Here is a 144,179-nt window from a genome sequence, read left to right on the forward strand (position 1 = left end):
ATACATGTATAAAAGCTGTCTTAAAAGCAAAACTTAGAAATCAATTTCAGATCAATACAAACAGACGTCCTGGATGCACAAGGAGGGGGATGCCTTTGAGTTGGCATAGATCATAGAATACTAGAACTGGAAGGAACCTCAAGACGCCAGTCCCCTGACCTCATGTCAGGACCATCTAGATTTTCCCTGACAGGTGACTGTTTAACCTGCTCTTAAATATCTCCAGTGATGGAGATTCCACAACCTCCCTAGGCAATTTACTCCAGTGTTTAGCCATCCTGACCAGTGGTCCTTCTCAGCTGTGTGGCAGCAAGCTTCACAAGTGATTAATCAGCCCCACCCAGCCAGTCAGCTCCATGCACATGGAGCCCTGAGCCTCTGATTGGGCAGGGCTGATTAATCACCTGTGAAGCTGTGCTGCCCCGCAGCTTAGAGGGAACACTGATCCTGACAGTCAGGAAGTTTTTCCTAATGCCCAACCTAAATCTCCCGATGTAATTTAAGCCCATTGCTTCTTGTTCTAACATCAGATGTTAAGGAGAATAATTTTCCTCTCGCCTCCTTGTAACTCCCTTTTAGGTACTTGAAAACAGCTAGGGTGCATCTAGACTGGCAAGATCTTGCCGCCTGTCTACACTGGCCACGAGTATTTGCACAAGAACACTGACCTTATACTGTACAAAATCAGTGGTTCTGGCGCAAATACTCTGACGCACCCGCTCAGTGAATAAGCCTTCTTGTGCAAGTATTATTGCGAAAGAGGGCCAGTGTAGACAGCCAAGTTAATTTCTTGTGCAGGAAAGCCTGATGGCTAAAATGGCCATTGAAGCTTTCTTGCACAAGAGAGCAAATCTTTTGCGCAAAGGCACATGCCAGTATAGACGCTCTCTTGCGCAAATACTTTTAACGGAAAAACTTTTCCGTTAAAAGTATTTGTGCAAAATCATGCCAGTCTAGACGCAGCCCTATCGTGTCCCCTTTCAGTCTTCTCTTTTCCAAACTAAACCAAACCCAATTCTTTCAGTCTTCCCTCGTAGGTCATGTTCGCTAGACCTTTAATCATTTTTATTGCGCTTCTCTGCACCTTCTCCAATTTCTCCACATCTTTCCTGAAATGTGGTGCCTCGAACTGGACAGAATACTCAAACTGAAGCCTAATCAGAGCATAGTAGAAGGGAAGAATTACTCTTGCATCTTGCTTACAACACTCTTGTTAATCATGTTTGCTTTTTTTGAGACAATCACACTGTTGACTCATATTTAGCTTGTGGTCCACTATGACCCTTAAACCCATTTCTGCAGTACTCCTTTCTAGACAGTCACTTCCTGTTCTGTAGGTGTGAAACTGATTGTTCCTTCCTAAGTAGAGTACTTTGCATTTGTCCTTATTGAACTTCATCCTATTTACCTCAGACTATTTCTTGTGTTTGTCCAGATCATTTTGAATTATGACCCTATTCTCTAAAGCACTTGCAACCCCTCCCAGGTTGATATCATCTGCAAATTTAATAAGCGTACTCTCTTCATCAATATCTAAAACATTGATGACACTATTGAACAGACCCAGTCCCAAAACTGATCCCTGCGGAATCCCACCTATTATGCCCTTCTAGCATGATTGCGAACCATTAATAACTACTCTCTCAGAATAGTTATCCAGCCAGTTATGCATCCACCTTATAGTAGCCTCATCTAAATTGTATTTGCCTAGTTTATTGATAAGGAGGTCATGCAAGACTGTATCAAACGCCTTATTAAAGTCTAGGTAGACCACGTCCTGTATTAAGCCAGTGAAATATTCAACTCCTAGAGCAACTTAGAGCAAGTCAGAGTGCTTTGAGTTATATCTGGCCCAGAGGGCCATTCCTGTAGCCAGGAATTTGCTAGAATGCAGCACTATTCAAGCCATATTCCTTCCCCAAAGCTGTGCCTCTTACATGTGCCCCTGTGAGGTGTGGTGGCACAGGATTTCTTCTCTGCTTCAGTGTCACCTCTGGAGCCTGGCAGAGTCCCCAGAACATGGGAATCCTCAGCTGGCCACTGCTGGAGTGATGTAAAGAAGATTTAAAGGGGTGGCCATTTGTCAGGCAAATAACATGGGTAGCTGCTCTTTTTCCTTTGTTGAACAAAGCGGAACTGAATTCCCTACTGCTCCAATTTAAGATAATTTCTGCAGGGAGACTGCCACAGACTCCCTCTGAATAAGAGTTTAGCCCTGCCAATGAGTGTATTGAAAACCCAACATTCCAAAGAGCTTCCCTGCTGATATTGTGTCTTCCCCAACAGTAAATTCAAGAAAGAGAATGAGTAATTGACTGGCATCTGAGAAAATGGTGCTGCCTGGGGGATCCTCATGCAGCCAATCTGAGTGACAAAGCCAGTGGTTTGGTGCCTTCTATTGTGGCAGCTGCAATCATCTGAGGGCTGGCACTAATAGTGCCCAGCTTTTATTGGAAGAGGGCAGTTGGAAAGCTGCCTCCATGAAAAGTCTTTAGCTTTGGCAATAGCTTCCTGTCTTGGTTCACACGAAGTTTACTCCAGGATGAACTACATTCGTGTGTTCTCTAAGGCACAGTGGATTGGGAGAGAGGTCACATGGGCACGGCTACATTTCTATCACTATTCTAAAATAAGTAGGACACTGTTGGCAAACTCAAAAAAGATGTGAGCGAAAAAATCTGAAGAAAGGTTTACAAAATGAGTCTTTTATCAAGATTTGAGGAATATTTAAAGGCACATTTCACTACTGTTGAATTACAATAGAATTCCATGACGTACATACAATATTCACATTCTCAAAAGCAGTTAATAACAGTGGCACATTTTGAAATGTATATATTCCATTTCAGTTAATAACAGTGATTATTTGGTTAATACATTTGGAGAACACACCACACCAACTATAACCCAGCACTTGCAGAAAAGTTGTAGACACTTAATTAATTTAATCAGTGGACACACTTTGGCTTCTCCAAGCACATCATTCAACATGAGAGAATTGCAGAAAGCAGCTGTGTGGTTTTATTAGGTATAAGAAGACAGCACTGATTCAGTTTTGCCAAGAGGCGTGGATTAATGTTCATTCAGGGCCTGCATCTGCGCCCACTGATTTCAGGATCAGGCCTGAAGCACTATTAACTCATTGGCTACGTCTAGACTACATCCCTTTTCTGAAAAAGGGATGTAAAGTAGACGTATCGCAATTGCTAATGAAGCGAGGATTTAAATCTCCCGTGGTTCCTTAGCATAAAAATGGCTGCCGCTTTTTTTCTGCAAGGAGCTTTGTCGGAGAAAAGCGCCAGTCTAGACGCTGATCTTTCGAAAAATAAAGCCTTTTCCGAAAGATCCCTTATTTCAAGAGGCACAACTTAGCTACAGATCTCCACTGTTAAACAAGCATAGCCATTTGTTCAATATCACAGTCAAAAAGTACATCCGCATCCCCTTTTTTTTGGCTGAACTGAGCTATGGGGCTTGTAGTGCTAATTATCTTTATTCATTCAGCTCATGGTGAAGTTCTGTATCTCTAATAATTCATCAAACATGTTTTTAATTTACTTCTGCTGTTCTAAGGCAGATTGGCTTGTCAGTCTTCTGTGCCGCAGGGATTTTACAGAAGAGCTGCCTAACTTACTGAGCCTCGGCACAAAGAATTGATTTAAAACAATACAACAGCAAATGGAAGAAAATGTATTATCCAAAGGCATCTTGCCCTTTGCAAAGCTTCTGCTCTGGATTGTCCCCTCCAGATAGTTGGAAATATATGTAATTGATTTTATGCTGTCAATCAAGACAAATTAAGTAGAAGGAAACTAGAAATGTCACTTTTCGTCATAATTGATCTGTTTGTTGTTTAACCGACACTGATTTGAATGGTTTTAGTAGTTAATGTGGGTCTTCAAACGAACGGCTAAAGAAGGCCCCTTGCTTTTTCCAGCCTTTCGGGTGACTCCTCTCCAAAGAGAACCCTTGGATTAGGAAGGGGAAAACAGCAAGTGTGCAGCTTCCCATGGACACTCTAGTTTTGAGCAGGGAGCCCCTTTCTGTAGGTAAACAACCCCACTGCAGCCACTGAAGTTAAGAGAGTGGAAAATCCAACGAGCTTCAGCAGTCCTGGTACAGAGGGCAAGTTTCTTTCCCAAAAGGTAGTAGTGATTGGCAGGGCTACGACATCCTGCAGGAGGAAATGTTCAGTATTAGTGCCAGGAGAGGGGGGGAATACAGAGACCACCAATATATTCCGTAAGTCACACGCTTCTCTCTCTTTCTAGCTAAATGAAGGGGGATCCCCCAAACTCCTTCTGTTTTAAATTGGTCACAATATGGAAAAGGCTGAGAACGACTGATGTAAGCCAAACAACAGGTTAGGCAATAAGGGTGATCTTGTGGCTAGGGAACTGGCCTGGGACTCATCCAGAAAATGAACCTGATTCTGCTATACAGGCAGTCCCCGGGTTACGTACAAGATAGGGACTGTAGGTTTGTTCTTAAGTTGAATCTGTATGTAAGTCGGAACTGGCGTCCAGATTCAGCCGCTGCTGAAACTGACCGCCAGTTCTGACTTACATACAGAATCAACTTAAGAACCCCAGGCGTCCCCAAGTCAGCTGCTGCTGAAACTGATCAGCAGCTGATTCCAGGAAGCCCAGGGCAGAGAAACTCTGCCTGGGGCTTCCTGTAGTCACCGCTGGTCAGTTTCAGCAGAAGCTGACTTGAGACGCCTGGGGCAGAGCAGCTGGGGTGCTGCTGGGTTGCTCCAGTAGCGCCGCTCGGTGCTACTGGACCAACCCAGCAGCACCCCATCTGCTCTGCCCCAGGCGTCCTGATTCAGCCGCTGCTGAAACTGACCAGCAGCAGCTGAATCAGGACCTGGGGCAGAGCAGCTGGGGTGCTGCCGGGTTGGTCCAGTAGTGCCCAGAGCGGCGCTGCAGGACCAATCGGCAGCGCCCCAGCTGCTCTGCCCCAGAGTCCAAAACAAAAGCCTGGTCTGCTGGGGGGTGGGGGGAGCACACTAGCTGTTCCCCCCCCCCCCCCCCCAGCAGACCAGGGACACGGGGAGCAGAGCCGCAGCGGCAGCAGGGTGCCGCGCCTCTGAGGCTTTGCTCTTGCAAAGCCTCAGAGGCGCGGGACCCGGCTGCGGCTTCAGTCTGGGTGCCTGTGGTCTGCTGGGGACGGTCCCTAGCAGACAACAGGCACCCAGACTGAAACGGCAGCAGTGGCGGTTCCCCGCGCTTCTGAGGCTTTGCTCTGGCAAAGCCTCAGAAGCGCGGGAACCCGCCCGGTGCCCCTGGTCTGCTGGAGACGGTCTCCAGCAGACCAGGGGCACCGGAGCAGCTTATGAACGGGGCTTTCTCGCCCCGACCTCCGGGGCGAGAAAGCCCCGTTCGTAAGTGCGGATCCGACATAAGTCGGATCCGCGTAAGTCGGGGACTGCCTGTACTAAAACTCCCGGTGGTAACCTGGACATTGAAATAATTGTCTATGGACCTTAATTACCCATCTGCAAAACAGAGAACAAGATCTTCCTCTCTCCCTCACAAGGGTGCTATGGCCCCACTGCTATAAGAACTTAGCTAAGACAACCGAAACACTGTGTCTAGCTATTGCTTTACAAATACATAGGAGACAAAGCTTGCCTTCGACTCTGGCTCAGGCATCCAGATTTCACCCTCTGAGATCTTTTTCATACGGTACAATATCTGGAAGAAAAATGACGACACCACATGAACATTCTTTCTATTAGTTTGGAATAAGCACTGGCAGGCAACATCAAGTAACATTAAGAAAATGATCCCCCCCCACACCATAAGCTAGACATCAGAGCAATTTGTGCAGCTTTCCCACTTGAGGCAGTTGCCATAGGTTTCAGCCCCCCAGGCACAGGTGATCACCTGACAGTCTATTATCCAACTTGAGAAATATTAAAGTTTAATCTTGTGTCACTCATGACACTGAAAACCTATTGACAGTGATGCTGCTTGGATTGTCTCTGAAGGTTCTCAATTGTGGAGTTATCCCTCGGCTTTTTGGGGCGTATAAAAATCAGAGTGCTTCTAAAACAATAAAAAACCAAAGCACTGTAACAAGGGCAGAGGTCTGCAGCACAAATAGGTAAATATATCTGTAGCCACCACTGTAAAGGTGTGTAGAGGGAAGGAGAAGCAGGGGAGACCTGAAAAATGTAGAATTATTAAAATAATATACTATCATATTAAGTGGAAGCCCTGGACCCAAATCTCAGTCACATTCAGCCTCCATTACGCTGCTCTGCTAGAAGAAAGGAACAATGGGTGCAAAATATAATCTCTGCCCACCTTCAGGTCCTTTTATCTCAGGTATGCCCACACTTCTGCTGCGAGCCAGCCTTCCAGACTGGGTAGATGAACTCACACTAGCCCTACTCTAGCTAGCCCATTAAAAATAGCAATGAGGACACTGCAACAGGGATGGCAGCCTGGGCTCACTAACGGAGCTCAGAGCCAGGGGGCCGGCAGACTGAGTGGCTAGTCCACGTTGCAATGCCCACACTGCCACTGTTAGGGTATGTCTACACTACAAAGTTAATTCAAAATAACAGCAGTTATTTCAAATTAACTTTAATAGCATCTACACAGGTAAACCGCTATTTCGAAATAAATTCAAAATGGTGGAGCCCTTATTTTATTTCGAATTTGGTAAACCTCATTCTACGAGGAGTAACACCGAATTTGAAATAGCTATTTCGAATTAAGTGCTGTGTAGACACTTAATTCGAAATAGGGGGCCTCCAGCCTTCCCAGGGAGCCCTGGTGGTCACTCTGGGCACAACCAGGAAAATTTACTCTCCTCTCCCCCAGCCCCGGAGCCATTAAAGGGGTAGACCCTGGCTACAGTGCCTGTGCCAGCTCCAAGCCTGCCAGCCCAGAGCCAGCAGTGGCCCCTGGACCCTTGACCCAGTGACCCCAAAACATGAGCCACTGGCAACCAGCCCTCCACCGCTCCCCAGGAGCAGTCTGCCAGCTCCCAGGAGCATGACAGAAGCTGGAAAAGGCGGGCGCCTTCCTGGTCAGGGTGGAGATCATGGACCTTATTCAGGTTTGGGGTGGATGCTCCCAAAATCCATGATCTCTGCACTAGACGGAGGAACACGTCCATCTATGGCAGGATAGCTGCCAGCCTGGCCATCAAAGGCCACATGCGAACCCAGGAGCAGGTTAGCATGAAAGTCAAGTTGGCCCGGCAAGACCCCCAACCCTGAGCTTCCCCCTTCCAGCTCCCTCCTCCCAGGTTTCCCCCTCCCCTCTCCAACCTCCTTTTCCCAGTCTCCCCAGAGGTTCATCCCCCCCCCCAGTTTTGTTCAATAAACCCAGTTTCTATTTTTGAACATACGAGTCTTTTATTTGACATCAAGAAGGGGGGCTAGGGAAGGATAAGTGGAAGGACATGAAGGAGGAATGGGGCATGAGCCCCCAGTGGGGAGGACCGGGGAGGCTCGGAGGGCTCCTCGGGGCAGACACTCTCCCTCAGGGCCTCCTGGATCCTGACAGCCCCCCCGATATACCTCCGGATGGCAGCCTGCAGCAAGTGCAGCCGGGCTGATGGCAACGACCCCACAAGACACACCGGCGTGCCCAAGGGCAGCTCTGGCTCCATGTGGCCAAGTGCTGTGGTGTCCTGAGTGCGGGAACTCAGGGCACTCCAAGACAGGAATGCTTTGTTGTCCCTCATCAAGGTAGACAAGCAAGCGGGGAACCCTGAGAACTGTCTGTCCGGGGTGGGGGTAGGGTCCCTTTAAACACGAAGCTCAGTTAGCCTCAGGCAGCAGCCCCACACACTAAGTCCTAACCTGATGTCCCGCCATCACTGGTTATGGCCAGCCTTAACTTCAGTTCAGGGCCACTCAGTGTGGACGTGCTATTTCGAAATAGCAAAACGTTATTTCAAAATAGTTTTTGTGCATTGATGCATTATTTTGAATTAGCTTAATTCTAATTAACAATTTCGAATTAAGTTAATTCGAAATAGCACTGTAGTGTAGACATAACCTTAGTGTGCTACTCAAGCAGAGTTGGTACAAGTCTGTCTATCTGGGCAAGAAGACTCACTCCCAGCTGCCATATAGAAATACCCTGACTGAGAAACAAGCCCAGTGTGTGCTTTTTGCTTGCTTGCCTTCCTATCCCCCCATGACTGTTCATTGCCTATGATGGATTAACAGAACATAGGTAAGTGTTCTCTGCTAGCGAGAAGCAAAACGTAATGATCAGTTGTACCAAAAGGGTCAGATTTCAAGGATCTATAACTGGAAATAATAGCTGGTGCAACTCTGATGGAAGTTGCATGGGCATATGTGAAGGCGGGATTGGGCTTGAGATTTTAAGGCCCAAGATCTATTACACAGGCTTGGATTTATAGACTCATAGACTTTAAGGTCAGAAGGGACCATTACGATCATCTATTCTGACCCCCCAGCACAATGCAGGCCACAGAATCTCACCCACCCACTGCTAGAATAATCCTCTCACCTATATCTCAGATATTGAAGCCTTCAAATAGTTTGAAGACCCCAAGATTCAGAGAATCCTTCAGCTGTGATCTGTACCCCATGCTACAGAGGAAGGCGAAAAACCTTCAGGGCCTCTGCCAATCTACCCTGGAGGAAAATTCCTTCCCGACCCCAAATATGACGATCAGCTAAACCCTGAGCATGTGGGCAAGACTCACCAGCCAGACACCCAGAAAGTTCTCTATAGTAACTCCTATCATCCCTCCATTGACCTATTTACCACTGATAGGCTACGTCTAGACTGGCATGATTTTCCGCAAATGCTTTTAACGGAAAAGTTTTTCCATTAAAAGCATTTGTGGAAAAGAGCGTCTAGATTGGCACGAACGCTTTTGCGCAAAAGCACTTTTTGCGGAAAAGCGTCCGTGCCAATCTAGACACAGTTTTGCGCAAGAAAGCCCCTATCGCCATTTTCGCGATCGGGGCTTTTTTGCGCAAAACAGTTCTCAGTTGTCTACACTCGCCCTCTTGCGCAAAAACATTTGCACAAGAGGGCTTTTTCCCAAATGGGAGAGCCATTGTATTTGCGGAAGAACACAGACAATCTTACATTAGATCGTCAGTGTTCTTGCGCAAATTCAAAGCGGCCAGTGTAGGCAGCTGGCAAGTTTTTCCGCAAGAAGTGGCTGCTTTTGCGGAAAAACTTTCCACTCTAGATGCAGCCATAATGAATGGTCAATTAGTTACCAAGATCATGTTATCTCATCAAACCATCCCCTTCATAAGCCCATCTAGTTTAATCTTGAAGCCAGATAGATCTTTTGCCCCCACTACTTCCCTTGGAAGGCCATTCCAGAACCTCACTCCTCTAATGGTTAGAAACCTTCTTTTAATCTCAAGTCTAAACTTCCTACTAGCCAGCTTATATCCATTTGTTCTTGTGTCCACATTGTTATTAAGCTTAAATAATTCCTCTCCCTCCCTGGTATTTATCCCTCTAATATATTTAAAGAGAGCAATCATGTCCCCCCTGATTTAATAGTTCAGTGATGAATTTGGTAACATTCTGATTGGTCTGAGACATTAAATTGTAATGCTTTAAATTACTTAATACAGTATATACAGAATATAGTTACACTTTGGTTTGCGGGGTTTTGGAATCTTGCCACGGTTAATTCTAGTAGTCCTCTCCTGGTAGTAGTTACAGTAGCAAATGCACCAAAGGTATGTCTGCACTTTGAGCTAGGCATACGATTCACAACTCAAAGACGCCCACTTGTGCTAGCTCTCTGTGAGAGAGTAGGCTAAAATCAGAATGTAGCCACAGCTACATGAATGGTGGAAAGGGCTGCTAGCCCCGAATACATATCTAGGGTGTCTGACAGGCATGTATCTGGGGAGGCCCTGCCACTCATGTTAGGATAGCTACATTTTTTTTAGTGCATTAGCTCCAGGACACTGAGCATGGATATGTCTTCTCCAGCTGGGAATCACAGCCCATGCTCCAAATGCAGGCATATCCCAAGACAGACACTAAGACCAAAACTTCCATGAAACATCTGGCCGCTTTTGGTCTCCAATAGCCCTGATCAAGGAAAATTGGCTTCCCGTACCTCTCTTGCTGCTCTCTCTCCTGCCTGCACAGCCCCTTCCATGTACCCACTCCACTGGGTAGCTGTCTCCGTGCCAGCAAAGAAGATCTTGTGGAAAGGTTGGCGAATGACCCTTTAAAACAAATTGTCAATGTCAAAAGCCACTAAGAGAAGGCTGACAATCATTTTAAAAGCAATTAGTGCCCTTGACACAAGAGCTTGTTAAGCTCCTCAAGAACTCCTAATGAGCTGTTATAGAGAAGGAAAGAAATACATTAGGTTTTCCCATAGATAAGCATCTTACCTGCTGCTATTTACAATATGTTACATTATCTGTGACATAGAAAATTCAAGATATACACTTGAAGGTGTCTCCTTTTATTGCCCAAACAGGGAACGATCCTAAGAGGGTCCAGAAATGTATTCTGGTTAAATGGATTTATTTCCCCCGTCTGACTGCTTTGTTTTTACTCTTCCATTGCAACCAGATATGAATGATGTCTTTGCAGTGATCGGTTGCTCTTATATTTTGAGATTCAGCAGAACTTTCCCATTTGTATGGCTGCATGCTAGAGGGGAAGAGAGAGAGAGGTGCCTCTGTATGCAGAATGGAAAGCTGCATCTCCTCTTTAGGACACCAGGCTACTCCACAGGCTTCTTGGGCAACACAGAAAAAGGAACTGCATTCCCTCTTCATAGAGGGGGAGTCTCTAGGGGCCACAGAGGAAATATCATGTCAGACCTGAAACAGCTGCCAGAGACTAGTTCAGCTCATGGACAAAGCCATATGCCTTACCCATCACTTCATAGCACTTAGGCTAGGGATGTAAAATCCCATTTATTTGGTTAACATATTGTTTAATCAGTTAACTGATTAAAGGGAGGAGAGCAGTGTACACTAGAGGAACCAGGATTTCACCCATATGCTGTATGCGCCTTATGTTTTGAATGGAAAGAATACTGTAACCATTACACAGAAGCTTCAAAAAATAAAACCCAAAAAGTTATTTAGTTTACCTTCCATATTGAGACATGATGCCTGGTGGGAAGTAGGCTGTGTAGCAACCCCCTGAATACTGTTCTGCACTCCAGTTCTTTTCTTCATAATGCACTGGCTGTAACAGTTAACAGAACATGAGAGAAAGAACAAGCTGTTGTCTAGAATATTGGAAATAAAATAAGTAAATATTTGGCTTCTAGGAAACAAAAAATTTGAATTATTAATTGTTATTTTAAAAATTCTGATACAAGCCTGTTAGCGCATTCTGTTAATACTATCCAACAGCACAAATGAGCACATTTACACTTCGACAGAGCCTCAATCTCCTATATAATATAGACAACTTTGACAATTGTTATAATCTTTTCTGGTTTTGAGACGGAGTTCTTGTCTTCTTCTAGTGATTGGGGCTCACCACAACTAGGAAAGTGATATCATATGGTATCACCTGCATTGCTTTTGAGAACTAAAATTTAAATGTCCTTGTTTCACCATTCAGAACAAACAAGGAGGGTGACCACAGTGTAAATGAATAAATAGGCAGTGTTTCTTACATATAAAGCTTCCTCTGTGCCCATCACTTTGGCATACAGCTCACAGATTTTTTTCTTCCTAAATATAAACATACACAGGGATCAGAAGAAATAAAAAAGTAAAAAAAAAATCACCTCATTCTTTGCTGCTGGTCTTAAAATTAAAGTCAAAATCTCTGTCAATACATGTTAAAGTTATTTTTGTATGTGCAACAGTTTCCAAGTTCATACTCTAAGCCAGATTTTTAAACACAGAGATGTCTAAGTATTAAATTGTGACATCACACTTGGAAGATTTATTTGGACTAAGTGTAAATAAATTAACTTTCGTACAGTTATCTGAAGATACCGAGTTAAATTATACTTAGGTTCACTGATGTGAGTCTGGAATAGCTCCAATGGAATCATTCCAGATTTACAACAGGGTAGCTGAGAGCAGATTTTGACCTGTAAAATGCTCAATGGTATTTAAATACATGAGCCATTTGGTGGCACCTTAAAACTAACAGATTCGTTTGGGCCTAAACTTTCATGGGCAAAAACCCACTTCTTCAGATGTATGGAGCGGAAAATGAATGATATTTTATTTATTATGAATAACAAAGTAGTTCATTTATGGTTGTAGAAATAGCACTGTTAGAGACAAGGATGTTTATACGAGTATGTAAATAATAAAAAAAATGTTAGAATATTTTTGCCTAGCTTGTAGAGAAAGGACCGCAAAAGTTATGTACCTCAGAAGTCCCTTCATTCCACTAATGGACCAGCTTTGTGAAAATGGTCAAGAAGGAAGGCAGTCTTTTGGAATCTTTGCAATAACCAGCAGTTATTGAAGACAAAAAACAATGCCCTAAGATTATTTATGAAACACAATGTATTAGTGATAACCTAAAAAAGCAGATAGCATGAGGGCACTTTAAACTGGATTCCTTGGAAGCTGTGTCTGCTTACACAAGCAGAGTTTGGTCCTTGGAGAATACTATTATCTGTAGTTGCCCTCTGTGTATGTAAAATTACTTGCTGATGCAGCCTGAAGAACAACTCTCTTATAAAAGTACTATTTGAAATGTGTAAAGTTCTTACCTATCTTCTTTGCTGACACTTGCCAGTCTATAGGCCTTTCTTGTAAGGATAAAACTAAAGACAAAAGAGGACATAGTATTGTGCAGTGTCAATACACAGACTGATTACTCAATAGCTTCTAGCATTATATCAGGAAATGATCAGCTTGTACACAGATCACAGAGCACAGAAGTAAAGTGCTTCATGCAGGAAACTAGCAAAACTGATTACTGCATGCTGTGCTAGCTGAGACTTCCTAATGGGTTGTAGGTGTATCCCAAAGAATACAGCATAGTATAGCAATTCAAACTTAAGGTGACAGGCACAGAATATTGACAATGGAGAGTCTATGGTAGATCTCAGAAAGGTTTGCGCCCTTTGCAACAAACTCCATCTACCCCATTGCGATCTGCGCTGAGGTCAATAGTGCCCTATGGTATCAAAGAAAACTCACAGTTCTAGAAAAATCATAGACACTTTTGCAGTGGAATATTCAAAATTGCTCAGCATTGGCCTAATTCTCCTCCCACTGAAGTGAGTGGTTAAAGTGCCCATTAACTTCAGTGGAAGCAGAATTAGGCTACCATTAGGCACATCCTGATTTTCATATAGCGAGAGGGGGAAAATAATCAACCAACACAACACATGGAGCTTCTCTTTCCACATAGAGACCTAAATCCAAATTGGCTGAGACCAAGACCTTAGTCTCCTTGAACTGTGCTTTAGTTTTCTTGTCCTTCTAAATTCCTAGTTAGTTGCCCCTACCATGAAGTCAAATACAATTTATGTTATTAAAAGATTCATGATGAGGTCAGCTATAGGGCAACTGCAGGGGAGTGCTGCTACACAACATAGATTTTTATCACAATCAACATAGGAAGCTACAGTCATATTCCTATCAGTAATTGCTCTAAGATGTTTTCCATTAGAGTCAAATTGATTCCTGGAGAAATTCCATTGACCTCCATGGAGATACATCTCAGATGAATTTGGCTCCTAGAATCCTTTACAAAGTTGTGCATATTAGAAAAGAGATGATTCCAACATTGATTTTAACAGCAAGAAAAAATATTTACATTCCAGTTGTTGACAGTAACTTTAGAGGAATGTTAGGGGGTTTCATAGCGTTCAGAATGTGGTCATTTTAAAACATGCCCATAATGTTACACAATTCTATAGGAGCTATCTCTGCATACTTTTCATGAAATTATTTGGTAGATACACACAAGTGTTTTTTCACCTTGTTTGGAAAGTTAGCTTGGATTTAAAATGGAAACATTTTCTAAAGTTTTTAAAATTTATATTCACTTAATTGCTTTTTGAAAAGAGTGAATTAAATGCTGTTATACATTTTCCAGCTCTCCTTTCAAAATGAAATGCTAAATACTTGGCAGCTTCTCCAGAATTCTAATCTGTCACTGAACAGCTGTGCTTTGACTGAATTACAAGATGCTGTAGGGAACAGTTCTTCATCTCTCTTCAGTGCAGTCCAGATTCAAGGCAAACAATGGCTTCTGTCAACTGGGTTTTCAGTATTTGACATGGCCAAAAGAGGAGGCCCACTGTAGCCAGAGCAAAATGCTTGGTAAATTTGAGTGAGAGAGGTTTAATCTCTCTGAGCACAATTTAGCAAAACCCTTAAATATGTGCTTAACTTCAGCCATGGGAAATGGCACATTACATTGGACAATGTACCTCCCTTCCCACCAGCTTCCTGTGCACTGGTCTACTTAGAGAGTTTGTATAGTCTTGCTCCAAGGAGTGCAGAGGCTTGATGGGGTTACATAGTTACTTTATCCCACACAAGAGGATGCCCGAAGGCTGCATATCAGCTATAGTGACTTGCATGTGTCCCCTCCTCCCACTCAAGCCTCTATAAATCTAGGACTATGGGCTCCTTACCCTATAATGGCAGGCACAGTTTCATCAGGTTTGGAATCATCTAAGGTTATTGATATTGGAGCTTCTTCATCTTCAATTAACATGCAGCCACAGTAATCTGACAGGAGAAGAGAAAACAAGATGGTGGTCAGACATAATAACTGCTAAGTGTTATGTACTGATATAAATGAAGAAAAGTTCAATAAAAAGTAAATTCAAAGTTGTTTTTCATTCACTGAAAACACCTAGAAATCTGGAACCTTCTTCTAGCATTCTCTACCCATCAGTAATTTCCAAAACTGCTTGTATACACACATCCTAATTTGTTTTTAAAATGTTGACTTTGTTGCTTTGCAAGAATTTATTTGTGACTCACATAAAGTTATGTAGACTTATTGTTATCAAATAACAGAAACTGCAAAAGTAATTCAGACTCTAGTAGAAATATTTTCATTAAGCAACTTGCACAAAACAGCAACAGACAGGTCTACTCAGTGGAGTCTCAATCTTGTACTCTTGGAATTCTCAATAGGGATTATACAGAAGGAGGGTAGGAACAGTAGAGGTAAGAAAGACATAACAACATAGTGGATTGGCACCCTGGTCCATCCTGTCTAGTATCTCTGACAGTGATGAGATGCTTCCAAGACGGATGCAAGAAACCCTATAGTCGACAACAGTGGAATGACCTACCCTTAGAGGAAACTTCTTCCTAACCCCAGTCACTTAGGCCATGTCTATACTTACCATGCCTAAGATTGATCCTCTGGTGCTCGAATATGAGGGTCTAGTTAAGATCCGCTAAATCAAACACTGAGGCTGGCTCAAGTAGGTGCTGGTACTCTTTGCAGTTGCAAGGAGTAAAGGAAGCTGATAGCAGTGTTTGCTCCTATCAGCCTCTCTCTGTGAAGCTGAGCTTGGTGCCATCTTAAGGTAAGCCAACTCCAGCTACATATTCTACATAGCTGGGGTTACAAACTTTTACTCGACTTTCTAGGTCTAGTGAAGACCTGGCTTTAGTAGCTGGCTGAAGAGATATAAATGCTCACAATATAAAAAATATCCCCCAGTTTAATGCAATGGGTGGCTGTTCAGATGTTAGAAATGAAGCACCTTCACATACGGTTTTGGGGAAAAAATTTTTTTTAACTCATTCTTCTACACTTAAAGTTAATAAACCCCTGGCTTTAAAGGTAGTGTGACAAACTCCTAAGCTCTTCATTTTTCCCGGTAGTTAATACCCACATACCCATCTTCTTCCAGAAGGCTTCTTTATAGTACATCATGCATTTAATGACAGAACCCATAGGAAGACGGTGAATTAACTGGTTTCTCTCTGATGGTAGTTCTGGGTTGAAATGGATCTTTGTAGTCAGGCCTGGGGGGATGGCACTAATCACATATCTGCCCTGAAACATAAGGCATTGCTATATAATACACACACAACTGCAATTTTAGATAGGAACAGGAATAATATTTTCCTTTATTTAAGGTGAAATTTCTAAGTACTATAATATAAAATGACACAATAAAACAAAGCAGAGAGAAGGTAGAGTAATGTCAGGAACCAATTAACAATACGCTCATAAGACACCCAGTCATAAATAAATCAGTAAAGCAGATTTCAAAGACTTTCAGGGGAGTTTGAGAAGCAGAGACACACAAATGTGTGGTGCTGATTACATTTGGCTAAGAGCAGCAACAGACATTCCCCTCCGCACACACACTAAATGCTAATTACTCTTATTTTTATTGAATTACCTCATAGCGCTCATGGTTTAGAGTCTCCACAATGGCATTATCACCTGACTGATCAATGCGGACTACAGGGCTCTCAAGTTTAACTCTGCCTTTGAGGAGTTCCATTATCCTTTCCGTAATCTGACCAGAACCCCCAACAAACTTCCGCTCCTGGAAACAAAAAACAAAAAAACGAAACAAAACAACTCAGAAATCATCATCAAAGTAGAATCGATAATAAATTCTGTTAACACACAAGATGATCAGGACTAGATTTTTTCAAGAGCACAGAGTCCACAAACAAAATCAGATTTTCAAGTCACTGAAAATCTGAACATTGGTGATTGGTCCCATAATTTTTATTGGTTTTAATCAGTTGATTGAATGACTCATCAAGACTGGAAAGTCAGAAAAAGTCCTTAAGGAAGTACTTCATCTGCACAAACATGCTGCCTAATCAATAGCGAATGGCTTTTTATTATACATACTAACATGCTGGCAAAATACTCATATGCAACAAAAATACCAGTTGGTTTCTTGTGTCTGCATAACCCCCAGAAGCAGGAGCTGATCAAATCTAGCCCCAAGAATGTGAGGCATGGACCCTCTGCCTTCTTTGGGAGAGCACAAGGATTCCCCTGCCTTGAATGAAGTGACAATCCTCACATACATTTCTGTGTGCTTTTGAGGCAGAGGACTGGGGGAAGCTCTTATCTCCTTTTCTCTTTCTATCAGTAGTTCACCCCACATACAAAATATCCATATCTGTGAGTAAATGACTCAGGCAGAGCTGTGGAGAAAGATAGTAACTGATGCTAAAAGTAGTTTACAATATTTTCCTTAGCTTCTGGCATCAGAAGAATTTCTTTGTCCCTCCCCCCTCCTTTATTTTTATGAGTCAGAAGCCATAAAACTGTACAAGTTCCAGGTGCAAGAAAAGTTAATCATTTCACTACTGCTTTTTCTCAAGGGCTTTCCCTCTAATCTTGTCTATTTTACCCACAACCTCCAGAAGGGAGTTGTAGTCTGATGATGATTTTCCAGTTTACTGCACTATACTGCAAGGCCTAGTAGCCACTGATGTTACTTGCTGCCTGAGATTGGGATGACGAGAGGAAAAGGCTGGTGAGAGTGTGTAGAGGTGTTCAATTCAAAATATTCTAACATCTTTGTTTGGGTGTGTGATGGATAGCAGGAGTGTCAGCCAGCACTCAGTGACTAAAGGGTTAAACTCAGGTAACTAAGGGTGTCGGCAGGGGGACAGAAGAACAAATGGGATACAGCACTGAAATTCAACTCCTGCTGCTCTTTCTCTTTATGTGAGTACTATGTTAAGAGCTGGAGTGAGCAAGCTGCAGTAATCAGAAATAACCATGCTTACAGGGAAAATTGGGCATGGGAGTAAACTGGGCCTTGAAGTATAGATCAGCATGGAGCGTGAGTACCAAAGGGAATATATGTTTAGTTGCGATCAGGGTATTTTTCTTTGTTTTGGTTGTTTGGTTAAGCTTATCTGTGAAAAGTCCATATGCTCCTCTCTCCCCCATTCACTACCTAAAGTATACCTAGAGATACTATGTTCTTTGTGTTTTAATTTGTTTCTCTCAGTTGCTCTGCAATACCTAGCAATCAAGTAAAGTTTATTAAGGATATCTTTTTGTTTCTTTGTTAATAAAATAATCTTTTTTAAGGTGATGATTTGATTCTTGTGTCCGAGAAGGAAACAGGTCTGTGTGTGCCTCTGCCTAGTCCGAGAGATCAGTTATCAAAGACAGTTTGTTTTCTGTGTTTTCTTGAGTTTCTTTTTTCACACTCTCCTGTGGCAGAAGAGTTTGGGGTACTCCTGGGGAAGGAATTTAAGTCTTCCTCCTGGGTTTTCTAGGGTTCCTTAAAATTACTTGATGGTGGCAACCTATCTTCCAGAGCCAGTGAATCTGTGACTCTGGGGAAGTGTTTTTGTAAACAGAGCCTACAGAGACAAGGTATTTAAGGTCTTTTGCAGACCGTCACATTCTGCACTCAGAGTGCCAGAGCAGGAAACAGCCCTGACAGGGTGAAATTAATTTTTTTAATAAAGCGTGTGCTCCTTTCCAAAGCCTCACCCAAAGTAGTGTCAAATGCAACTATGAGTGTTGCACACAGCTGGATTCCTGCCCCAACAAAACCCAGAAAATAATATTCTAATGTGGGTGATGAAAGGCAGCTCTCATGGGAACTTGTCTTTTAAGAGGTGAGTGCCTTTCAATATCCATTCCTATTCCTTGCCATCTGAGGTCACAACAAAGAGAGCGAAAGCCTGGTGCTATACATTTAAAGATTTTAATATCCATTGCTGCGTTATCCAGTGTAGGGAGCTCCTCTCCCCCAAAAGAAATCAGTTGTAAAGCAGAGACCTTACATAGTGTTTTATGATCATCAAGACCACAGTGCTTCTATGACTAAAACATATTTTCTAAAGCATCATAATCAAGTTATCTAGGTACCTTTTTACTATCTCTACATTTGAGCTACACTTGCTTTATATGCTTGGAAGGACACTACCTTCAATTCATACATTCAGTCATAAGTGACCATGGTAGCCAATATGGCAGATGTTATAAATACAGCAAACAGAGGACTGTGTTGAAGAAAATGTTAGGTAGGAAGTTAAATAAATTGCCTCAATTTAACTTGAAGTCTGGATTAATTAAATGCCACCCTGTACAGAATTCCCACATATGATAATCTGACACCTTCAAATGCATATTGAACTCTTACACGGTGTAGACTGATTATTCATCTTTTCATTAACTGCAGAGAATGTGTTAAGTTTGTGCAATGGAAAAGGAACACCACATTTGTTCATTATGGTTTCAAGAAAGAAAACATGGATGACATTCTGTACCTGTCCCCCATTGGTTACGGAAAATATCCTGGTTGTCCCTCCACACAGCTTCACGTACCACAGGAACCAGAGAGCAGAGACCTCATGTGGCTCAGAGGTGACATTGATGTTCACAAAAAGAGTAGCAAACTCTCTAGCAGTTCTGCATGCAAAAAAAAAAAAAAAAAAAAAGCAGACAACAGGATTTTGAAGCAGATATCAGAGCTGGGTAAAAGGTTTAGGACAATTAGTACATTCACCAAAAATACATTTGTAAGACACTGAAACAATTCACAACTTCAGACTAAACTTAGAAATTAATTTCAGCTGAAAAAACTGGGGATTTGTTGTTGTAAATGTCAAAATGTTTTGGCTTGATACTTTCAAACTGAACTGTACTGACATTTTGTTTTGAAATGACACTTTCAAAATGAAATATGATTTCAAAACAACATTCAATACATATCACTGCACCTGAACAAAATGTCTGTGTTTTGTTTTGGTGAAAAAATGCATAACAATTCTGTTTTGGTTCAAAACAGATTTTGTTGTTGTTCAGAACTCAATTGTGGAACTTCATTATTCACAAAGCTCTAATAAATATTTGCTGTTAGCTTTTATTAGTTTATTATTATCTCTGATCAAAGTTATTACCTGAAAGCCCAGAGATCATTTTTGATCAGTTTGATTTTTGTCAGGTAGAAAGGACTATTTGAATATGTTTTTATGAACTTTCCTACCATTTGCCAGTTCTTATTCATCCTGCTTCTCAACTAGTTTCCCAGTTGTCTGTACTGCCAAAAAACAAATACTTTCTCAACAGGAGATACATTTGATAGCTAGTCAGTGGAGGTCTTCTGCCTTTTTTCTCCATGGGGAGCTCATAAAGTAAACAACTCCAATGGTTTGGCCCTGGTAGCTTAAGGATTATATTTCCAAGGCTACTCCTTGCCCTTCCACGTGTCACTGCAATAAATTTTATTGCCTCATCAAATTTAAGTGCTACAGTACAGTAACGGCAACAAGCACAATATAAAGGGCTACATTTTCTGCTGGTGTAGCTCCACTGAACACAACAGTGCTACACCACCCAGAGTATTCACCTATATTTCACTTATGCTTTGTTAATTAGTATACTAAGATGATTTACGAAAGTCCGTCAATTAGCTTCTAGATTAAGTTTCATTAACAGAGACAATCTTATTTATCTGCTGAGGTAACCAATTTAGCGAGCTATCTCGGATGGAATATGTAACTTGTGAACTTTTACAGCCTTTTCTTACTTTGATTCTGAGGCTAGATTTATTTTCTTAGGCATGCATTTCACTTGCTTTTGCAAGTTATTGGTGTGGGCCTGAAAGCACCCAAGCATGCAGAAAGATCAGTTTCCTTCTTATAATACTACCATTCTGAGAAGTGGCTAGGAAACTTTGATTAGTTTGAAGAGAATAAATTGTTTCTTGAGTTTCTGAACATATCTCAGCTCAACATCCCTATTAGAGTTTCACAAAAATCAGCATTAGAATAATTTTCGTTCACACTGCACAGAAGCACAATGGCATACAGATAATTATAAACCCAGTACTGCTTATACATCTGAGACTTATTATTAACTAAGAAGAAAGTGTATTTGGTGTAGAAAGGGCTGCTGTAGAATAGACTACAACGGTGGTTTTCTAATGTGGGCCACATCTACTCTATAGATACACTACCTATATGATCCTGAGGCTGTCACATGGTCTGCACCTATATGCTGATTGGGCTTTGGGTTGAGAAACACTGAACTGTATGCATGGACAGAGAAAGCGGCGAGGAGTCCTGTGGCACCTTATAGACTAACTGAAGTGTAGGAGCATAAGCTTTCGTGGGTAAAGACCCACTTCGTCAGATGCATGCATCTTCGTCTTTGCCCACGAAAGCTTATGCTCCTACACTTCAGTTAGTCTATAAGGTGCCACAGAACTCCTCACTGCTTTTTCAGATTCAGACTAACACGGCTACCCCTCTGATAATGGACAGAGAAGTGGCTTATAAATTTAACTGTATGGAAAATATAATGCAATAATGATCAGGACAGAAAGAAGTGCCCATATTCTGGAAGAAACAGAGTAGAAGGAGGATTTTGGGGGGGGGGGGGGAAGAGGGAGGGAGAGTAAGAAAGAAAAAGTAACTGTGCCAGGCTGCCAAAATAAAATATACTGTACTTAAATACAGATAAGGAACACCAGGATGGGATACGTTTATTACAGTGTACTTGGCTCTGTTTGTCTTCTAATAGTGAGGATGCTACAAAATGGGGAAAGAAGAGCAGACTACAAAGGGGGCTGTTGACTCCACATCCATGCAGTGGTGTAGTTTTTATTCAGATAGCATCTAGAACGTGCATGACACTGTCAAGGAAAAGCCACATTCCCACAAAACCTTACCGTCTCAGGCCCTGATGCTATCAGGTTCTGATCCGTGAGATGCTCAGTTCTCACAGAAGGCACTCAGCTCCTTGCATGTTCAACTCTTAATCTACCCTCACAGACCAACTGCTGTAAAGTTCATTTTTATTCATCATGTTTGAGCTTGTCTAATTTGTCAAACTTTTTTTTATATACCACACTGCCAAAATCTACCCTTGTTTGTGGCCTAACTAGTGCTGAACAAGACAGAAGAAAAAAAGGTTATTTCCCATGTAAAAGAAGTTAATCTAGTATCACATTCACTGCCTTTGGGACAGCACATCACTGTTAATACATTCAATTTATCATCTACTGTACCTTTCCAATCTTCCCTCTTTCTACCATCCACCCAATTATCCTCCAGTCTTTACTTGAGCATTCAATTATTTCTTCATACATTAGCCACCTTGCCTTTGTCTTCAACAAACTGATTTTCAATAGTTTCAGAAACTTTGAGGCTCATTCTGCATTTTCAAATTCTTTCCTCCTAAATGATTGCAATCCCTTTTCCCTTTGTATCATTTGCAAAACTGAAGTCTGACCTGACCCACTAGAAGTCAACAGGATCATGATCAAGACATCAGCAAATGCACAATACACACATCATTACATAGCGTGTTCAGGAAACCAGAGGATTTAAAAGCGAACAAAATGTTATCTACTTGGTCCAGCAAATTTTGTCAGTGAGTTCTTTCATAGTCATTTTATCCCATTCCGCAGCATGTGGGGCTGCCCAGGGTGCATCAGCAGGGATCTACAAAGGAAGGCAAAACGTTAAACTTAGCGCATAGCATATAACTCCAATCATGTTAAGGTCGCCATCCCAGGCCTGCTAATATAATGGTCCAAATTTGCTCTTACCTACTGGTACACTGGTGTAAATCTGCACTACATCTATTTGATCAATAGATACACTTGTGGAAATCCAGAGTATAACTTAGGGCAGTAGCTGGCCTTTTATGCACATAGTAAAACTGAACTATGCTTTTAATGCTGATCTGCTGCCTACAATTCTCAACACACGAATACACTACTGTTTATGAATCTTGTCAAAGGAAAGTATTAACAAATCTTTTGGGGAGAAAGCATGTAGCATAGGTACAACATAAAGTGTGTACCTGATCCTGCAAAATTTTACACGTGAGTAACTTGTCCTTGTGTGAGTGAAGTTATTTATTTGTGTAAGTCTTTGCTGGATTAGCCCCTAATGTAGTAATAAAGTCACAGAACATTTGACAGGTATTTCAAAGTTTGTAGGCCTCTGCAGGGATTTATTTGCATGGTGGATGGCCAAGAATTTTAAAAGTCCAGTTTTGGAAGCTTTTACACATTGTGATTTAAAAAAAACAACACTCTGAGCTAGCCTATATAGTCCATCTTACATAGCTGAACAAGAGCATCGATATTATCGTAACAAGTGTTTCTAGGGAGAGGTAATAAGACACATCCCATCCCATACCTCTCCTGGCATGCCCTTCCAAGACTTTTGGTAGGGGAAAACAAGTGCTAAGCACATCTGCCACTTTACCCATTCTAAAGCAAGTGGGCAGATTCTTGAATTTGCTCCTTTCCCAATAAAATTGATAGCACATTTACTCCACCCTAGGAGGTAGTATTCCTATACTGGTCTAGATTACTATTCTCATACTACTATGCTCATATTACTATTCTCCTCAAGCAAGGCAGGAATCTTACCTCTGTGACGCACAATATTTTGCCTGGGGCTGTGCAGCTATACCCTTTATAAAGGGTAGATTGTGTTTAAATACAATCTAGCCTTCTATGTTCCAGGGCCTGACATTTTTCAAAACACTTTAGTAAAATAGCACATTTCAGCCTCCAGTCTTTAGCCATAAAATTACTTGGGTCTTTTCAGCGTATGTACCTTGATATTGTACAGTGTTTTGTTTGTTGTCTGACACTCTATATGGGAATTCTGAAAGACTTTTTCTGAACCTACATGTAAAAAAAAAAGTCTATTCCTTATGACACCAATATTGATTGTGTAATCTCTTGATAGATTTATGCACAATCCACATTACATCATACCTCTTTCCCCATTTCATCCATTGTCCTCCAGAGGTTGTTATAATCCAGGTAAGTGATGGGATTCCATACTGGAGGGAATGCACCCTGGAATGGGTAGGACTTTCCCTGAAAGACACACGTGAAGGTAACTAGTCAAGATACAACATGGAAAATGGATCAAGGATTCAGAAGCAGCACAAATTAAACAGAATGTTGCTTTGGAATTTGCAACTTCTAATTAACTTTCAATCCAAAAACTTTTTGTAAATGAATCCTGGGCAAGTTTCTGTTGTGAGAAATGCCGATCAACAAGTAGTCTGGGTGATAAACATGAAAACCAAGTTGTCTTAATAGGATGCCAACATTCAGTTTTTGTAGCATTTGTTTTCAGATGCTTTGAACAGAGCAGATTACATGCCTGAGGGCTTGTCTATAAAGGATGTTAAGGACTAGTCGACTATCTGATAAGCAAATGCTTATTGGATGGTCGAACTGACTAGTTGATTTCCTCTGCCCCTTGCTGCCTCTATCAGATAGAGGCAGCAAGGGGGAGGGGGGGAAAGAGAGGGTACTTCAAAGTGGCAGCATTGAACAGAGCCCATGCTCCGTGTGGTGCTGCTCCTTTGAAACACCGCAATGGCGTTTCAAAGCAACAGCGCTGCATGGAGCCCAGGGTCAGCTGGGGACTCCTATCGACTAGTCGGTGGAAATTTGATCAACTACTCAACTAGTAAATTACTTGTTAGTTAACATCCTTGTTTATCTATACATAAAAGTAATCTGGAATAAGATGAGGTGTATATTTAAAAAATATTAGTGATTCCTGATTAACTCCATGCATAGAATCATAGACTCATAGAATCATAGGACTGGAAGGGACCTCGAGAGGTCATCGAGTCCAGCCCCCCACCCTCAAGGCAGGACCAATCTCCATCTACACCATCCCTGACAGATGTCTATCTAACCTGTTCTTAAATATCTCCAGAGAGGGAGATTCCACCACCTCCCTTGGCAATTTATTCCAATATTTGACCACCCTGACAGTTAGGAATTTTTTCCTAATGTCCAATCTAAACCTCCCTTGCTGCACTTTAAGCCCATTACTCCTTGTCCTGTCCTCAGAAACCAAGAGGAACAAATTTTCTCCTTCCTCCTTGTGACACCCTTTTAGATATTTGAAAACCGCTATCATGTCCCCCCTTAATCTTCTTTTTTCCAAACTAAACAAGCCCAGTTCATGAAGCCTGGCTTCATAGGTCATGTTCTCTAGACCTTTAATCATTCTTGTCGCTCTTCTCTGTACCCTTTCCAATTTCTCCACATCTTTCTTGAAATGTGGCGCCCAGAACTGGACACAGTACTCCAGCTGAGGCCTAACTAGTGCAGAGTAGAGCGGCAGAATGACTTCACGAGTTTTGCTTACAACACATCTGTTGATACAACCTAGAATCATATTTGCTTTTTTTGCAACAACATCAGACTATTGACTCATATTCAACTTGTGGTCCACTATGGCCCCGAGATCCCTTTCCGCCATGCTTCTTCCTAGACAGTCGCTTCCCATCTTGTATGTATGGAACTGATTGTACCTTCCTAAATGGAGCACTTTGCATTTCTCTTTATTAAACTTCATCCTGTTTACCTCTGACCATTTCTCTAACTTGCTACGGTCATTTTGAATTATGTCCCTATCCTCCAAAGAAGTTGATACCAAACTGGGTGGGGTTGCATCTGCAAACTTAATAAGCGTACTCTCTATCCCAATATCTACATCATTGATGAAGATATTGAACAGTATGGGTCCCGTACTCATTTCAGAATGAGAATGTCTTAAATACAGGAAATATTCACACTTTGAAGTTAATTAGAAAATAGCTATTCTGGAATAATTCCATAGGAAGACAAGACCTAACTGTTATGATTCTTAGCTGCTAAGCCTATTACTGATGGATGAAACTGAGATGATTTGGTTGTTTACCTTGAGCAAGCCACCAAAAGTACAGTTAAACTTGAAATAAGCTTCAGAAGTATCAGAATGAATATCTTTGACAGCAGTGACTGAACATCAGTCAGTAGGCTTCAAAGCTTTGCCATATTTCTGTGTGGTATGTTGCACCATAAAGCAACATTAGCATACAAAAAAATTTGTATTAAAAACAAATCAATACCAAAAAAAAAAAAAAAACCTCCAGATGTTTTTGGCTTCAGAAAATAATTCTTGTTATGAATACAAACAAAAATGGATTTGCCAGGAAAGTTCTGAAGCTATTCAAGCTATTTCAGATGACTCTGGGAAATAATTAAAAAGAAAGCAATCCAGTAACATACATTTGAACAGCTGGTTCTTTTGACAGATCTTATCTGAATGAGGAGCTGGATCAACAGTCAAAATGTTTTCCTCACCAAATCATTCTAAACCTGCTCGTGCTCCTATTGAAATCAATGTCAAAGATCCCATTGACTTTCTGGTATATGTGTGTGCTCTATTGATAGTTTTCTAAATAGCTTTCTGCAAAGATCCTAACAGCAAAAACAAGAGGACATTTCACCATTGGAGTTGATGAGACTAGTAAAAAAGCCAAACCTCAAACTTTAGGGTCAAATTATGGGCATCCTAAAGCAGATGTACTGAGATGGGAGGCTACAGGAGGCAGCTATAGTACTGCACAGTGATGGGAGGTATGTCTTCTGAAAAAGCCAGTTGAAGCCAATCTCTCAGCAAAGCGTAGCCATGGTCTCTCTATCTCCAAAGAGCCAAAGAGATGCTCTGTGGCGGGATAGGAAAAGCAGGCTGTACCTTAGTCTCAAGAGAACAAAGAGTAGGTAATGAGAATGTGGTCCTAAATTTGCGGTGAGACATCTCAAATGATGCTGAGCACTTGAAACAGGCTTCACTCCTTCTAGGTACTCATATGAAGCTTGTTTAGCACCAAGGTCTTTTGTATACATTCTCAACCATCTGAACTACAATTTATCTCCCCCGCCTTTTTAGGAGGTGTCAGGGAGGACTGGTGTCCTTAATCTCTTCTACCCATCCCTTAACATAACTCCCATGAACCACCTGCGAGGTAGTTATTTGGCTCAAGGTAAGAGGCTTCCTCTTCTTTGGGCAGCAGCTCTAAAGTGGCATTTGGAAGAGAACAAGCTGTGCTATAGGGTGGACCATATAAAAAAAAGTGATGGAAGCTGAATCATGATGCATTGGCTTGTACAGCAGAGGTCCTAGCTTGGTAAACAGATACTATTCCATTTCCTAATTGATAAATGCTACGGGAAATAGCAATTTTTAAAATCTTTTTTACTGTTTTGTTTTAAAAAAGTTAACTTATACCATATTTGTGGTTTTTAGCTATTATTAATCAGGATTCTAGATGCCTCTCTAGTACACACACTTTCATCATCAAACAAAATGAATGCCACTGAAAAGCAAAGGACACAACCTAAGTTCATCATTTCACTACCTTAAAGATTAATTATTACTAAGACTACAAAGCCAGGTGCTGCAATGCAGAGTTGACAGTGAGGAATGGGCAGAAATAAACTCTCCCTTCACAATGAGTGAAAATATGAAAAATTCTCAGTTCTATCTGTTGCATGAGAGGTAGGTGAAACAAGGCTTACCCAACTCTTAGCCACAGAAAGCCTGAGGTACTCTTTCTTAGTGAAAAGAAACTGAGCTTTTTTTTCCGTGTAATAAAGACCCCTTTTCATATCATCTGAAAATGTGATTGGGTACGGACTAGCAAACGTACACCACCTCAAATTTAAGCCTATTTTATTTAGTCCCAGAAAGTGTTTATTTTTTTTTTCAAGCAGCAGAGTCCCTTTTGAAAAAGTCATTTCACAAAAATTACTCCTTTTCTTCCCTCCTCCTTTTATTTAAGCCAGGGCACTCTTTTATTAGTGCCCACCCCAACAGCCAGATAATAACAGCTGACAGTAACTCTGTCTTCATGGACAAGATCAGCTCCCACACAAATGCACTAGGCAAGGCAGTATGGAAAGGAGGTGGGCAGACCTTGGTGGGGAAAGAACAAGTTAGGAACTATCTGGAAAAGCTAAACATACACAAATCCATGGGCCCGGATTTAATGCATCCGAGGGTACTGAGGGAGTTGGCGAATGTTATTGCAGAGCCTTTGGCCATTATCCTTGAAAACTCGTGGAGATCAGGAGAGATGCCAGATGCCTGGAAAAAGGCAAATGTAGTGCCCATCTTTAAAAAAGGGAAGAAGGACGATCCAGGGAACTACAGACCAGTCAGTCTTACTTCAGTCCCCCGAAAATTCATGGAGGGAATACTCAAGGAATCCATTTTGAAGCGCTTCAAATAGGGGAAAGTGATCAGAAATAGTCAACATGGATTCATAAAGGGCAAGTCATGCCTGGCCAATCTGATTAGCTACTATGATGAGGTAACTGGCTTTGTGGATATGGGAGTCAGTGGATGTGATATAGCTTGACTTTAGCAAAGCTTTCGATATGTTCACCCACAATATTCTTGCCAGCAAGTTACGGGAATATGGATTGGATAAATGGACTGTAAGATAGACAGAAAGCTGACTAGACAGTAGGGCCCAACGAGTAGTGATCAACAGCTCGATGTCAGGATGGCAGTCGGTTTCTAGTGGAGTGCCCCAACGATCTGTTCTAGGGCCGGTTTTGTTCAACATCTTTATTAATGACCTGGATGAGGGGATGGATTGCACCCTCAAGAAGTTCGCAGATGATACTATGCTGGAGGAGAGGTAGATATGCTGGAGGGGGCAGGGACAGAGTCCAGAGTGACCTGGACAGATTAGAGGATTGGGCCAAAAGAAATATGATGAGGTTCAACAAGGACAAGTGTAGAGTCCTGCACTTGGGATGGAAGAATCCCAAGCATTGTTACAGGCTGGGGACAGAATGGCTAGGTAGCAGTTCTGCAGAAAATGATCCGGGGATTACAGTGGATGAAAAGCTGGATATGAGTCAACAGTGTGCCCTTGTAGCCAAGCAGGCTAATGGCATATTAGGGTGCATTAGAAGGAGCATTTCTAGCAGATCCAGAGATGTTATTATTCCCCTTTATTTGGCTCTGGTGAGGCTACATCTGGAGTATTGTGTCCAGTTCTGGGCTCCCCCGCTATAGAAAGGATGTGGACGCATTGGAGAGGGTCCAGTGGAGGGCGACCAAAATGATTAGGGGGCTGGAGGACATGACCTATGAGGAAAGACTGAAGGATTTGGGTTTGTTTAGTCTGCAGAAGTGACGAGTGAGGGGGGATTTGATAGCAGCCTTCAACTTCCTGAAGGGAGATTCCAAATAGGACGGAGAAAGACTGTTCACAGTAGTGACAGATAGCAGAATAAGGAACAATGGTCTTAAGTTACAGTAGGGGGGGGGGTCTAGGTTGGATATTAGGAAAAACTACTTCACTAAGAGGTTGGTGAAGCACTGGAATAGGTTACCTAGTGAGATGGTGAAATCTCCATCCCTAGAGGTTTTTAAGTCTCGGCTTGACAAAGCTCTGGTTGGTTTGATTTAGTTGGGATTGGTCCTGCCTTGGGCAGGGGACTGGACTTGATGACCTCCTGAGGTCTCTTCCAGCTCTATGATTCTAATATAGGCCTTTTTCCAAACCAAATCTGTCAATGTTAGGTATTGATTCAACTGAATTAGCAAAAATGCTCAGATACGCCCAAAACGCTGCTCTATCTTACTGTAGGTGGAAGGCATAATGTAACAGCCAAAACCTGCACGCTGTCTAGCCATACTGGTTGTGTCTACACTAGTGTTCTCCTGCACACATCCAGTTCAGCTCCACTGGTGGGAGCAGCAGGGCGAGAGCTAGTACAGACTGACTGCCAGCATTTTAATCACCACGTAATCTAAGCCTGCTCAGAGAAAGTCGTGGAATGTTCAGTGTTACTTCTGACCTGACACTCCTTTCTGCTTTTATTATTTACTATTATTGGTATTGCAATACAAAACCTAGGTCCAGTCTTGCACCAGGACCCCACTGTCCTGGGTAATCTACACAAACAGAACTAAAGGATAGTCCCTGCCTCAAAGAATTTACAATCCAAATATAGACATTATTCTGCTTTTATTTATTTTTAGCATGAAATTGAGGTAATAGAATTGGCTCAGTATGTATCAGCTTTCAGTAATTGACTGGAATTTTAATGGTATTTGGGGAGCCAAATCCTGAGACTCCGATAGCCCGGCATCAACATGGCAAGCGCTCCCGATGGAACCGGGACAGAACCCAGAACAGTTCAGGTCAGCCGCTCTCATGTGAGTTACAGCAGGGAGGGAAGGTGTTTGGCTCTGGGGAAGGAGATGGGAGGGGAGGGGGAATTGGGTTACACACGGCATCCTAGACAGCTCATTGAAAAGCTGGCTGCTCAGCACACGTGCCCCAGCGCCTGGAAGGAGATGTGCAGCTGCTCGGCGACCGAGCATAAGGTTGGGGGGAGGGGAGAAAGAGGGAGTGTGATCAGATTATAGCAGGGAGGAGAGGTGTTTGGCTCCGGGGAAGGGGAGGGGAGGGAGATTGGGTTACACATGGCATCCCGGCCAGCTAATTGAAAAGCCGGCTGTTCAGAGCAAGTGCCTCAGTGCCTGGAGGGAGACCCATGGCTGTACCGGCGGCTCCAGGACTCAAGCATAAGGTTGGGGAGGGGACAGGGGGATTGGGTTGGGATACTGGGTTGGGATACTGGGTTGGGAGTACCTCCTGATACTCCGGCATATCTGGTAATCCGGCACCACGTAGGTCCCAAAGGTGCCGGATTATCGGAAGTCTACTGTAATTAGAACAGTGGATGGTTAATAAAGCATGATGCTGCATTAGCTTCTGTGCCAAGGAAAGCAACTTCAGGAACAGTGGGAAGCAGCTGGGGAAACTGACTACATGGCTCTAGTGAAGTCACATTGACAGGGAGATGGTAGGGCTGTGATTTAAACTCCTTAGCTCTGGCATGTAAATGCAGGCCTCCCTGCAGATGGGTTAGGTCTACTGGAGATCTCAGGAAATCTATGGAACATGTGGAGCGGGGTGCAGGGGAGGGAAGCTGGTGCCTCAACCCAAAAGACTGATCTTAGGAAAGCTCCAAGTTCCAAGCATCCCTCTGTCGATGCAGATGTTTATCCTGAAGCCCACCACTGTAGTTTCTGAACACCTTCCATCCATGCCATCTTCTTGCATGGGTTTTTGCAGGGAAGAAGGGAACCCAGGCTAAGTGGTTATTGGCTCATGAGTTTACATAACTGTTTTTAAAATTTGCCACATCCCAAGCAGAGTTTTTTTGGGGAGGGGGGTTTCAGATGGATTCACTGCAGTGAACAAGAGTTGAAATCGTCTCATTTTTATGCTAGCAGTTATGTTCCGGGTGAATTATCTTAAACTACTCTTTTCTTAACTGATAAGCAAATAACCTATTGGCTTGGTTCCTGTGCTAACAGCCAGGCTTCCTGACAAGGCCATAACGTTTATTTAATTTTTCTTTCCCTACAGTGTTGAGCACTTTCCTACAGACTTCAGATTTTTTATCCTGCTGCTTGCCTCCCCGCAAATAAAAGAAAGCAACCTGAAGCTCCATAGGCCAATGGTTAGCAAAAGCAATCTGAAGAGAGGGCCTCTGTTAGAGCTGCACTATGCACACAGAGGGCTACACGCTGGTATCTAGCCCATCACACTGGAGCCATCCCGCCCCAGGCAAAGTTCAGGGAGATGCAATTCCACCTTGAGCTTCAAGGTGCGCACAGGGAGTGCATAGCAGCACCAGCCTTGAGAATGGCACAGCCTACTCTCCTGTCTGCTGATCTACATGGCAAAGGTGTGTGCACATTGAAACCTGTCTCCTCCCCCATGCCTCCTATAGGGCAATGTGCACTACACCGGTGGTTCCTGGAAGGAGCAGTCTTTGTGCTCCCCTAAATACAGGCATTCTGACTATCCTTGGGCCTTGTACAATGCACACAGGTGGGCTGGAGGCTGGCCATTATGCTCTTGCCCCTAAATGCCCCTGCATAAAGGACAAGGACATTCAGATTGTTTGATCCGATTCTGCAATTCACAAATCTCTATGCAGACTTTCACCTGACACCCTTTCATCTTTTATTCTTATGGTACATCTACACTGCAGCTGGCAGCCTGCTTCCCAGTACATGTAGACAAACATGCTGGTTTTGCTCGAGCTACTGCACTAAAAAGTAGACAGGGACAGTTTGGGCAGTGGTTCAGGCTAGCTACCCAAGTGTGTACACAAAAGGATGGATGGGTTTGTATCCAGGCAACTAGCTTGAGTTGCCACCAATGTTACCCCAGTTATGCTGCTTTTTTTAACGTGCTAGCTTGAGCAAATCTAGGGTGGGCCCATGTACCCAAGCTGGAAAGCATCTTCCTCGCTGCAATATAGCCATATCTTTGGCATGGAAGAAAAAGTTCTACATAAAGACATTGAGCTTTACATACAAATGACCATGATTTGTCAGAAGTTCACGTGCCCTGAAAATGCTGAGTGAATGCAGCACCACACAAACACACACAAAAAATCCCCGATCCACCTATTGATTTTGTATACCAGTGTGAAGGCTGCAAACAGACACAAGAAGACTGCATATTTTGTAAGAGGAGCTTCATTTAAAAACACGGCAAGATACCCACATCAGATTTCAAGAGGCGCCTGTTCAACGGACTTGAATATGGAGGATAACGGGACTTTCAGGAAAAGTAACAGACATCAGACAAAAAAGAACACTGTCAACCAAATCTATGAAGGAAGAGGCCACCCTTTCTCCTCTCATTCCTAAAACACTTTTAATAGTCATGGGGACAATAAAAGGACAGTCTTGCTGGAACGATAGTCTAGTAGCTAAGCCAAATCGACATGCCAAAACCAAACATATATTTAGTGTTTCAGGATAGGAAATAGCTTCTGATTCATGGTGGCTGACGTGGTAACAAGTGGAGTTCTTTCTATTGAAAAAGGGAGAAAAAATGTGAAAAGACAGACAAGCAGGTTTGGACTTGGATTTTTCAGGTAAACAGTGGCTGCAAAGGAAACCCACCTACCAGTGAAAGTGCATGGTTCTTTAAAAGTAAAATAAGTCTAACACGCTTTAAAAATTACTCACCCAGAAAAAAAGTCCACAGATTGTCTTGGAATGCTCAGAATCCCTTTAGTTGCTTCCTAGCTAAATCCCCTAGTTTCTAAACTAAATTATTCTAAGAAGCATTCTAGAGCAAAGCCACCCTAACTCATGGGAAATTGCAGAACAAAAAGAATTTCTCTGAATCTGCAGTGAGGTGCGGTGAATGGTTGAAACCATCACTGCAGAGTCTAAAGTTGGCTTACTGAACAATCTGTCTATTTCCCCTTCCTAATCTCATGACATTTGGAATGTGAACTTTAGAGACAAGCACTTAAGAATGGAGCTACCAGTTTAACCACAGCTAAACAAACAGCATGAGATCTCTTAGCTCAGAGAGATACTATACTCGAGTTAAGAAGAAATGTTTTAAATCTTGCCTTCCTGTTCAAATGTGGAACTTCGTAGCAAACCCACAACCGACAATTAGTTAACCTGGTAATTTACATAGCAAATATTTTCCAGGTGAATAAAGGAATTTCATAGCCATAATAGTTCATGTATTAATTAAATAGTTTGTTGCTTAACTCTACATTTTCTAGGAAGTATTATTGTTACTGTTTTGATTCCAGTAGATGTCCTAGCTGCTATTCACAACCACGAAGAGACAGTCTGTACCTTGAAGAGTTCATATTTTAAGATGCAACTAAACTTATGAAAGAGAGGGAAAGGGATAAAACATGCAAATACATTTGCCTTGAATGCCCCTCAACCTAATCAATATTAGGTGGCTAACTTCTTGTACACAGCACAGTAGAAATGGATCTTGAGAATGAATTCAAAGAAAGAGAGTGTAATAGTTGCCAAAAAACAAAGGCAGAGACTGCAGGGGAAGAAAGCAAGCAGATGAGGGCTGGAATTGGCAGAGAGAAAGAAAGAAATAGACCATTCTGTCAGGTTGTCCTAGTGTTTATGAGCCTTACACAAGCAGGAGGGATATCAGAGATTGATGTGCCTACTCTTGGAGTTTGGCGCATGAGTCCCAGCTAGAGGAGACATATTTGCAACTAGCAATCATTGAATAAATGAATTAAAAATAGAATGTAACCACTACAAATGACAGAAGGGGCTTGCCACCCTTATTAGGTGCTGGTGAGAGACCCATGGTATATACTCAGGGTGTCTAGACCATTTTGCGACCTTCGCAGCCATGGCTACAATCTATTGTTAGCAGGGTAATTCAATCACAGAGCTAGCACAAGTATGTCTCCTTGAGCTAGGAATCACACTCCCAGCTCCATGAGTAGATGAACCCACAGTTATATGAGACAACCAGTGATGGGTGGGCTCTGTGTGCTACAGTGCAACACTGAATGAAGTAGAGGAAGAATGGGAAGAGCTGACAGAGAAAGCTTCTGATTGTTCTGCCTTTCAGCTCCTGGAGTAGAAACCCTATTCATGAAAGGTAAGCATTATTTATTTAATAGCTAAGGCAGTCGGCGTGTTAACAGCCTAATCTGCTTTCTGTTGCTCTGAGATTTCAGGAGCGACACGTATAGAAGAAAGATTGCTCAGCAGGATTGCAAGCCCAAATCCAGGTCTAGCCCATGGCATGTAGGACACTTGACAAGCTTGTAATTCTGCTTCTTATTCAGGAACAGACTTCTACATCAAAGAAAGCTTATGGAAGAAGCATGGTCATTAGCTAAAACACACATAATGAAACATGGGTTTGCAGTGTCAAAATGGATTAAGGGTCTGAATTCATGTAACCTATTAAAGTACAGGCAAACAGAGGACAAGCAGAGCCATTTAAAAAACAAAGGGGCCCATATCAGAGTTTAATTTAAATACAGTAAGCCAGATACTCAAATAGTGCAAATGAGCATAGCTTGATTGAAGTCAGAGTGACACCAACTAACAGAAGATGAAAATCTGGTCCAACTTATTTTGTAAGCATTGTAATAGAAGTGGAGCGGCTATGTGATAATCTAATACTGAGATGACAATGTTAGCAACACTGTATGCAACCTGCTCGGTTTGTGAGTTAAGGGAACAAATTAAGCCAACCCTTGAGGTCTCAGGGGGACCTTTAAGAGGCTTAGAACCACCTTCATCCCCACGTGAAAGATGGTTAATGCCTGGTAGGCTAGACATGCATGTAGAATGTTTTATAGTTTTTAAAATCTCTTTTCTTTTAAATGCTTTGGTTCTAAATAACAGTTTGCTTTAAGGAAGCTGCCCAGTCATTGTTGACTATGGTCACTGCTCGCTGAGGGAACAGGTCTGCAGGGTCTGAGGCTAAGTCAGGCCTGCTGAATCAATTATGGTGGATCACTGCAGACTGAAGCTAAGTCCTGGTCCAAGAGTGAAGAAATCACGTTTCCACTCCAAGAAAGAGGGGACAGCTACAGGCTTGAGAGCTGAGAGAAAGTGAGCTCAAAGAGATCAAAGGGGGTCAGAGGTGCAGTTAGCAGATACAACACGCTTGTCACAGTAATAAAGCTATTATCCTACATCTTCTCTACAGGGTTATATTTATATAACAATGTTAGGCCAATCATTTACATGTAATTATTTTCATTAATGGCATGTTTTGAGTGTTGTTAGAAAAATGTGTTTTAAAATAATTTAATATAGGAAACTGTTTTTGTGCTTCCGAGGAGTTACGTATTGGAAACTCTTGTTTCTCAAGACTCACTTCCAGTTGTCAGCTGTTCTGTGTTTTTCTACAGCAACAAAGAAATAATATTCCTTAAAACTGCGTTTGTTCAGTGAAAATGGCTACTTGCCCAAGCAGCAGGAAACTTGGAGTTATCTTGGAGTTACTTCATTTACAGAGAAGACTTTATGGAGACTTTCAAGGAAATAAAAAAAACAGGTAGTGTGGCCAAGCAGGCATGGGAACTGTCATTTTGTTTACATGTGGACATGGCTGATGCCAAAAAAGTAGTTCATTGTTTGGCACTTACTCTTTGTAGGGCTCTTTGAGTCTCAAAACTACATTGGCATTTCCTCCCCCTGCCCTCACTTTACAAGGTTATGTATTTAAAAAAAAAAAAAAAAAAAAAAAAAAAAAAGCTGCTTACAGCTGCTGTAAATGCTTATGATTAGATTCATAAGAGTTTGCAAAATCAGAATGCAAAAAGATCAGACAGCTTTCCAGAAATCTTGAATCTCTACAAAGCATAGTTTAAAAAAAAGTAAGTACAAAATGTATCCTGTCTTGAAATTGTAACAGTCTGACTGAATCATGGGTGTTGGAATGGCCGCCAAAGTGGAAAGGAAACAGCGGATTATAACACTACTCAAATATGGCCTGGCCACCCCACTGTCATGACACCCTTTTCCAGTCAGATGCTAAAAGAGTTTGGTGAAGCCCCTGAACCCTTGCTGAGTTCCAGCTCTCAGAAAAGTGGGGGCATGGTTCCCCTTTGTTTAAAGGTGTAGAAGAGGCAGGAATGGTCATTTGTTCCCCCAGCACCTATAGACTGAATATATTTTACACACATTCAAAAAAAAATCTTTGTTTCAATTGCCAATAAATCAAAATGGAATAGCTGTATCTATTACAAATAAATGCATACTGAACTACCAAAGAGGCATATTACTCAGGACTCTTTTCACAAATTCTAGTACTTTCCAAAGTTCAACATTCTCATTAAATGTCTTTACAGAAAAAAAGATTTAAATCTCACCTTCACATAATGGATAAGACGCTCTGCTACATTCACTTTATACGTCTCTATACCCAGTTCCTTGGCCAATCGGAGGATTCGGTTTTGTGTAGGTCCTACATATGCTCCACCAACATCTACATATTTAACCTGCTCGTTCTGTCAAAAGAAAAACGGCAAGAATCAGAAAGGCTAGAGAGGAGCCTGCAACAGAAAGCTTTAGGAACAGGAAGGTGGTCTTAGAAATGGCAAAACCCTCAAGGAGGGACCTCTATCCTACACCCATTGTGGTCAATGACAAACCCAACTGACCTAAGCAGGTATCAGACTGAGGCCTTATCTATATTAAACGGAAGATCACCGACTCCTGTGAATTGATCTTCTGGAGTTCGATTTAGGGAGTCTAGTTAAGACTCAGACTCACCAAATCGAATTCAGAGAGAGCCCCTGAAAGCGTCCAGTACTCGTTCTTTTGCGACAAATAAGGGAAGCCAATGGGAGCATTTGCTTCCATCAGCCTCCCGTTGTGGGGATGCTGCCAAACTCAGCTTAAGGTAAGACCACTCCAGCTATGTATTCTACTGAGTCTAGTGTAAACTTAGTCTGGTTTCTTTAACAACAGAATACAAGAGGCCCCATTGTCTCACTGTTCATTTCCTGCCAGAGCAAAGAAAGTTAGCACCTGATACTTCACAGAAGTCTTCATTATATAGTTATTTATACTTGATCAAAAATGGCACAAAATGAGCATCAAACACTGCTAAATCAAAATACTCCACACCTTAACCAAGTCATGCTCAAATGTCAATGAGCAGACAAGGTGCAAAGCAGTAGAGAGCTAAGCACATAGTTTTTGATGAGGAGGGTTATGAGACACAGAGGACTATGACATAATAATAAACTGTGAACTCACAGTAATGCTGACATGACAGTGTGATAATTATTTTTTTCAATATTTGAATATAGTTTTTCATATTGTTCTTTTAAATATTTGTGAGGTCCTTGGCATACAAGATGCAATGTTAAAAGCTAAATAAATGGCTATTTACAAAAAAAAAATCTATCTTTAGCTTTTCAGAATCCATATTTTAGTGTTTCTGTAGAGAAAAGAGCCCCCCCACACACACATCCTTACAGAAGCCTTTCCCTATTAATACTTACAAACAGAAAATATATTGAGTAGCAAATAACCCACTTCTTCAGATGAGCTTGAGTGGCTATTTGGATTTCCACTCCATACATCTGAATGCAGTACCTTGCATGTTTAAAAGTCTCAGGGGGAAATCCTTCAGCCACTAAAGACTCTTGAAGTTCATGGAAACTGAACTCATGGAAGTCATGGTCACGTGTGCTTCTGGGGTATGCTGCCTGCTTTGAGATGTACTCGCCACATTGGCCACACAGGAAATGATATTCAATTTTTCCCAGAGTTCTTCCTGCTCAGCTAGAGAACAGTAGAGTTGAAAGTTGAAGCCAGACAAGTCATCACAGAGCACTTTGGGACACCTCCCATGGCCATGAACATCGACTTTCACCAGTGCCATAACAAGGGAGGGCCAAGCAGGGCGCTCGCCCTGGGCACATCATAATCAGAAACTCAAAGATGCAATAAGTAAAAATAGTAAGCTGCAAAAGTAAAGAGCGTAATGTGCGCTAACCTAAGGAGACGGGTTGCATAATTAATATTTTGCCCCAGATGCAAAAATACCTAGTTATAGCGCTGACTTTCATAGTGCTGTGTCTGCACTACCAGAAAGTTAACCATATTAGACTAAATTTAGCAGTTACTCCTTGTGAAAGAAAGAGTACAGAAATTAACTTTAATGGCTCTTCAAGTCTACTGACCAGGCTTGTTTGAGTGGACTCAATTGTTTAGAAAAATCAACCTAATGCGGCTAAGTTCAACCTAAACTCCCAGGCTGTGTCTAGACCGGCAAGTTTTTCCACAAAAGCTTTTGTGGAAAAACTTGCCAGCTGTCTACACTGGCCGCTTGAATTTCCGCAAGAACACTTACGATCTCATGTAAAAAATCAGTGCTTCTTGCAGAAATACTATGCTGCTCCTGTTCGGGCAAAAGTCCTTTTGCGCAAAACGGCCAGTGTAGACAGCTCAGATTTGTTTTGCGCAAAAAAGCCCAGATCGCGAAAATGGTGATTGGGGCTTTTTTGCGCAAAAGCGCATCTAGATTGGCACGGACACTTTTCCGCAAAAAGTGCTTTTGCACAAAAAAAGCGTCCGTGCTAATCTAGATGCTCTTTTCCGCAAATGCTTTTAATGGAAAACTTTTCTGTTAAAAGCATTTGCGGAAAATCATGCCAGTCTAGACGTAGCCCCAGTGTAGACCAGGCCTAAGACAAAGAAGTTTGTTTATTTTTTCTGGAGATAATGCTGCCTAAATCTTATTTACACAGTCACCTGAAAATGAGAATATGCATTCACATGGCACGTTTTTAGCCAGTGACAGATATGAATACTTAGCATATGCACCTTCTTGTTTCAGGCACTATTCTAGAGGATATGCTTCCACACTGAGGATGCTTGTTTAAAAAAAAAAAAGTGTTAATTAAATTTGTGATTGGACTCTTTGGAAGAGAATTGCATGTCTTCTATTCTGTTTTACTCACATTCTGCCATGTATTTCATGTTATACCAGTCTCAGATGATGACCCAGTACATGTTCATTTTAAGAACACTTTCATAGCACATTTGACAAAAAGATACCAACGTGAGATTTCTAAAAACGGCTACAGATTTGACCCATGTTTTAAGAATCCGAAGTAATGAAAATCTGAGGGAGACCAGATGAGGAGCATGTTTTCAGAACTCTTAAAGGAGCAAACACTCCAATGCGGAAACTACAGAACTCAAACCACCAAAAAAGAAAAATCAACCTTCTGCTGGTGGCTTCGGATGATGAAAATGAACATGCATCAGTCCATACTGCTTTAGATCATTGCCAAGCAGAACCCACCATCAACATAGATGCCAGTCCTCTGGGTGGGGTTTGAAGCATGAAGGGACACGTGAATCTTTAGTGCATCTGGCATGTAAATATCTTGCAACACCGGCTTCCACAGTGCCATGAGAATGCCTGCTCTCTTTTTCAGGTGGGATATTGTAAACCAGAAGCACGGAGCATTATCTCAAACAAATTTGATTACAATTTGTCAAAGTGACTGTCTAAACAACAACTAGGATTCAGTGGACTTGTACACTCTAAAGTTGTACATTGTTTAAATTTTGAATGCAGTTCTTTCATACCTCATTCTAGACTTATAAGTTCTACTTTCATGATAAACAGATTGCACTACTGAATTTGTACCAGTTGAATTTGAAAAACACTATTTGTTTTGTTTTTTTACAGTACACATAGTTGTAATAAAAATAAATATTAAGTGAACATTCTACACTTTGTATTCTGTATTGTAATTGAAATCAATATATTTGAAAATATAGAAAACATCCAAAATATTTAAATAAATAGTACAGGCAGTCCCCGACTTACGCGGAACCGACTTACGCCGGATCTGCACTTACAAACGGGGCTTTTCTCGCCTCGGAGCTCACGGGCGGCGGGTTGCCACCCGTGTCCTCCGGGGCGAGAAAAGCTTCTCCTGGTCTCCCTGGTCTGCTGGGGGGGTCCAGCAAAGCCGCTGGACCCCCCCAGCAGACCAGGGACACCCGAGCAAAGCCGCTGCCTGGACCCCCCCAGCAGACCAGGGGGACAGGAGCAAAGCCGCGGAGCACGCCCGCAGCGGGACAGCCTGGGCGCGCTTGGGCTGTCCCGCTGCGGGCGTGCTCCACGGCTTTGCTCCCCGTCTCCCTGGTCTGACCAGCAGACCAGGGAGATGGGGAGCAAAGCCTCAGAGCACGCCAGCAGTGGGACATCCACGGCGCGCCTGGACTGTCCCGCTGCCCGCGTGCTCTGCGGCTTTGCTCCGCGTTTCCCAGGTCAGCAGACCAGGGAGACCGAGCAAAGCCGTGGAGGACTTGGGCGGTCCCGCCACCCCTGTCTCCCTGGTCTGCTGGGAGGGTGGGGTGCAGCTAGTGCCCCCCCCCCAGCAGACCAGGCTTTTCTTGCCTACCCCTGGAGTAGAGCAGCTGGGGGCTGCCGGGTTGGTCCCGCAGCACCGCTCCGGACCAACCCGGCAGCACCCCAGCTGCTCTGCCCCAGGTGTCCTGATTCAGCCGCTGCTGGTCAGTTTCAGCAGCGGCTGACTTGCGGACGCCTGGGGCAGAGCAGCTGGGGTGCTGCTGGGTTGCTCTGCCCCAGGCGTCCGCAAGTCAGCCGCTGCTGAAACTGACCAGCGGCTGACTACAGGAAGCCCGAGGCAGAGTTGCTCTGCCCCAGGCTTCCTGGAATCAGCCGCTGATCAGTTTCAGCAGCAGCTGACTTGGGGACGCCTGGGTTTCTTAAGTTGAATCTGTTTGTAAGTCAGAACTGGCATCCAGATTCAGCCGCGGTTGAAACTGATCAGTTTCAGCAGCGGCTGACGCCAGTTCCGACTTACATACAGATTCAACTTAAGAACAAACCTACAGTCCCTATCTTGTACGTAACCCGGGGACTGCCTGTATTCTGTTATTGTGTAAAAGCCTGATTGTGTAATTTTTAATCACCTGACAGCTCTAATTTTCTGATATAACACCACCCAATGAGAACTTAGCTATTGTTGTATTGGTCTGGCAACTTCATTCCAGTAAAGTAATAATCTGGACTTTGTACTCTCCCCTGCAATGGATAAAAGTCTAACCTGTATGCAAAGGAGGCAAGAAATATTTTCAAATTCAGTGTCTGATATATGTTAATCCTACTGACAACCACTGTACATGCCACAGTCCAAATGAGATGTAGTTTTTAATAAGCAACCTTTACATTGATACCCATTTTAAAGATCCACATTCTCCAAGAATCTCTTCTCATCATCAGCCTATGTCACGGAAATGACAAAAGTGGCACTATGAGCCCATAAAATCAAAAGCTAACTGCTATCAAAAAGCACTTACCCGAACAGTAAAAGTCCTTCCTCCAACTCTGCCACGGGCCTCTAGAACCACAACTTTAAGCCCAGATTCAGCCAGCAGCTTGGCAGCTGACATACCTACAGGAAAAAGAGACACCATAATTTAAAAGTAACTAGCACGATAAGACCTACGCAGAGCAAGAAGTGTGTGTGGTTTTTAAGTGCACAAACTATGTGGTCAGAACTTTTTATACTATCTCTAGAAGCCTTGAAAAGGTCTGCAAGATTTAGGACCCTATTAAATGTGAAGTGCATTTTCACTACAGAATCATCTTGTTTAATATTAACTTTTAGTTCCCTGTGCAAGAAACACTGGGAAAGATAGACTGCCAAAGTCTCAAGCTTCATTCTTCAAGGTTCTAAAAACGTGTGAAGTTTTTTTTTTTTTTTAAAGACAACATATTAGTTATTCAGTGTAGAGACTTTTTCTTACTATGTGTTTGAACAAGCCCCCCAGTCTTGGTTATGACTTCTAGGTGGCACAAACAATGCATGGGTACGTCTATACTTGCACTCTAGTTCAAACTTGAGATGCAAATTAGGCATTCGAAATAGTGAAGCAGGGATTTAAATATCCTGTGCTTCATTTGCATGATCTCGCCAGCGTGTTTCGAAACAGCTGTTGATCGGAGTAACGTGCCAGCAAGATCATGCTAATGAAGCACGGGATATTTAAATCCCCGCTTCATTGACTATTTTGAATGCCTACATTTGCATCTCTAGTTCGAACTAGGGTGCAAGGGTAGACATACCCTATGAGAATAACATATAGAATGATTTCATCTCAGGAAAGCAGCTTTTCCTATTTCATCTCTCTCCCATCAACTCTGTGTCCCACTTCCTGCCATTATCCCCACTCAAAATCAGAAGTAAGCAGTATATTTGATGTACGGATTTATTTTAACGCAGCAGGGTTTGGCCCTGGCAATCAAATTGGCTGAATGTAGATGTTTTGTAAGATACATTATTTTCTCTTCCAGACTATCTAATTAAGAGACCATATGAGGGAGATGAGACACAGAAAAATCAATTGGATAGCAGTCCTCTTTACTTTTTTGAATGTGAACCAAGATTGTAAAAAACTATAATGAGTCTGTCAAACCAAATTATCATATTGTTACCTAGGCCAATTTGGCATACAGCCTCTCTCTCCTCCCCCCTCCAGGTACATGAAAGACAGACTTAGCTATCAGAACTTCCAATAAGATATCCTGCAGTAAGGAACATTAATGTAATATTCATGCTGATCTTAATACTTAGAATGTGATTAAAAACTGCTCTCTCACTCTCTCACACACGCATATATACATATATAAAGGCCAGATCTTAAAAGGCCAGATCATATATCATTTTAATGCAGTAGACAGTGTACGTGTGTGTTTGCATTTGTTCTGAAGACAAGATGAAGTAATCCCTATAGCCCTTGTGCAAATAATCCTTTATTACTCAGATAGGAAAAACATTCATAAGAAAAAAATCAATCACTCTCAGAAACTGAGATAGTTAACATGCCATGTTGTTTCATAAATGAAATACACGATTACTATACATTTTTCTTTTCAGAAGAATTGTAGGATTGCTAGCAAACCATGGGTTGCAGGTAATTCTTCCATTAAATACTCAAAAGTTTTTAAATGCAGGATATTTGCCAAAGCAACAAACACTTTCCAGATCTACCTCTTATTTCTCCACATTTGATTTTTTTTATAAGCCACGTAACAGCTTTTCTTCATGTCAGACAGTTCAAAGAATATTTTCATTTTTTATGAGGAGTGCCATACTTCAAGTGCCAACAGAGATATAGAAAACCCAGTGAGGTGTAGTGCTGGAAACAAACTGAATCTCCCTCTGCATAAATATTTTTTTGTTTCAAGGGAGAGAGCTGATCAGTTAAATAGATAATGGCTTCTGGGTTAAAATTAATGGATTTTTTTATATTCATGAAAGAGAAGATGGAATTAAACTATACACAATGACATTAAAGTATATCTAAAATATCTAATTGTTTTTTAAGATTTATCCTAAAGGTATATTTATGAGAAAAATGTGTGCCGCGTTCTTATATTATTTTATGACACAACCGTACTCACTTTGGCCTTAATATTTGAAGTATTGCGCACCCATCATGTACCTAAAAGTTGTAACAGTTCCACATGTATGCCTACAAAGACTTGAAACATTAGGACTTTCTATGTGGTTATGTAGTACATACAGGATAAAAGCAATAACTAGTTAGGAAGATTGGTAGTTAGAGTGGATTTGAGATTAAGCTGCTGTAATTGTGTGTACTAACTGGGTGATGGGTGCACATCAATAAGGAGTATAAATATTAACCTGTTCAGGAGGGAAGATGGGTAAATGTGGCTGAGGAACTGTAACTCATTTGTAAAACTGTAGGGCAAAGGCACACAGTTAAACAGTTACCCAGGCATACAAATTTCATTGTTTATAAAGCACAGGTTAAAGTATATTTGAGTCTACCAGGTGGTTTCATGAGACCGTCTGGGCTGCACTGATTCAATGTCTCATAGAAACAGTGACATAGATGAGAGGTAGGTGGCTGAGACAAAATTCAGATAAAGCCAAGGCAATGCCATTAAATCATGGGAAGAACTCGAATAAACAACCGTTTCCAGCAACAGCCAGGGACCCCCCAAGGGGATAGGAGGGCTCCCTTTTGGTCTCTGACTGGTGCTGGAAATTTGGCCTGGCTGCAGTTCCATCATGACAGAAGGGTAGCCAGGTGGTACTATAACCTGTGTTACAGCAGGAGAGGGAGCATTTAGGGGGCATGAGGAGAATGCAGGAGAGAGCTTGTGCCTGAGTGCAGGAGAGAGGATGGAGAACTCAGGGCTTCCTTGGTAAGAAAATTCTAACTGAACCCCTGGGTGGGGATATGATTGTGTGGGGCTATGCCCATCTTTGGTCACAAACTCACAAACTAGGTTTTTTTAAGATGTTCCGCTGTTTCTGGGAATTCACATAGCAGCAGTGGTTGCCAAGAGAGCTTTATATTATTGGTGTTGGGCTATTAGGTTGCATCCTTTCCTTTTAGATGTGGGTAACCCTGCTGTTGTCACCAAGTGGCAAGCCAAACACCTCAAAGGAGTTCCATACTGCCTCCACATTACCTTTTTCTAGTTAGACCTTGTCTCCACTTATAGGGAGATCGACACTGCAGAGGTTAATTTCCCAGGATTCAATTTAGTGGGTCTAGTAAAGATCCACTAAATCAACTGCTTTTCATGCCCCCATCAATTTTGGTACTTTACCAGGTCTCGAGGAAAAAGGGAAGTCAATGTTGACCTCCTGTGATGGGAACACTGTGGAAATTCAAACTCTGATACAGCAACTCCAGCTACGCTATTCTCATAGCTGGAGCTGCATATCTTAGGTCGACTTTGGGCCTGAGGGTAGACTTGGCCTTACAGGCATTCCCATCCCCCCCTTCTCCTTCCACTCCCTAGTCCTGCAGCATGTTTCAGTCAGAGAGCGGGCAGAGACTGAGTGAACACCAGAGACACTCAGAGACAGAGCTGGCTCCATGACAACTGGCAGAGAAACTATCAGCAGAACAGAAACAAGACCAAGAATTTCAAGTTTACAAATACTTAAGACCTAACGGGAGAGTGAGCAAGGACTGCTCACTTAACCTCCCTCCTGAAGGGTGTGAAGTTCTATCATGCCATGAAAACAGGCATGAAATCAAAGATGTCCCAAAGCCAGGAGTTCAGATTATCTACCAAAGAAGGTGTACAGGAGATTGGGTGTGTCCCAGGAGAGCTGAGTCCCAGAAAAAAGAGGAAGCAGGGGAGGCGTCGGGAGGGAGCAGGGTGCTGCTGGGGTGCCGTGTGGGAGGGGACTGGGAGACAATGGAGGCAGCGCGAGTAGTCGCAGGAGGTGACTCCCCTCAGAGGCTGTGCTGTTCTCACCTCCCCACTACCTGTGCCCAGCTCCTGTTGCCTGTAGGAGGCACTGCTGTTCAGGAACCCTGCTGTTCTCAGCATCACCTGGCTGTGGCTCTGCTCTGGCTCCTATTGGTTCCAAGCCCTGCACTCCCGTGCCCACTGATCCACTCAGGCCTGGAACTTGCCAAGTCAGAGGAAGCACCCTCCCCTTCAGGCCTGGCATTGAGACCCTCCAGGCAAGGGTCTATTGGAGAGAAGGTTGCCAAGACCTCATTCCTTTATAGTCCCAGGTTCACCCCACTCTGGGCCCTTCCCTCAGAAGCTCAGGAAGCAAAGGGTAGCCCCTCCCCCCACAGAGCCTGGGGTGCACAGGAATATGTAGTCTCTATGACCAAGGTTGGGGTGGGGCACTCTCCCTTTCCCTCCACATTCACTGTACCTTTGCACATAATATAAGAAGGAATATCTTACAATGTCAAGGAGCAGAGTGGTGGATGTTTCCCTTCCTGAATGGGTCAAAAAGAGACCTCCGCCTCCATTTGCTCTTCTTCTATTCCACTCCTTTCTTTATCTTCCTCTCTTCAATGACATATAGTATATGGCTAAAAGTTCTCAACTTAGGGACCAATATCTGTGCTTGGAGGGGAAATAAATTCTCTATCTGCAGCCTGCCCCATTATTCTCACACCCTATTCTATGACAGTCCCAACTCCTGCCTAGAATACAGTTAGAAACCAATTGGTCCTCTCTTGCATTTTCCTCAACATGCAGAGGAAAGGAGCAAAAGTGAACACAGCTTCAGTGTTAACTTCAGACAGTCTAAAGAGACATGGCTTCTCAAAATGTTCAGTGGACCGGAAATGGAAAGTAATCCAGCGTAAAATGTAAGTCAAGGAAAAGACAGCAAAATACCAAGCCCAGCTCCAGATGTGAACCTGGGGTTCATTACACAAGAGCATTATAGAATTCTGCCTTAAATATTCTACAATATTTAGGAAGCCCATTGTTATTTAGAGAGATAATAATCAAAAGGCATTGAAAAGTTTTCCACTATCTTTTCTGCAACTTGAATTTCTCATTTTTTCTTATATCCTGTACTGAAAATTGGAAAGGTCATTTATTTCTATTATTATTCTATGCACTAAGAATGAAAGATAGACGTCATAAAATGAGATTTTTTTCTTCCCATATTTCTCACTTTACCTAAAATTGTTCTATTTCTCAAACTATTCCCTGAGTGAGTGCTCTCTCTCACCTTCACTCATCTACTGTATTTCTCAGAAGCAAAACAGAAGCCTGGGGCTATGCACGGGTGCATGCTGGGAATTCATTTGAAGCATGGGGAACAACTTTTGTGCTTTGCCTCCAACTTCTCACTTAACTATATAGTTCACACTTCAGCGAGCCCATTTTGAAGGAAACACTGTGAAATTGGTCCCATGTATTTTTGTAGCCTTATATCTTAAATGCTTCCATGAGCTTCCAGGGATATTGCTTTGATGGTACAGCATCACACATATTTTGTTACAATTATGCAGCTGGGTTGGTGAACAGCTTGAAATACTATTATGAAACAAAAAAAATTGCTAGTGGAAAGATTGCAAATATGCCTGTTTTGGAGCCTCACTTGGATTTCTCCAGCTTTCCCCTTTATATTCTACTTTCCATTGTCACCACACAGTCTCCCATTACTCCTCAGAATGTGGCTCATTTGAGAAATGATGAGAAATGCTCAGCACATTAAAGAGGATACATTTGAGCAACAACATATATTCATGAAGAAAGTGGTGATATCTGAGTTAATAGGCAAAAAGAATATTCCTTTCTGATATATCCATCTTATTGCTTCTAAATGTCTGCTGTGAGGGTCACTGATATACATGGTACCTTGGTCCCCCGGTCCGTGACAGAATTGTTCAGGTTTATCTCAGTATGAAGTGAAAAAAGAGGGGAAGATGCTACACAGGTGACAACTGAATAAAAGGAATCCTAGGCCTAAACTGTGCCTTTAATGTACAGTTTTGAAAGGGGTACAGCACAGATAGACTGCCTCATAGGGAGCACTAAGAGATGGATCTCAGAGACAGATTTTACCCAAAGAAGCCTGGAGTAGGCCTACTGCTAATCATAGAAGATTAGGGTTGGGAGAGACCTCAAGAGATCATCTAATCCAATCCCCCATTCAAAGTAGGACCAACCCCACCTAAACCTTGGCTGGGATGATTCTCACACCCCTTTACATGGCATAGCACCCTCTGCAGTAGTCCTATTCTGTCAGCAGATAGAGGGGGCAAGACCTTTGGGGTGCAGTTCCTAGCCCTGTATGTAGTTTTGTGTAATCTAGCCCATAATGACATTCCAACAAGGCAGGGTGAAGAACAGGGAAGTGGGCCACACTCTTTCAAAGTCTGATTCTCCAAGCCTTATTTATGCTGAATAGCACTTTCCTTGCATGCAATCAGCCTCATTGACATCAGCAGGGGCACTCTTGTGATTAACATACTAAACTTGATTCTTTTTTGCCCCCTGAGGTGGCTGGTTGCCAGTACTGTGCTGCATCTTTTCCCAGGAGGTTAGTAGTTGCTTCATCAGCATGTTCCCCCACCACCTTTGCAGGTATGCTCTCTCTGTCTCTCTCTGAGACAGAATGGCTCCAGCAGCTGTTGCTAGAGCCATGCAACACTGCATCTCCTACCCCCACTAAACATAGCTGAGAGTATATAATTTGGATCATATTTTTATAATCATTTTTGGAGGGTACCAAGTTTCAAAATTAGTGGTGCATTAGCTGGTCTAGTGAGCCTGCCAAGAACAGCCTTGTTTGATGTCCCAGGCAGTAGAAGTCCACTTGTTATTAGCTCAGGACAAACAAAGCAAGACACTCTGTACAGCCTCCAAAAGGGGTTTCCATAGCAACCCGACACCAAGTTCCATCCATTGGGAGACACTACAAGAAAACAGTATTTCAGCTGATTTTTGTAGTGCTGCTAAAAGCCCTAAATGGCTTCTGTCACTGCCTTCCTTTCTGAGGAAATAACAATATCAGCTAAAGCAGCCATTATATGTAAAACACAAGATGTACAGTAGAGTACATGGTGCACTAACCAATAAAATTAGATCAGAGGAAGATAAATTGCCATCAGCCTTCAGAACAAAAACCAAGTCTAATTGCTGAACTATACAGCTGCTTAGAAAGTATACCACTGTCAAGTAACACTGTATTTGGCTGGCAGATAGAAGTCCAGAAAAAGCTATTTGCAAGTACAATAAAATTAACCAGGCCTTTTAAGCTCTAGGAAGAATGATCTAGTACATAGGTCATAAGACTCAGACTCAAGAGAAATGAGTTCAGTGCCTGGCTTAGCCTCAGTCTCCAGTGTGAATTTGGACAATTTGCTTAGCATACTTTGAACTTATGCTCCATGTCTGTAAAATGGCAGTAATACATTCCTACCCCACAGGACTGTTGTGATGATAAAATTTATTAATGAGTACAAGGCATTCAACTATGTCCACACTACAAGTTTTGCCAGAAGAGGCAATGCAAATGAAGCGCAGATTAGCATTTTCTTGTGCCTCATTTGCATAATCTCTTCCGATCCGTTTTTGCACGAGGGGTTTTTGAGCAAAAACAAGCAGTGTGGATGTTTCCTTTTTGCACAAAAGCCCCTTTTTGCACAAGATCCTTATGCCTCAAAAAAGGAGATACAACGATCTTGCGTAAAAAGGGGTTTTTGCACAAAAAGGAAACATCCACACTGCTTGTTTTTGTGCAAAAACCCCTTACGCAAAAATGGATCAGAAGAGATTATGCAAATGAAGCACAAGAAAATGCTAATCCATGCTTCATTTGCATTGCCTATACCAGCAAAACTTGTGTAGACGTAGCTTTTAACACTATTGTGATGGAGTCCATATAAGATGATAGAAAGCTCCACTTAATTAAGGAGGTATTCATTTGATCTGAAATTTGTATTAGACTGCCAAAAATCAGCATATGTTGTGGGCATTCCTTTAATATCTGACCCTCATGGTTGCTGATGCATCAAAGAGTCAAGAGTTATGCCATGAACAAAAGGAATAATTATTATTTTACATACAGATAGCACTTTTCCTCCTGAGAGAGCCAAAGCAATTCCTAAATAATATCCACAGATCACCATGAAAATGCAACCACAGTGAGAAGAGAAAGAAGCATCCTGGTGGACTCTTAGCACACTGCAAAAGTTTGAGGAACAGAGCGGTATATAGATAACTGTATTTCTAGCAGTGATATCACAGCATCAGGAAAAGAATGTATCAGAAATGCCACATTATCAGATCCAGAATTACTGGATGAAATCTTCCTCCTGTTGAAATCAATAAGGGTATGTCTACACTACAGCGTTATTTCGAAATAGCGTTCTGCTATTTCAAAAAAGCGCATCCACACTGATAGGAGGCTGAATTGCATTTAAGGCCGGCCGGAACCTGTTCTGGCAGGGCATCAAATCAGGGTTACTTTGTGTGGCTGCTGCCTGAGGCTGAGACCTGTTCTTAAAGGGATCCCCCCCGGACAGCTGGTTCTAAGGGACAGCAAAGCATTTTTTTCTCTGCATGCTCTGGTTGCCCTCACTTAGGACACCTCAGTACTCTTCAGCATGGAGCCAGAGCCGGCCCTGGGCACTCTGGTGCTTCTCCTGGACGTGTTGCTGCGAGCCTGGCAGCACGTTCTGCAGGCAATAACAGTCTCCCTGGTGTGCTCCATTTGGGGCTTGTGCCTCATTCCTCCCTCACATCCTTCCACTTACCCCTCCCTAACCCCCCTTCCTGCTGTACAATAACAGACATGTGTTCATTACAACAAAGCCTCTTTATTGAACAAAACTGGGGTGGGGGGAATGAAACTGAGGTGAGACTGGGGAAAGAAGGTGGGAGAGGGGAGAAGAGAGGGTGGGAAAGGGGAGGGGGAAACCTGGGAGGAGGGAGCTAGCAGGGGGAGGCAAGGGGAGGAAGAGGGAGGAGAAGCTTAGGGCTCAGGGTCTCACCGGCCCACCCATAGGTGCGGGGGCCTCAACGTCCCTGTGGGTGTGGGGAGTAAGAAGCAGGAGGGGGAGAAGAAGTGGGAGGAGGAACAGTAGCTGGGGAGGCAGCAGGAGCTGGAGCAGCAGGAGGCAGCAAGTTCTGCCCCAGGGTCGATGACCACCTGGGGGGCATGGACCGTCCTACCCCCCAGGATGTGGTCCACGGCATCAAAATAGGGGCAGCAGTCTGGGGCTGCCCCTGGTTGGGAGCTGCCCCGTGGCCCTGGCATACGCCTGCTGCAGCTCCTTTATTTTCATGCGAACCTGCTCCTGGGTTCGCACGTGGCCTTTGGTGTCCAGGCTGGCAGTAGACGGTTATGTTTCTCTGTTTAGTGCAGAGATCATGGACATTGGAGGCATCCCCCCCCCCCCAACCTGAATTAGGTCCCTGATCTCCGCACTGGGCCAGGCAGGCGCCCAACCTTTTGCGGCCCCTGGCAGGCTCCTGGGAGCTGCCAGATTGGTCTTGGGGAGCAGTGGAGGGCTGGCTGCCACTGACTGCCTGGCTCATGCTGGGGCCCCTGGGTCAGGTGCAGCGACTGCTGGCTCTGGGCTGGCAGACTTGGAGCTGGCACAGGCACTGTGGCCAGAGTCTAACCAGTTAAGGGCTCCGGGGAGAGGGGGAGGGAGAGGAGTTTTCTTGGTTGTGCCCAGAGTGGCCACCGGGGCACCCTGGGAAGGGCTGGAGACCTCCTATTTCGAAATAAGCATCTACACAACACTTATTTCGAAAGAGCAATTTCGAAATTGGTGCTATGCCTCATGGAAAGAGGTTTACCAATTTCGAAATAAGCCCTCCGCTATTTCAATTTAATTTTGAAATAGCGGTTTGGCTGTGTAGACACTGGTAAAGTTATTTCGAAATAACTATGCTGTGTAGACATACCCTTTTGCCATTGATGTGAATGGGTCCAGAATGTCACCTGGTGTTTTCAAGGTTACTTACAACAGGAACATCTGCAAGTTTGGTGACCAGGTATTTGAAGTTGAAGACCTTTAAGAGCAAGCATTTCAAGTGATCTGCCTCATTGATGACAAGCAAAGTCTTCCAATGGCAGTGAAATGACCTATTACTGTACAACATCTCTGTGTCAGACTATTCTCAACCTAGCTACTCTGAAACCACTGTGACTGCATGAAATTACATCACTTTAAATCCTTGCAAAAATATTAAGGCAACGCAAGAAGTGAAACTGCTGTATTGGAGTGGGGGAGGGTGCATATTGTTACGAATGTAAATTTTCAAATGTACTAATAATTATAGGTACCAGACTTGAGGAACTTTAAACAAGAGTGGTTTTAAGAAAATGCTGAGTATGAATCCTCTCAAATCAGGCAATTTTAAGGTTTTCCAAATTTGGCACCTAAAAATTAAGGCATCTAAATCAATCATCTCCTGTGAAAATTTAGGCTATGTTTTTGTTTTTTTAAATACAGAAAGGTAACTTCTTTCACCTGTCAACTTCTTTGTCAGTTCATTTATTTACCATAGGCATAAAAAAGATCAGTTAAAAAGAGACACGGCAGACTATCACTTCTTAAAGTATTATGGAAATTCACATAGCTAATTTTATGTAAACTACTAACCCATTACAGCAGTAGCCTGGCTGCATTTGAATGAATAAGAACCACCTCCCCTCCCCCCCTTTTAGGGGGATTGTCTTTCCAATTTTCCCCAACTTCAAGGTGTGCATATTTTTAAGCTTTTTCTTTTTTTTTATTCTCCTAAGATACATCAGCTAGCAAGTAAAGTAAGGCAATCATCAGTAAATCTTTATTATATTAAAGTTGTACTATAACAACATACTATTGCCATGATTACTTTTACTGCTTCAATGATGGGAAATCTAATTATTTCCACACACAATTGAGAAATTAAATCTGGCAATGGTCACCTTAAACTCATTAGTCTAACAGAAATCTTTGCCAAGTAAATGTGGATGTGCCAATATGAGCTGGAACACATTTCTACTGTATCCTCAGGGAGAAACTCTTTCTTCTCTCCTCACCCCCAATTCCCTGCAATGTAGTTTTGTCACATCTCTCAAAACAGTTTAAGTGTGATAGGCCTGATTCTCTTCTCAGTTACACTGGCATAATTTGAGAGCTACTTCATGGACATCAGGGGGATTACACAGGGTACATAAGGTTGCAAGTAAGAGCAGAAATAGGCCCATTTTTCTTTTCAGGACGTAAAAGGATCCATTTGAGACCACTGAAGAAAAATAACCAAAACAAGAATGAAATGAATACGGTATTTCATTTCAACCACTACCTTTTTCACAAGGCAGCAAAGAAACTTCATAGCAGAATGAAATGATGCTAACTACAATAACTAGGCTAAATTCATTTCCTCTTTCAATCTCCCTCCACCCAGAATTCTATTAGTTTTCAATTTGTCTATAACTTTATTTGTTCTCCCTTAGATCCACTGACAGTCTTTGTTCTAGTCTAGGCAATATTAAGGATGAGGATGAATTATTTTTTAAAAATTTAATATAATGGGTTTCTATGTTTGTCACTGCTAGGGGGTTTTTTTTTTTTAAATCAACTCATTTCTCTCAGTTAAAAAGTAAACACCCTCTAACTGGCTCATGGCATACTTTTCAGAACAAAATAAGTGATCTCCATTTCAGGATACACTTTAACTGGAGGCATTTTTCTCCAATTAGTTTCAATAGCACTATTGTCTGAACCATTAAAATCAGTGCGGGGGGGAGGGATAATTTTTTCAGGGAGGCCCACTTCAGGAATTTTGGCAGTGGCTGTGGACTGGCTGCTTGGAAGGGACAGGGCTTCAGGCGGAAGGGATGGGGTCTCGGGCAAAAAGGGACTGCTCTCTCTAGACATGGCCAGCCCCTCACAGCAGGGAGACTTTGCGTGCTCCCCTGCTCCAAGCCAGTTGGTCCCTGTGGGCATGGGAATGAATGAAGTCATTTGCTGTTTAAAACAGCTGGTGGTTTCCTCTAGGCACCACGCATCCCTGATGGGAGGAGGGAACCACCAGCCACTTTGAACAGCAAATGACTTCATGCACTCCCCTGCCCCCAGGTCTCAATTAGTGGGAGGCCGGGGGAGCGGCAGAGTGGGCCAGATCAAATGGCTTGGCGGGACGGATCTTGCCCGCTGGCCGTATATTGCCCACTCCTGATTTAAATAGATTAAGAGCCTACTCTCAGTTGGGCAACAATAGTTTCCCTATGGATAGCATTAGAAGTCTCAATGGGCAAAGGAAAAGAAGAATTCTATTCCTAGGATGCCTTCTCTCTCACATGCTCATCCACTATAATTTTAAGTGCAAATCTCTCTACACTAAGTAGAGTGTGTTCCCCTCAGCACAAAAACATACACATGAATAAACTAATACAAAAGTAAGTAAGGCACCACAGAGCTGACATATTCTCCTCAGATGCTAAAATAAAAGTGCTATCAGATAAAAAAAAGATACTGCATACCCATAGTGTAGCTTGTGGGATCATTAAGAGAATGCTTTCAATTTTCTACACTTTGCTAAATGCCTTGCTGAACATAGTCAATCCCTGCATACTAAATAATATACTTCAGCTGAGTATTTACAGAAACAACTATTTCAACATTGTGGATGAGAACTTAATGCACAAAAATCAATCCAGAATCCAAGCACCTAAAACAATACGCCTTAGACTGTATGCATTATGCTATGTTATTTGGGGAATATTTCATAATTCATATTCATATTTAATTGGATGCCCCAGACCCCTCTCATTGATCTTGGGGAATACAGAATGGCAAGCACCAGTTAAAGCTAATTGAGAAATCTGTTCTTTCTTCACACAATCAAACAAGGTGCCCCCTAACATGAAGGAAGTGACTAGAATCAGACTGCAAAAGTTGCCACCTCATTTTCACTTCTTCACACAAACAAGTTGAGGCTTCCTATGCTGATTGTTTCAACAGCAGTAAACCTCCGGCAATGAATGAGAATTGCCAAGGGACATCCCAATAAAATACAGACTGGCTGCTGCTTTAACAACAACACCTATTCAACTCAAGAAAAGAGTTGAGACCTAGCCTTCCAATAGCTTCTCTCTTCCTTTCCACCATGTCCCTCCTCCCGCTGCCCCCCCTTCTTCCTGCCACACCCCTCTCTCCCCATACTGCCACCCCTCAAGATCATTGCCCTCCCCAACAAACACTCCCCCCTGCCCATCACAGAATTTGAACAAGTATAAAAACCAAATTACCCTGGCTCAGGACACGAGTTAGCCGTGGGAAAACTGAAGGGCTCCTCTGGCCCAGGTAAAGGGGGATCCATCCATTACTGCAGCGCACACACAGCATAGGCTGGCTGGCCTACCTGCATCTTTGACTAGCCCTCTGAAAAGTGATGATAGGGGAGGCTGTGTGGGGCCCTGCTCTCACTACCCCTGCCTCTTCTGGCAAATTGCTCCAGCATCACACCATGGGAGGAAGAGTAATCCCATGAAATCCCAAATTGAAATTCTCCTGTAATCCAGCAGCAGTGGCTACTGCATGAATAAAGGAGAAAGATTTTAAAACTGTAAAAAACACTTTGCAAAATTGCACTTCTCAGCACTTGCCATTTGATTACATCAAAACTGAGGCACAGGATAATTAAGTTTCTTACCCACTGTTATTTTCTTAAATCAGTGGAAAAACTCCCCTTGAGACCAAGCCTTAAATAGCATGTCCAATTACACACTGGAAGTCTCTGACAAGAAGATCATTAAGAAAACCCCTGATCTTCACATTATTAGCACAGGGGAGCAAAGGCCACTGACTGGACTGAGGGGGAGGGGGTGAAGAGAACACCCTGAAATCCCAGCCTCCCCCAGTTCAGTAACTCAGCAGTGAGTAGGGATGTGAATGACTAGTTGACTTTTCCGAAAAGCAAATGCTTATTGGATACTTGACACGCTAGTCGACTAGTTGCTTCCTCTCCCTTCCCCCTCCCCCCCCCCCCCCCCCCCCCATCCCATACACTTGCTGCCTCTATCTTGCTGACCCTGGGCTCCATGGCTTTGAAATGCACAAGAGCCCCTGCTGGGGACTTTTGTACACTTCAAAGCAGGCACCCGCATGCAGCCCACAGTCAGCAGGACTTGTGGAGTTCTGCATCCCTCTGGGGCTCTTGTACATTTCAAAGGAGGAATGCGAAAGGGCCTATCAACTACTTGACTAGTCAATTAAACAAATTTTAACATCCCTAGGCCAGCAAGGGACTGCTTGAATTCCCTGCTGGCCCCATGCTCTCCAGAGCGCTTTTGCCTTTAAAGTATAGCAATAGCCTGGGGTTGTTGCTACACTTCAAGGGCAGAGGCGTCCTTATCGACTAATTGAATAGTCAATGCAAATTGCATCAACTATTCGATTAACTAATCAATCAAAAATTTACATCCCTAGCAGTGAGGTGGCACCTGACTCTGACACAGTGTAAGGGCTGGCCTTGCCCCTCTGTGCCACATGTACCAGGCATGGCTGGGCAGGCTCAGTTCAGCATGATCCAAGTGTGGAGGGAGTTAATGTGGGGGATCCGGGTGTGGGGCAGTGTCAGTGTGGGTGGCTCAGTGGGAGACATGGATGCACAGGGGCTCACTGTGGGGCTCTGGGTGTAGGGGCAATGGGATTCTGAGCTCAGTGCAGGAGTCGGGGGGGAGGTGGGGCTTGGTGTGGGGTCCAGGTGCTGGGGAAGTGGGACTTCATAAGATAGGAGTCCATGTGTAGTTTGCTGGGGCACAGTGGGGTGGAGGTGTGGGGGGGCTTGTTGGATGAGCCCAGGTTTAGAGGGAGCAGGGCTTTGTCAGGGTGAGGGTTAGATGGGACTGCTTAACCAGGGAGCCCCAGCTGCTGCTGAGGGGACAGCGCATGCTGGATTCCTGCTCCCCCTTTCCCTCCTCCCACCGATTCCTTATCTTCTTTTCTTCTCCATCCCCCTCCCCTCACTCCCCATTCTTTCCCCACTGCCTCTTCCCCTGACTTCCTCCCCTTCCCCTCCCCATCCCTCAGTCCCACTCTCCACCCAGCTCCACTGCAGGACACTGAAAACAGGAAGCACGTGGGGAGAGGATAAAAAGGGGAAGGAACCAGGCAGCTATCTCTGCAGGGCTTGTTGGGCCAGGCAACCTCCCCTCCCCCATCACCACCACTCCACACACTAGAAAGATGGAGGGGGAGTATGGGGAGTGTGAGGGGAGAAGGAGGGGGAGAAGAGCCTCAGCAGCAACTGGAAGGGAAAGTGAAACCAAACCCATCACCACTCCCCACACTAGCAAGGGGGGAGCCAACCAAGCAGGGAGAGTACAAAGTAGGAGGAGTGGGGCAGCAAGGAGGAAGATCACTTTGCCCACCCTGAGCCAAGGTGCAGGGAGGGGGACTGGATGGGGTGAGGGGCCGAGCAGGGAGGGGAAGAAACCAGCAAGCAGCAGCAGGGATGCAGCAAGCTGGGTGTGGTGGTCTCTGCATAGCAGGGCTGGCACTCCTCATGGAGATGGTGTGCTGTAGAGATCTGAAGGCTGAGAGCCTACATGACTGTAATTGGAGCCTTGTGTCTGTGCCACGCAGGTTCAGGTGGAGGCTGCTGAGGATGCTCCCTACTCCTCTCCCTTCCCAGCAGCCCTGGAACCTGCCTGAACCACACTAACAACATTCCTGCAGGTTGGAGGTGGAGAGAGGTAGGACCAGCAGCACCAGCTTGGGTAGGCAGCATGGGCAGTTAGTTCAGCTGGGGCTAGGTGAGAAAGGGCCTCAGCTCCACCTCTTCTGCTGAGGCTCCACTCCCCACGGGGAGGAGAAGAGGCAGTGCAGCACGCTGAGCATGCCCGCCCCCTGGGAGAGGAGGAGGCCCATCCTCCTCGGCCCGGAGCTCAGGGAGGCCGGGCGCTAGGGGCAGCAATACCCCGCTCCCAGAACACCTACAGCAGGCATTCTGGGGCAGAGCGTGGGTGGAACCAGACTGGCGGTTTGGGAAGGCAAATCCTTCCCCCATGTAAGCCACCAGACACACCCATGGTAGACAGAGGCTCCCTCTGCCGTACAAACCAGATGCCTCTGAGTCTACAGCATTAGTTTTGCTCTAGGCATTCTGGGGGTGGAGTGCTGCTGCCCCCAGCAACCACCCTCCCCGGGGTCTGTGCTGGGGATGTTGGAACCGCTCAGCCTCCTCTCCTCCCCAGTGCTCCAGGGAGACTGGGCCGTGCTCTACACTCTGCCCCATCTTCTCCTCTCCCGGTGGGTAGGCATGCTCGGTACACTGCCCTGCCTCCTCCCCTCCCCGGGGGAGGGGGGGGTAGGGCCTCAGAAGAGGGGACGGGGCTGTAGGCAGAGCCAGGGTCCTGCCTCTCCCAGCCACAGCTGCACCAACTACCCACGTTTTGCTGCCATTACTACATGCAGGGAAACACATACATTTCCCAACTATTAAATATTTCACAAAAGAAATCAAAGCCCTTGAGTACGTAGTTCCTTTGGAAAGTGGTGATCATATGTAATGGAAAATACCAAAGCAATAGCAGTACACAATTCTCAGTGCCAAATGCAAGCACAGTCCAAGGTTTTCTTTTCTGTAGCGTATTATGCTGAACATTAACGGAAAATATCCTTGTGGGTTCATCTCACTGATTCCTCATATTCCTTCAACAACTTCTTACTGTACTTGTCTATCTCTGTGCAGCATGAAAGTCAGCCTTTTCATATTTCTGCTTATGTTCTTGAGATAGACTTGGATTCATATACAGGTTGCACCTCTAAAAACTGGCACTCTCTGGTCCAGCAACATCCATGGTCCAGCACAGATACTCCTAGACCAGAGAGCCATGAGACTAATGGCAGAAGGGCCAGCAGCCCCGCCAGGGCCAATGGCAGTGGGGTTGGAGCCCCACAGCAATGCTAGGGCTGGAGAAACCTGGCAGCTTGGATCTGGGGAAACCTGGCTGCCTGAGGCAGCGTGAGACCAGGGAATTGCAGCAGTACGAGGCTGGAGAACCTCAGCTGCCTGTGGCAGCTCGGGACTAGAAGGTGGACAGTCCGGCTGGGGAGAGGAGGGCAGGGCCTGGCTGGCTTTTGGCCAGTGGCAGGGGACACTATGCCTGGTCCAGCAAATTATCTCATTTGGGATTGGTCAGGTCCCGACAATGCCAACCTATATGAGATTATATTTGAATTTCTGGAGAAATATGAAGTTACTTAAGTATGGGAGTTTTAAATCATTATCAAGAGAGAAACTAATTTATAATCTAGCCTTTAAGACAGGGAAAGCATAGACCCTTAGAAGAAAAGGACCATAACAATGCAAATTCTCTTTTGTCTGAGCTAGGTAGGCTAACAAAGGCAGCAAAGGTGCCCTCTAACAATTCATAAGTTTAAAGATCCCTTTAAAATAGGAGGCAAGATTAAATCTATGGGTACGTCTAGACTACATACCTCTGTCGCCAGAGGCATGTAGATTAGGCTACCAGGCATAGGAAAATGAAGCGGCGATTTAAATAATCGCCGCTTCGTTTAAATTTACATGGCTGCCGCGCTGAGCCGATCAGCTGTTTGTCAGCTCAGCGCGGTAGTCTGTACGCGCGGGGGTCGCCATCAAAGGCATTTGTCGACCACCCAGGTATGCCTCTTGGGGTTAGGTTTACCTGGGTGGTCGACAAATGCCTTTGATGTCAACCCCCGCGCGTCCAGACTACCGCGCTGAGCCGACAAACAGCTGATCGGCTCAGCGCGGCAGCCATGTAAATTTAAATGAAGCGGCGATTATTTAAATCGCTGCTTCATTTTCCTATGCCTGGTAGCCTAATCTACATGCCTCAGGGTACGTCTAGACTACATGCCTCTGTCGCCAATGTGGGACAGCCACTTAGTATTAATTCTCAACAAGTGGGTCACAATCTTATGCATGGTTATGGCAACGAGGCTATCAGGGATGCTTATCTGTTTGACATGCAAACAAGCACTGTATTATCTTTGCTTCAAAAGACTATTAAGAATATAAAGACTGTCACCTTGTGACCAACCAGATACAAAGTGAGGTATCACTTGAAAACCAATAACTTGCTGATCACTAGTATCATGGTGAAATGTATACAAAAGCATTATATGTAAAGTTATGAACATGAGCTGACATCTTGACGGAAGCTTGAAGTTAAATAAACTTAAGAACATAAGATTGGCCACACTGCATCAGACCAAAGGTCCATCTAGACCAGTATCCAGTCTATTGACAATGGCCAATACCAGATGCCCCAGAGGGAGGGATCACAACAGGTAATCCTCACGTGATCCCTCCCCTATCACCCACCTCCAGAGAAACAGAGGCTAGGGATACCATTCCTACACATCCTAGCTAATAGCCATTGATGGACCTAACCTTCATGAATCTATCGAGCTCTTTTTGGAACCCTGTAAAAGTTCTATCCTTCACTGCATCCTCTGGCAAGGAGTTCCACAGGTTGACTGTGCACTGAGGGAAGAAAAACGTCCTTTTGTTTGTTTTAAACCTGCTGCCTATTAGTTTCATTTGGTGACCCCTAGTTCTCTTATTGTGGGAATAAGTAATAACATTTCCTTACTCACTTTTTTCCATACCAGTCATGATTTTATAGACCTCTACCATATACCCCCCCCCCCCTTAGTCTTCTCTTTTCTAAGATGAAAAGTCCATGTCTTTTTAATCTCTCTTGCCATGGGACTCGTTCCAACCCCCCAATCATTTTTGTTGCCCTTTTCTGAACCTTTTCCACTGCCAATGTATCTTTTTTTAGATGAGGTGACCACATCTATACGCAGTATTCAAGATGTGGATGTACCATGGTTTTATATCGAGGCAATAAGATATTTTCTGCCTTTTTCTCTATCCCTTTCTTTAATGACTCCTAACATTCTATTTGCTTTTTTAACTGCCACTGCACACTGAGTGGATGTTTTCAGAGAACTATCCACAATGACTCCAAGATCTTTCTCTTGAATAGATGTAGCCAAATTAGTCCCTATCATATTGTGTGTGTGTGTGTGTACACACACACACACACACACACAATTCCAACTGTGTGTGTGTTTTTCCATGTGCATTACTTTACATTTACCAACATTAAATTTAATTTGCCATTTTGTTGCCCAATCACTTAGTTTGGTGAGATCTTTTTTAAGCTCTTCAGTCTGCTTTGGTCTTTTGAGCCATTTTGAGCAGTTTGGTATCATCTGCAAATTTTGCCACCTCACTGTTTACCCCTTTCTCTAGATCATTTATAAATAAATTGAATAGGAGAATAAACAAATGACAAGGAAACTTCACCCCTACTCATCTTCCCAACAAAGACAGACAGGAGGTGAGGGTAGGGATGTCATGTAAAACCCCCAAAAGCTGATAAGAAAGTTGGAATGTAGCTATGAATAATCTTGCAATTAATGTACATTTTCGATGAACGGGACCGTTAGCTTTTCTAACACTTGCTTATTCTGATGTCAGTTCAAAATGAAAATAATAAGAAAGTCAATGAAAAAGTAAACACCAATTGGCACTGCCTAGAATAACAGTTTTTATTGTGAAGGAAAAAATTCTTGTTTCCAGAGAGCGCATAGTGTTATTCATCTTTTTTCCCCCTCATTTCACTGAAATATTTTCAGAGAAAGTTTCTGTTTGATGTTTCTTCGCTGGCTTTATTCCAGTCTCTCTGATAGGCTTTAATCCTATAAATAAGCATCCTGAAATAATGTATAGATGTTTGTGGTAGATAAAAATACAAGGAATAATTAACCACACATTTCAAAACTTCTTTATAAATGGGAAAACCAGGGCAACATTGTACAGGTTGAGATCTATTTCCTAAAGGGAACTAGCACTTAGAACTTTATTAAGAATGTCAGACTTTCAAATGTACATAATAAGGTTTTCAATTTCATCAAAGGATTCTGGAGATGAGCTAAACCTTGAGAATTATGCTTGAATAGTCCACAATACCAGAAAAACAATCAGGCATTTAAAAAAAAATAACTTAAAGGGTGATCCATGCATTGTTTAGTGTTTTCCTCTAAGGGTACACCTACACTGTACGGTTATTTCAGGATACCAGAGGTATCCTGAAATAGTTACCCCGTGTCTACACAAGCTGCCGGTTATTTCAAAATATTTTTCAAAATAATGGGGGCACTATTTCACCACCCTGATAAACTTAATTGCACAAGGAATAAGAGATGGCTCAAAATAGCGTGTTATTTTGAAATTTGGCGCTGTTGTAGACACACCACATTTCAAAATAGTTTAGAAATAAGATATGCAATTTGCACTTTTTTCCTATTGGAGCACAATGTATGTCATTTCATATAACAACAAATGAATATTCCAGTATGTGTGGACAACATAACAGCATATTTGGGGTACTTGAAGCAAATGGATTATTTTACTACAAACAGAAGTTTAACTTTCATGAATGTTTCTCAATTCTGATTGAAATTGTTATTATATTTGTGCTAATATTGCTGTCACCCCTTCACATAATTTCCAGAATTCTCAAATACATTCACAACAGATAATACCTGAAAACTCAAGCTACTGCATTAGGCATATTAGACAGGCTTTAAAGATCTACACAAAACAAACCAAATACTCTAAAATAGTGTTTAATTCTGATCTCAGGTATTTCTGTGCCATTCTCAATAAGTAAATGGAAATCATGCATAGGTACAAGCAAAATGTTGCTTTATCGTGTAAAAGTATGTGATCAGAATACTGCAGGAGACAGTAGATGAAATGCAGTCCAGAATTTTCAAGGGATCCAGACTTTTAGCAAGGACATCTTTTCCCAAAGAAAATCTCCTGTTTTTATGGTCACACTGTAATTTGGAAAGATCTATGTTAACCACGAAAATATAAACTACATCTGGCCACAACCACAGAGAATGATGGCTTACAAACACATTTTAAAATTATGTTTGTGTCACAGTTAATACCAGATTGAATTAAACCCCACCCTAAACTTGACTTACACATAACAAAACAATAACATTAAACAAGAGCCATCTGGTACACATATACCGTTTTCTTCCTGACAAGACAGCAGTAACAAAATGCAAGAGTAAGATATGCACTCAGAAACATCTGAAATTTCAATAAGGGCATCTTCTCTCTCTCTTATAACTTGTCCGATATGAGACACATTAGTCTGTTTTAAAACAAGAAAACTAAGGCAAAACTTTTATCTCCAGGCCCACTGGTGGGTTTTTTTCCCCACACAAGTAATTGAACAGTGAGGTTTACAGACATTTCATTATAGTGTTCCTAACTAGAGTGATACATTATGTATTAATATTGATACAGTACTGTTGTAACTTTACACTCCTATGAGCAAGGTTCCCCACCTAAAATCAACTGATGGCTGTAGTCAGCCTGTTGGGACTCTTGATAATTGGTTTACTGAGTTGCTGCACTGAAAATGACCTCTTTCCTCAACTCATTAACAAAGATTTCCGCATGTACTGTGGCAATCTTCCAAAGAGCAGTGTGATAGTGCCAATGGAGACTGTTCAGCTTCTGAAGAAAGGGGACAAGAGGATTATTGCTGCTGAGAGGGGTATGGTTGAAACTGAACAACCATAAGGGGAGAGAAAACCTAGAAAGTATCCTGCTCAGGCAAACTATTATCTGAGATAACGTATTTAAAATCGGTCAGCGGTCCTTTAGCCTGCACTCACTGTCAGATCAGTTAAGTAAAGGGAAGCCTAACCAGGGTTGCTTATTGCAAGAACAGACCCCTCTGCTGCAGATCAGTATCAATACAGTCCAGTCTGTGGAAAACACAACTCTGGACACTGCAACCGCGGACCGTCTAGCCAAAGTGAGAGAGCGTGAGACAGGCAGCAACAGTTTCCTCGCTACCGCACCGCGCTGGGGCAAGGCTGCGCCCCGCCCCCACGATTGCTTTGGGGGGACAGACCCCACATTCAATCTGCACCCAGCACTCCGAGCGGCTGTCCCTGCGCTTCCCCGCTGGCAGCGCCTCGGGCCCGAGGTGTTCGCCGCGGGCTTGCCCGGGTGCTGAGCAAGGCGCCCATGGCGGAGGGGGTGGGGGGGGGCGAGAGGAGAGTCCCAGCCCGTTCCCCCCGCGGAACACACAGGCGGGGGCGCAAAGGACAGTCCCAGTCTCTGCAGGGGAGTTACAAAGACAGCGCCCGGGGCTGCACTGACCTGAGATGCCGCCCCCAACAACCACCACATCGTACAGCTCGCTCATGGCGCTGCCCCGGCTCTCGGCTCCCGGCGCTGCTGCTGCTCCCGTCTCCCCAGCTGCTGCCTGACAGCGCCGCGCCCGCCCCGCCAATCACGGCTCCTGGGGAGGCGCGCGCCGGGGAGGGGCGCGGGGCGGGAGTTCCGCGTGTCGGTCAGAGCGCGGGGAAAGCCGAGCGAGCCGCCCCCTCCCCTCCGAAGCGCCACCCCGGTGTAACGCGGCACCGGCCAGTGCCGCTTCCTCTTTCTCCCTGCCACTTGCTCTGCTGGCTGCGGGCGCGGCCCAGGCGCTCCTAGGGAGGCCCGGCCCCTTTGCCCCGGGGCAGCGCTCCGAGCAGCAGTGAGTGTGACCGCATGTGAGATCTGATCCCCCCCCTCCCCCGTGATCCCCACACACCGCACAGCCCAAGGACCTAGAGCAGGCGTGGTCAAACTCCCCACCCCTCAGAGCCACATCTGACAAACTACAATTGGGCTGTGTCTACAGTGGCAAGATTGTGCGCAAAATCTTGCCACCTGTCTACACTGGCGGCAAGTACTTGCACAAGAACACAGACTTCTAGGCTACGTCTAGACTGGCATGATTTTCCGCAAAGGCTTTTAACAGAAAAGTTTTTCCGTTAAAAGCATTTGCGGAAAAGAGCGTCTAAATTGGCACGGACGCTTTTCCGCAAAAGCACTTTTTGCGGAAAAACGTCCGTGCCAATCTAGACGCGGTTTTGTGCAAGAAAGCCCCAATCGCCGTTTTCGCCATCGGGGCTTTTTTGCGCAAAACAATACCGCGTTGTCTACACTGGCCCTCTTGCGCAAAAGCAAGATCTTACATGAGATGGTCAGTGTTCTTGCAGAAATTCAAGCAGCCAGTGTAGACAGCTGGCAAGTTTTTCCACAAAAGCAGCTGCTTTTGCGGAAAAACTTGCCAGTCTAGACGCAACCCTCATGTAAGAAATCAGTGCTTCTTGCGCAAATACTCTGACACTCCGCTCAGGGATAAGCCCTCTTTTGCAACTGTTCTTGCACAAGAGGCCACTGTAGATAGGCAACATTAATTTCTTGAGCAAGAAAGCCCGATGGGTAAAATGGCCATCAGAGCTTTCTTGCACAAGAGAGCATCTACACTGGCATGGATGCTTTTGCACAAAAGCACATCTCTTGTGCAAAGGCACATGCCAGTGTAGACGCTCTCTTGCGCAAATACTTTAATTGCAAAAACTCTTGCGTTAAAAGTATTTGCACAAAATCATGCCAGTGTAGATGTAGCCCAAAAGTTCAGGAGCCAGGAGGCACCTGCAAGGACTCTCCTGCCCCAGACATTGGCTGCCTGGTTACCTGGTGCCCAGTGCCGTCCTTCAGCATATACAGCTGCGAGGGCACTAAATATGGGGCTCCTTGTGCCCCAGGCATCTGTGTGCTGTGTCTGCCCCTTGGAACGGAACAGCAAGGCACGGACAGCCAGCCCCGTTCTCCCTCCACCTGCTGCTCCCAGCCACCGGTTCTTTCCCCTTCCTGCCATCTGTCTATGGCCAGCTGCCTTCACGGTGCGTCCGGCCCTCACCTCCTGCTGCCCCTGCCTGGCGCCTCCCACCTGCTCCCCCACCAGCCTCCCTGCTCTGGCCCCCCTCAGCAGGTCCTCCCCCCGTAGCCCCGCAGGCCTGAGTGCATCTGCCCCTGTGGAGTGACTGCCCACCCCCCTCGACCCCCAGCAGGTGCTCGAGCTGCATAGGGCACCAGGAATCATAAGGAGGGACAGCCCTGGCTGGCCACCTCCTTAAAAGGCAGCAAGTTGGGAGCTGCGACCCTGGGGAGAAGCAGTGACAAAGAGCTGGGAGCTGCAAAGGGCTCTGGTGCTTGTGCTTCTGCCTCTCCCTGGGGAAGTAATGCAGTGGCACCTCCCTGCAGCTCCCAGTTGTTTGTCACTGCTTCCCCATGCAGAGCTAACACCTGTAAGGAGGAGCTGCTGAGGCTGAGGGGTATGACTTAAGCCCTTGAGAGGCAGGGAATCCTTAAATTGTGTTGCCCCTTTCAGCAGGCACCAGTCATAGGGGACAGTGATCATGAAATAATAGAGTTCATGCTCTTAAGGAAAGGTAGAAGGGAGACCAGCACAATTGAGGTAATGGATTTCAGGAAGGCAGATTTTGATAAGCTCAGAGAACTTGTAGGTAAGGTCCCATGAGAAGCAAGACTGAAGGGAAAAACAACTGAGGAGAGTTGGAAGTATTTCAAAGGGACGTTGTTAAGGGCCCAAAAGCAAACAATTCCGCTGTGTAGGAAAGATAGAAAATATGGCAAAAGACCAGCTTGGCTTAACAAGGAGATCTTGCATGATCTCAAAATAAAAAAGGAGCCGTATAAAAAATGGAAACTAGGACAACTAACAAAGGATGAATATAGGCAAGCAACACGGGAATGCAGGGGCAAGATTAGAAAGGCAAAGGCACAAAATGAGATCAAACTAGCTACAGGCATAAAGGGAAACAAGAAGACCTTTTATAAATACATTAAAAGCAAGAGGAAGACCAAGGACAGGGTAGGCCCACTGCTTAGTGAAGAGGGAGAAGCAGTAACAGGAAACTTGGAAATGGCAGAGATGCTCAATGACTTCTTTGTTTTGGTCTTCACCAAGAAGTCTGGAGGTGTGCCTAACGTAGTGAATACAAGCAGAGAGAGGGTAAGTTTAGAAGATAGGATACACAAAGAACAAGTTAAAAATCACTTAGGAAAGTTAGATGTCAGCAAGTCACCAGGTCCTGATGAAATGCATCCCAGGATACTCAAGGAGCTGATAGAGGAGGTATCTGAGCCTTTAGCTATGATTTTTGAAAAATCATGGAAGACAGGGGAGATTGCAGAAGACTGGAAAAAGGGCAAATATTGTGCCCATCTATAAAAAGGGGAATAAGAACAACCCAGGAAACTACAGACCGGTCAGTTTAACGTCTGTCCCAGGGAAGATAATGGAGCAGGTAATTAAGGAAATCATATGCAAACACTTGGAAGGTAATAAAGTGATAGGGAATAGCCAGCATGGGGTTTGTGAAGAACAAGTCATGCCAAACTAATCTGATAGCTTTCTTTGATAGGATAACGAGCCTTGTGGATAAGGGAGAAGCGGTGGATGTCATATCCCTAGACTTTAGTAAGGCATTTGATACGGTCTCGCATGATATTCTTATTGATAAACTAGGCAAATATAACTTAGATAGGGCCACGATAAGGTGGGTGCATAATTGGTTGGATAACCATAGTCAGAGAGTTGTTGTTAACGGTTCTAAATCCTGCTGGAAAGGGATAACAAGTGGAGTTCCTCAAGGGTCTATTTTGGGACCCGTACTGTTCAATATCTTCATCAATGATGTAGATATTGGGATAGAGAGTACGCTTATTAAGTTTGCAGATGATACCAAACTGGGTGGGGTTGCAACTTCTTTGGAGGATAGGGACATAATTCAAAATGACCTTAGCAAGTTAGAGAAATGGTCAGAGGTAAACAGGATGAGGTTTAATAAAGAGAAATGCAAAGTGCTCCACTTAGGAAGGAACAATCAGTTCCATACATACAAGATGGGAAGCGACTGTCTAGGAAGGAGCATGGCGGAAAGGGATCTAGGGGTCATAGTGGACCACAAGTTGAATATGAGTCAACAGTGTGATGCTGTTGCAAAAAAAGCAAATATGATTCTAGGTTGTATCAACAGGTGTGTTGTAAGCAAAACTCGTGAAGTCATTCTGCCGCTCTACTCTGCACTAGTTAGGCCTCTGCTGGAGTACCGTGTCCAGTTCTGGGCGCCACATTTCAAGAAAGATGTGGAGAAATTGGAAAGGGTACAGAGAAGAGCGACAAGAATGATTAAAGGTTTAGAGAACATGACCTATGAAGCCAGGCTTCATGAACTGGGCTTGTTTAGTTTGGAAAAAAGAAGATTAAGGGGGGACATGATAGCGGTTTTCAAATATCTAAAAGGGTGTCACAAGGAGGAAGGAGAAAATTTGTTCCTCTTGGTTTCTGAGGACAGGACAAGGAGTAATGGGCTTAAAGTGCAGCAGAGGAGGTTTAGATTGGACATTAGGAAAAAATTCCTAACTGTCAGGGTGGTCATATATTGGAATAAATTGCCAAGGGAGGTGGTGGAATCTCCCTCTCTGGAGATATTTAAGAACAGGTTAGATAGACATCTGTCAGGGATGGTGTAGGTGGAGCTTGGTCCTGCCTTGAGGGCGGGGGGCTGGACTCGATGACCTCTTGAGGTCCCTTCCAGTCCTATTATTCTATGATTCTATGATCTCAGGTGGAAGCACCAGAGTCATCTGTCTGTAGGGTGATTCTGGGCAGCTGCCCCAGGCCCTGCACTTTGGGTTGCACCATGGCAGCTACCTCAACCCGTCCCATGGATGGGATCCAGGGTTGCAAGGGACTTACCTAGGGGTCTGTTGCGGGGCAGCAGCAGAGGTCGCCCCTTTCCGAATTACAGCATCTCTCCTTTCACACCCCTTTCCTCCTAGTAGATTGGGGTGGTGGGCAGAGCCATCCCTGAGGGAGGGCACGAGGCCTGGTGTAACCCCCCCAGTACCCTAGGTGCGGGGCCCAGAGCATCCCCCCAACCGTAGGTCCCACCCTCCTCTCGCAGCCTGTTGGGCTGCATGCAACAAGTGTAAGTGTGAACAGCGCGTGTCCGCAGGAGCCGTTGCTAATCCTGCTCATTTGGGTGGAGGATAGCAAAAGAGCCAACAAACGTTGGCTACCTTGTCCAACTTTAAACACCACCAATATGGCTGTAGCAACCCAGTCGTGTCACTTAAAGTTGTGTAGTGTAGACAAAATCTTAGTCTGACAACAGAAACAAAAGATCAACAACATGAGAATGGTCATACAGGGTTAGACAAAAGGTCTATCTAGCCCAGTATCCTGTCTTTTTACAGTGGCCAATGCCAGATGCCCCCATAGGGAATGAACAGAAAGATCCCAGTGCAAAAATACAAGAAAACCTTGGATTCAGCATTGTTTATGCTAAAAAACAGCTAGTTAACTGTTTCTCTTAGGGTACGTCTACACTTGCTCCCTAGTTCGAATTAGGGATGCAAATGTAGGCGACCGAAATTGCTAATGAAGCGGGGATTTAAATATCCCACACTTCATTAGTATGATCTCGCCAGCCCGTTACTCCACTCAACAGCTGTTTCAAAAGTGAACGTGCACGCCAGGACGCATTAGTTCGAACCAAAGCCCTTGATTCGAAACAGCTGTTGAGAGGAGTAACGTGCCGGCGAGATCACGCTAATGAAGCATGGAATATTTAAATCCCCGCTTCATTAGCAATTTCGGTCGCCTACATTTGCATCCCTAGTTCGAACTAGGGAGCAAGTGTAGACGTACCCTAAGAGAAACAGTTAACCAGCTCAAACTAGGGTGCAAGTGTAGATGTATACTTAGTTTGTTTTTGGAATACATTATTTTGCAGATGCAGGGCAGAAAAAGGATTTATTCCTTAATTTAAAAAAAATTAATTGTGTTGACACTTGCACTACTGCATAATAACTTTCTGCATCATGGCCTGTGCGAAGAAAAGTAAAATTACAAACCAAGCTTTATTAGCTTTATTTAGCTAGTTGTTATATTTTGTAACATATAAACCAGTTTGTTAGCACGACCATTCTAGTGATGTGAGTGCATATCAAAAGGACCTATCTGAGACTTTTTGATTGCTATTGATTTTACGCAGAATGTAGGCCACATATACTTACAGGATTTGGGGAGGATGGATTCTATTCAGGGAAGCAATGACTCTGAAAAAGATTTGGGGGCTGGGATAGATAATTTGCTGAACCTTACACAAGCTCTGAGCCTAAAGAGCCAGTGTGATCCTAGGATGCATAAACAGGGGACTTTCAAGTTGGAACAGAGTTTATTTTACTTCTGTATTGATGGAATACTGTCAGGACTAGCCTTAGGGGTGGGCCACCTGAGTGGCCATCCAGGTACTTAATGACCTAAGGCAGGGGTGTCCAAACTTTTTTCAACGAGGGCCAGATTTGATGAAGTGAACATGCGTGAGGGCCGACCATTTTGCCTGACATTCTTTGAACCATTAAAATTAAATGCAAATTAACTATTTTATGCAAAGTTTATTGCAAACGGCATACTTTTCATTTTGTCACATGGATGACAAATCTAAACAGGTGTTAAATCACTCTGCCTTTCATATCTGAAGGCCAGATGAAAAAAAAAATCCAGGAAGCTGAAATATATGTCAGGAACATTGTAAAGTACATTACATATTATTGGTAATAAAGGTTGTCTGTCAACATTTAAGTTCAAAAAATATGAACAGGAACATAACACCAAGTATACATGTTGTGTCCAAATATATTTATAACTGATTTAGACCAACTGACATTAACTGAGATTTTACAATGTATTCATCTCAATACATATGGATTCGTTGGGGGCCATAAAAGATAGATATTGCCAAATTACCTGGGGGGCCGTATTAAACCGGAACACGGGCCGCAATTGGCCCGCGGGCCGGATTTTGGACATGCCTGACCTAAGGGGTACTGTGCAGTAATGTGGAGGTGCACGCTGCCCATGTAGTGTCAGAAACTGCTCCCTAGGGAGTGTCCAACGGGGTTTGCCCAGATTTCTTCCTGATTTCTGATGGTGGAGGAATGGAGAGGGAGTGATACACACATACTACTTACCCACTCAGTGTTTCTCCAAGCTCCTATACAGGGCTGTGGAAGATGGAGCAAGGAGCAACACAAAGCACAGCAGCACAGGGTTTTTTGTACCTGTTTGTCTCTAAGGCTATGTCTAGACTGCAAGCCTCTTTCGAAAGAGGCTTTTTTGAAGGATACTTTCGAAAAAAAAGCATCTAGACTACAACCAGTACTTTCAAAAAAGCAAGCCGCTTTTTCAAAAGAGAGCACTCAAGCAGTCTGGATGCTCTTTCGAAAAAGCAGTTTGCATTATATAGCGCCTTTTTTCCAAAGAGCACTTTCGAAAAAAGGCATTCTTCTTCGTCGTAAAACAAGGTTTTCCGCGGTTGAAAAAACTGCCACGTTCTTTCGATTTACTGTCAACAGAACGCAGCAGCAGTCTAGACGCAGGGGAAGTTTTTTTTTTTAAAAAGGCCACTTTTTTCAAAAATACTCTGTGGTCTAGACACACCCTTAAAGAGAGCATCGTAGACAATTTCTTCTGCTTTGTGCCATATGCATAGAACAGGACAAACTCAATTTCTATAATGTGATTTTAAAATTATTCTTAAACATTATTTCAGCACTCACACTCTGTATTATGAAATAAAATTTTTTACTATCCTAATGAAATACCATGCATATATAAGGAAGATTCAAAGAAAATTACCTTGGCAATGCAAATTCACTTTTGCTCGCAACAGTAAGCAAAAAGTCTCATAAATCTAGCTGGTTGTAGTTCTGGAGGAAAGAGCTATGTAAATTACTCCTTATAGATAGAATTCTCTGCCTATAAAACTAAACCAGGAGCAGTTAGTGCAAGAGTTAGTGTGGACAGAACACTGTCCTCAGTTTCTAAAGACCTGGGCTCTATTCCTTGGACAATTATTTCATTACTGTGTGCCTTTTCCCTTTACCCTGCTTCTAAGCATGAATTGATAGCTTATTTAGCTTGGTACTCTGATCTCAGTGGGGCTCCTAGGTGTTACCATTATAAATCATTCATGTTGACTGTACTTTTTACTCTTAGGCTGCGTCTAGACTGGCAAGTTTTTCTGCAAAAGCAGTTGCTTTTGAGGAAAAACTTGCCAGCTGTCTACACTGGCCGCTTGAATTTCCGCAAGAACACTGACGATTTCATATAAGATTGTCAGTGTTCTTGCAGAAATACTATGCTGCTCCCATTCGGGCAAAAGCCCTCTTGCTCAAATGCTTTTGCACAAGAGGGCCAGTGTAGACAACGCGGTATTGTTTTGTGCAAAAAAGCCCCGATCGCGAAAAAGTGATTTTGCGGAAAAGCGTCTGTGCCAATCTAGACGCTCTTTTCCACAAATGTTTTTAACAGAAAAACTTTTCCGTTAAAAGCATTTGCGGAAAATCATGCCAGTCAAGACGTAGCCCTATTGTCTAAAATACTAATTAAAGTAGAGTGTATAGCATGAATTACAAACTGGAGTTTGTCACAATAAATAATTATGTGGTTCAATATGTAATTGTTCTCAGAACCCTTGAGTGTGAGATATGACACCTAACTGGGACTCTTTTGCCTGAAGAGTTAGTTTGTGTGCTTGACAGTTCTCCAGTATGGGGGAAGGTCAGCTTAAGGAATGCAAAGGTGCTTAACCCTCCCATCCTCCATGACAAGGTTTTGCTGTGACAACCACACCTGTGAATGCTGTTTTATAAGCAGATGCACACTCCTGCAAACAAAGCAAAACCTGCTTGTTGGGGTTGTAAGTAGTTTGTCATCAAAAGCATCAACAAAAAGCATTCACACATGCCAGGGTTTAGAAACAGGGCTGTGTTGATACAGCCTTGTCGCTAAAAGCTGCATAGTATAGACATACCTTGAATTAGATAACATGAATGAATTAAACGTAAAAGCAGATATAGTACTCCTTGCTTGTTTATGGTTAATAGCTTTGTCTTTGAGCTACTTACAGTCAGAGTGATGGGCTTTTCTATGTATCTTTCTCACAATATTTAGTCATCACTATCCCTTCTTGCCTGAATGTTTTTATGTCATCTGCAACATTGTTACAGAAAAAAGTTTTGGTTTCACTTTAGTAAACACTCTTCTCTAGTTCATGTTTGTGTTTCTAGAGCCTTTTTGTCTCTCTCCAGGTGGGTAGTTCATATTCTGATTCCTTAGTGATTAATCTGATTAGAAATAATCCCATTTACAGCATAGCCTTGCAGCAGGACTAATTTAACAATTCCCCTTTCCCTCTGTTCCATGCATCTTCCTAAGGCATATTTTTTAAACCTTAATTTTCTCTAGTGGACTCAATTAATTATTGTGGTGATTTGGGGAACTTCTGTACAATATTTGAATCCTGTTGCTATTCAGAAGCTGTTACTCTGAAAATAGCATTATTGTGAATGCCTCCTTGTCTATATATTCACCATGAGCTGGCGGAACTGTGTCATATCTGTAATAGCAAAACTACAAGGGCAGGTCATTAGAAATCAGTGACCACTTATCCAAGGCAAAGTACTCTGGGCTAATGGGATTGCTTGAGCTGAGACACTTTCTTCACCTGTCTGAAAGGGTGGGGAAAAGTGGGCAGAGGCAAAAAGTTACCAGTAGGTTTGCCAACCCTTCAGAACTGCCCTGGAGTCTCCAGGAATTAAAGATTAATCTTTACAGATTGTCATGTGATGAAATCTCCAGAAATATGACCAACCAAAATTTGCAATCCTAGTTACCAGCCAAGATAAAATTACTGGTGACCAAAGTAAAAAAGTTATAAAAGAGCTCACAGTGGAAGACATGTGAAGATACACACAAGGAATTTAGGCAAGCAAGGCTCCATGCCCATGTTTCAGAAGAGAAGTCTTCCAGCTGTCGGGGAAGTTTCTGGGTCCTACTCAGCACTCTGATCCAAGCCCAAAGAATGCTCTGAAAGGGTGAAGAAACCGAGGCAGAGAAATGCACATAGGTTTTATTATTTTGTATAGATCTGTATATTTCTCACATAATTAAATAAAGTGTTAGAATTTCATGCAAAGTGTCTGTTACATCCTACTTGTACCACACAGCCCCTTGAATTGGTAAAGCAGATGGCTCTGATCATGGGTTGAGTTCTGGGAAAGGATGTTTTTAAGCTACAGGGGGAGTCTGAGGAGTCAGCACTGGTTTCAGAGTTTGGACAGCAGGATAGTATGGACTATGCCAGGGGTGGGCAGGATCGTGTCTATGGGCCAGATTTGGCCCACCAAGCTGTTTAATCTGACCCACAGCCCACTTGGCCACTCCCCCACCCACAGGTCAATCGAGACCTGGGAATTGGGGAGTGCGCAAAGTCTTCTCCCCCCGCCAGAGAAACGAGGCACCAGAGGAAACTGCTAGCTGTTCAAAACAGCTGGTGGTTCCCTCCTTGGCAAAGTGGGGCAGAGAGGCGAGAGACTTTGTGCATTCCCTCACCCCAGGTCCTGATTGGCCTGGGGCAGGGGAGCATGGGAAGTCTCCTGCCCTCCTCCCCCTGCCATGGGCTGGCTGCCCCTAGAGAGAACAGAACCTTTCCACCTGAAGCCCCGCCCTTTCTGACTGAGTCCCTGCCCCTTCGAGGGTGGGCTGCAACCACCGCCAAAATTTGTGAAGTGGCCCCCATGCAAAAATTATTGCCCACTTCAGTCTATGCTCAGAGGATGGGGTTACTAGAGAGAGTGTCTGCATCTAGAGAATGTGCCTAGAGGTTCCCAGACTGGGTCAGTGCCTGAGCTGCATTCAGACTCTGGAGGCTTAAAACACACGTACTCTTTCAAGACCATGACCTGAAGGTGATTTCATATATACACAAAGTATACATGTAAATACTGTGTGTGTGTGTATTTCTCCCTCTAGCTACATGCTCACATATATTATAAAACAGAGAATCTTTCCAGACACAAAGTGCCTGTCTAGCCCAACTGTTGAAACCAATGTCACTGCACATATATAGATGACAGAATAATCAAGCCCCAGAATGTACAGTAATTTAAGATGGAGTGGCTGTGGCTTTGATGAACTGCAGTAGTATACTGCAGGAGAGCAAAATACAAATGATATTATGGAGTATGTATCCTAGTTCTTGGAAAGAAACATCCTATATTCAAATTTGTTGTGGAAATCCATAATGCACTGATAAATTCTAATAAGCATATACATTTATTCAGAAATATTTAGTTTCCTCGTATATTTTGTTCTATCATTCACTGAATCTTCACGATGCAATAGAAGAGAGAGAGGCACTCAAACTAATGTTTATAGTTCCAGGGAGAAAAGGCAATCAGCAACAAAGTCTCTGGGCTAGATTCTGATCCCAGTTATATTGCTGCAAATCTGGAGCAACTGAGATGATAATCTAGTTTCCAGTGTCACTAGCACTTCCCTGTGAACTTTATCCCATTATAGTGCCAGTTTATACCTTGTTTACTCAACTTGAGTAGCGCCTCACTCTGCAAATATCTCATTAATCTTCACTGTGGAAATCTCAGCCCCTCTAACTCAAACTTAGCATGTTACTTTCAATCAATCTGGGAAAAATGCCATTATCCAATAGCCAAGGTCAACCAAACTATGCTCCAGAATTAAGATACTGACTGACTGACAGAGAAACAACTGATCTCCAGGGTGTGTTAACTAGCTAGTTTATCTGACATCAGTACAAAAATGAAAATAGGCCTCCTGCCATCACTACAATCATGGGGGTCATGTTACAGATAAAACAGATGGCATTCCAAGAACAATAGCTCCTACATACAAAAAGGATGCTGTTAGTTTATAAATAGGACATGCACTACCCAAGCCAAATATATGTGTATTGTAGTTTGTCCTGTTCTAACTAGAGATTGACTTCATTTATATAAAGTAAGAAGCTACAGGATTCTTAGTTGAAAACTCAGACTAATCCAAAACTAAATGCATTGGGCTAGATCCCTACCAGGTACTGAGGAATGTCTCATGCAGATGAAGAGGGAGGTATGTGAGTCAGCGAATCCATCCTTTAAACTACTTTGATGCTGGGGCTGCTTGCATTGGGCTAGTGAAGGTCAGAGTTGCCAGAGGAGGTGTTAGGGGAATCCTTAGGGAAGAGGAGAGCTCTGGCCACTCCTCCTTCATCTAGTTGTCTCCTCATACCAGCAGTTGAGAGAGGTATGCCATGGGAGCTGTTATGGTGGTTCTATGTCAGCTGAAGTTACCCTACACAGGGGTGATCCTTGGGAGATAGAACTTTTAGTAGGGTGGAATGGTACAATGCAGCCAGGTGTGATGACCTAGCATTGGATCCCCTATTATTTTGTATTATTTTTATTATTGTGCTTCCTAATTATGGTTGAAATTAGAAAGGGAAACATTCACTTTTGCCATCCAGTATAGTACCATTGCAAAGACAGATTTTAAGTCTGTTTGATTACCAGATTTACCCCTGCCTGCTGCTCAGGCTTCAAGTGATTACTCTATTTGCATTTGCTTTAGAAATTAGAAGTGATTAAGAAAGACACATATTTTGTTACATGACAGCTTTTACAATGAGTGCTTTATCAAATCAGGCACATAGCTGATCTTCATGGAAATGAGGAAGAATTTTAGTCTGGGTACATTTATTCTGAAGTCTCTGTCACAGCTAACTACTGCAGGTTGCTTTGTTCAGAGGTGCCATCGATGGTAATAAAAATTCAGAAATCAGAGTCTTTTGAAAAATAAAATCACCTTATAATGGACTGCTGAGCAGTTGCTGAAGTATTTCTATGTCTTGTACTTTATATTTTTTTAACATCACCATTGTTGCAATCTGAGACAAGCATTCCTTTGATATATATTACAGATATTTCAGGGACCCTGCTGCTTTATACTATATATCTCCTCTAGGGACCCAGAAAATGCACTAGTAAATTAGGTGAATATTTTTCCTTTCATGAACTAGTTCGTTTTTAATAGATTTCTTCCTTCTTTCCCATTAGAATTTATTCACTGGAAAAGGCTTCCCAAGTTCAGGTTTGGGGCATGGCAAATTCATTCCTGGCACACAGATTTTGTTTGAATAGATTCTATAGAATCTGTACAGTTATTTTTTTAATGTGGGGTTGAAAATGTGTGTGTATATGTGTGTGGATGGGTGTGTGTAGCACATACTGCAAAGCATTCTGTGTGCATATATTTCCTCTGCTGCAAAGCAGCCTGGGAAGTAACAAGATTGCTCCATAGAGGTTTGGGAGCAGACATCACTGTTAAGAGTCTTGTAGGACTGATACCTTATCTGAAAGGCTGCTGTGCTGAGGCAGCTATATATCGGGTGATGGGTGCAGTGTAAAAGTGCAGGTCGGGTAAATACCCAAAAGTCTGCAGCCATTCAAATCTCTGATGTCTCCAAACCTAGACCTGATCCTGCAGTCCTTTCTCAGTCAAAACTAGATTTGGGCTCTAAGGGAATGTTTACTGGATATGGCCAGTAAGATCAGGAAAGCTTGCTGGAAATAGCACAGTAAGAGACTTTCTCTTCATGGTATCTTGGCATTTTCTCAAGCAATTTATAATATCTAGTGGACAAATGGATGGTTTTTTTTTACAGTATAAACATAGACCAAGGCCATGACCCTGAATTGGGATCTCCTAGCTCCATATGCCACATTGTACCTGTATGGAGTTACAAGAATCCAGACTAACAGATACTATGTTGACATCAAGAATTTAGTTAGTAAGCTTGGGTGAAATAGTTCAGACAAGATGGGAATCAATTTGACTATTCAGACAATTAAACTCTGCCCACGCCACTTCTGTTAAAGACCGTAAAGCCCTGGAATACCACAAAAAAGGCTGTTCCCACAGCATATTGTCCCTAACTCCACAGGCTTAGATACTTCTGGAACCACAGTGCCATGCTGCGGGGGGTAGCCCCTGAGGAAACCAAAGAGAGTGGGTTTGAGGTGGAGAACTAGAACTGCCAGGAAATTTCACTATGCAGATTCTTGCCATAGAGTGGCTGCACAGGGACCGCAGTCTCTACTAAAGTCTTCCTGGGCCAACAGGAATGGCCTCCAAATAGCTGTGTACAGACCTTTGCTCCTACCTATGAGGACAAGGACAAAGATTCTATTGCCCGAAAACCCTTATAAGATCCCTATCACCAAGACCATTTACTTGTAAATCATAATTCACTTGAGCAGTGTTACAGGGAGGAACAGGAACAGCATTGGTCCCAGATTCAGGAAGCATAGAAGTACTCATGGGAGAGCTTTATTTTTAAGAGGTCTGTATGTTATTGCCAAACACAAATATTTAAAAATCATGAACCAGGCTCCCTCAAAATCATGAAATAATTTAAAATAAATCCCAATTTTAGCCTAAGAATGTAGAGTATTTTCCGAGCCTTTAGAATGTGATATTTTCAGTCTTTTCTCTGCAACTACAAAGACTAGAAACTTATTGTTAAAAATGAAAGCTGAGATTTTTCACATAATCATAAGTAGCTGGAACCTAGAACATTAACACACCATTGACTATCACAAGACTCACAATGCAATCATGAAAGCTGGCAACAGTATGTTTATAGCTTAGGTTTATGCCCCTCTGGAGACTCAATTTTGATAACCTTCCAAAAAGTACCAAAATATTTGCATGCTTATTGGACAGGAACCTCCACTTTCCAAGACTTCACTCACTGCTGCTTAATCATTTTGATTTTCACCGCTGTTTGCATATAAACTGAGCCAGAATGTGCAAAAATTTCATTTCTCTGTTGCTACAGTAATAGTTCCCTCCTAACACCTCCTCCTTCCATGAATAATTGTTTAAATAAATATGCACAGCCACTTAAGGGGCAGTTTTCATAAGAAATAACTGCTTTATCTTTGTATTTTTGTGTTTTGGGTCTGAGTCAGGGGAGAGGAAACAGGAGAAATGCCTTTGGGAAATGGCTAAAAAAATGGGATGCTTGAACTTGCCAAGATGCTATGAATCATGAAGGTGGAACCTAAGCAACACAATTTCTGAGCTTTTAGTAGTCATTGTTTTGTCAGTGGCAGTGTACCACTGCTTGCTGCAGTTACTGACCATTGCTATGTCTCCTTAAGCATAAGTACTCAATGTTTTCTTTGCCTCTGTCTTCACGGACAAGGTCAGCTCTGAGACTAATGCACTAGGCAACACAGTAGTGGAAGGAGGTGGACAGTACTTGGTGGGGAAAGAACAAGTTAGGAACTATTTAGAAAAGCTAAACATACACAAATCCATGGGCCTTGATTTAATGCATCCAAGGGTACTGAGGGAGTTGGCAAATGTCATTGCGGAGCCTATGGCCATTGTCTTTGAGATCGGGAGAGATCCCAGATGATTGGAAAAAGACAAATGTAGTGCCCATCTTTAAAAAAGGAAAGAAGGACAATCCAGGGAACTACAGACCAGTCAGCCTTACCTCAGTCCCCGGAAAAATCATGGAGGGGATCCTCAAGGAATCCATTTTGAGGCACTTCGAAGAGGGGAAAGTGATCAGGAATAGTCAACATGGATTCATGAAGGGCAAGTTGTGCCTGACCAATTGGATAAGGTAACTGGCTTTGTGGATATGGGAAAGTCAGTGGATGCGATAAACCTTGACTTTAGCAAAGTCTCCCACAATATTCTTGCCAACAACTTAAGGGAGTATGGATTGGATAAATGGACTGTAAGATGGATAGAAAGCTGGCTAGACTGTCGGGCCCAATGGGTAGTGATCAACAGCTCAATGTCAGGTTGGCGGTCGGTTTCTAGCGGAGTGCCCCAAGAATCAGTTCTAGAGCCGGTTTTGTTCAACATCTTTATTAATGACCTGGATGAGGGGATGGATTGCACCCTCAGCAAGTTCGCAGATCACACTAAGCTAGGGGGAGAGGTAGATACACTGGAAGGGGCAGGGGTAGGGTCCAGAGTGACCTAGACAGATTAGAGATTCAATTGGTTGAGATTCAACAAGGAAAAGTGTAGAGTCCTTCACTTGGGATGGAAGAATCCCAAGAATTGTTGCAGGCTGGGGACCGAATGGCTAAGTAGCAGTTCTGTAGAAAAGGACCTGGGGATTATAGTGGATGAGAAGCTGGATATGAGTCCACAGTGTGCCCCTGTAGCCAAGAAAGCTAATGGCATATTAGAGTGCATTAGGCATAGCATTGCCAGCAGATCTAGAGAAGTTGTTATTCTCCTTTACTCAGCTTTGGTGAGGCCACCCCTGGAGTATGGTGTCCAGTTCTGGGCCCCCCACTATAGAAAGGGTATGGGCGCATTGTAGAGGGTCCAGTGGAGGGTGACCAAAATGATTAGGGGGCTGGAGGACATGACCTATGAGGAAAGACTGAAGGATTTGGGTTTGTTTAGTCTGCAGAAGAGAAGAGTGAGGGGGGATTTGATAGCAGCCTTCAACTTCTTTAAGTTATTTTGTCATTGCAGAGATTTAAAGAAGACACAGTCATTACCCTGAAGAACTGTCAGCCTATATATTGCACAAACACAGAACATAAAGAGAGGCAAAGGACCATGTGCTTGTACGATAGTGATTGTCTTGGCTGAGACACTAGAGATTAAGCTAGGGACCTCCAAAGCTGACAGTGTGAATTGTTATACCTGGGAGCTATAACAATATTTTCTGTGGATTGGCACAGCCTGTGTGTGGGGATATGTAACACCCTCACTCAATGGGTTATTCTTATTTCTCACTAACTAATAAAAATACCACATGACAACATGCTGGATGGAAGGGCCTTTTTGCAGAAAAAGTGAAGAATCAGCATTTTAACTTGCTTCTGTAGAGCTACTAAGCTCAGTTCTATTAGGCTATGTCTACACTGCATGCTTATTTTGAAATAAACTATTCTGGAAGGGTGTGTCTAAACTACACCTCTCCATTATCAGAGGGATATAAATTAGACACATTGGAAGTGTAAATGAAGCGAGGATTTAAATATCCCGGGCTTCATTTGCATAATCACGTTCTGGCGCTGTTTTGAACGAGCACCATTTCAAAACTGAAACCGCGGTTTAGACATGGTTCCGCCGACAGTAGGGTGAATTTTCGACAGATTCTTTACTCCTCAAAAAACTAGGAGTACAGGATCTGTCGAAAAATCACCCCACTGTCGGCAGAACCGCGTCTAAACTGCAATTTCAGTTTTGAAATGGCGCTCGTTCAAAACAGCACCAGAACATGATTATGCAAATGAAGCCCAGGATATTTGAATCCCGGCTTCATTTGCACTTCTGATGTGTCCTATTTACATCCCTCTGCCAACAGAGGGGTGTAGTTATTCCAAAATAGCTTAGTTCAAAATAGCACATCTACACTGCAGGGGAGCTTTAAAATTAATCTGAGGCAGGCTTCCCTAATGTAGACATGCTATCTTGATTGAGAGCCCCAAGAGGCACTGGGGAGGAATAACTTAGAATGGTCCTGGTGAGGGGTTATTTTGAAGTAGCAACAGTGGAGCATCTACAAATGCCTTATTTCAAAATAGCTATTTCAGAAGAGGAGTTATTCCTTGTGGAATGAAGTTTACAAAAATTGGAATAAGCTGCCCTTTATTTCGATATTATTTTGAATTAACAGAATTGCTGTGTAGATGCTTGCATTGTTATTTTGGAATAACACTAGTTATGCCAAAATAACAGTGCAGTGTAGACATACCCTTATTAACTTATCCTGATAGCCAAAGGGAAGACTGGAGATGTTGGCTTTCAAGATGATTCTCTTGTCAGCTGTAAAAGTTTTGTTCTGGCATTAGAGGACATAGCACCTTGGTTGATGGATACAGAAAAAGTATTCATAGTGTGGTATTTAAGGGGCCTGTCTCTATTGCCTGCATACTCTTAACTATATAAAATCATTTACTTCAAGTTTCCCGGATATAAACTATAATCCTTCTGATGTAGTTCATAAAACAGCTAGGCTTAGTCTACACTGCAGGGTTTTTGCGCAAGAAGCCTTTTGCGGAAGTTCTTACACAAAAACTTCTTGCGCAAAAGTGTATCCAGACCTCAAAGCACATTGCAAAAGTGATGTGCTTTTACGCAAGAGAGTGACCACACTGCATGGACACTCTTGCGCAAGAAAGCACCTGTGCTTTTTCCTATAGGGGTTTCTTGCGCAAAAACCCCTCTGGAGCATCCACCCCTGCCTTTTTGCACAAGAGCTGTAGCGCAAAAAGGAGTTATTCCTCATGGGGAGAGGATCTGTAGCAATAGAGATGATTTTGAATCTCTAAGTGATATTTTTATCATTAGCAAACATAAAATAAAAGCAAGTATTTTAATTTCTTCCTTGGGTGATTTTTAATTACATCCTCTGTTCGTTCATTGAAACTTCATTCATTCCACCACATCACAGACACATCACAGACACAAAGTGAAATACAAATGTTTAAGCAAAAAGGGCGCCTTGGGGTGGGAGGCTCAAGGCTAGTCAGTCCTGGGGGCGGCGAGGGGATGCACCCCCAGCCAGCCCCTTTCACCTGCCTGGTTATTCTGTGTCTTTTCTATACTGTTTTATGAGAAGCAATCCCATTCCAGCCACATCCCATTTTCCTGGCACAACTAAACCATTACTTTGGTTTAAGTAATGATAAGTGGAAGCTGTATACCGGATTTGGTGGTCCTAGCTTTTATCATTTAGGAGGCATTCTTAAATAAACAGAGACAGACAGACAGATGGACACACAAAAACTTCAGGGTTTTTTCGAAAAAAACTAGCCTTTTTTCGAAAAAAACTTCACCTGAGTCTAGACTACAGCCGCGCTCTTTCTAAATTAAATCAAAAGAACGCAGCTTTTCTTTCGACGGCGGTACTCCACATTTCAAGAGGAATAACGCCTTTTTTCGAAAGTGCTCTTTCGAAAAAAGGCGCTATGTAATGCAAGCTGTGCTTTTTCGAAAGAGAGCATCCAGACTGCCTGGGTGCTCTCTTTCGAAAAAGCAGTTTGCTTTTTCGAAAGTACTGATTGTAGTCTAGATGCTCTTTTTTGAAAGTATCTTTCGAAAAAGCCTCTTTCGAAAGAGGCTTGCAGTCTAGATGTAGCCAGACTCTCTCAAATATATAATAGCTATCGAGCAATAGCAGAAAGGGAAAGCAAGTACGTAACATCAGAAAGATTCAAATAAGAAATTGTTAGTAGCCTGCTGCTTTCTCAGTCATCCAGAAAATAAAAAAAGCTGTAAATAATTAGACCCTGCCTTTCATCCATCAAATATGCCAATGTGCTTGACAAACTCACATGCATTGGAATAATTTCACCCGCTACAAACTGTCCATAAGTGAAATGTGGGAACTGTGTAAACATACAACAATGAAATTGTAGGGTGGTAGGCAGAATTATTCACACTGGGCATTGCCTAGGTCAGGACACTACATTTGCGAAAAATTTAAAGAGCCATGTTTTTTAAACGACTACCCATTTTTAGGAGCTTAGTTTTATATCTCACCCAAAATGTGCCCTCTTCAGCTTGGTTCAGACCCTTTTGCAAAAAATGTGTATTGCTCTTGAGAGGAGAAAACATCAGTAAGGGAACAATCCACAAAGCAATTTAGGCACCTAAACTTCAGAGTTAGGTGCCTATGTCTCCCTGCTCAGCAACTCTATGATTCACAAAACTCTTGCTTGGCTGCCACCTAACCTTATAGATGTCTAAGATCACTTAGCACCTAATTTTCCATTGTAAAGTTTCCCTAGACATCTCTGTTTTACATCCAGGAATAGGGCACATTTAGCATAAGCAGATTAAGTAATTTCATTGGTCCCAAACAGCTCAGAGGGGCCCTATTCTCTTTTTATTATGTGTTGTGTGGTGAGGGCAAAATTTCCTCCTTAGGGCCCCATATGGATTAGCCATACCTGTGGGGGCATATGAATTGCTGCCCCAACTCTAGGAATCCAGACAACTGTCTTCCACATAAGCCTTAAAGCAGTGGTCCCCAACCTTTTGGGGCTGTTGGGCACCCGGGGGTGGGGCTGCTCATGCGCCACGCGTCCGGGGCCACTCATGCACCACGTGCCCAGGGGGTGGGGCCACGCTTGCACCATGCGCCCAGGGCCTGGGGCGCAAGAATGGCTCAGGCCAGCCCTGATCACTCGGCGGGTGCACATAAATGCCCTGGTGGGCGCCATGGCGCCCGTGGGCACCTCGTTGGGGACCACTGCCTTAGAGCAATTTACCAATTGTGTGAAGATAGGCATCCGGCCATCTAAGTTGTGTGGGGGGCCTGGTGTAGTAAGTAACCCACAGTATTCCCATCATGCTGGGTCCCATTCAGAATGTAGCCAGAAGAGGAGGTTACGGTACCTACTTCGTGTATGGAATGCTTGGTTTTGTGCATCACATTCTGGGATCCCATTCTCCACCCATTTATTATACAGGAAACCTAGGGGACCCGAGTCAGCTTTGTGTGTTGTAGCATAATTCCTATGATTTTCTAGGCACCTAAAGGTGAGGCAGTGTGATGCTCAGCTTTGCAACACTTATGTCCCTTTGTGGATTCCACCTTACATGTTTTCAGTTCCCTGTGGCATTGGACTGAACAAAATAAAGGTGTACAAATTCCCAGTCCTATGAAAAAGTGAAATGACTGATGTTGTCAAGGATCTTGGGATTTGAGAATCAACATTTCTAGGACCTGGCACAGCTGTCAGGGAAGCCGCAGGAAAACAATGCTAAACTTCAAACACAGTATGTAATCTATTTATGGGAATGCATAGTTTATAAGAGCATTAATGATTCATTCTTCAGTGGTGGCTGGTTATATAAAGACTAGAAAAAGCATTAAGCTTCAACCTCAGTGTCAAGTTGGGTCTTTATTTCTTCTATTTGGTTATAACGCATAACGGTAAAAACACTGTAATGAGTCATTATTGTTGTTTATAGATAGCAACAAGCTGTTTGAAAACCATGAACTGAATACACTGATGTTTGTGGGGAGTTTTCAGCACTGACAAGTGAGCTTGTTTGTACTGGAATTGCTTCGGCTGCCTCTTAGCCTTTTGCCAGTGTCAAATTAACTCAAATTGGAAAAACGGCACAGTACAACTTGAACACAACACAAAACAAAACAGAACAGACACTGGCAGGGGCAGATGACTGTTTTGCAGGGCCCCGGGCAGCATAACTCCACGGGGCCCCCGCTTTGCCACAGCGCATGCGCCGTGACGCCATGTGCATGCACGGTGGCGCCACGGTGCACGTACGGGGCTTTTTTAAGCACGGGGCCTGGGGCGGCCGCCCCGTTCGCCCTGCCCTATATCCGCCCCTGGACACTGGTGCTAACACAGTTGACAGGAACCTGAGAGCTCATTTAACCCACTTAAATGGAATCTGGAGGGATCTTAGGTAGGCAGTGGAGCCAACAGCCTTCATGGGCCCCTGGACAAGGTAGGGGGGGAGGGCAGCTGGAACATGCATCATGGGACTCCAGCAGTGATTTAATAGGTCCGTTTCTGTTTTGAATCACTATGCCCTGGGGCATCTTCCTTCTTTGCTCACCCCCCATTGGTGTACTAGTAGGTAGGTCAATTAGCAGACCCACCTAGAAAGGAGTCAGGTTTCCCTACTTGCATGCACTGAGGCTGAGTATAGAAAATAAACTGTTAATAAAAGGGAGGACATTATCTTGGCATTAAATTGGGGAAACACCACAAACAGGGTTCATAAACATAAACCATGAGTAAAAAATGTACCCCAAGTAGGTTGGGCAGAGCTGTTTTTCTCTCAGGTTCTTAAGTCCAGCAGCCAAAAATCCCCTTTACATGCTCAACCCTTCTCTGCATCCCAGTCACAGTTGCTGCCCTGGCTCAGGGCAGACGGGTTTAAAAAGGCTCAGAGTGCAAGAAAGGAGCTGAGGAGAAAAGGTGTTGTGGAGAGTCTGGGGGGAGAAAGTGCAAGTAGGTACCAGGAGGAAGAGCTTGTGGTAAGGAAGGTGCTGGAGAAGGCCATGGAGAAATGGCCCAGGGAATCATAGCTGTCACACAGATATTTCAGTCATTTAGAGGCAGCTGTTTCCATGGGGTTCTTGGACTAGAACCCAGAATAAAGGGTAGGCCCGGGGTTCCCCCCATCCACCCATTCCCCATTTCAGCACCAGAAAAGAACTGCCTTTGGAAAAGGGATTTGTCCAGCCCTATACTACTTGGAAGGGCAACACAGACTATGGTGTTTGGTTTTCCCTCTTTTCCCCATGCTGGCCAATGATGAGATTAGCTCAACAAACTGCAAGCTGGTACCATAGAGAAAGTGCCTAAACTGAGGGCTGCCATGAGTATATGAGGCAAATCATCCACATGAAAGCATGGGATCCACCAAAGCTGAGGAGGAAATTTGTCACACTCTGTACATTAGCACCTTAGTAATTTTCAGCTCTTTTGCAGACCTGACAGAAACATTGCCCCATCTCATGTGATTTCAACTCTCAGTGATTTTAGCTCTTAGTAGGCAGAGCAGAAACATAGCTGTACCATGATTGATTTCAGCATTGCTTAAGTTGTATTTAAAATAAGAAAGAAGCTTCTAATGAAGCCTACTTAGCTCTATTCTTTGACGAGTAGGGAGAACAGGTCAAACCAGTCTAGAGAGTACCCCTGGGGAGACTGTGCAGCCACCTGATCACAACACTTGGCCCCACCCTTCTTACTTTCACTGGACTCTGTCAGTTGAGCCCCTGCTTAACAACATCCTTTCTGCTAAGTGTGAGCCCCTTCTTTTGGAGCAGATTAAACACAGTCCCGCTTTTCTGTATCCCTGCAATAATTGCACATTGGTAACTATTTATCATTACTCCTGCATTCAATACTAACGTAATTTGTGACCCAACACCAGCTAAGTTGATTACAATGAGTAAAACAGCACTCCATCTACTGAATATCTAGCAAATCTAAGCAAAGCAGGAGAAAACTATTTACACAGACACACAGAGGATCTCTCCCTCCATGCTGCTACCTGTCAAAGAAGCATTCATTCAGACCCTACTTACATATTAAAAGGGGCCCTGAAGAGGACCCTGACATTATATCTCATTTCAAAAGCAGTGAATTACCTCCCAACTGGTGTGAATAATTGAGAGTACCATCAGGGCTGTCCACATGCTAGGTGTTTATTTCTGGATGCAGCTGAAGTTGCTATTTATGACCTTTAAACATCTAGTTTTATCATCTATATAGATCTGTAAGTGAGGATGGAGTGTGGCTCTCACCCACTGTCACTCTGCAAGGAGGCTATACCACTTTGCTAGGGTCACTTTTGCACCCAGCTCTAAAAGCATGGAGGAGAGTTAGCAGTTTCCAGTGCTCTTGCATAGGGGTCAAGTACTCCAAACACAGTCTAGGGCAAACTCAGGTAGGATCATAGCAGTTGGCACTCAGGCCTTCTATCCTACGGATGGGGGAGTACTGATACTCCAGAGGTGGAGTGGCAGGGAGGGTCATGGGCTTGCCTGATTCTACCACTCTCCAGCCCAGAGCCCTAACTGGATCAGCAGTGATCCCACCACAACACACTGACCGTGTCTCCAGACAGTAGTCTGGTTCCCCCAGGCTACTTCCTAAACTTCTCTTCATCGATACCTGAGTCCGTCGATACCTGAGTTATCTTCCATCTTCTTTGGGTACACAGCATGCGGCAGGATCAGTAACCCCTTTGCAGCAGGGGCAGCTCATATTTTTGGTCCCAAGGTGGCCCCTCAGAGTAGGTGAAGTACTTCATGGCTTCTGGCTTCTATAGCTAGCTGGCAGTCTGTGGCCAGTCTTCAGCTACACAGGGGGCTGTGGTACTCTCCCAACTCAGGAGCAAATGAGCTCCAGTGGCTCCTCCAATTGAGCTGCAGGGCTTACCTCTTATACTTCCCATTCTTGTATTGCTCCACCTTTTTGCTTTTGGCACACCATCTGAGCCTTTCCATGTCACCTTCCCCCCTCCCCCACCAGAGGGAGTCTGGCTCTCCCCGCTGTCAGTTTCCAAGGAAGGTCATGTCCCTTTGCTACAAGCCCCATTACTGTTGTAACCAAACACCTCACTTACATAAGGCAATGCCCCTCTGAGGTAGGGAAGTGTGATTGTTCCATTTTACAGATGGGCAACTGAGGAATGCAGAAATAAATTGATTTGCTCAAGGTCATGCAACAAAGTCTGCTGCAGAGTAGAGAATGCATCAGGTCTTCCAAACTCCAGGCAAGTCTCTTTACCATTGGGCTGTCCTTCTTCTAGGGCTGAGCAATCACTTAAGTCTAACATGACAGCTAAGATGTGTTGGGTTGCTTTTGCTGATGCTTCTAATAGCAAAGCCTTCTCATTGGAGTGCTCCCACATGTGGCCCTCCTGCTCAGTCAGTCAATTTTACATAGCCTGTGCTTGGCAAACATTTGGCGACAATAGAAAATGTGTGTGTTCATACAGGCCTTTAATTCAACTTCATGACAAACTACATAAAAAAAAAGACTTGTACGCTGTTTTTGTCTGAAAGAGACTTTTTATCTGCTGCAAAAGAGATTCTGATACAGCTGGTCAGGGGAGGTGCATACAAATATTCTTTTAAACCTCTCTCTATATTTTAGAGTGCATTTGCCTGTCTGTGCATTTATGAGTTAATTTGTTCAAGAACTCCTCCTAAACTGTCAGAGCTAGGACCACCAAATTTGGTGTGCAGCTTCCTCTTACGCTATCTTAAACCAATGTCAGAGTTTGGTTGTCCCTGGAAAATGGGAAGTGCCAGGAATGGTACTGTTTTCCATAACCTGGAAAGGGAGGGAGCAGAGAGAGAAGGAATGTGAAAGGGAAGGTCACAGACAGGAGGGACACTATACTGAGAGTGGCCATTAGGCGGCAGCTGCAGCACCAAGAGCAGAGGTGGGAAATAATTTTTTGCCGGGGGGCCACTTAAAAAATTTCTGAAGTGGCCCCGGACCACACCAGAAGGGACAGGGCCTTGAGCAGAAGGGGCAGGGTGGGATACTTCTGGGTTTCCCATCCCCAGACTATGATTGGTCTGGAGGTGGAGGGGTGCCTTTACCCGCTTGTCCCCCCTTACCCCTACCTGGGAGGAGACTTCCCACACTCCTCTCACCTCCCCCCCAGCCAATCAGGACCTCGAGTCTGCGGAGCATACAAAGTTTCCTCCATTCTGTCCCCACCCTGCATGACGTTTAAAAGCAACACACGCTCCTGGCAGGGTGGGAGGAGGCTTTGTGTGCTCCCCCGCCCCCAGGCCAAGAGAGTGGCCAAGAGGGCTGGGTCTCTGCCATCTTGTCTGCCAGCACATCAGTAAGGATTCCCCCACCCCACCCCAAACCTAGAGCCTAGCCCCCATGGAGAGCCTGCAGGCAATGTGGGGGGAGACAGTGGAGAGAGGCAGCCTCCAGAACCTACTCCCCTGTAGAGAGTCTGCAGGCCATGGAGGGTGCAGCTGGAGGAGGAGGCAGCCCCCAGATCCTTGCCCCCCTAGTTTGCAGGCTATAGGGGTGCCAACTGAGTGCGGGCCACTGACTGGGAATACTGCCCTGGCCCATGGGAAGAGACACCGCTGGAGCAGCACCGCCCTTACTGCCATGGGCAGCCTCAGTAAGTCCCCCACCTCCCAGCCCCCTGTCCTGAGCCCCTGCCCTGAGTCCTGAACTTCCCACCTGCATTGACTTTTGAACCCCTCTCCCTGAGCTGAACCCCCCCCACGCCTCCCAATCCTCTGCCCTGTCCCTCCGTACCCCTAAAACTCTCACTCCAGCCTTCATTTTCCTTCATTTTTGAAAAATACAAGAATTGAAATAAAGCATATATATTTTCCATTTATTCTTCCAAAAAACAAACAAAAAACAACCCCAAAACAAAAAACCCAAACCTTCAGTTAAAGACCCAAGGAATGCTGGGAACATCTGCTAGTATCTGAATAAGTGCATAAAAAAGAGAGTAAGATGCCACCAAATCTTCCATTACTAGCCCTTAATATCTTGTTCAGTAAGTTTAGTATTTGTTGTTTAGAAAAGACAGACAATATTGCGATGTAAATATAAGCTTATCTACAGCAAGCTATTTGCACAATTCTGGGAAATTAGTTATTACTTCACACTTTGCAAATGTGTATCTAGGAAATACCACCAGAGGGCAGGAAAGGTTTATAAAAGATTGGAGCTTCTCACACAATGAAAGTTCAAGTGGGGAAAATATTGAGTTAGCATTTTTAAACCAGCTATAATGGAGACGTACAGACCCTCTAATTCCTCATGGCACATACCCTGTGATCACATTGACAGATTTTGTTATTCTGTCACTAGCATACATGAATAAACAATTATGTAAAAAGCAAATGATTGCATAAGGAATTACTAAAATGACAAATGAGCCATACTGATCTAATTTACACAGAGCACTGAAGGTTTTGGTAGAAAGAAATAATTTCAGGGCTAAAGAGTCTAATCTCCTTTTGATGTGCATACAGAACTATGCACATCTATAAGAGTTCCACACTTTTGTGGAGAGAAGGTCATACTATTAAGTGCAACATGAGAGTTGAGACTGTAAATCTCCCAAAGCCAGGACATTCAGGCTTCTAGGCAACTTCAATCCTTGAGATATACTGTAAAGTCTCCTAATGCCTGATCCAAGGGTGTAATGTGATATGATATGTGCTTTTCTGCAAATGCCCATAGTCTGGTTTGTAACAGGCTGCAGCTGTGGGCTGGCCCAACTTAGGCCCTTTAAAGCATCATCACCCAGCTGCACCCAGGCTAGGTGTGAAGTCTAATAGAAACAAAACTTGCACCAAAACTGAATGATCTCAAATGTTTCTTTGCTGGAACCCCTTTCCTTGGAAAAATCCCTGCTGGGTGGGTGTTTTGACTCCCCTTTCTGGCAGGGAGATAGAATGAGATTGGACTGTTTGGATGCTCTCTTTTCCTGGAAGAGGAAAACAGCCAGTCCTCTTCCTACAATCATCGCACCCTCTATATGGCTTGTCTTCACTGGAAAAAAACGTGTTTCCAAATGCATTATCTAATAACTTGAGTTAAAATCCTAGTGAAGACAAGGCAGTCTGTAGTTATCACAAGCTATCAGCCTGAGTTAAAGCCTTCAGGGAAGCCTAAGCTGCTGCCAAGGCTGACTGTATTACAATTTTTTAACTCAAGTTAGTTAACACTAGTAAAGATCACACTCTCCTCCGCACATCTGAAGTTAGGGTTGCCAGACGGTTTAACCAAAAAACACACCCCGACCCCCCCCCCCAAAAATTCATCGCAATAAAAATTCTGTTGAGAAAAAAAGACCAAAATTATTGAGGAGAGAAAAAAGGACCCAAAAGCAAGTTAGTAAGCAAAAAAATTCAAAAATAAATCAGCATGGCCCCTTTAAGAAGAGACTTTTTTTTGCCAGTGGCCACTGTTTTTCTGCTCCAGCCAAAGACAATCCCCTGTGGAACCAGGTAAGCCGGGGGCCAGGCCCTGTTGCTGAGTGGTTCGTAGGGTTGCCAGGTGTCCGGGATTTTCTGAATTTTTTTACTGGACAGGATGCGAAAATACCGGACTGTCCAGGTCAATTTTGACACCTGGCAACCCTATGACTGAAGTTAAGACCAGTGAGCAGGCCCAGCCAAAGAGTTTGGGGGGCCCAATGCAGCATGCTGTGGTTGGCTGTGCTGCACTGCCAGATAGCTTCCAGCCAGGACAGTGAGAGAGCAGCCAAGTGGACAGGCGCTGGGTAGCATGGGGCCCTGAAAGCACAGGGCTCAAAGCAACAATCTTGCTCACCTTGCCCTATGGCCAGGCCTGCCAGTGAGGGAAGAGGCAAATTATTAGCTGCCCTCCTTTCCATCCCCACTATGAGCAGGCTGAGAGACAGGGGAACCCTGCCCCAGGTTTTGCTATAAGGCCCCTGACCTCAAGCTCTGTACAGAAGAATAGTGTGGAGTTTTTCCAGATCCCAGCTGTTACCTTTTGATCGCTTCATCTCTCTCATTCTGTGGGCCACAACCTCCTGGAGCTGAATAGACTGACTTCTGAAACATTCTCCTCTTACAAATGAGTCAATGTTGAGGTACTCCTTAAACTAAAGTCAGTACAACATACAAACCCTGTTTTTTCCCTCCATTCTCTTTTTGGTCCAAACCGTGTCCCAGCCACATATGAAAATAATTGACCTCCAGTGTCAGACAAAAAAACATGTGTGAACCTGCTACAAGGTGGTGTTGAGCATGATGTGATACACCTGTCTCCTTATAGCTACCTGATACTGTTTTCTGGGCATCATAAACTTGGAGGCAGGCACTGCAGCGGGAGCTGTGTATGGGCTGTGCAGGGGGTGGGGGAGCAGAATTTGTTTTGTTTTCTCCATGGCACACCTCTGACTGCCTTGCTGCAGAACACACTTTAAGAAACGCTGCACTAAAGGAATTTACTCTTTCAGAGGTATTTTCAATTGAAAACACTGTCAGGCCCTATGTAAGATCATCACACATTTTAAATATTACCCATGTACTGGGGTTTCAATGCTTTTTCAATGTTTATATCTTTATTATTTAAATAGTATTCTATTTTAAATATGTGTGCGGTACACTGAATGTCTTGGAAGGCACAAGTGGGTCTCAATATGCTTTTGCCAGTAAGTAAATGGTCCTATCAAAAATCCCTTCCCCATGTGAGCACTTATAGACAAGGGTCAATTCACTCTTTAATCTTAGTTTAGTCAAGACAAAGATGAGTATTTCATTAGGCATGTTTTCCAGATTTTTAATCAGTCTTGTAGCTCTTTAGTGAACCCTGTCAATTTTTCAACATCATTAGTTTAGCATAGTCAAAAGAAGTAGATACAGTGGTCAAATGCTAAATACAGAAGTAATGCTACTTCACTACTTCTTCATATTTCCCTGCATATACATCCAAAAATTGTGCTCACACTTTAGCTACAATATTGTATTGGAAACTTATGTTCAACTGTTTGTCTGCCATGATCCCTAGGTCTTTTTATATATATATATATATATAATCACTGCTTTCCATAATATAATAAGTCATTTTATAAGTGTGACATTCTTTGTCCTTACATATAGGATCTTGCATCTGGTTACATTAAAACACATGTTCAAGTTAGCCCAGTTTAATCAAGTGATCCAGGCAAGTCTGTTTTAAATCCAGAGATAGCTTTATATTTAATTTAATTCTAGATTACTGAAAAGGATATTTAATAATGTTGGGCCAAGAACAGATCCTTGTGGAATTCTACTACAAATGACCCCACTGGAGGATAAATTCCCATTTAAAATAATTTTTTTCAATTAGCTAACCAGTTTTAAGCCATTGAATTTAGTCTACATTTTTCATGAGGTAATTACTAATGTTGTTATCAGAATGTCATGCAAACTAGGTCAAATGCCTGACAAACAAATTTGAGTTAGTTAAGCTAGTTGATTGGCATTAATTATGCTTCATCTTTTAATTTTTACTGATTGCATCACCATATCAGCTTTTTCCATTATCTTGCTCAGGAATGATGTCAAATCAACTAGCTGATAACTTCCCAGGACATCCCATAGATGCACTCTTTAAATATTGGTATAACATTAGCTCACCAGCTCTTCTGTAGTCCTAATCAACTTCAGTGTTTCAAGATTTATTATAAGTAAACATGAATGGCTTGGAATACTCCTTCACCATGTCTTTTAATACTCTTGAATGTAAGTTACATGATTCTTCAGGTTTAAAAATGTTTAACTTTAATTGTTATTGTTTACTTTATCTCTAGCTATTGATATAATAGGAAGCATTTCATTATAATTGTGAGATATGATGCATAATCTTGCTGCTTTCCCTATGCAGCCTGGCTAGCTCAGTTGCTAGAGTATGAGTTTTAATCTCAAGATCATGAATTCAAGCCTCAACCTGGGAAATACTGTTCTTTCCTGGCATTGGCACTGTTGGAGGACAGAATACTGGCTAGATGGACCTTTGGTTTGACCTGGTAGGCTGTTTTTAAATCCATGAAATATATTTCTGCCTTTCTGCTCCATGATAGATAACTTTGTCATTCTTGTGGGGGATGTGGGTCAGCGTTCATGTCACCGGCACTCCCCATGAGTACCCGTCCGAACTGTAGACACTAATGATTCGACCAATGGATCAAATTTGGGGATACATCCTGGTTATGTGCTCCTGAGACATGTTGAATATGCTAAGAAGAACCATTCTGTCATGGTCGGGTATGCTAGCTGAGGAAGGCACAGCCTTCCCAAACCCTGCCTCCAGAACACCTACTGTAGGCATACTGGGAATGGAGTGTTGCTGCCCCCGTACACCTGCTCTCCCTGTGCTCCAGGGCAGAAAGCCTGGAGCCATGAGTCGTCTTCCCTCCATCTGCTTTAGGCTAGGGAAGCTGGGCCTGCGTGCCACCCATCTCCCCATGCTCTGGGATCGGGGAGGTTGGGGGTGTGTGCCTTGCTCCCTCCCTGTGTTCCTGGGCTGCTGGGGCCTGTTCCCATACCTCCCCGTGGTGCTGGAGTCAGGGAAGCTGGGGCCACGTGCCACTCCATCTCCCCATGGTGCTGTGGGTGGGCCAGCTTGGGTCCTCTGAGGAGCCCTAGCTTCACCCACCACCCATGATTCTTGTCTAGAATCAGACCAATAAGATTGCTAAGATTTAATTTGTTTCTGATAAATTTAAAGAATGTTCATTTGTTGATACTTGATTTGTATTTTTAACAGTCAAAAAAATGTATATCAGAGAGTGTTTTTGTAAGTACCTGGTGATGGATCTAGTATAGGAACTTGAATAAAGGAGAAATATTTACTTAATGTATACATTACAATAAATTTTAGTGTAGTGCCCGAACTCCTGTTTCATCTCCTTATTTTGTGCAGCTTAATGGACAGCTTCTCAGTTAGTGTGGGTTGTCTTAGCTCCACCAAAACTGGTCCATGTTATGCTGAATTATAACATCTGATAATAGGGACTGCTGCAGCTGAAATTGAAGTATGACAATTTGTTCAAGACAAACAGAGAAAAGTTTCCATTTTCTAAATATTATATTTAAACTTTATTTTCAATCCACCAGTATTGCCAGGGAAATTATAGACACTAAATCCTTTCTGATAGGACTTCCTGTACTTGTACAGCATTTGAAATACGAGAGAGGTTGAGGAGCTGTTTACAGTAAAGGACAATTTTGGCACATGAATAAATTGATATAAGCTGGCCAGGAACAAGTTCAGGTTGAAAATTAAAAGAAGGTTTCTAACCATCAGAGGGATGATGTTCTGGAACAGTCTCCTATTAGGAGTTGTGGGGTAAACAGTTTACCTAGTTTTAAGAGAGAGCTAAACAAACCAGGGTTGGTTGTGATGGTGGTGGGGGAATGGGGCTCAATGGCCCAAGGGCTTACTTGCTAGGTTTGTCTTGTGACCCTAAGCTCATGCTTCAGGGTTTCAGCTGTCTACCTGCAGGGTTCAGAAAGGGATTTTTTTCTTCCTAGTGTATTTAGGTTTATGTTTTTAATTTCCTTCCTCTGAAGCATCAGGGCTAGTCACATCTGGAAAAGGGACACTGGGTGGGGTGGGACAGAGCACTGAGATGGCGTTGAACATTCTCTCTTTTAGGTGTTTGGCTGGCTGCTACTTGCTCACATGCTCAGGGTGTAATTGGTCATTCAATGTGGCACTGGGAATTTCCCTCCAGGTCACATTGGCAGTGACTGTGAGGGGGTTTCACCTTCCTTTGCAGTGTGTGGCTGCAGGTTGCTTGCCAGGGTTATCTGGGTATATCATGTTTAACATTCCTGCCATTACAGGGGCCTCAAGTGCTGGTATAGCCCAATCTTTTCCTGTGACACACAATAGTCTTAGTCTCCTGTGGGCTGTAATACTTTAGCCTAATTTTATTTGCTGGGTTTAGTGTGCAAGTGCTGGATGGTTGGTGGCCAATAATATATAGGAAGTCAAATTGGTTGATCTAGTGATCCCTTAAAGCTCTTAATCTAATCTTCCACTAGTTCTCCACTTGATGCATGCTATAGAAGCAGCCTCTACCAGGGTAAGAGGACTTATCCTTTATAGCTGTGGTATTCAACCAGTTCTGAAGCTATAGCAAACTAGCCATACTCAGCCGCCACATTGTTCAAGCCAACTAGCCACACTCAATCAGCCAAATAGCAACATGTGGCTAATGTGTTGGACACCACGGCTTTGTAGAGACCAGTGAAATTTGCCATTGGGCTGGTGAGTTAGTATGTGGATTATATAGTTTTGTTCTGTCTGAATTATCAAGTGAGACTTCATCAGCAAAGTTTTGTCTTGGCACCAACACATTTCATTCCCATTAGTACATGTGCAATGTGTAGACTGAAACCTAACATTAAGCCTACTTTAAAATTCTGTTTCATTTGAACATTTCCTAGTATAAGAGCAATGAAAGCCCTGGTCTTGCTCCCATGGCAGCAAATGGTAAAATTCTCATTGACTTTAATAGTTTAGGATTGGACCCCCAAACGGCCCTTTGAATGATTTAGTTTCTTTTATCTCTGAACTGTATTGCACAGACGATAATGAGGATGAAGTGCAGTTGCACCAAAACATTGCCACATTGAAATGCCTGCAATGTACTGAAATTACACAGATAATTGCTAATACTGATATTGATCTTAATTGAACTAATTCTGCAGTGCAATGAAAGTTGTAGTGTAGACCATCTATCCAAATCTTATGGGATACCACCAAACAGAGATAATTACAATCTTGTATTTTTGAGGTCATCTGAATCCCTATATTGTTTTTGTAATTTTTAGTGAAGATTATCACATTTAGTAATGCTAAAGAAAAAATATAAAAATATACTGCAGAACTGGCATACACTGCCAAGTTTTGGCCTTGGTGACTGCCCCAAGGGGCCCCTTGATTTAACCCATCACACTATCCTAAACTCCTTGCTTCAAGTCCTGGTCCTTATGGACAATCATGAACAAAGCTGGATCCTAGCTAGATAAGTCTAGCTACCTTTTATATTGTTTTATATTTCAACGGTTTTTTTTTTTTTTTTTTTTTTTTTTTTTTTTAAATGAAGAGAGCTAGAAAATTAGGACCAAATGTTGCCATCTGTACTCTCACTGTCCCTGGAGTTGTTCCACCCCTTTCTATGACACTACACAAGGAGAAAGATACCATGCCATGTGAATGAATGAGAGAGAATCTGACTATGATGGGGTGTCTGCCCTGCACTGGCCGTTTAAGATTAAAACCCAGCCATGGGAGAGGGGAAAGAGCAAAACCCTACAGCTGAGGCAGATACTAACTAATCAGGGCCCAACTGAGGAGAGCATAAATAAAGGCTCTGGGTGATGAGGAGACACAGACTCACTCTTGCTCCAACCTTGGAGTGAGAGGGACTTAGCTGCTAGGGAAGCTGGAGGCTTCCTAACTTAGAGCAGGGCTTGGGAAAGGCAGGCAGAGCTAGGGAAGCTCTGACCAGGCAAGCTCCCTGGCAGCAGGGCCTGAAGCAAACCCTGAGGCTGCTGGTGAACAGCTATGATAGGCAAGGACAGCAGTTTCACACCCCCTTGCTCATGATGAGTGGCCATTTGCCCCCTGAGATAAGAGGCTAGATGACAACTGGCAGCAGGTCACTGGAGCAAGGTTAGGGTTGCCAGAAGGTTTAGCCAAAAATACCGAACCTCCCGCCCCCTCCCCCCCCCAAAAAACAGAGAAAAAAATTCTGTTGAGGGGGGAAAGAAGGGGAGAACAAAGTTATCAAGCCAAAAAAAAAAATCAGCATGGCCCCTTTAAGAAGAGGCTTTTTTGCTGGTGGCCGTTTTGTTTTTCTGTTCCAGCCACAAGACAAGCCCCTGCAGAACCAGGTAAATGGGGAAGGAGGAGATCCGGGGGACCAGGGGCTGAGTGTGTTGTAGAGTTTCCAGGTGTCCAATATTTTCGCCTGCTTGTAGGGAAAAAAATGGAAAATACTGGACATTTTAGGTGTCTGGTATTATCTGAATTTTTTTTCCCAGACAGGAGGTGAAAATACTGGACTGTCCAGGTCAATACCAGACACCTGGCAACCCTAAGCAAGGTGAGCATAGCGGGTTGGGCGTTCCCAGAGTGGGAGGACCCCAGTGTGTGGGGGCACTGTGGTAGGGCAGTACCCAGAGGTTCAGGAAAAAATAGGTAACTGAGAGTGAGATACCAGCCAAAAGGGGGTGCTCCTGAGCTGAATGAGCTATTCCCAAATGACTAGCAGGAGGTGCCCATGGTGATGAGGCCCATGGTGGGGCCCATGGTGGTGCCCAGTTAACACTGGCCCTTTTGGTTTCTGTGTGTTACAGGGAAAGTGAGATTGCTCTCCAAGTGTGTTGTTCCCCCAGATGAGGAAGGTTCAGAACCCCAGGCTTATGGGGCTCAAAGACAGTTTCTGTGAGGGACTGTCTCTAAGACGAGGAGTCAATCCTGTTTTTCCATCCCAAGAGAAATTATTTGGATCAACTTATTAAAAGGTGAAGAATGCTTTTTTTTTTTTTATCATCCTAGATTGTAAGCTTTCTTCTCTCATCTCTGCTGTCCTAATATATAAAACAGGAAGATGGAAGTTCAAATGCCAATTTTAACAGCAATCATGAGTGGTTGGTGAAGATAAGGTTGGGAGAGGCAAGCCCTAGGCCCACCCCCAGCCCTGCCCCTTCTGCTGAGGCCCTGCCTGCATGGGAGTGAAGCTGCTTCCCCACCTCCCCACCACGGGAGGTGGGGGGAGCATGCCATGTGCACCCCTCCCTGCCACAGGGAGTGGAGGAGGCAGGTGTGCACTCCACAGACTCCCCTGCCTGGAGCACGAGGAGGGTGCGTGACTCCAGCCTCCCCAGCCTCGGAGCATGGGAAGGGTGGGTGCCAGGGGCAGCAACATGCCACCCCCAGAATGCCTAAAGCCTTCTCCCGCGTAGGCCACCAGACACACATGATAGCAATGATGTGTACAGTAGATTCAGATTTCATTGTCTTGACTTTGTCAGATGGAGCAGAGCAAATAATTATGTTTGTGCCTATGAACTGTAGGAAAATAGGAGATACACAGGTAAGTTACACCAGGGCTATATCTAGACTGCAAGCCTCTTTCGAAAGAGAGCGTCTAGACTGCACGCGGAACTTTCGAAAGAGCAAGCCGCTTTTTCGAAAGAAAGCACCCAGTGAGTCTGGATGCTCTCTTTCAAAGAAGCCCTATTTACATTCAAGAACGCCTTCTTTCGAAAGAAGCACTTTCGAAAGAAGGCGTTCTTCCTCGTGAAATGAGGTTTACCGCCGTCGAAAGAAAAGCCGCGTTCTTTCGATTTAATTTCGAAAGAACGCGGCTGCAGTCTAGACGCAGGTGAAGTTTTTTCGGAAAAAGGCTACTTTTCCCGAAAAAACCCCTGGCTACGTCTACACTGGCCCCTTTTCCGGAAGGGGCATTTAAATTTCACTAGTCGTCGTAGGGAAATCCGCGGGGGATTTAAATATCCCCCGCGGCATTTAAATAAAAATGTCTGCCGCTTTTTTCCGGCTTTTAAAAAAGCCGGAAAAGAGCGTCTAGACTGGCCCCGATCCTCCGGAAAAAGCGTCCTTTTCCGGAGGCTCTTATTCCTTATTCAAAGTAGGAATAAGAGCCTCCGGAAAAGGGCACTTTTTCCGGAGGATCGGGGCCAGTCTAGTCGCTCTTTTCCGGCTTTTTTAAAAGCCGGAAAAAAGCGGCGGACATTTTTATTTAAATGCCGCGGGGGATATTTAAATCCCCCGCGGATTTCCCTACGACGACTAGTGAAATTTACATGCCCCTTCCGGAAAAGGGGCCAGTGTAGACGTAGCCCCCGAGTCTGGACACAGCCCAGTATTTTACTTTCACAAACTTTTTCTTAACAGAGGATCTTTAAGATTTTTTTATAAAAGAACAAAACGTCAGATGCCTCATCTGGGAAATATACAATTTTATGAATGCAAATACCTGCATACTCTTCCAGGAATTCTGTCACCTCCCCAGGAGGTGGATTTGCATACACAGAATCCATTTGGATAAATAGGGTTGACCTCTGTCTGCTAGCTGCACATGGAGGCCAAAGAGCGCTCACACACATGGTGACTAGAGAGTTCTGTCACGCTCAGGCCTTTAATGCCCAGGTCAGAGTGTTCATTCACAAACGACACCCATTTCAACATCATAGTCTGGCAACCGTTTGGATTACAGCAGTGTTGTTTCCTAAATAAATTACGAGGTCCCCTACCAGCTCAGACCCTATTCAGTTCTTGAAAACATTACTGGCACATTTCAGAATTGGATCATTAACTGGCACATCAGGATTCATAAGAGCTGCTTTATCAAAAGTTCCCATTTTTCATCATTGCACGAGCAATGTAAGGTGTTAGTTTATTTGCATGAGTGGCAAAGATGATGTGAAGAAACAAGACTGGATGTCTAGAGAACTAAGTTCTAGTTCTGTCTCTGCCACATCTTCCAATAGCTGATTGTGGTGAAGTCTCTTAGGGTGCATCTACCCTGCACCCGTAGCTCAAAATAAGCTACACAATTTGAGCTATGCATATTGCATAGCATATTTTGAGTGTCTCTCATAATAGCTAAAGTTTCGAGAACTTATTTTGAAATTTGGTGCTGTTTAGACAGCACCACATTTTGAACTAGAACACTATTCCAAAATGTCCCTTAATCCTCATGAAACGAGGTTTACAGGGATGTCAAACTAGTGAGCCCATTATTTCAAAAGCTATTTTGATATAACGGACATGTTTAAAAGACATGGAATAGCTATTTCAGGATGCCAGAAATATCCTGAAATAGCGCCGCTGTCTAAATGTACCTTTACAGTGATCATTCTGTCTTAGTTTCCCTACATGTAAACTGGAGAGAAAAACCCATACGGAAGCAAAGATCATGAATGTTTGTATTGCACATTCAGGCCCTTGAGATGAAAGCTTCTGTAAAAATTAGAATGCATTTCATTTATTCATATGCATTTCAGGTAAATCAGCACACAATTCTGCAAATTTTACTCCATGCTGGATGCTGTAGTGTAGAACCACTGCAGGCAGTACGTTCCCTGAGACAGGATTGTGGAATTTGTCCTCTATCTTTATTATTAATTATTATTACTACTACTAATAATAAATTGCTATCCAACAGGTATAGAAAACCTTAGTCCAAATACCGGACATTTTAATATAAGGTCTTTGTGGAATTAAAGCATGATTCTAAACATTTTATGCACTTCATTGATTTAGTTTATTCTCATATTTCATGTTTTTGAAGTATTTGTAGGATTTTTCATGTACTGTGCTTATAGAAGACAGGGCAGCAAAGGGACCTCAAGAGGTCACCTAGTCTGTCTTTCATGTGTTGTCAGGTTTAGAGTGGATATAATCTTGCAGAAAATAAAAGCTATTAGATCTTTCCAATAAAAATTAGGGCTGTCAAGCAATTAAAAAATTTAATCGCAATTAATCATGCAATTAATCATGTGCACCTCCTCTTTAAAATGCAGTTGCAGCGTGTCAATGGGGGCAGTGCTGCATGGAGCACGGGATCAGTTAGAGACCCCAGCTGACCCCGAACTCCTTGCAGTGCTGCCCCTTTGAAGTGTGGGGCAGCGTTTCCAAGGGGCAGCGTAAGGCAGAGTCTGGGATCAGCTGGAGTCCCCAGCTCAGCCCAGTCTGCATGCAGCACTGCCCCTTTGAAGTGCCGCGGTGGTACATCAAAGTGGCAGCGCAACACGGAGCTCAGGATCAGTTGGAGTGCTGCCGTGCGAAGCCCAGGATCAGCTGGGGAGTCCCCCAGCTGACACCGGGCTCCAGGGCTGCCCCTTTGAAACACACTTGGAGGCAGCGTTTTAAAGGGGCAGCAACAGCACAGCTGATCTCCAGCTCAGCTCTGAGGCGGCTGCCCCTTTGAAACGTGGCTTCTGTGCATGTCAAAGGAACCCGGGATCAGCTGGGTAGTCCCAAGCTGATCCCAGGCTCCGCGTTGTGCTACCCCTTTGAAGCGCCAAAGCGGCACTTCAAAGGGGCAGGACAGTATTAACGCCTGCGATTAACGTATTAAAAAATTCAACGCATTAATCCTGGACTGCGTTAATCGCAGGTGTTAACAATATCTATTGACAGCCCTAATAAAATACATTATGCCTTATGCTATTTTTTATATTGTAATACTCTAAAATATATCTTCTATTTAAACATCCTTACACAAAATCATCTTTCATACTGACAAAATGATACAGGCCTTGAAAACAGGGCTGGATTTAGGCATGTTGCTTCTGTGCTCTGCTGAGCTGGAGCTGAAGGAAAGAGGCATACTCTGGGCTAAACTCAGACCAGGTGGAACACAGGACAATTCCTTGACCTTATGCAGTATTGTATGCTTTTATGTCAGTCTCAATTTAGCCTCCCGTGTTCATCTGAATGGCAAATACTTCAGGCTGCAATTGGATGGATGAGCATTTCAGCAAATAATGCTGATTTCCTGAAAACTTGTCAAATATGTGGTTTTGAGTTAAGTGGCTTTGCATCTATAATCTAGGCCAGAGCTAGTGAGTGCTGAGCAACCTGTATATGCTAAAAGCAATGGGAGATGCTGTTGCTCAGCACCATGTGGAGGTGCTTAGTGCCTAATAGGACAGGGCCTCCTGTTTACTATTTTCTAAGATAAGCTTCACAAAACATGACATGGTTACAAGTTATTTCCCGTAGGCTACACTGCGAGTTTTTGTAGCAGAAAATATGCTAATGAGGGACTCCTTAGCATAAGTCGCCATGTCATTAGCATATTTTCTGCGGTTTCTTTTTGCGCAAGGGGTTTTTGTGCAAAAAGAAGCAGTGTAGCTGCTTCCATTTTGCACAAGATCCTTACGCCTCTCCTGGCTACACTGCTTCTTTTTGCACAAAACCCCTTGCGCAAGAAGAAATGGCAGAAAATATGCTAATGATATTGTGACTTATGCTAATGAGTCCCTCGTTAGCATATTTTCTGCCACAAAAACTTGCAGTGTAGACAAAGCCGTAGAGTTAACAGATGGTAAAAACCTCCCTTCCCACAGCATTTCTGTAGTTTGGGTTTTATGGGGAGCTGGGAATCCACAGATCTCTTTACGTTCAAACTAATGTTCTAACCCAGTATATGGCTGAGGTCAGTGGTCTTTGTGGTGATACTCCTTTCATAATTTGTAGCATTTGGATATTTGCTTCTCCCCCACTAGAAAAAATACACAATGACAATCCAACCTGTCAATAGAGTTCTTATAGCTCCAGCTGGGCTCATTGTCTCCTTAAACCTCTTTGCTAAACAGCATTCCAAATAAATATTGATTTTTTTTTTTTAAATATAAGGAATTGGGAGACTTTGCTTTGTTGCAAAATCCTTCCTGTAACCATCTGCCTACAAATCCACAAGAATGAAATGAGTGTTAGCTGTTTAGCAGCTGGGCCTAGGACTCGGCGTGTTTAATCATTCACAACTGATAGACTGAACTGGTCACACTGAACACTGCCACTCGGAAAAGCTCTGAAAGCCACTTTTATGACGATGCAGTGAAGCGCTCATTCCAGCCCACTGACTCCACAGCCGGCTTCCAGGAGATGCATCTGAGACTCCATCATGGGACTATTCAGATGCAATGAATGACTCAAGCCCTTTCTTCCTTCTGTTCTGGTACAGTATTTTTGATTGCTAGTTGGGCCCAGAATTGGATAAATTTACCTCTAAAGCATTGTGCATCAGTGACCAGATCCTTAGCTGGTAAAATAAGCAAAGTGCTCGTGCCTTCAATGGAGAGCCTTCAGTTTATATCAGTTGGAAATCTGGCCCAATAATTCATTTTTACTATATTTCAGGTGTTAGGGTAGCCCCACCAATAATAGACACTGGCATGGACGTCTGGCAAACAGTAACCTTAATTGATTCAGAGCTGAGTAACAGAAAGTTAAACCCAGAAGAAAATATTATGTAATCTGTCAGGAATCAATGGTTTAATGAATATCAATTAAGCTTCCAGGGGGAGAAAAGGCTGTATTTTCTTTCAACTGAACACAGTTGTTCACATTTTCTCATCTTCTCTACTCTTTCAGCATAGGTGGGGTACAACTGGAGGATATAAGGAAGTCTTGTTCATGAACCAGGCTGTATCATTGTTTATGTTCTCTCTTTCTCTCTAACTCAGCTTACTGTCACAATTTTACCTCTTGTTTAGTAAATGGCAACTTATTATAACCCAGTTTCCCTTGATTTCTTTCTAAATTCCTTCCATTTGCCAATGATATTAAAATTAAAACAGTTGCTGGAATACTTCTCCTCTGGTAGGCCATATTTCTGTTCTCTCTTTGCCTTTTCTAGAGAGCCCTAAACTATATATTCATGTTTAATAGATCCTGGACTTTGATCAACCATGACAGTTCAGCCTGACCAGAGCCCAGGTCCAACAATGCATTTTAGGCTATGTGTAACTCTGAACGCATCGGCAGACCCATTGAAGCCCTGGAATTACTCAGTGGTTTAAAGCAATACATATGCCCATGTGCTTTTCTGGTTCTGTGGTCATATAAGAAGACCGATGAGAGAATTTGTAAGAACTGCAATAAAGCCTTCCAAAAAGGGGAGAGAGCGGGTTTGGCTGAATGGTGCTAGTAAATATGGAAGGTGCTTAATAATGGTCCACAAACACTGTCACATTGAAAGTTGTTCCTGGGCCTTACATGAGAGTATATGTAGGGGTGCTTACAGGTACTGTCCTCCCATTGTGTAGCCTTCAGGAATGCCAGCCAGCCACAATTTCAGTTTCTGGACTCAGGGAAGGGAAGCAATTGCTTCCTCCTAACTTTTGCTGAGATATACCTCTCAACAGGGGTCCTCCCTGCTACTCTGCCACATTTTCCCACAGAATGAGACCAGTGCACAGTGGTGGTATGCTGAGTGCAGTAGCCTGTGATACTCTGTACCTCAAAGTATTCACCACAGTGTTGTAATTATGACATGTTTTGTACAAAGCCTGCCTTAAAAATCTTGATGTGCTGAACATTAATATTCTGTTGGCTTGTATGTGTTATCATTGTATGAGAAGTTATGAAGTTTTGCTCTGTGATACTGAAATATGTTGTGAAATTGGGAGCACCCACAAACACCTTTTGAGTTACAACAGAGGAGTAGCCATCAATTGCCAGGTGGCGTTAATAGCCCATCTACACACAATTCATTGTGCCAGACTTCTCAGAGAAGTAGACTAACCCACACCCCAGCAAATAACTTTCCAGGTGGAAGAAAATATAAGAAAGATAGTGACATCATCACTTGGTCTCTCTCTCCAGCAATCTCAACACCTGGAAGAAAGTCTGAAAGGCAAAAACTTTAAACCTGGGAAGTTTGTTCCCAGGTTGGAGAAGGGTTAAGTCTGTGTATCAAGGATCTGTGACTTGCTTGCAGTATCTGTCAGGGTTAGAAACACTACCTGATTTAACTCTTGCTTAGACTAAAAGATTACTTTTAATTTTTTTTAATGAACAATCTCTCACCTTTATGCCCACCACCTATATTCACTTAAAATTATTTTATATTTTACCTAAAGCAGTGTGTTTTGGTGGAAATGCTTGGGAAAGCTAAGCTTAAATTACAAATGCTGATATATGTCCACTTTCTTAGGAAGAATCAGTAGATTAGACAAAGAATTTGTACTGCCCAGGCTTTTGAACGGTTCTGGGATGCAAGCCTGGGGAACTGCGAGGGAGTGAGTGGAGCATCTTTATTGATGGTTGGGAGACCATTCATGTAACACAGTTGGATATGTCTCTGCCTGTGGATGTCTGGGTTTTTGCAGTGCCCCTTCTCCCCTACACTCCTCCCCCGACAATATTTGACAAGCAAACAGGAAATTCTTATAACATAGAAGGGATAAACAAATCTAGAACTTAGTGGAGATTTAGACAAGATTAGTTATGGGTCAGCTGTAATCAAGACCAGAAGAAGACATGACCAGTTTTTAGACTGTAAAATTAAGCACAAGCAATGATGCAATTACAAAATTATCCAGACTATTAGAATTTAGTGAACAGACTACAAAATGCTAACATAGAGCTTTGAAATCAGAATAAGGAAGAGTCCCATTTTCCTCCACCCTTTAGTGCTGGTCCACAAAATGGGGGATAAGCTTCCAACCCTGCTGATGGTACGTGTGGGTGTCAGTATGATGCCACAAGCTGAAATTTCTGTTATTTCTGTTTGTGCAATTTCTTGGATTTAAAAAAAAAAGCAAAGTCAGTTTTGAACACCATTATTGTTATAAGTTAAGTCTTCAAAAATGAGGAAAAGCCAGAATTAAGGTTGCCTGGGCATCCTTAGGCTATGTCTAGACTGCAGGCTTCTTTCGAAAGAGGCTCTTTCGAAAGCATCTTTCGAAAGAGCCTCTTTCAAAAGATCGCGTCTAGACTGCAGGCGGATCTTTCGAAAGAGAAATCCGCTTTTTCGAAAGAGAGCACCCAGCGAGTCTGGATGCTCTCTTTCGAAGACGGCCTCTTTACATTGAAGAACGCCTTCTTTCGAAAGAGGAACTTTCGAAAGAAGGCGTTCTTCCTCGTGAAACGAGGTTTACCGCCATCGAAAGAAAAGCCGCGTTCTTTCGAAATAATTTCGAAAGAACGTGGCTTGAGTCTGGACGCAGGGGAAGTTTTTTCGGGAAAAGGCTACCTTTCCCGAAGAAACCCCTGAGTCTGGACACGGCCTTAGTTTGCCCCCCTTGTGTATATGGATTATAATTGTATGATCGCATGCCAACGGCATCCTGCCTACACAGGCAAAGGGGCCAATAGGATTGTTGGGCCTATAGGCAGTCTGGGGAGGGCTGGCTCCATGCTCCCAAAGGGGTGGGACCTTGGGCAGAAGAGAACAGGGCTGGGTCAGTCAGTGCCCCCGCAACTGTAGCATGTGATGCAGTGCTCTGGAGTACATGGCGCAGCACTCCAACAGTGATCTAACGGTCCCAGGGCTCTGACCACGACTGTAGTAGCGGCAGCAGTGCTTGGGAGCCATGAGCCCTTTAGAATCACTGGGCCCCAAGGCAACTGTCACCTTGGTTTCCCCTGCTCCCCCCCCCCCCCTTCGTTAGCATGCCTGCACACTGGAGACCTTCTTCATCCAATGTACAAGATGAACTCTTGTGGGGATGAGTTGGGATAGCATAGTAAAGGAAAGTGTTATGTAGGACCCACCTTATTTGTGGAAGTTGGAAGGGTTGGAGTGAAAGAGGCCGAGCATGGCAGGAAGAGAAAAGATGGTCTCATGATTAAAGCAGGAGACTGCTACCCTGAAAACATGGATTCTATGTCTGCCTCTGCTGCCCAGTTCATATGTGGTGCTAGGTAAATTAAGCCTTTTGCTAATTGTGTGATCTTCAGTGTCTGGATGTCTGACTTGCCACCCTGCAAGTTTTCAGAAATGCCAAGCACTCTCAGTTGCCAATAGGGTTGTATTTAATGCATAAAGCCTGTATAATCCTAAATACTCTGCAAAACCAGGATTAAGACATGCAAAATTAGTGGCTGTTTCTGATCTCTCTCTGTGCCTCATTTCCTAGCTTGGAAATTGTGATAATTCCCAACCGGAGTGTTGTGAAAATAAATTAAGGATTGTGAAGCAATTAGACCCAGAAGAAGAGCTTAGTGTAAGCTTGAAAGCACGTCTCCTTCACCAATAGGAATTGGGCCAAAAGAAGATATTACCTTTCTAATATAAAATTAGAAGATGGTCTTTCTAATATCTTGGGACCAATATGGGCACAACACTGCAAAAAGATTTTCTCAAGATATTTAAGTATAGCAGTGCCGAGAGGAGCAAAGCCTAAATGCTGTGGTGAATGCTGTAGCAAAACCCAGGAGGAAATTAATTCTCTTTTCATAGCAGTGTTTGTGTTCAGTAAACAAGGTCTAGGGCCACACACAGTGAACTGCAAAGAGAAAACAAAACACTTAAACAGATGCTCAGTAAGTGAGAGCTGTCCATTCTGTGTACTGAAAGGTAGTATTTCTGTAGAAAAATTGTATGGGACCATATAATTAAACAATAGGGGATGGGGGAAGCAGTAGACATGATCTATCTTAATTTTAGTAAGGCTTTTGACACAGTCCCACATGACACTCTCATAAACAAACTTGGGAAATGTCATCTAGGTGAATTTACTATCAGGTGGTTGCACAACTGTTTGAAAGACCAAACTCTGTGATTCATTATCAGACTGAGAGGTCCTGCAGACAGAATGTCAATCCTGGGTCCAATACTCTTAAATATTTTCATTAATGACTTGGAAAATCTGGGTTTATGAAATGTGTGCCCATAATACCAAGATGAGAGGAACTGCAAGCACTAGAAGGACAGGATTAGAATTTAGAAATACCTTGACTAACTGGAAAATTGGTCAGAATTCAACAAGATGTAATTCAATAAAGACAAGTCCAGAATACTATGCTTAGGAAGGAAAATCAAATGTGCAACTATAAACTGGGCAATAATTAGCTAGATAGTAATACTACTGGAAAAGATCTCAGGGTTGTGGTGGATCTCAAATTGAATGAGTCATCAATGTGTTGCAGTTGCAAAAAAAAAAGCGAATATGATATGGCGGTGTATTAACAAGCGTATTGTATGTTAGACATGGGAGACAATTGTCCTGCTCTACCTGACTTTTGTGAAGTCGGAGCTGGAATGCTATATCCAATTCTGGGTGCCACACTTAGGGAAAGATGTGGACAAATTGGAAAGAGTCCAGAGGAAAGCAACAACAATAAAGATTCATTTGGATAACCTGGTCTATAAGGAAAGATTTAAAAAGCTGAGCATGCTTTAATCTTGAGAAAAGAAGACTCAGGGCAAATCTGATAGCAGTCTTCAAATATGTTAAGTGCTGTTATAAAGAGGACTCTGATCAATTGTTCTCTGTAGCCACTGAAGGTAGGACAAGAAGTAATGGACTTAATCTGCAAGGAAGAGATTTGAATTAGATATTAGGTAAGACTTTCTAACTATATAGGACAGTTAAGCAGTGGAATAGGTTTCCAAAGGAACTTGTTGAATCACCATCACTGGAAGTTTTTAAGAACAGACTGGACAGTCCATCAGAGCTTAGTTAGTCCTGCTTCAGGGAGCTGGGCTTGACTTCTCAAAGTCCCTTCCAGCCCCACATTTCTATGATTCTATAATGCACATGTACAAGGAGGTAAATTAAGGGTCCAATAAGAGTGATTGGTTTAATATACTCTTGTGTGTGTGATATGTATGGTGACTTTGGTTTACCTTTATTATATAGTGGATGTTTAATGAGTCAGATGAGGCAAGACAGTAAGGAATCCTCTAAAAGGAAAGGTAAAGGAAGAGAAAAGAAACACTGAAAAGAGAGAGGGTAAGATGGAAATGTGCACAAAGAGCAAGTGGAGTGAAGCTGAAATGTTTAAGGGTTTGTCTTCATTGCATAGTAAGCCTCAGTCTGTGGGTCCCAGCAAGCAGGCGGGGCAGCAGCCATGCGCTCCAGGATGCAACTTGCTTTTCATCCTGTTCCCAGGATGCTAAGGGAGTGAGGGGAAAGTGCTTGCATTCCATGCATTCCTCTCATGCCTGGCTGGTGAAGGGAGCTCACCAGTCAGGTGTGAGAAGAATGCACGGAATGCAAGCACTTTCCCCTCACTCCCTTAGTGTTCAGGGAACAGGATGAAAAGCAAGCTGCATCCTGTAGCACATGGCTGCTGTCCCCGCTCCCCCTCCACAACCCTACATGTTTGAAATGGCGCCTTTGTACCCAGGCTTGTGGACTTAATGTTTCTAAGGTCATGCCTGAGCGTTCACATTGCATTGTAAACCTGGGTTTATAATTGCTGGACTTGAGTCTCTCAGACATTCTAAGGCCTCCATACTGTGTAATGCAAATCTTCTACTAGGCTCTGCAGCTTGATCTTCATCTACACTGCAAAATGAGAGGGTCCTGGACCCAAGACGCAGAAGGAATAGGGCTTTGGCCTGCTGCTCTAGCAGGGTCTTGGGTCTTGAGGACTTGCTGACTTGAGTCAGACAGATTTGTGTGTGCACAGAAAGAGAACTTGGGCTAAAACCCGAGCCAGATCCAGGGCCTAGTATGGACATACCCTGCGAGGGAGAACAAAGAGGGGAGAGTGTGCATGTGTGTGGGGTGGAATGGGAGGGGAGAGAATGGTACAAACAGCCAATCAGCTGGGGAGAGAGCATGTGTTCTGACCTACTATGCAATGTAGGCAACAGAAGTTCCTTTTGGGTCAGAACCTTTTGTAGCATACTTACGGGAGAAAACAGATACAGGCAAGAGTATTTGCTATTGATCATGATCTATCTGAATGGTGAGGTTCAGGTATGGGTAACCAAAGAAGTTCCAAAAGCTGCAATGGGAGATACTCTTGATCTTAAGAATGAGAGGTTTGCTGAGCTCTGAACCAACTGCTGGAAGAGGGTCTGAGATATGAAATACCAGAGCAGAGCAGTCATAATGGGAAGGTGGACAATGGGTGGCTGAAGGAAGCAAGAACCTCGCATCCTGTTTTCAAAATGATGTACAAGCAGAACTCATGGAGCTAACTTCCATATTCCAGTTCAGGATCTAAAAATCTTTTCATCAGCTCTTTGACCTGTACACTAGTAAATTAGTTTCAAACTACTATGTCTTGCCAAATCACATCCAGCCACTAGAAACAAGAGGATCTCTCTCTCTCTCTCTCTCTCTCTCTCTCTTTCATAGCGGGTACGTCTAGACTGCAGGGTTTTTCTGGAATACAGGAGGTATCCCGGAAAAACTCCGCTGCGTCAAGGGTACGAGTTTGCTCTTCTGCTTTTTTTGTGTAAGGGCTTCCGAAAGAACGTATTTGCTCTATCTTCCTCGTTCTACGAGGAAGAAGGGAATCTTCTGAAATTTGGCCCAGTGTAGATGGGCCAAATTTTGTAAAAGCCTCTTCTGAAAAAAAAATCGGAAAAAGGTATGCAAAATGCGCTCTGCATTTTGCATGCCTTTTTCTGAAAAAGAGATGTAGTGTAGACCTAGCCTTACATATGGGCTGTCGAACAGAAATGCTGCTAAGTTAATCAAGAAGTAGTTATGTGTTCAATTTTTGTGTGGCAAATACACTGTCAAACAGAACAGCCTAATTACAGAGCTCCCCTTTACTACCAAGAAAATGAACAGTTTATTTGTAATTTTTTCAACTATAAAAACTTACTTTGATCTAAAACGTGGTGAGAAATAAATACTTGGAGTAAGACTTTTAAAATATTTTTAAAAGCTTATTTGGATATTTTTAAATTAAAAAAGCTAGTTTTTTTGGTGGATGGCTCTAACAATACAGGCAGTCCCCGAGTTACGCGGATCCGCCTTACGTCAGATCCGCAGTTACGAACGGGGCCCTCCCTCTCCCTGGTCTCCAGCAGACCAGGGAGAGGAAGCAAAGCGGCGGGGGCAGCTGACAGCCCAGACGTGTCTGGGCTGTCCGCAGCCCGCGTGCTCCGCCGCTTTGCTCTGCTTTGCTCCCCGTCCCCCTGGTCTGCAGGACAGCCCAGATGCGTCTGGGCTGTCAGCTGCCCCCGTGCTCCGCGGCTTTGCTCCGGACGCCTGTGGTACAGCAGCTGGGGCGCTGCCGGTTGGTCCCATAGCGCCACTCTGGGCGCTACTGGACCAACCCGGCAGCACCCCAGCTGCTCTGCCCCAGGCGTCCTGATTCAGCCACTGCTGGTCAGTTTCAGCAGTGGCTGAATCAGGACGCCTGGGGCAGAGCAGCTTGGGTGCTGCTGGGTTAGTCCAGTAGCGCCGAGGAGCGGCGGCGCTACTGGACCAACCCAGCAGCACCCCAGCTGCTCTGCCCCAGGCGTCCCCAAGTCAGCCGCTGCTGAAACTGACCAGTGGCTGACTACAGGAAGCCCCTGCCCCGGGCTTCCTGGAATCAGCCGCTAATCAGTTTCAGCAGCAGCTGACTTGGGGATGCCTGGGGTTCTTAAGTTGAATCTGTATGTAAGTCAGAACTGGCGTCCAGATTCAGCTGCTGTTGAAACTGATCAGTTTCAGCAGCGGCTGAATCTGGACGCCAGTTCCGACTTACATACAGATTCAACTTAAGAACAACCCTACAGTCCCTATCTTGTACGTAACCCAGGGACTGCCTGTAATTAGATGTGGACTTCATTCAAACTCCTGTGCAACCATGTAGGTGTGGGAGACATACATTCAAAAACAGCTCCAATGTGCTCTGGCAGAATCATGTGGCTAAATCAAATTCAATAAAATACTAGGCAGAAAGCAGATCAGTTATGTCATTACTACTATTGTTGTCATCTTATCATAGCTTGGAAGCTATTAACCAAGTGCTTATATAACATTTAGCAAATGGGAATCTCTGATCCTGTAGTGCTACATGTACAGGTGGGACTTCCCTGGTCCGGCACCGTCAGAACCTGAGCGGTCCTGAAGGAAGGAGTTTGCCAGACCACGGGAGGCCAGCCCCTAGGCTCCTGGGGCTTCACTCCTGACTGCTGGCCCAGCCAATGTGCTGTCATTGGCCTGCTAGTGGGGCTCCACTCTTGGTCACCACCCTGCTCCATCCACCAAGGCTCCTTGTCCCTGACCAGTGACAGAGCACAGAGTCCTAGACCACAGAGTTTCAACCTGTACATTAATAATATATAAAAAACAAAAGGCCATTGAGTTGGCAAGATATTGTGTTCCCCCTCCTAACTGCGAAAGAGGCAGTAGTTTTTCTGCCAATTGAGCAATCTGCCAGCCTTGACATATGACAATAAAAGGCCACCTGTCTTTACATTTTGCAGCATTATGATTTTCCTATCTATGTTTAAAGAATCCTCCTCTCCCCCCCCCCCCCCAAAAAAAAACCCCACAAAAAACAAACAAACAAAAAACCAGTCTACATTGAAGCACTGCTTTTCCTTTTTCTTCAACTGGTCAAACTTTTCCATACAAAAATCTAAGAGCTCTCACCCTTTAGCCAGGCCTGCAGGAACTATAGGTTCCGGTCAATTTCCTTCCAATTTACAAGAAGAAAGAGTTCCTTTGTGGATCAGAAGGCAATTTACAAGTCAGAATCAATTCTTCAGAGTTATTTGCAGCAAGATATACTCACATATTTTGCTTCCTGCCTGGAGAACTGAATAAGTTAAAGAGCATGGGTTTCATTTGTATTAATCATTCTCTGCTATCAAGTTTGGCAGCGTAACCTGCTTTTATATAATTGAACTAATAACTATGGTTTATTAACATCATTAAATCACTGTTGTCTTGTAAACTATCCTTTTATCTCAGCACGCAATCTTGCCTGCCCTGAAGGGGAAAAAAGTTGCTTCCTGGAAGTGGGGAAGAGTGCATGTACAAATCCCTCTCTATGCATCTACACAATCCCATTCGGGGCCCAGTACTGATGTTCTTAACGGTGATTGAGAAACACAGATCATGGTTGTAACTTTACCATAATAATAATGGCCATGCTGCTATTCTTTCTGTTTGGTTAGCAACAGCCTGCAAGCAATTTCCCACTTGGACAGAAATCTCACGTCACAGTAATGGGGTATGTCTACACTACCCCGCTAGTTCGAACTAGCGGGGTAATGTAGACATACCCATGCTTATTAATCTTGCAGAGAAGGGACAACGGTGATAACTGAAGAACAGCAACTTTATCTGCCTTGCCATAGGGCAGGAGCAGCCAAACTACAGTTTGTGAGCTGCTCTTTTCTGGTTAAAGTGTGGTTCTGGGAGCCCCCTGCCCCCATTCTCTGCCTAGCAGACTGGGGGAGGAAGAAGCTTGGGGCTTCTGCCCTATGGCAGGCGGTGGTGCTACAGCAGTGGTTTCCAACCTTTTTACAGCCAGGATCACTTTTTTAAATGACAGAACAAGCCAAGATCTACTGCCCCGCCCCGTACTTGAAGCCCAGCCCCGCCCTTTCTATTCTCCTCCTCTCCATCACTTGCTATCCCCAACCCTTATACAGCCAGTCCCCAACTTACGGCCAGCCCGACTTATGACCATCCGCACTTATGACCAAAGCGGTCGTAAATGCGGACTCCGAGTTACAAACGCAACCTGCGCTTATGAACAGCGCAGTCGCAATGTAACTCAATGGGTTTCAAGTTACGACCATTCCGAGTTACGGCCAAGTGTTTGGTCCGTAATGCATTCATAACTCGGGGACCGGCTGTACTGCTGCTTTTTTTTTTTTTTCTTCCAATTCTTCTGTAGGAAGAGGCTTTTCCAACATTTGGCCTGTCTAGACTGGACCAAATGTCAGAAAACCCCCTTCTTTTGGAAGCCCCCTTATTTCTCATGGAAAGAGGAATATAGAGGTGACTGAAAGAGCACGTTTGCTCTTCCACTAAAAAAAGTGGAAGAACAAATGCATCCCTGGATGCAGAAGAGTTTTTCTGGGATATCTCCAGAATCCTGAAAAACTCCTGCAGTCTAGCTTACCCTTGCTGGGTTGAGACAGGATGTGTAGGCTCCAGGGTGGGAATGAGGGATTTGGGTGTGGGAAGGGGTGAGAGGTGCAAGCTCTGGGAGGAAATCTGGATGCAAGAGGAGGTGGAGAAGGGGACGCTAGCTCAGGAAGGGGGCTCCAGGCTGGGCAGTGTTGGGTTGGGTTGGGGTACTAAGCAAGCCACAGGCTTGTGGATGTGAGTGTTCAGGAATTTGGGTTGGGGTATGTGAGGAGCTCAAAGCAGGGGGTTCCAGTGTATGATAGGCTCAGATCTAGAGTCTGGGGGAAGGTGGAGTGCAGGAGTGTTATGATGTTGTGGCCTGATGGGGGCTTGGTCCCAAGTAGGGGTTTGTTGACCAGGCTTCATTTTTAAATAAAATACTATGACAAACGCAAAAAGTTTTTGCATTGTCTTTATTTATGAGAAGGGCAGGGAACCTGTTTTGAGTCAGGGGGTCACTGACCCATAGAAAAGTCAGTTGGGGCCACACAAGTGAGATGCAAAAAAAAAAAAAAACCTTCCTCCAACCCCCCCCCCCCCCCCACCACCTCACTAATGTGGCCCCAACTGTGCTGGTGGGAGTAGGGGACGTGGTACTGAGGAAGGGTGCTGGGGCAAGACACAGGGAGGGAAGCCCTGTTGCACTCTTCCTCGGGGCCTGACTTCCCCCTCCCACAGAGAAGGGAAGTCCCTGGAGACTCACCCGGTAAGTTCCTGGCACGCCACAGACTTCAGGCAAGGAAGCAGCCAGTGCATTTCTGGAACCCCTAGAAGTGATGCACAGCTGCGGGACTTCCGTCCACCCTGCAGGAAGCTGCCACTACCTCCATTGTCACTCAAGGTAGGTAGTGCGGCTTCTTGGGGATGGGGGGAAAGGAGAGGGGGTGGAATGCCTCGCGATCAACTGGTCGAGGCCTGTCTAGAGGCTTCTGCCAGAGACAACTGGTGCTGGCTGAGAAAGAGTGGCACTTTATAGGCTAACAAAACATGTAGATGGTATCATGAGCTTTCATGGGCACAACCCACTTCTTCAGATGTTCTTCTTTGTTAGTTAATGGTTCAGTCTCTCCAACAGCTTGAGTCACAATCACACAACCCCAGGCATGCCCCCTTTTTTCTCTCAGTAGCTTCTCCCTCCAGCTCCCAGGTGTTAGCTCTGTGTGGAGAGGTAGCAGCAAACAGCTGGGAGCTGCAGGGAGGCTGCCTCTGCTTCTGCTTCTTTGGAAGAAGCAGCAGCAAAAGTAGTGGCTCTCTACTACTACTACTCCGATTGCTGTCTCCAGAAGCTGCCATACAGGGAGGAGGCCCAGTGGCACCATAAGGCTGAGGTGGGCCAACAAATCTTAGCAAAAAATCTGGGAGGGCACAGGATCCCATATGTGTGCCTCTCACACATCATCTCTGGCTCCAGCCCCGCAGGGAGTGGAGTTTCAGGGTTTCAATCACACCCTCTGGGGCAGAGATGAAGCCCCAAGCCCAGTAGGCTTTAACATTTCTGGAAATTGTCATATGTAGTTTGGAGGGTCAGTAAGCTTGGTCACCCCTGCCATACGATATCTTAAGATAAATGAAGATTTTCTACTTACTGATTTGGTTGTAGATAAAGGATTACAAGAGGAACACTCACAGTCATATTCTGCACCTGCCACTGTGATGAATCTGCTGTTTGTGAAGTGTCAGTGTGTTCAGATTGGATATTAAGGGAAATGCTACATTGGGAAAGAATACTGCATGCAAGTGGAAGCATCACAAGGCAAGCAAGAGGCAAACGAGCAACTAAAAAAGGAAGAAAACCCCACAACCTGACTTGTGCCATTCCGGTTCTGCTTGCTTTGGGTTTGATGGCTTTTTTCCCCCGCTTTAATCTCTGTAATCGTCTGTATTTTTTTTCCAAAGCAGTGTTCAGTAGAGAGAATTTTCCAGTATTGTCGTGTAACACATTCCCTCTGCTACCTGCACTGCTCATCCAAGGAGACTGTGATGCCTAGATCGTCTCTTCTGTGCGCACTAACGCTAACATGAGTTCCCCTTCCAAAGGGCCCCTTGTAACTAACTAGAAGCAGCAAGCAGCAATATCCCCCTTGTGCCTGGAATGTGGAAAAGCGGGGCAGGGGCATCCCAGCTCTCGAATTTCTGAAGATTGTCATATGTGTCTTGGAGGATTGGTAAGTTTGGCCATCCCTGATCTAATTGCCTTAGTGCAGCCTCCAGGGCTGGAAGTGAATGGTGGTCATCTCTGGAGTGCTTATACGTACAGCTGTCACTTGAGATGAACTTCTCTGCCCCTGCCCCGATGGCTCACAAAGCATCAGAACATAAATCACTCAGTAGGACTATTCACATGCCTATGGCTCTGATTCAGGAAGGTATTTGATTTCTAATTTACACCACACTTTATATTTGCGTCAATATCAGGTTTTCACAGACTCTGAGGCCAGAAGGGACAATCCATGATTTTCATCTCATATGTAACAAAAGGCCACAGAACTGGGCCTACTGGCTCTCCTAGGGGCATTACACACCTGATGCGTACACAAAGTCGCTATTCCTTCCTACTGACTCACCTTGGTTTCATAAAGATAGATCTCATAACCCTTTGTTTTCTCAGCTCAGGAATATTTCCTTCCAATATTTTATTCCTGTGCTTAGAAGATTTAAAACTATAAACAAAAATATCTCCACCAACCAAATTAGATGTGAAAATACCCCAAGTTCTCATTCATCTGTCCATCTCGTATATTTTCTTCAATAACATTTGTTTTGATTATTATTGATTGCTTTTCTATGCTACGGAATGGTATTCCTGCTTTAGACTATCTCTTTGCCCATTTGTTTTCTATTCCCATTCCAATTTTGTGTAACTGCATCAATTATGGCAAAAACATTGCGTGCATGTGCCTAGACAATTGGCTGAGTACTGTTACGTAAGTGTGTATTATTACTAGAGCTGTAGAAAGTGTCTTTATTAGTCCCAAAGTCCCAAGCCCAGTATTTTTTGGGAGCGGAGACGGGGGAGGGGATGTTTGTGCTCATTTGTCATTGTGCTCTTAACAACGTGATCATCTCGATTTATCATTTGTATTACCCTAATTTGAAGAAGCCTTAGTCCTGGGCAAAAACACCATCTTTAACACAAACACTGTCATGCCCTTATCCAAACACATAAATTGCGTAGATTTAACTTGTTTTAAAGCCATTTCTTTAAATCAGTATGCACTGCTCTCTCATTTCAACTAAGGTCAATTTCTAATCAACTTCAGGTAAACTGAAAGACGTCACTGAAATAAGTGTGGTGACACAGGGGTTTGCAATGATTTAATGAAATCGGTTTACGATAATACCTTTAATTGAACTAGTGTAGCTTTCCTATGTAGACAAGACCACTGTGGACTTCTGCTAGAAGGGCACAAATCCTCAAAAAGTGCCTAAATATCTTTTGATGATCTCAGCCATACAGGTATTCAGTCACTTTCTCTTTGCTATTCTAGTATTTGAAGGGATAGAGTCTCAGGGGAATCCCAGTCTTTGATCTTGTCTACATAGGAGTTGATTGATTTAAATTAAGGCTTGACTTTAAACTGACCAGTTATTTTGTCTTAAACCAAACTTCTTTCAAGTTCACTTAAGCCAATTAGGAAAAGTTTCAAGAAAAATTGAAATAAATTATTCTTAATCCACTGGAATAAACCATGGAAACAAGAGTGTATATGCAATTTCAACAAGTGGTTTAATTAATCCAGAGTAATTTATCTAGCTAAGGTCTTAGAACTCAATGTATTCTGCATTTGATTCAATTTTTTTCTGTATGAGAATCAGTTGGAGTTGAATTGCAAACCCTCAGTTTCAAATTAGGTTCTAGATCGATTGAATCGAATTTCCCCATAGTCAGATATAATTGAAATGTGTAAAAGATTCAGGTTCATAAAGGGTACGTCTACACTGCAGCATAATTCGGGATACTTCTGTTATCCGAAATAGCTATTCTGCATTTTTGAAGCAAGCCTGTTATTTCAAAATATAACGGGCTCGCTATTCCATGAGTATTAAGGGATGTTTCGGAATAGTGGCTTATTTCAAAATTTGGTGTTGTGAAGACAGTGCCAAATTATGAAATAAGCTATTTCAAAATTGACTCAAAATAAGCTACATAATGTGTGTAGCTCAAATTGCATAGCTTATTTCGAGCTAAGGGTGCAGTGTAGATACATCCACACTGTATATTTGCATGGCTCTGTTGGTTTGTCAGTAAGGGATGGGAGTCAAGTAGCCATATGGGGAAATTACTCTGGGCTAGATCCAGAAAGGGCAGCAATGAGCCATAGTTAGCTGCCAATAAGCAAGATGCAGGAGGGCAGTAGAGAAACATAAGTGATTTAATTGCCAGATCCAGATAGGGGAAAACAGGGGGAGGAAGTGTCCCTCAATACGTTGGTGATCATCAGAGCCGGCCCAGGCGCACGGCTCATGCATGGCCCTGCTCCTGCCTGGCCTGGAAGCACCGTGTGGCACCCCTTACAATCAGGCACCCTGAGCTATCGCCCGGTCAGCCCGTAGCTTGGGCTGGCTCTGGTGATCATGTGGAATTGGAGCTTTCCTCCTTATTTAATATAAAATAACACCATGATCAGAGTAGCCTGGTTGATAATGGTGAATTCAAATAAATTAGTTGTTAGTCAAGGGAATTTTTGATATTATAGACATGCCTGTTTCCAGTAACAGAGAGCTTCAGATAGTCAACATTCAACTGTCAGAACAGAACATCCTGTTTGCAAATACACATATCACCATCTCTCTGTTATAGGAAGACCTCATTTTGGTGGCTAATCAGTGCAGTATAGAGAGAGAGGTTATCCATGGAGTGAACAATGGACATTACCCCTCTGCTTCTCATTTCAATAGTGCATATGCTTTCACTGTGTCATGAGTGGTCCCCTTTTAGTCCCTTATTGCTAGTGACATTAGTAAACCAATTTACTAAGTGAGCTGCTGCATAGGCAGCGAATTCTCTCCTGCTGTCAGACAGACAAGATATTGGAGAACAAAGGTGAATTTCAGTCTAACTTGTTCTAACAATTTTACTGTCATGTAACAAAAGCCAAGCCAAAAGTGAATGCTTAAGTGTTCACAATTATCTCCTCAGTGATGTGTAAACGATGAATGGGTACGTTTGTTTTCCAGATTACATATTTAACTATAATTGGTCTGTCTGCAAATAGATCTGCCTGTTAAAAAAGCAAAGGCATGTGTGAGCCAAAAATGGATAACCAAGGGACTCAAACTGCTGGAAATAATGATACCTGACAGTTCTAGGTTAGGACATCACTTAAACTAGGCAAAGTCGGTAAGATTTGCTTATACGGCATAATATGCCTTGACCGTCCTAGCATTTGTCATACTTTTCACTGTTTCACCAGTCCCTTAAAGGATCTGTGTTAGAAAAGTGCTTTTCAAGGGCTTTCATTTGTCTTGAGCTCTTACAGTTGTGTCATGTCTCTGATGCTTCAGAATTATCTTTATTCTAATGTCATCACTATGACTTACAAAGGTATGTTAGCATGATGGGGTTATAATGTAGCCTCATGCTGAGTGCTTGAACTGAAGTTCAGTGGCATAACAAGTCCCCAGAGGGCCCTGGTGCGCACTCAGTGTTGGTACTAGCTCTTTCACCACTGGCAATTTCTTTTTTTCCAATTTCAAGGACAATCTAAGTGATAACTTGAGCTTCAAAATGTGGAGGCAGGTCTACAGGCTCCTTCAAAGCCAAAGCCACTTCAGCTTCATGGACACAGTCCTCAGAAGATTTGAAACAAGAAACTGAACAGAATGAAAGTCATGCACAATTAATTTCAGGCTTTGGAACTAATGGCTGAACAGTGCTATTACTCTGTCTACACTTTAGTAAAAATACTGACTTGCTGGATCTGTTAATCACCAATTAGCAGGTACTTCATCAAAATTATGCTTAGTTTTTGGTGCAAGCTTAGATGAACTTACTGTGTCCTCACGTATACGCAAGTTTGATGGCTGATTTTCTGATATAGGAAAAATTATTTCTAAGACCTTACATTACATTTTATGCATTTTTCTGGTATTTTTGCAGCTTTCCCCAGTTCTTGAGTTTTGCAACATCTTGGACACATTAGTTGCTTCGAGAACTTCAGTCTGAAAAACAGCCAGAAGAACTAAAGTGAGGTAGTTGAAATGTAAAGTGAAACTTTCTCACACTTTTTGACCATATTGCTCTTAACAATAATTTGAGGTAAGAGGACTTCAAGTATCTCTCTCTCTCTCAATATCACAGAGAAGCCAAAGAATCATAACAAGAAGATTAACACGTAGGCCAAAGTCTGTTCTGAGTTATATTGGATTTGCTTACAAAAAGATGAGATCAAAGTCCCTCAGTTAATGCTATAGTTAAAAACATATCTAATGGCAAAACTCAATCATAAATGTTCTGAAGTTCTGTGATTGTTCATCCTGGATTGTTTAATACCAGATTCAAATTGTGTGCAGCACAGCATGTATACCTTGCATTTTGTTCTTTTGCAGTAATTTTTTCATATGCACCAGAAAAGACAAGGGGCTTATATTCACAGCCTCTTCCTAATCATGTCCTTGTAGTTTCAATAGTTCTAGACTTACTGTCTTCAATATACTTGATGATATCGCTTTCAAGATTAGCCCCAAGCTGATCATTAACGTCATAAAATCCTAGAAAACTCTCATTAATATTTATAGTGGCTGGATTTTTCTATTTTATTCTTTTATAGTAACATACTGAAAAATCAACTTAGCTGGTCAACTTTAGATAAAGTCCTGGGTTGTGTCTATTGTCCCTGAGTAAAACAGAGCATTTGTGGTGTCAGTAGTAATATTTCCTATAACTTGGTCTGATAGCAATATCTCCTTTTTGAATTTCTAGGCTGAAATACGTTGGTAAGACTTTTGGCCTCCTTTTGAGTTCTTCAGGAACAGGCTCATGCTTGGCCAATAATTCTACAATAGACAAGAGGTTGCCATATCACCAATAATCTTAAAATGGATGATTAGACATAGCTAAAGTGAGGCTAATGTTAATGATATGACCAACAACCTTTCTTCTATAACTGGCCTGTTTTCTTCTGTTCACTTTGAGGCTGAGTCAGTACGACCATGCTGTGACAGGGCAGATTCACCCTGCTGGGGCAGGGTGGACTCTCCCCACACTCCGCGTGCCCCAATCCCCATGTTTCATTAGGGAACGCGGCATACAGCCCACTGCCTGTGCTGCATGTTCCCATGCCGCGGGATGGCTGAGCGGCGCCGTGGCTGGGAGATGCATGCCTTGGCTGCACCAAAGGTACATTGAGTGTGATATAAGGAGGTGGGGCCTTGGGGATGCTCAGGGCATGCGTGGCAGGGAGGGGCCACCGCCGGAGGTCAGGCGGGAAATACAAAAGGAGACGGCAAGATGAGGAAAGGGGGCGGAGGGAGCGAGGGGGGGAGAGAGAGAGAGAGAGAGAGGGAAAGAGGGGAGGAAGACAGGCACAGGTAGCATGTTGACTGCCTGGCTTACACGACAACTGAGAGGAGGTAACGACCCCTCCCTTTTCAGCTACACTGGGGTAGGAAGTAATCCAGGGCGGGGCTTTCTTTCTATAAGCCCGCGGGCTGGTGTGTTATGGCAGGAGGCCCCACCAGCCAGACAAGCCCTTAACCTAGCCTGTCCTCAGGGCCCTGGGCTGGGACCTGTGAGAGAGGGAGGGTCCAGGCCCCCTACCCCGTCTGCCACAGGTGGGTGCAACGCCCACGGCACTGCTACTAATTGTGACCTTGATAGATGACTGGCCAGGCCGGAGGACCTTAAAACAAAAAACGCTATAAGAGGATGGCTGAGAGGCCAAGAGTGGCCACGAGAGATGAGGGAGCAGGACCCTGCTCCTTCACACATGCAAACATGAATAATCATGTACTAAGAAAGGTTTGCCATGACAGTCAGATGCTGCCAGTATTCCACTTATCCATGCTGAGTCCTCTGAATTTTTTCCAACCCTCCAAAAGCCATCAGCATTGATGATCACTTTTCTGCAGCACAGGCGAACAGCATAACTAGATTAGTTTAAGTTTGATTTCAGCCTTTGACATGGTTTCATAACAAGATGCTGAAAAGCATCAATTGTTCTCAGAGTGACAAGGGAACGATTTTTAGCCTGACAAGGGCTATGTTTCACAATAAAACATTTTTTGTTCTGAAGTTAAATTTTCCACACTAAATTTTGACTCGTCAGTGGAATTCTCTAAATAACTCAGTTTGAAGTTCACCAAAATGAGTCATTAAGATATCACTGCTTGCTGCAGGGTTATTAATATTTTCATGCTGAAGAGTGTCTACTCTTCGAGCACTATGAAGTTTGAATGTCTCTTGGGGCTATCACGATTAAAATCATTTTTCAACAGTCACTGCCACATTTTGACATGGATGTGCCCACAACGCTGTCAATCATCAACGTGTTGACAGGTTTTTGTTTCTGTTTTTTTTAAAATCAATTTTTGGCAACTTGGCAATTTTCTCACTACTGTCCTTTGGTTTCCATGTTTTTAGCAGTTCTGGCATCAACTTTTTAACACAGTATATAAATTTTTAGCAATATAAAGAAATGCATTTCTCAATGGAAATAATTTAGCGCTGGTATTTTTATAGTGCAGGAGCACTGCAGAAATGATCTCAAATTGCTAATTCTGTCTCACACAAGATAGTTTAAAAAAAAAAGCAGCTGTGTGTGAGATCACTATGAGACAAAGCATCCATATTAAATATCAACTAACAATTTACCAATAATTTTTTTCTAACTGAAAATTGATGCAAAAACAGTTACAAGACTTCACACAGTATAGGTAGGACCTCCCTGGTCTGGTACCATTGTGAACTGACTAGTCCTGAACCAGAGAATTTGCTGGACTCTGGGTCTGCTCCTGGCTCCCTGCTGCCAGGTTCTGCTCCTTGCCACCACCCCAGCCACTGGGCTCCACTCCCTGCTGCTGGCAATGTTCCCACTAATTTTTTCCATCCGTGTGTGGAATGCATTTTTATGTGCACCGAGCAATGTGTGAATGTGTACCATTGATAGAAAAAATCCCCCTAGCTGTGGGCACTCTACTGGGTGGTATAAATCTCACCTGAGAGGCCACACAAGCGCACAGCTTACAAGGGACACTGGCTACCGGCACCACTCCTTGCCACCAGCTCCTGCTACTGGCCCCAGCCAAGCTCCACTCCTGGCCACTGGCTCCCCTGCCGCCAGGCTCCCGGTCACCAGCCCCTGCTCCCTGCCGCAGCTAGGCTCTGCTCTGAGCTGCCAGGTTCCCAGCTGGAATGCTGCTTTGTCTCATTGAGCCCCCATAATGTCATGGGCTCTGGCACGACTGTATCCTTTGCACCCTTGTAACTACACCACCACTGCTAAAATCTCTTTTAGAGGGAATGAAGCCTCCGTCTCTCTTCTATTGTGTATGGATCGCAAGTCCCTTTGTGAAAATTAAAATAACAGAATTAGCTTTGTATAGATGTGCAAAAACATCACTGTGAAACCCTATCCCAGGAAAAACTCACCTGGTTACAAACAGAAACATGGGGTAAAGTTTGCCAGGCTTTGCAAGCCTTCAGCTTGAGCAAAGCTGTAAGGATGCACTGGCTTTAATTACATCAGCAATCATATAAACCTGAACTGAAGGATAGAATGACACTGCAGATAGAGAGATCATATGAAATGCCTGAAAAACACACTGAGTTTATCTTCCCTTCATCTCTGAAAACAAAGCGGCCACTGCCAGAGGGCAGAATTCTTAGAATGTGAAGTTGCAGTGTGCAGGTATCTCAGGGTATGTCTAGACTGCAGGCTTCTTTTGGAAGAAGCTTTTCAGGAAGAGATCTTCCGGAAAAGCTTATTTTGAAAGAGTGAGTCCACACAGTAAAAGCGCAATGAAAAAGCAATCTGCTTTTTCGACAGATAGCATCAACACTGAATGGATACTATCTTGCATGTAAGCTGCGATTAATATGGGCAGAATGGCAACCAGGGCACCTGTGCTTTTTCCTCTTTCCTCTTCTTGTGAAAGAACTCCCTCTACCCCATCCACGCATGCCTTTTTCCAAAAGAGCTCTCGTAGAAAGAGGTTTACCAATGTCCAAAACACCCCTCAGTTCTTTCCATTTTTTTTCAAAAGACATGATGACAGTGTAGATGTAAGTGAAGTTTTTTCGGAAAAACGCTCGCTGTAGTATAGACAACACCCCCCCAGCTGCATACTTTATGGGAGGTCATTGAAGTAGAGATGGATCTGATCTTCTTGGGTTGGATTCATCTATGGGTTGATTCAGCCTGACAAAAATGGTAACCGAGATTGTTCTGCTTTAATTTGAAATTAAAAGGTTCAAAGAAGCAAAACGTGACATTTGACCAAAGGAAAATGAAAGAAAGATAGAAAAGGAACCCAAAACAGATATTAGACAGGATCACAAAGAAAAAACAGTTTCTTGCCATTTCAACCAGAAAGGACATTGTCTCAACGACTTGATTACCTGCATCCTGCTTTAAAGGCCTTTTAAGAATACACTTGAAAGAGAATCCTCTGAACTGTCATTCATGCTCAAATTCGACACTTTACCCTTAGGTTTGAAGAAAGACTCTAATTATCTTACCCATTACAAAGATAGCTTCCCCAATTATCACCTCTAATATCATTAGCGCACAGACATTTACCTCCCCCCCCAACCCCCCTTCTGTTCTGAAATTTGATTTGTCCTTTTCATATGTGTTCATTTTTTTAAAATTGTATCCTTTGGTATATATGGTTGTGACAATTTTCTTCCACTATTTGATCTGAGGAAGTGGGTCTGGCCCACGAAAGCTCATCACCTAATAAACCATCTTGTTAGTCTTTAAAGTGCTACATAGTCCTGTTTTTGTTCCAGCTACACCAGACTAACACGGCTACATTTCTATCACCAGAAAAGGAACAGTTAGTCTGGCTGGATCCATTCTGTAGCACTCACTATCAAACCAGTGTGCTGCTCTAGAGCTCTGAGCTGCACTGCAGCAGTGCATTAATTCACCCTCTCAGCTCCGGACCTCACCTCTTCACTGAGCAGTGCAGGATTGAGAGTATTGGGGAACTGGTTATCTCTTGGGGCCATATCAAAGTGGATGAGTGCTGAACTGGTAGGTACTGGATTTATACATAAAAGAAAAACCCAGTCCCTCCATTACCTGCTGGCAATTATGTGCTGCTTCCAGACAGGCTTTGTAAAGCTATGATCCCATTAGGGAGCTGCAGGTAAAACAGCCTTGGAAGTGTTGCTGACCTGATTGCAAAGTATTACATTAACAAAACAAGACTTCCCCTCCTCCCCCCTTCACACAGCTCCTCAGCAGGTTTTCTGACACTGCTTGTGCACAAGTGGGGGAGACTTTCAGTCACTGTTGAGTACTTAGGGTATGTCTACACTACAAAGTTAATTCGAACTAATGGATGTTAGTTCAAATTAACTTTCATAGGCGCTACATTAGCGCTCCGCTAGTTCGAACTTAATTCGAACTAGCAGAGCGCTTAGTTCGAACTAGGTAAACCTCATTCTACAAGGACTAAGCTTAGTTTGAATTTACTACTTTGAATTAAGGGCTGTGTAGCCCCTTAATTCGAACTAGTGGGAGGCTAGCCCTTCCAGCTTTCCCTGGTGGCCACTCTGGCCAACACCAGGGAAACTCTATTGCCCCCCTCCCGGCCCTGGACCCCTTAAAGGGGCACGGGCTGGCTACGGTGTCTGTGCCAGGTGCAAGCCTGCCAGCACCCAGCCAGGAGACCCTACACCTGGCACGCCATGAGCCAGCCACCCGATGCCCCCCAGCCCTCCGCCTCTTCCTGGGACCAGGCTGGCGGCTCTTGGGAGCCTGGCCAGGACCGCAAGAGGCGGGCACCCGCCTGGTCTAGTGCAGACATCGTAGACCTCGTTCACGAACTCCGCACTAGGCACAGGAAAGTGACCGTCTAGGGCAGGAGAGCTGCCAACCTGGCCACCCAGGAGCAGGTTTGCATGAAAATCAAGGTGATCCACTGAGACCCCCGACCCTGAGCCTTGACCTTAGAATGGCCATACTGGGTCAGACCAAAGGTCCATCTAGTCCAGTAGCCTGTCTGCCGACAGCAGCCAACCCTAGGTACCCTGGAGGTGATGGACCGAAGACAGTGACCAAGCCATTTGTCTCGTGCCATCCATCTCCAGCCTTCCACAAACTTTGGGCAGGGACACCACTCCTACCCCCTGGCTAATACCACTCCATGGACCCAACCTCCATGATTTGATCTAACTTCTCTTTAAACTCTGTTCTAGTTCTAGCCGTCACAGCCTCCTGCAGCAAGGAGTTCCACAGGTTGATTCTTTGCTTTGTGAAGAACAACTTTCTGTTACTAGTTTGAAGCCTGCTACCCATTCCTTTCCTTTGGTGTCCTCTAGTCCTTCTATTATGGGAACTAATGGAGAACTTTTCTTTATGCACCCTCTCCACACCACTCATGCTTTTATAGACCTCTATCATATCCCCCCTCCGTCTCCTCTTCTCTAAGCTGAAAAGTCCCAGTCTCTTTAGCCTCTCTTCATATGGGACCTGTTCCAAACCCCTGATCATTTTAGTTGCCCTCCCCTCTCCCACCCTCTCTCTTCCCCTCTCCCACCTCTTTTTCCCAGTCTCCCCCAGTTTTGTTCAATAAAGAGAGATTCTATTTTTGAACACACGTTGTCTTTATTTTGTACATCAGGAAGGAAGGCTAGGGAAGGGTAAGTAGAAGGAGGTGAGGGAGGAATGGGGTACGCGCTCCCGATGGGGAGGACTGGGCTGGCTCTGCGGGCTTCTGGGGGGTAGAAGTTCTCCTTCAGCTCCCCGATTGCTCCTTCCCCGGATGGCAGCCTGTGGCAAGTGCAGCCGGGGTGATGGCTGAGTGCTGTGATGTTCCGCATGTGGGCACTCAGGGCACTCCAAGCCAGGACTGCTTTGCAAGCGGGGAACCCTGAGAACTGTCTGTCCGGGGTGGGGGTCAGGTCCCTTTAAGCACAGCCCTCGGCTAGCCTGAGACAGCAGCTCCACGCTCTAAGTCCTCATCTGATGCCCTGCCGGCACTGCTTCCGGCCATCCTTAACCTCTGTGTGGACATGCTAGTTCGAATTAGCAAAATGCTAATTCGAACTAGTTTTTAAGTCTAGCTGCGCTAATTCGAATTAGCTTAGTTCAAATTAACTAATTCAAACTAAGTTAGTTCGAATTAGCGCTGTAGTGTAGACATACCCTTACTGATTAGAGCGATCACTAAGCATTTTGGAGTGTTCATCAATGAAATGTCCAAAATCCAAGGGAAAAATACATGGAATGTCATTTCTCTGCTTCTGACATAAAGACAGCTTTTAATCAATCAATATTTACAAGCCTGATTCTGATATTATAGCTGTTATTTTGAATTTACCACTGTGAAGAGGTCAGAATTTGGCCATTTGTATCATATGGGAAAACAGGTTTTACTTTACAGATACTTAGCTTTTCCTTGGATTCTCAGGAAGAATTCTTTGATGGACACATCAACACACACAGCAAACCTAATGAGGCTTGAAGGTATTATTTCAGGCTTTATTCTTTTTCCCCCTCCTTCTTTTAGATAAAATATTATTGTTGTGTTTATTCATGGCTTGTTTTATTAACTTATAATCCTCGAAGCTTGAGCTTTAAAAACTGTCAGCTCACATATACACAGTTATCTTTAATACAGAACAAGCATTATGTGCTCGAAATGGAGGCTTGTTTTATTGCCTTTAATCGGTTTGAATTAAGCAATAACACATGACAGGCAATGCATTTCCCAGAGATTGTAATGTGCCTGGGGGAGAAGGGTTTTAAATCACGTGAGGAGCACACTCCTCACCCTTAAGTGCACTCAGTGTCCTATCTTATCCATAGGATGCAATGGAATTCAGAAAAAAATAAGAAATGCTCAACAATAGACAGCATTATGGGCCTCAGAAATGGCTTCGCTGGCAGCTTTAGGTGCGTCCCAGCTCAGAATTCAGTAGCTGTTTCATCCCATTTTCTATACAAAGGGGCTAAAAGGGTTGAGGAGCCACCTGAACTGGTAACAAAAGAACAAGAGACTCAGAGGTCAGAGCCGTTCAGAACTCATTAGTGGCCGTCTATCAAGCTCCCCAGACCAATGCCAAACGAACTAACTTAAATAAAAAGATCTGGAGTCTTGAGGATCAGGCCTTTAGCTACGTCTCCTGCCTTTAAAGTATCCATGGCTGAGGGTGAAGCAGCTCTTTGCAGAGAGAATAGCTGTTTAAAACCGATGTTCCAAAACTGAATGGAGCCCTTCCTGGTGAGCTGAGGAGAGCAGGGCAGACACATTTCTCCCTTTTGCACAGCTCCAGTCAGGATGCCTGAAAATATTTAGCTGGAGCTGCCGTAAGGGTCCACTGCTCCGTAAAAGGAGCAGCCTCCTTCACCTCCCCTGAACAAGGACTGCCAGAGAGAATAGTCTGGATACAGGGGAACCATCATGCAGGGAACAAACAAGAGTCACCAAGGAAACTGATCCCATTGGAAGAGCATTTTTCTGGACCTGCCTCCTCTGTGGAGAATCATGTAGGAACCGCTATCAAGTGAGTGTGTGATTACCTGGTCTGCCCCTTCAAGGGCAGTGAGGCCTAGGGGCAGCCCCATGGTCTCTCATCATATGGCATGGCCCTTTAAGATGTTGAGAAGTTTTAGAAGGGACACCATATAAGCTGTCTCATCCCATAAAGCAGTGGCAGTAGGAGTAGGAGGAGGTATGTGTGGTGAACCTCAGAACTAATAGGAGGAAAGGCTTTTGCTGAAGCTGGTAAAGGCCCTCCAGCTGGCAGGAGTTACAAATCCAGCTTCAAGGAGGAGGATCGTGGGGACTTCTGCCTTCAGGAATGAGGGAGGGGTTGTCTGAAGCACACCCTGGTTGTTGTCAAAGAGGCTGGGACCACCCTTGAAGGAACTCCTTACCCATGGGCTGGAAAGAAGCTGAATGAGGAGACAGAACTACAAGTGGAAGTAGTGGAGGCTGTTGCCTTATGAGAGATGTGCACAAACAGGGAAAAGATAGGAGTGCAGTGTGGGATTGTAATGAGCTGTACTTGGGCTCGAAGGCAGAGGAAAGGGTTGGCTTAGGTTACCCTACCACTTCCTCAGCAAAAGGGGAAGTGCAAGTGTTGGGGCTGAAAGTGGTAAAGACAGATGAGTACCAGATGGGCACAGAGAGCCGTGCATAAATGCCATTAGACTTTGAGTTTGGTCTCTTCTTACTCCTGGACTGATCTGAAAGATGATGTAGCCAGAGGGTAGGCAACAGAATCTGCAGACCGCTGCAGAACCAGAATGCCAGGCCAGAGCAAAGAAACAGATCCTGTTTTCCCCCCTCCCTCTATTAAAAAGGCAAGACAGGAGGAGGCCAGAGTAGGACACTAGATGGAGTAAGGGAAGAAGAAGGCAAGAATGTGAAAAGGGAAGGAGGATGCAAGAGGCTGGAATTAGGACTCTAGATAGGGCAGTGAGATGAAGAGGAAGTTAGAGCTAGGGCCCTGAAGAGGATGGGGTGAAGAGAGCAGCAAGAGTAAGAAAGTCAGAGCCTTGAAAGGAGATACTGATAGGAGGTTGCCAAGGAATCTGAAGGGGCCTGAGGCTGAAGAATGGGTCGGAATCTATTTTGACTAGGGCTAGGGGAGTTGTCCCTGAGGGCTGTAACTGGTTTTTCACAGGTGACGGGGGACAAATTAATGTTATTTCTCTACGAAAGAGAGGAACTACTCAGTAGAGAATTGATTGTGATGAGGGGTGGGTTTGAATTTAGGAGAGAGGAAAAGTAACTATGGGAAAAACTAGGAATGTTGGGGGAGTGACAATTGATTTGCGGGGATTGATTTGATTGGACGGGGCAGGATGAGTTATGACTTTTGAGAGGGAGAGGGAATTCCTTCGGAGGACATGGCTTTGCAGTTGTGAATGCATGTGAGAGTCTCTTCCATGGAAACAGTCCCAGTAGTTGCCATGGTTGACATTTTTGATTGCCAGCCCAACTATGATTGGGATGTTGAAAGGGAAGCAGGTCTTAAAATGGCCTCCGTGATGTGCCATACAATTGAACAGGGTTCTGAACCCATGCTTTCCAAAAAGCTTCAAATGTATCTCTATTTGGGCACTTGGGGGCAGCAGTTGCTTGTCTGTATGGAGTGCAAATATCCTACTTTGATGTTAGTTTAGACTGCACCTAGCATTTTGTGTGTGCCACAGTAAATGAATAATAGCTAGCATGGGCCTGATCCAGTTTTAACCCAATCCCTTGCTCCATTCATCTGAAGAAGTGGGTTATGCCTACAAAAACTCATGATACTATCTATATATTTTTTTATTCGTCTCTAACGTGCTACAGGACCATTCATTGTTTTTAGTTTTTTTTAGTTACAGACTAACACTGCTACCCCTCTGAGACCATTCCCTATTACTAAGGAAAAACTCCCAAAACCAAGATGTGGCCTAGTGAGAAAGCATCAAGTGAAATCTGGGTAAGGACCCCAAGATTTAGACCATTATTGATTACTTCTGCTATTCCACCACTCTGCACGGTGCTTTTTAAAACAGAAGAGACGCCTTACCTGAGATTACCCTGAGCAGTGAGGTTTATTGAAGATCTCGATCTAAATATCGTCAGAGTTTAAGGGATGTTGGATGAGATGCTCTGCTTAACAGCTGTCTCCAGTTCTACATCTTATTATAGTCCGTTGGGCTTTTTTTAATCACCTCGTATCACTTTGAGCTCTCATGTACTTCAGAGCAGTAAATGGCAAGAAGTCTCTGGCATCTCCTTCCTTTTAAGTGTCATGGGAGCCATTCAGAATAGAAATGCTGGCATCTGTATTAGCAAATGGACTGTTAGGTTTTGGAGGATTTAGTAGGCTGATGGGTTATCTGGAGAGGTGGTGGAATCTTCATCCTTAGAGGTTTTTAAGTCCCAGCTTGACAAAGCCCTGGCTGAGATGATTTAGTTGGGGTTGGTCCTGTTTTGGGCAGAGGGTTGGACTCAATGACCTCCCCAGGTCTTTTCCAACCCTATGATTCTATGATTTGCTGGTATAAAGGAGATGGAAGGAGGAACCTACCTACATCATCCCTCTTTGGCAATCAGAAATCAATCTGCCAAAAGTAAATGTAGCCAAAGACTTCTGTTTCTTTGTGCTCTCTGATTGGGCTCCTGGGCAGCAGTGGGCAGTGATCCAATTGAGTCACACCATTAGGGAGTCCAGGAGAGAAATGGGTCGAAATCTTCTATGGAGCAGTTAGAGTTCCTGGGCCTCTGCTATTATCAGAGAGAGCCAGGATACATTGCAGCAGGGAGCTTAATATAGAAACGTGCTGCCTAGTGAGTTCTCTAGCTGCTGCTGAAAGCATGGTTACTTCTGTTTGCCCTCACATTACATGGTGTCAAAGATAAGTTAATTCCTTTCTCTAAAAAAGGAGTAAAGGAACGTGACCCCTTTCCCTCCTCTCTGCCCCTATCCTCCTGATGGCCAGTGTGGAGAATAAGAAGAAAAAGTGGAAAATCAGTGAGGAGGCAGAACTTTGTCTCAATGCAACAATGAAGCCCCATAGTACAACAGTCTGCTAGAGAAGATTGATTTTTGTTATTGAGGCATTGTGGAGGCCTTCTAGTTTAAATGAGAAAGCACAAGAATACTGGGTTAATACTCTGTTATTTCCCATCAGAGATATTGCTGATATCCTATATGTCCAGGGCCATCCTATCCTAGCAGGGTGCAGGGCCTGGGACAACCCCCCTCCCGCCCCCACACACCTGCCCCAAGCATCACCCTAATATCTCTTCTTCCCACCTCTGTTCCACCCCCTTGCACAAACCTCTCCCTTGATTGATGTGGCCCGGAGGTGTAGCAGGGGACATGGTGCCAGCAGCAGGGAGTGAGCCATCCTCATACTCACCGGTGGCGGTGGGAAGCGGAGTGACCCAGCTCCAGACTGCTCCGCTCCCCTGGCTCCCAGCTGCATTGCTCCGCTTCATGCTGCCAGTGAGCGTGGGGGGCAGTTCCACCCCTTTCCCCAAGTCCCAATCTCCTCCATGAGCAGGCTAGGGTCAGGTTGCTCTGCTTCCTGTTACCACCAGTAAGTGCAGGTTCCGGCCTTACCCCTTCTGCTGGCACTAGGTCTCTCACTAATCCCCCAGGACACCTTCAGCCCCAAAGAGCCCCCCAAAGTGTAGGGCCCAGGCAACTGACCAATGGACATGCCAGCTTTGTATATGCCCTATCCCTCTCTGATGAGGAAAAGAGACAATACGCCAAAGTGAAAAGCACTGTCAATGCCCATTTTTTAGGCAGGCACAGTATTGTATGTGCCAGGGCCAAATTTAATCAGAGGTTCTGGATACAAGGGGAAACTTTTATTGCTATAATTCATAGTCTTGCTGAATATTGCAAATATGCAATGTTACAAAAAGAGCTAATAGTAGGTGGTGGAGTTTCTCATATCAATCTCCCGCAGTGGGGATGCCGCAGAAGTTTGGTTTAAGGTACACTAATTCCAGATATGCCATTCATGTGTAATGAAGATTTTAGACTCAGTCACAAAGCTGATTTAAAGTTACATTGTGTTGCTGAAAAGAAGAACAAAGGGTGGGGGAAAGTGAGACCTAAAACAAAATCCATCAAATAAGACATATTACAGAAGCAGCCATGGCAATAAAATAAACAGTCTCATACTTCGGTATTTAAAATGAATGCTTGAGCAATGCACACATTTTGGGGCTGGAGGAGGGAGGGCTTCTACTCTGTTTTCACATGATCTGTTTGTATTCCAGTCTACCTTACAACTGACCTTAGGTATGTGACACAGTCAGTCATAAAAGAAAAGATAACCATAGAAACCAGAGTACCATAAAGAAAACACAAGTTAGAATTTAAAATGTGGAGATTATGAAATAGCTGCTTCATCAGCTTCTTCAAAGAGCGGTCTCTTTTTGTAATTACATAAGGAGGAACTAATGAGGCCTATTAATGTAAAGCCAAAAATCAACATTTGTTGCTCAGGTTGTGTTAAATCTGCCATATATTATGTACAAATCATGGCTACAGATTTTATAGATAATTAGGTTTTGAAGTGTTCCAATTACTGGCCTGCTTGGCATGTTAACCATGTATTAGAGCAGCCAGTGTCTTAGAAAGAATCCCATGGAACTAGTTGTACATGTAGCCAAGGTTTCTGTCTATGCCTTTTGGACACTGCCACTTAAAAGCATCTTTATTTTGTGGTCTTGACATAAGACTAATGATAAAGTGCTTAGAAGGGAAGTGATAATAATACTCAGTTCTTATGTGACTCTGTTCAGCAGTCGATATCAAGGGGCTTTACAAAGGAGATGGGTGTCGTCCTTATTTTAAAAACTGAGAACTAAGACACAGAAAGGGGATGTGGCTTGCCCAGAAGCATCAAGATGGCCACTATCAGAGCTGAGAATAGAATCCAAGTTCTAATCTCCAGTCCAGTGACCTGTCTACTAAGCAACACTATCTCAAGGCAATGGACCTACACAGGTGAGTAAGGTCTACAGGATCTGGCCCTATTTGAAAAATGTTCTGATATTGGTGATCAGATTTGAAGTGCTGATAAATAATAAAGGATCTACTCGGTGGTCCACTGAAGTCAGCAAAAGTGGTTCCATTGACTTCTGTGGGTCAGGTTAAAACCACCATTTGGTATATATGTCTTGATAAGTCTTTGTACATATTTGTATTTTTATTTTATGCTTTTTACATTTTTCAGGAAATTATTTAAAAATGCGTTTTTGCCATCCTCTCTGTTTAGTTCCCTCTCTCTCTCCCAGGCTATGTTTAGACTGCAGTCTTCTTTCGGAAGAAGCTTTTCCGGGAGAGAGCTACTGGAAAAGCTTATTTCGAAAGAGATAGTCCACATAGCAAAAGCGCATTGAAAAAGCGATCTGCTTTTTCGAAAGATTGTGTCCACATTTATTGGAAGCTATCTTGCATATAAGTTGTGATTAGTCTGGATGGAGTGGCCACCAGGGCACTTGTGTTATTTCCTGGAGGCCTCTTCTTTTGAAAGAACTCCCTCTTATGCATCCACACATGCCTTTTTCCGAAAAAGCTTTTTCGGAAAAAAACTTCTTCCTCACAGAATGAGGTTTACTGCCATCAGAAAAACCCCTCCGTTCTTTCAACTTTCTGTCAAAAGAACGCGATAGCAATGTGGATGCAAGTATTGTTTTCCCAGAAAAACAGCCGTTTTTCTGGAAAAATGCTGCACTGAAGATGCACCCCCAGAGAGCAGAAGTTCCCCCGCTCCCACTGCAGCAAGGAGCAGCAGTTCCAGGGCCCGTTGTGGCTCCCACTGAAGTCAGTGTAATTCTGATGGGAGCACAGGTGGGTGTCTGGCTTCAGAGCAGAATCGGAAACTGACTAGACGAGCTCAAGAAGGCTGTTATCTGTATTCAGAATCATTCATCACTACTTTGAGATAAAGCTAGGGGGATAGGGGAGAGAAATGAGATACGTAAGCAATTTTGTTCTGTTGCTAAAGGAAAATAAATACATAATTAATACATCATGAATAATTAATAATCTGTAATACCCTCCTGTAAAAACAGCAGCTGACATCTGAGCTTCCTCATAGCATAGTTCTGCAGTGTCATGAGCTGCGCCTTTAGGCCTATAGTCTGTTATTTAGTTGCCTGATGTCCCCTGAATATCTAAATCTTTTTTGAATATCTGAGCCTTACTACATGAATCATGAAATTAACTTTTCTTATAACCGTGTCTTTATTCTGATCAGAATCTTTCCAATAGAATAATAAACAAGGGAGGATTGGCATTAAAAAGGGACCTAGCCACATTATAAATGCTGGACTTCTGCTGTTGCCTTAGGTTCTCATTTAATAAAAGCTAGAGGTGAAATTGCCTCCTTCGATGAGGAAGCAGAAAGCAATGTTACTTTTAGAGGAGAACACTTTTTTTTTCTGAATGGATTTTTACAAAGCTGTTAAGTATGTCAGAGCAATCACATGTACATGTATTTGGTGCCACTAATAATGTTTTCCAGAATCCAGCCCTCTTCCTTTGAGCTATCCCAGCAGTGACAGTGCCACTATCCTTCCAAGAAGGATGGATGTTATGTTCCACATACCTATGGCAGAGTGGGAATAGTTTCATAACTCTCTGGTACACCACAGGGGAGTGTGGGCTTTAGTTTTGTAATGTTTGTAAAGTGATCCGCTTTGTGAGGTATCTGCCTCTTGCTTCCCTTCTTGGTGGAATAATACAGAAGATAAAGTTATGGATTTATTACATCCAATTTCTATGTTTTATCTGTAATGAAAAGTGTGCATTTAATTCCTTCTGGAAAAAAGAGTTTGTTGACTTGAGAACAGCTATGAGAAACAGAGAATTTCCTGTTCTGTAAGTTGATGTTTCCTGCCTGGGTAGGAAAGTTATGATAAAACTGCCATAAGGTTAAGTTTTACACACTGGATAAAAAGCACTGGCAAGGTTTCAGTATTAGTGTTCTTTGGAAGCTCTCACTGGTGTCGCCTCAGTGTGTATCAAATCACTTAAAAATGAGAGTTGTGTTATTTAACAGCTGGGATAGGGCTACAGCCCAGGAAATTATTAAAATAAAAGACAGCACAAACATCTCCTTATTGGAGAGGACTACTCTGTTCCACCGTTACACTCCCACAATCTGGTAGCACTGTGGAAGTTGGGGCCTGTTTGCACAGACTCAGCAACTGGATCTTCCTTTTTTTTTTAGCAAAAAGAAGTCTGGGCTATTTGTACAGTGCTGGCCAGAAAACTACAGAGATTTGTTGATGGGGAGGGAGCAGATCAGGTTTAAAGATGGATTTGAGGTCACATTCTTTTCCAACTAAAGTGTAATATTCAGATACAGAGACAAGACATAGTCATGCTTTTGCTGTGCAGCAGTAGAGTTCAATGCCTGGCAGGTTGCAGGGGCGAATTTGCAATGAAACATACCAGGCGCTGGCACGGAGCCCCCCTAATGACATGGGACCCCCAGGGCTAGGCAGTCCAGCACTGGGTTTGGCACCCCACTGCACAGGGGGCAGCCGCTTTGTGTGGGAGGGAGGGGAGGAAGTCCCTTTGTAGAGAGATTTGTGAAGGGTGGGGCTGGAGATCAGAGAGGCTCACTTGCAGGCTAGAGCCTCAGGAGAGCCATCAGGAGGCAGCAAGCAATGCAAATGGGCTGGAAGGCTTCAGAGGAGCATGGGGCAGCTGCACAACTGGATGGAGCAAAGCTGTGTTTTGAAGCGGGAAAGCGCCACTTCTCTCCGGCTGCTGGCTGTGCAGCTACCCCGTGTTCCTCTGAAGCCTTTCAGCCTGTGTTCGTGCTGCTGGCTGCCACCAGGTGAGTGGTGGGGGGTGGAGGGAGCAGCCGCTGTACTCACCCCTCTCTGAGCCAAGCACCTCCAGCCGCCCCGCGCTAACCCACTGCCCCTCCCCCAGAGCCAGGCACCCCCAGCCCTCCCGCGCTAACCCACCGCCCCTCCCCCAGAGCCAGGCACCTTTGAAGTGCTCACTCTCACTGCCTGGCCCTGCCTCTGCTGCTTGACTGCAGGGAGCACGTGGCTCACCAGCACTGGGCTTTCCACGTGGGGCTGTGCGCTCCCATCCCATCCCAGCACCCCCTTATCGTGGTGCCCAGAGGCAACTGCCCCCCTGCCCTCCCTTGCTATGCCACTGATGTGTGTGTGTGTGGGGGGGGGATCCTTTGGGGTAAAGCTTATTGTGCCGCTTCATCGCCCTTTAGCTCCTCTCTGCAGCACCACAGTGAAGGGGCGATGGGGATGCGTTGTACTGAGCTGCTGGCGGGGGTAATGCATGTCTCCAGGTTCAGCTGCCCTCCATGCTGGAGCACCCTGCTGGAGAGGAAACAAACTAGGAGACGCAGCCATGGAAGTGATTTTCTTTCTCCCTGCCCAAAACCCGCGCCCCCAACTTGGAACTGCCCTGGGTCTCACTGGAGCCGTCACCACCACAGCCACATGTTTTCCCACCAGTGCTGGGGCATGTGCGCAAAGCAGCTGTTAACGTCCAGGTGCATGGCTCTGAACGTTCAATTTGACAGGCGCATGCCACCGCCCCCTCTCCAATCTGCTTTGCTGGGCAAAATCCCGGACATTTTGTGCCAAATTTCACTTGTGTTAACGTACCCCCCAGACTTCTCACGCGTACCCCTAAGCTGGGCTGGTCTTACCATGAGGCGAACTGAGGTGGCTGACTCAGGTGCCAGACTGTGTGTGGGGGGTGCTACTAGGACCCAGAGTGTAGAAAATTGCGTCTGCTGCTGGTGCAACGAGGTGGCATGAGGGCGTCATTTGAGCTCCCTGTCTCAGGTGCCAAAATGTTGTGGGCCGGCCCTGCCCTTAAGGGTACATGTACCACTAGTTGAGAAACACTGATCTAGACTAGAAGTTCTCAAACTGTGCTCCAGGAACTCCATTTGGGTGGACTGAGGAAAGGTTATGATGGATTTTTTTTTTATAAAGCGCTTTTATCCAAAGTACTTTACAATAGTTAGCTAATGGTACAAACAATATTTGGAAAGATCATTAAGGGGTCCACCTTGACCCTCAGCAATTTTCAAGTGGTCTGTGGGGGGGAGGGGGAGGGGGGGGAAGATAGACTACAAAAACAATCAAGGTACTTCAGTTTATTTTCATTTACTTCTTATTACTTATAATATAGGAGGAGGATGAAGGAAAGATGGGAGGAGAAGGAAGAACGAATGTTCTTTTTCTTGGCTGGGTCCCCAAAAATGAAGCTGAGCACAGGGACCCATGAATTGGCAGGTTAATGCTAGTGACTAAATTTTTCTTGTACCCTAAGAAAAAGGAATTAATTGGATAATGTAGCAGCACCATCTTTTGCCACCTTTTCATGACACTATATTAAGTTTCCTGTAGAAACTTATTGCTATAAGTCTGCCCACCCCACTTACCTTAGGGGATTGCAAGTTGTGGAGTCCTGATAGCGCGGCTATGATGGAGCTCATCTTTCAAAGGAACAGGATGAGCAGAAGGGAGCCTCGGGATCAAAATAGAAGTACCAAGTGTCTTATGTAGAAAGACTGTGCCTCTTCTTATTCATCCACAGAGGTTCTCTCTCCCTCCCCTCTCCCCCCACACACTTATAATCCACAGAACACTTGTAACTTTTCCATTGCCTCTCCCTTCAGGATCCCACCTCTCACAAGAATCTTTAGTCCGACTCTTCAGGATTATCATTTCTGGGGCAGTGAGTTATTTAAAATAGCTATTAGTACTATGTTACTGGCACTGGAGGCTGAGCTCCATAGATCTGAGTTTAAAAGGGAATACAGCCTATTGCAGTGGTATAAGTAAGATCAAGTGAGTGAGTTTAATAGTTTTGTCACACCTTTGATTGAGGCTGCCCTGACCATGGTCAGAGCTTGGGGCTGCTCTAGATAACATAACATGGAAGCTGTTAAACCCTCTATGCACTTTAAAAAAACCCACATTTGCTATTTCTGCTGCCCTGTTGAGAATCAAGGGGGCAATAGGATGCATTGAAAGAATAGCCACAAGGTAACGTAGAACAGCAGCTAGGCAAATCAGACCACAGGCAATTTTAGAAAGAAATTTGATTAAATGATGTGATAGTACTCTCGTTTGGAAAGAATTCTGTGCTATACAATGCTATGAGTTTCTATAGAACTGCAAAAGAAGGTGCATGCAGTCCAAAACACAGTGCATTACTGATACACTATCAATGAAGCAGAGCCAAATAAGGATTTTGCTGTATTTTGTTGTTTGGTGGATGACTCCAAAGACATTTCTTGTCTGGAATGAATGATTATTTGTGCTGAATGCATCTTGTTGAATGTTTGAATTTAATAACAATAGCACCACAAAATTGTCAAAATGACAGACTCAAATGGAATTATTTAATTAAAGATTATCAGTCACAGACAAATACAGCAGCACTATTCAGAATACAGAAAGAAAAACCTATTATGCCCCTCTGTTGAATGCAGAGCTCGATCCCATTTCCTGCCTGTAACTAGTGGAACATGGACCGTGTTCATTCCCACGCCAGCTCCCAAACCTTTTTCCTTTTATAGGCTGTGAGATAAAGAAATTCCTGTTTGGAGGGGAAGAATTACTTTTCCAGCATGTGCACTGTTTATAATGTCTCATTTTATTTATGGAATTTCTTTCATGGTTACTTCAGTGTGAGTGATAAGCTACGGAGGAGTTCTAATCCAGTTTTTATCAACGTCACTTGGGATAACAGGCAGTTGCTAATGAGTTAAAAACATCTCTCAGCAGGTCACTATTATATTCATTACACATATACAAGAACCGTCATCACTGAGTATAATTGGAACATAAGCACCTCTGATGAATTGCCCAATCTTATTTATTATAACATACTTCTATTGGCCTTTTTCATTCATTTCAAGGGGTCTTGTCCCTGGATATGTGAATTCCCACAGATTGAGAGAGACTGGAGATAATTAGGTACAACCCAATACTTCAAAATATAGATTTTTGAACACTGGACCCATACTAGTTTCAGGCTAAGAAACGATATTTTGCATCCTAGAATTCAAGGATACTGTTTGCAAATATTCAGGGAGAAGAGTTAATATGCAAAGAATTAAGAGAGTTTAACAAATAAAATATTGTTTACTAACAATCTGTTTTTTAAAAGGTACGCACACCAGAGAAGAAGGGGTGTGAACAGTTTTCACCTGAGTGTCAAACTCAGTGTCAAATGTATAGGAATTATGACATTTATAAGCCCCAGGTGGCTTATGTTGCCTAATCGAATACCAGAGACAGAACACTGAGTAGCCATTTGTAAACCTGCTTCAGACTTATGGGTTCTTTTTTCATTCCCCCATTAGCAATGAATCCTCACTGCAGTGCATGTAAGTTAAATCTTCTGCTTATGGCTATTGCTGGTGCATTTCCAAAGTAGGATTTATTGGTGCTTTTGTAGACAGTGTGTGCGCATTCAACACTGATATTACCTAGTAAAGGACTAAATGCGATAACAAAACCAGAAAGCTATATAAAACATACAGAATCACCACCTAGAGAGAGACACTACATGGATATGCCAGAAGAGAACCCAGAGTTCACTGAAACATCTCTCTGCTTGGCTATCTCAGACCACAGAAATGCATCTAGAGTTCAGAATATATAACAATTGCTCATCTGCACTTAGTGGATTTTTGTGTGTGACTTGATTCTTTGGTTCACTAATGGCCTCTCAAATACTTGTCATCTATCTCTCATTAAGAGGAGTGTCCTACAATTTAGACTCAAATTCATCTTAATTTCACCAAACCTGATGTTATATTTTTATTTCAGTACTATACAGGGCTGTCCTTAGTAGTTATGGAGCCCTAGTCAGGGTTATTAAACTAGCGCCCCACTGACCCCAGTGTGTGGAGAGGTCACAGCCCCTGCACAAAACCTACTCAGAGGCTGGGTTGCATTAACCCACCCACTCAGCCCACGGGCAGAACTCCTCATATGAACTATCATATGAAATTGGGGGCAAATCTAAAAAACGGTTTAAAACATTTTTGAAATAAAAAAGTTAGTATATTTTACTTACAGTGTCATTGTTGTACGTGAAGTACTGCACAGGAGCTTTTCAGGGGGATAAGACAAAATATCACATGTATTGGCAATATATATATCAATCACTACTTTATTATATGCATATTATGTATATTTCATTCACACACAAGCACACCCCATCTTGTTGTTGTTACCAATAGTTGCTCCCCCTAACTGCACTGGCCAGGTGAATTTGGTGGGGGAGGGGTGGAGCCAGTCTTCTGCCTATCTGGATCAATACTCCCATGTTGACAAGAGGAGACCCAGGGTCTTCCTGCAAGATACCTTTGATTTATAGTAGCTTCCCTCTCATGCAAATCTATTATCTTATGCATATGCAAAATCTTCTTGTTGTTGTTTTAATGCTGCCACATTCATCCTCAAAGAGGGTGCTTCCAAAAGCAAGCACTTGCTGCTGACTCCCAAGGCATCTATATGTCCAATCTTCTTTCAAGGGGCCCACTTAACAAGTCTTATTGTCCTTGGATCTGGTTTCCATCCCCTCTCCAACCATTGCAACTGTCCGGAGGTGCTTGCCTTTCATGTCTTATCCATTCACACCTCATTCATTCAAGAGGGCAATCAATTAAGTAAAAGGGGAGAGATCTATTCTGGTACAAAGACATTACTTATTTTTAGGGACTATTCTACCAAGACTTAATACAAAAGACTTAATACAGAGTTTCTACATTCTATATGAAAAGATGCAACGTTTTTAGGTAAAAAGGATAAAAGGACTCAATACAAAGCTATATAAAAGGACTTGATACAAACTTAAAAACTTCAGTGAGAAAATGATTAATACAGAGATTTATGATTAATACAGAGATGTATCTACATCATTTTTCACCACCTGAACTAGACCTGATACACATCCCTCCCTAGACCAGGGGTGCTGGTGGAGGAAGATGGGGCAGGGGAAACTGGGTCTTCCCCAAGGGAACAGGTAGAGCAATGGGTACTGGTGGGTGGGGTAATGGGGAAAGGGCAACTGGGGCTCCCCGAGGGGCACTGGTGAGGAGGGGAATGCGTTTGGGGGAACTGGGTTGCCATTTGATCCATGGAGCCAGGGCCCAGGGGGCTTAACTGGAGGAGGTGGCACCCATGTGTCGGAGTCTATCCATAGGTTGCTGGTGCCTCCTTCTGCCCAGAGTCATCAGGATTTTATTCCCTCCCCCCACCCCCCGGTCTCTACAATCGAATGGTGGAAGAGCTGGGGTTGGTGCATGGGGAAGGGAGCAGTGTCATTGCAGCACCCTCTTGCGAACAGGAGCAGCTAACAGGGAGTTTAGAGAGGGAGTTTAGAGGGGGAGGATAGAGGGTGCCAGGACTCCTGACCTTCTTTAAACCTAACTTTTATAATAATCTATATTCCAGACATTTAAGAAGCCCAGTTTATACTTAAACTTATTCATAAAAAAAATGGAGACAGAAGCCCAGCAGCAGAGTGGGGGCTATCCTGTTTATTGCGTCGAGTGTAACATGTATGATTACCTGCCATGTGGGTGGGTGGCGTATGTGTGCACCCGTTGCAAGGAGCTCCTGGCCCTCAGAGACTGAGTTCAGGCTTTGGAGGCCAGGATGGCTGAACTGGAGGAGCTAAGGGAGGTAGAGAGCTATGTTGATGAGACTTTCCGGAACACTGTAGTACTGTCCCACCTCCAGTCTGAGAGCCTCAGTGTTCTTAAGGAGGATGAAAGTCTCAAGGAAACAGAGCATTCAACGGGAGCAAAGGGAAACCATCCCGTAGTTGGGACTCTCCTCCCAGAGGATGTTGCGGTATCCTCTCTCACTGAGGATACCTCTGAGGGGGAGGGAATGCCGGTTGTTAGGAAGAGGCAGGTGTTAGTAGTGGGTGATTCGATCATTAGAAACATAGATAGTTGGGTTTGTGATGAACCGTATGGTCACTTGCCTGCCTGGTGTGAAGGTTGCGGATCTCTCGAGGCATCTAGATAGACTTATGTGTGGTGCTGGGGCGGAGCCGGTGGTCGTGGTACATGTAGGTACCAATGACATAGGGAAGGGTAAGAGAGATGTCCTGGAGGCCAAATTTAGGTTGCTAGGAAAGAGACTGAAATACAGGACCTCTATGGTGGCATTCTCGGAAATGCTTCCAGTTCCACGCGCAGGGCCAGGTAGTCAGGCAGAGCTTCAGAGTCTCAATGTGTGGATGAGACGATGGTGTAGGGAAGAGGGATTTGGATTTATCAGGAACTGGGGACACTTTTGGGAGAGGGGGAGCCTATACAGGAAGGATGGGCTCCACCTAAACCAAGGTGGAACCAGACTGCTGGCACTAAACATTAAAAAGGCCGTAGAGCAGTTTTTAAACTAAGAGATGGGGGAAAGCCGATTGGTGCGGAGATGCACGTAAATTGGACGGAGACTTCTCTTAGAGGAGAATCCATTGATAGAGATTCTTTAAGCAGTAGTCAGAAAGAGAGGAGGGGAGAGGACAAACCATGGGCCAGAGCAGACAAACAACCGCATATAAAGGAATCCAATGCATCAGGGAAGGGCAGACAAATAAGCAGTGGCAAATTTCTAAAGTACTTCTATACAAATGCTAGGAGTCTGACTAATAAGATGGGTGAACTAGAGTACCTCGTATTAAAGGAGGAGATTGACATAATAGGCATCACTGAAACATGGTGGAATGAGGAAAAGCTGTGGGACACAATCATACTGGGATATAAAATATATCGAAAGGATAGAGCAGGCCGGCTGGGTGGCGGAGTGGCACTGTATGTGAAAGATAATTCAGAATCAAATGAAATAAAATATTAAATGAATAAAAATGTTCAATAGAATCACTATGGATAGTAATTCCATGCTACAATAATAAGAAATTAGCAGTAGGGATATATTACCGACCACCTGACCAGGACAGCGATCCTGACATTGAAATGCTGAGGGAGATTAGAGAGGCTACCAAAATAAAGAACTCTATAATAATGGGGGATTTTAATTATCCCCATATTGACTGGATACATGTCACCTCAGGAAGAGAAGCAGAGATAAAATTTCTCAATCGCTTAAATAACTGCTTCTTGGAGCAGCTGGTACAGGAACCCACAAGAGGAGAGGCAATTCTCGATTTAGTCCTGAGTGGATCGCAGGATCAGGTCCAGGAGATAACCGTTGCAGAACTGCTTGGGAATAGTGATCATAATATAATGACATTTAACATTCCTGTGGTGGGAAGAACACCTCAGCAGTCCAGCCCTCTGGCATTTAATTTCAAAAAGTGGAATTACACAAAAATGAGGAGGTTAGTTAAACAGAAATTAAAAGGCATAATGACTAGAGCCAAATCCCTGAAAGCTGCATGGAAACTTTTTAAAGACACCATAAAAGAGGCCCAACTTAAATGTATACCCCAAATTAAAAAACATAGCAAGAGACCTAAAAAAGAGTCACCGTGGCTTAACCACCCTGTAAAAAAAGCAGTGAGGGACAAAAAGGTATCTTTTAAGAAGTGGAAGTCCAATCCTAGTGAGATAAATAGAAAGGAACATAAACACTATCAAATCAAGGGTAAAAATGTAATAAGAAAGCAAAAGAAGATTTTGAGGAACAGCTAGCCAAAAACTCAAAAAGAAATAACAAAATGTTTTTTAAGTACATTAGAAGCAGGAAGCCTGCTAAAAAACCTGTGGGTCCCCTAGACGATCGAGATATAAAAGGAGCAATCAAGGACAATAAAGCCATTGCG

General features: G+C 43.7%; 1 protein-coding gene across 1 annotated transcript; it reads right to left on the reverse strand.

Moving 5' to 3' along the window:
• Positions 1–2,684: 2,684 nt before the first annotated feature.
• MAOA (monoamine oxidase A) lies at positions 2,685–63,866 on the reverse strand. The gene is made up of 15 exons (XM_006137895.2): positions 63,555–63,866; positions 41,396–41,490; positions 36,409–36,546; positions 23,653–23,757; positions 22,266–22,357; positions 19,178–19,319; positions 16,315–16,464; positions 15,803–15,962; positions 14,575–14,671; positions 12,694–12,747; positions 11,632–11,689; positions 11,095–11,192; positions 10,099–10,210; positions 5,637–5,699; positions 2,685–4,174 (listed from the first exon to the last, which is right to left on the reverse strand). Exons 1-15 carry the CDS (start codon positions 63,598–63,600, stop codon positions 4,019–4,021), a joined length of 1,566 nt encoding a protein of 521 aa, XP_006137957.1. The 5' UTR covers positions 63,601–63,866; the 3' UTR covers positions 2,685–4,018.
• Between the last annotated feature and the right edge of the window lie 80,313 nt (positions 63,867–144,179).

This window comes from Pelodiscus sinensis, chromosome 1 (genome assembly GCF_049634645.1).
Source record: "Pelodiscus sinensis isolate JC-2024 chromosome 1, ASM4963464v1, whole genome shotgun sequence".
Taxonomy (NCBI): domain Eukaryota; kingdom Metazoa; phylum Chordata; order Testudines; family Trionychidae; genus Pelodiscus; species Pelodiscus sinensis.

Excerpts from the sequence above, each read along its gene's own strand:
- MAOA (XM_006137895.2), bottom strand. The coding sequence starts at position 63,600 with ATGAGCGAGCTGTACGATGTGGTGGTTGTTGGGGGCGGCATCTCAG. Across the intron at positions 22,358-23,652 it reads TGGATGAAATGGGGAAAGAG|ATCCCTGCTGATGCACCCTG; the intron begins GTATGATGTAAT and ends CTTCCTTTGTAG. Across the intron at positions 5,700-10,098 it reads GAGAGAGAGCAGCAAGAGAG|ATATTGTACCGTATGAAAAA; the intron begins GTACGGGAAGCC and ends TTTTTCTTCCAG.